At 46.3% G+C, this 141,985-nt stretch overlaps 5 protein-coding genes and 1 long non-coding RNA gene across 7 annotated transcripts in view; 1 reads left to right on the top strand and 5 right to left on the bottom strand.

Annotated features, from left to right (window-relative positions):
- The window catches only part of LOC308672325 (uncharacterized protein), a gene marked incomplete at its 3' end in the record, with an annotated part of 2,850 nt that extends 158 nt beyond the window's left edge, over positions 1-2,692 (bottom strand). The window contains exons 1-2 of the mRNA XM_081335143.1: positions 1,376-2,692; positions 528-1,008 (exon numbers count right to left, since the gene is read on the bottom strand). Coding sequence (XP_081191269.1) covers positions 528-1,008; positions 1,376-1,530 — 636 coding nt within the window. The 5' untranslated portion in view covers positions 1,531-2,692. The remainder of the gene's footprint in view (positions 1-527; positions 1,009-1,375) is intronic.
- Positions 2,693-9,291: 6,599 nt separating this feature from the next.
- LOC308672107 lies at positions 9,292-18,869 on the top strand. Its single transcript, XR_014027347.1, has 3 exons — positions 9,292-9,417; positions 10,396-10,571; positions 18,616-18,869. It is a non-coding gene; the product is annotated as an uncharacterized lncRNA (long non-coding RNA).
- LOC308672096 (zinc finger and BTB domain-containing protein 26-like) lies at positions 11,683-15,216 on the bottom strand. The gene is made up of 2 exons (XM_081334712.1): positions 15,085-15,216; positions 11,683-13,607 (listed from the first exon to the last, which is right to left on the bottom strand). The coding sequence occupies exon 2, from the start codon at positions 13,595-13,597 to the stop codon at positions 12,311-12,313; it is 1,287 nt and encodes a 428-aa protein (XP_081190838.1). The 5' UTR covers positions 13,598-13,607; positions 15,085-15,216; the 3' UTR covers positions 11,683-12,310.
- A 137-nt stretch (positions 18,870-19,006) lies between the features above and the next one.
- On the bottom strand, positions 19,007-41,828 carry LIPE (lipase E, hormone sensitive type). 2 transcript variants are annotated; one of them, XM_081334711.1, is made up of 10 exons: positions 41,751-41,828; positions 30,162-30,694; positions 26,790-26,880; positions 26,429-26,574; positions 25,488-25,673; positions 24,879-25,173; positions 23,244-23,471; positions 21,919-22,089; positions 20,903-21,273; positions 19,007-20,442 (listed from the first exon to the last, which is right to left on the bottom strand). In XM_081334711.1, exons 2-10 carry the CDS (start codon positions 30,672-30,674, stop codon positions 19,885-19,887), a joined length of 2,559 nt encoding a protein of 852 aa, XP_081190837.1. In that variant the 5' UTR covers positions 30,675-30,694; positions 41,751-41,828; the 3' UTR covers positions 19,007-19,884. The 2 variants fall into 2 exon arrangements, with proteins under 2 accessions (XP_081190837.1, XP_081190836.1); XM_081334710.1 differs by lacking the exon at positions 41,751-41,828 and adding an exon at positions 38,467-38,606.
- Positions 41,829-47,967: 6,139 nt separating this feature from the next.
- LOC308672102 (uncharacterized protein) lies at positions 47,968-52,962 on the bottom strand. The gene is made up of 4 exons (XM_081334721.1): positions 52,610-52,962; positions 51,007-51,084; positions 49,212-49,289; positions 47,968-48,216 (listed from the first exon to the last, which is right to left on the bottom strand). The coding sequence occupies exons 1-4, from the start codon at positions 52,674-52,676 to the stop codon at positions 48,101-48,103; spliced, it is 339 nt and encodes a 112-aa protein (XP_081190847.1). The 5' UTR covers positions 52,677-52,962; the 3' UTR covers positions 47,968-48,100.
- Positions 52,963-69,213: 16,251 nt separating this feature from the next.
- LOC308672103 (cell adhesion molecule CEACAM6-like) lies at positions 69,214-111,964 on the bottom strand. Its single transcript, XM_081334722.1, has 9 exons — positions 111,792-111,964; positions 107,779-108,159; positions 88,909-89,160; positions 81,572-81,844; positions 80,889-81,149; positions 76,239-76,362; positions 75,185-75,237; positions 73,299-73,327; positions 69,214-71,260 (listed from the first exon to the last, which is right to left on the bottom strand). Exons 1-9 carry the CDS (start codon positions 111,874-111,876, stop codon positions 71,138-71,140), a joined length of 1,581 nt encoding a protein of 526 aa, XP_081190848.1. The 5' UTR covers positions 111,877-111,964; the 3' UTR covers positions 69,214-71,137.
- Between the last annotated feature and the right edge of the window lie 30,021 nt (positions 111,965-141,985).

Genomic DNA, 141,985 nt, shown 5'->3' with positions numbered 1-141,985 from the left:
CGAACTTCGATTTCCCAGAATTGACATTGCAGCCGGGCTGGCTGGGGAATTCTGGGAGTTGAAGTCCACGCGTCGGGAAAGTTCCCAAGGTTTGAATAACACCGCTATAAATTACCCACTGCAATGTCTTCTATTTAACTTACGCTCCATAGCGCCTGCGCCTTTCCAGTTCCGACCCCCTCCGATTAAAAATAAATGAAAACAACAACAAACAGCCACCAGTCTCAGCTTCCTGGCTTCCTTTTGCATTTTAAAAGGTCCGCGGAGCTGGCTCCAGGACGAAAGGAGAAATCGTAGCTATTCCTCTCTCTTCCCCTCCCTCCCTCCCCACCCCAGGATTTAAAGATCAGCAGGAAAACTGCCACCGCCCGCAAAGTTGAAATAATTAAATCTTCTCTCCCAACTCTTGCCGGAGCGATTCCTCCCATCTGCTTCTCAACCTCGCCTTCTCGCCCAGTCCTCTCGGCTCAAAAAAACCCCAAAAAACCTCTCCGGATTTAATTGCGGCCCACGGAAGCCAACGGTACCTCGATGCGGAGCTGTTCTCGCAAACTTGTCCGGAGGGCTACCAAGGCCCCCGGGAGACACGGCAGACAGCAGCATTCACCGAGGCTCGAGGCCACTTGGCAGGCCAGCACGCAGGGAGCCAGGGACCCACAGATGCCTGGGGGGAGCAAAAGGGGAAGCCTTTGAATCAGAGAAGCCCCACTTGTGTCCCCCCCCCGTGCTATTTTGGGTAAAGTGGGGAAAAGTGATAAGTAGTTCTCAACGTGCAACCGTTCGTTTCGCGACCGTTCAGAGTTTACAACGGCACTGAAAAAAAAGTAACTTACCGGTTTGTTTTCACACAACCCTTGCAGCATCCTCACCGTCCCGTGATCAAAATAAGGGCTTAATGGCCAAATGATTGACTTAACTGCAGCGATTCCCTTAACGGCGGCAAGAAAGGTGGTGAAATGAGGCCCGATGCGCTGAACGGCGGCCTTGTTCAGCCACAGAAACTTTGGGCTCCATTGTGGTCATAAGTTGAGGACTTCCTCTAGTGGCATGTCCGCAGTGGGATGGCTGGCCTAGGGTGCTATTTGGTAGAATCTCCAATGATAAAGTTGATCTTACTCTTCCAGTGGGGCCAGGCCCCAAAGTGGGTGCCAGACCAAATGGAAGGCGGGGGGGGGGGCTTTGGTCTAATGCAGGGGTGTCAAACTCGCCACGTCACATGACATGTCCTGACGTAGTGTGACTTTTTCCCCCATTGCCGGAACTGGGGTAGGCGTGGTTTCAGGCGTGGCAGTTTGACACCCCTGGTCTAAGGGAAGAAAATTTCAGGGGGGTGGGGGTGTCTGGGGACCTTTCCCTCCCTGCTCAGGAGTTTTACTCACAAATCTGTTTGTCAGCACAGCAGTCCGTCAGGTCGGACTTCCAGTCCCGGTATGGGGCTGGACAGCATCCGGTGGCAGCCGACGGGTCGGAGGAGGATGGATGGGTGGAGCGAGGCTGGGAGGAGACCACGGGAAACGAGCGGAAGGCCATCGCACAGATGCTGAAGTGATCCTCAAGAGAATTGGAGGGTGGGTGTCTAAACGTCCGGCTCCTAAACTGCTTGTAGGTGCTAGTTGTCGTTGGGTGTCTTCCCAGATGGCGGTGCTTATCCCAACAACCTGGAGATGCCTGCAAGCAATCAAATCGAGGTGGAGGGCTGCGAGCACCTGGCCTTTAGAGGGACAGGGAACCTCCGGCTGTTCCTGCTGTTATTGCAGCTGGGATTAAAAAGCAGCTGGGAAAAGTAGGCACGGAGTGGGTGTGTCAACCACCAACTTGGGAACGCCCTCTGCTCAATTTAGTCCAGGGACATCAAGTGACTGATTTTGGGGGGGAAAGGGGCGGGATGCATCTCCAAAGGTCTGCCTTCCCTTCTGCAAAGCGTGTGGAGGTGGGCTGCAATTACTTAATGACTGTGGTGAAGTCCCGTGCTGGTATCGCTTTGTTGGTGACCGCAAACCTGCAACCAGAATTTCTTCTGCTTACATACGAAGTAGTTAAATAAATCGCAGCCAGTTTTAGCATCTCTTCGACCGTGGTTGTTAAGCAAACGGCTGCCATCGTTAAGCAAGTCACGTGGTCGTTAACCAAATCCGGCTTCCCCCGTGGCTTGTAGGAAGCTGGCTGGCAAAAAATCACCCAAGTGGGGATCGGGTGATCCCGGGACTCTGAAACGGTTGTGAATCCACACTGGCTTGCCAAGCACCTGAATTTTGATCACATGCTCATGGGGATGCTACGACAGTCGTAAGTGCGAGGACTGCTCATCAGTCCCTTTTTCATTGAGGTTGTAACTTCCATCACTTAAAAAGTGGTTATAAGTTGAGGGTTGCCTGTGCTCAGGTCACAGTGGTCCCTGTGTCTTCCTAGATGTGGGGTTGGAGGCTGGAGGTGTAATAGGTTTTATTTATTTGAGTTTTATTTATTCATATTGAATTTTGAGTTTACTGATTATGGTTTTATTTATATAGTCCCCTATCCTATAACCAACTCTGGCTGGCTCCCAATCCAAAGTAAAAACAACATAGAAACTGCAATAAAAGTATAAAACTAAGCACATTAAAAATATTGAAACAACAAAAAACTGGTGCCAAGTCGTACGTCCCTGGGTGTTCCAGAGCCAGAGTGGATTTGTCTGAAATAGAGCTTCCTGCTTGAGGGGGGGGGGGGTTGGACTAGAAGACCTCCAAGGTCCCTTCCAAGTCTGTTATTCTGATTTCCAACATGTCGTACTGTAGGAATCAGCTTGGCAAAAGATCCAAAGGAAGAAAACATTTGCAGTTTGAACTGTGGGGTTCTTGGCGCTCTCTGAGCTTCGTTGTTTCCTTGCAGACGTTTCATTACCCAGCTAGGTAACATCATCAGTGCTAGCATTTATTCTTAGCACTGATACTACTTGGGCAATGAAGCATCTGCAAGAAAATAACCAGGCTCAAGAGAGCACCAAGGACCTCACAGTTCAACCTTGAGCTACAAGGATTCTCTTCTATTGATGGTCATCCTTTAAAGCAGGGGTCCTCAACCTTGTCAACTTTTAAGACTTGAGCTCCCAGAATTCCTCCTTGCTCTGCTGGCTGAGGAATTCTGGGAGTTGAAGTCCACAAGTCTCAAAGTTGCCAAGGTTGAGGACCCCTGCTTTAAAGGAATCTACAAACAGTAGGATGGCCCATTAATACTTTCCTATTTTTTGCAAATATCTAGCCCTCCCCAAATCATCATGGGACACATGTTTTACAATTCTATTGATAACTTTGGAAACTGGAAGATGACGGTGAGGATTGTATGAAAAGGGATCAGCGTTGTGATGCCTCCTGGAAACCATGATTAGAAGGCGACCCCCTTGCAAATGATCTAATAAAGTTGAATCGGTACAAGAAAGGAAGTCTACCGGCATGCAAAGCTTGAAGTTCACCACAGAGATCTTTCTGATTGATGAGACAGCGTAACATGTTTCCTTAGTCAACACCTGTTAGTCACGACTGTTGTTTACCCCTGGGAGATCTAATTAATCTCCATATTTACATGTCTTTCAAAGCAATACTTTGACCAACCACAATTGAGTAAAGTTGGCTGGTACAATACTAGATAATGAATTATAACTAAATGGTTATCTCTTTTCAATGCTCTACAGGAGCGTTTCTCAGTCTTGGCAGCTTTATTTGGGTGGACTTCACACTCCCAGAATTCCACAGCCAGCTTTTAAGTTGAATTCCCTCCAACTTAAAAGCTGCCAAGACAGAGAAACAATAGGCACAACGCGAAAGCAACTGGTGGATTTCTGGACAGGTGTTTTGTACTCCTCGTATTATGACCACAATTGAGCCCAAAATTTCTGTGGCTAAGTGAGATCGTTGTTAAGTGAATTTTGCCCCTTCCTTGCCACAGTTGTTAAGTGAACCACTGCCATTGTTACGTTAGTCACACGGTTGTTAAGTGAATCTGACTTCCCTATCGACTTTGCGTATCAGAAGGTTGCAAAAGCGGATCAGATGGTCCCGGGACACTCCAGCCGTCATAAATATGAGTCAGTTGCTAACTGAATTTTAATCACGTGACTGGGGGTTGTCATGTGAAACGGTCGTGTGAAAAAACGGTCATAACTCAACTTTTTTCCGTGCCATTGCAACTTTGAACCGTCACTAAATGAACGGCTGTAAATCGAGAAGTACTTGTGAAGTACTTGCCGCACGTAGTAAAAACAAAATATCCCAAAGTGGGCAACCTTAATAGTCTTCTCCATCCTGCTTAGGCGGAATGCAGCCCAAGGACGCCAGTGTCTTCTTTTGCATGATGTGCCTATTAGAATTAGGATGCTGACAGCAGCAACATGCCACCAAATTAAAATGGAACAGCCCACACCTAGATTAATTCCCATTCCATTATTTTCAGCACACGAGAATGTGTACTGCAATTAAGCTGGCCCAAAGGAGGGTAGCTCAGAGGAAGCGGCTTGCTGGCTGAACCTGGAGGTCAATTTAGATCATGCTGTCCTCGGTTTGCCACGAGCGTTGAATCAGCGGAAGGAACTCCGTTCCCATCCTTTTCTCAGTGGCCACATGGTGACCTGGCTGCGGGCAGCGACTTCTCGGCCAGTTTAGAACATGGAACAGGATAACAGGGTTGGAAGGGACCTTGGGCATCTTCTAGTCCAATCTCTGCTTGAGCAGAAGACCTTATATCATTCGGGACCAAGATGATGGAGCATCCACGGCTTATGGAGGCAAGCTGTTCCACTCGTTAATCTCTCCTTCATTCTAGTCGAATCTCTAATGATCTTCCTCCCTTTACTTTTTTGTTGTGCCCTAAGGTGCTTTGGAGGGACGCGGTGGCTCAGTGGGTTAGGATGCTGAGCTTGTTGATCAGAAGGTCGGCAGTTTGGCGGGTCGAATCCCGAGTGCCGCGTAGCAGAGTGAGCGCCTGTTACTCGTCCCAGCTTCTGCCCACCTAGCAGTTCGAAAGCACGTAAAAATGCAAGCAGAAAAATAGGGACCACTACGGTGGGAAGGTAACAGCGTTCTGTGAGCCTTTGGCGTCTAGTCATGCCGGCCACATGACCACGGAGACGTCCTCGGACAAGCGCTGGCTCTTCGGCTTTGAAACGGAGATGAGCACCGGCCCCTAGAGTCGGGAACGACTAGCACGCGTGTGCGGGGGAACCTTTACCTTTTAAGGTGCTTTGGAGAATAGGTCAAGCCCCTCTTCTCTGTAAAAGCCCCTCAAGACATACAGCGTTTCCTCAGCTATTCATCGGGCAGTTTAAGTCTCCCAACCCCTTTATCATCTTTGTTGCTCTTCTCTGCACGCTTTTCAAAACCTTGTCACCTTTTTTGTATAACAGTGATCAGAATTGGATGCAGTAGTCCCAAGTATGGTCTTGCCAAGGCAGTAGATCGTGGTGCTAATTCTTCATGTGATCTTGATACTGTCCTGTTGATTCAGCCTAGGACTGCATTGACTTTTTTGGCAGCTGCAGCACCTGGCTGGCTCATACTTAAAATGGCGGTCCACTAGTAGGACGCTTAAGATCCCTTTCACCGGCGCTACTGAGCAGGTTCAGTAAACTACAAACCATGGTTTAGTGCAATGTGAACTAGGCGAAAATCCCCATTAAGGAGATAGGGATATAACTCCCACAGCTGTAAGATCAAGGTATAGCTCTGGAATTGTGGTCTTTAATGTGTCTCTGGAGAGTCTCAACCATCCAGGTCATGGTCGTCCCAAAGCTGCTTTGATTCAAGAGGCAACTTGAAAGATGTCCTTGAGGATGTTTCACTTCTCGTCCAAGAAGCTTCTTCAGTTCTGAGTGAATGGAATCTCTGAAGCCTCTCAGAAGTGAAGAAGCTTCTTGGATGAGAAGTGAAACATCTTCCAAGGAAGAACCAAGGAAGTCCCATTTCCCCCGTGAAAGCAAGCACCTTTGGGTCTTAAATGTGCTTTACGCTTTGGTAGCTGAACTGCAGAGATTCAAACCATTTGACACCCAAGGGATGTGTGCAGATAGAACAGAGCGTATGAAATGATTGCATGCGCTTGTGCGGCAGGAAACATCAGCCAGCTGTAGCTTTGCCCTCAGGCTGTGGCCTACACAACGTGCTTAACAGGTCAGTGAAATTACAGCAGCTGTTATTAGCACAACGTGTCAAGCTTCTTTGATATTACCTCTGGTTCTTTTGTGGCTTAGCAAATTTCAGAAACCGAATTTGTTTGATGACTTGTAAACATGCAGCTGAGGAAGACTGTGTTCTGCACACTCAAGATTTATGAGATAGGTCTCCTGCCCATGTGTGAAACTTACACACACAGACACACACTTATTAAAAAGCTGGCCAATTTACTCTTAGCTTAAAAAAAATGCAGTAATATTGTTGATAAAAGTGCTAGTCTAGTGCATATATACTGAGCTGTACAATGAATGGCAACAGGGAGGTATAAAGTAATGGTTTCAAAGTGGGGTCTATAAAATTTACTTTTTTTTAATCAGGAAAAGTATTAAGTCATAAATTGATCCTGGTTCTGTATTGATCTTCAGAATGTGGAATTGTTTACTGCTCAAATGGGCTCCAGTTCAGCCAGAATAGTAGTTCCTTAGTTGGGCTGAAAGAGAATTTCTGCTGCAGATCCATTGGATGGCGCAAAATCCTAAAAGGTTCACCCTGAGTTGGGGAGCACATAAATCAGGACCACTTTTAACGTGACCGTTGCAGCATTCCCATGATCAAAATTCAGATCTTTGGCAACTGACTCATATTTATGACGGATGCAGGGTCCCTGGGTCCCTGTTGTGACCTTGACAAGCAAAGTCAACGGAGAAGCCAGATCCATTTAACAACCAGGTTACTAACAACTGAAGTGATTCAAGTGTGGTTAAGAAAGGTCGTAAAATGGGGCAAAGGTCACTTAACCATTGTCTTGCTTAGCAACAGAGCTTTTGGGCTCAATTGTGGTCGTAAGCCGAGGACCACCTGTAACAGAGAAAAACTTGTTTTTAACAAAGTAAAGCAAAAACCGATCCAATATCCAACATCCTGCCTGGGTCCTTTTGGGTTGTTTCAAATCAAGCATTTTATTAGTCCGAAGCCAGCCTTTTGTGCAGGATACAAGTTCAAAGATGGACAAAGGAGAAAGCTACCTTTTAAAAAAACACCCCTTCGAATTTCTGACTTCTTCAAAAGGGAGGAAGGATGGTTCAAAGGCAGGACTTAAAAGCTTTTATTCTTTTACTAACTGCTACAAAAAGCTGGCTGGCCAGAAGCCAGACTTGAGCGATTAGCTAAAAAAGAAAGAAAAAATAAAATAAAACCCCAAGCAGCCACTTTGCAGCCAAATTTGCATTTCACTGACCCTGCAGAGGCCTCATCAACCTGAACATCGGTTTTCTACTCACTCTTCAGCTCAGGCAATTTTCTAAATAAATAAATAAAAGGGGGGGGGAAAGCATGTACAATTGTCTTAGCAATTGGCCTCTGAAGCACCTTCCAGGAATTTGGCCTGGTGCAAAGCGCTAGAATCCACAGATGTTCTAATAAAAGGAACTCACCAATTGGTTTAGTAGTTGATAAAAAGCACAATGTGGTTATGAAGTAAAGAGCTTTGTCTTTAATAGGACTTCCTCCAGCTTCAGCCACTCACCAAACCTCAGCAGCTGACAGGTAGGGCAGGATGAAGCACAATCACTTCCTTTTTGCCCCACAATCGGATGTGCCGTCTCCAAAGGTGTGCAGGGCACCCTATCTCGCGCATGCACATGAGACTTTTCTTTCTGAAATCTATTTTAAACTTATGAAGAACGGCTGCAGGAATCAGATATGGCTGGTCTAGAGAAAAGAAATAGGGGAGGGGGGGGGAGACACGATAGCAGTATTCCAATATTTGAGAGGCTGTCACAAAGATGAGTTAAACTTATTTTCCAACGCACCAGAGGGCAAGACGAGAAACAATGGATGGAAACTAATCCAGGAGAGAAGCAACCTGGAATTAAGGAGAAACTTCCTAACAGTGAGGACAATTAACCAGTGAAACAGCTTGCCACCAGAAATCATGGGCATCCCGTCACTGGAGGTTTTTAAGAAGAGGCTAGACAGCTACCTGTCTGAAATGATATAGGGTCTCCTTCTTGAGCAGTTACGGACTTGAGATATATTTCCTTCCTCATTGCTTTGGTAATAGAACTTGCTTATTTCCACAAAGTCACCCAATTCTAGCCGAGAGTTGTCACTTGTTTGAATCATTCCTTGCCAGTAATATTCCTTATACACACTTAGGCACAGCAGATGTGTGTGTGTGTGTGTGTGTTTCCATCCTATACGGCAAGCTGTGCCTTAAACCCAGCCCATTGTACACCAAATCAACTAAATATTAGAAATCCAGAACTTAGGAGAGACGTGTGTGAGCATAAAAGACCCGAAGCTCAAGAGAGTCTGTAACTCAACAAGGGGATTTGATCAGACCAAGAGTATGTGATGTACATTTTGCAGATAGCGGTAACGACCGTAATGAAACCTAGAATTTCTGTCATTTAAGTCAAGACACATGTAACTTGAGGTACCCACATGACCCACCTGATTTTACGGCCTTTTTGCAGCCATCGTTATGTGAATGCTTTTGCAATTAAGTGAGCGCCATCCTTGTTCAATGCCGCGGTTGTTAAGCGAGTCAATGCACTGCTGCTTGTTCTGATCTCAGGTGCCAGGGAAAATAAACTTGCTAAGCATCTCTCTCTGTGCCAACCTTGGGACTGCTGGAAAGAGCCAAGCAGCCTCTGGGAAAGGAGAGCCCCAAACACATGGGCATCACAGTAAACTTTGCCAGCCCTACAATTCTACGAATTCCAAGTATAATTGAGGATGATGCTCATTTTAAAAGGCCGCAGATGGAAACCAAAACCATATCTCTTCCGAGGTTAAACAAAAAAAAAAAAATGACATGCAGAAATAAATGGAGGCCAAGCTGCCCCAAAGTTAAGTGTCTCCCATTTGCTTGGTATGCTTTGCGTGATTAAACTCCACTTGTGGTGCCATCTACACAATTTATCGAGCCTGTTTGGACTAACAGCACACGGCAATCTGGAAGTTACTCACAAGGCAGAGCCACCAATTGCAGGCTTCTCCGTCCTGGAATACCAAACAGATTTGAACTCGTGGCTAGAAAAGATCCGTCGGCATCACAACTCATGAAGTCCGTGAGTCATTAAAGAGCTGAGGTTGCCCACCCCTGGTCTCAAGGTTAAGGCACCAAGCTAGAAAGCAGGAGACTGTGAGTTCAAGTCCCTTTGCCATGAAAGCCAGCTGGGTGATGTTGGATCAGCCCCACCAACCTCGCAGGGTTGTTGTGGTGAAAAGATGTTCACTGCCTTGAGTTATTTGTAAAAAAATAATAAAGGTGAGATACAAATAAATAAAGAAAAATATACCCTGAGCACAATGACATGGTTTTAACACTGCCTCTCCTGACCCGTGGTGATCCTTTCAACTCTAAGGGGAAAATTTATCCTTGGGAGACCTGAGAAAAATAACATTGTCCTCTGAATCAATACAATAGCAACAGCACTTAGACTTATATACCACTTGACAGTGCTATACAGCCCTCTCTAAGCGGTTTACAGAATCAGCTTATTTGCCCCCAACAATCTGGGTCCTCATTTTACTGACCTCGGAAGGATGGAAGGCTGAGTCAACCTTGAGCCGGTCAGAATCGAACTGCTGGCAATCGGCAGAGTTAGCCTGCAATGCTGCTTTCTAACCACTTCACCACCACAGAAGGGAAGGGAGGGCAATAGCAGATGCACTTAAGATTTATATACCACTTCACAGTGCTTTATGGCCTTCTCGCAGTGGTTTACAGAATCAGCATATTGCCCCCAACAATCTGGGTCCTCATTTTACTGACCTCAGAAGGATGGAAGTCTGAGCAAAACCTTGAGGCGGCCAGGATCAAACTGCGGGCAGTGGGCAGCCTGCAATACTGCATTCTAACCATTGCCATCCCCGGCTCCTACAAGGCAGGTCTTATTCCATGGGACAATTCAACTAGCAAAACCCCACAATCCTAACATTATTTCTGAGCTTTTGAAAGTTTGCTGAAGCAGATGTACTTCCTTGGTACAATATACTACTTTCTTGGCACCCCTAATACTGCTGCCCCAAACAGCTTCGCGAGCTGATCTTGTGTTCAGATTACAAAGTACTAATCCCACAAAAGTTCTGGTAGATTTAAATTTTTATCTCTATTTGATGTCACTGCGGCACACGAACTGCAAGTAGCAACCCAATCTCCAAACAGGTTTTAAAAACAAGAAAACCAACGAAGAGAGTAAATTAAAAAAAAATTAAAAATCTTTTTTGTTCTTGTAACCAATAGGTTTATGAAAACCTGGCGGTCTGTTGATGTCAGCACATTTCATAGCTCAGCTGAACAAGCTCCCCCCCCCCGGCAGAAAAGCAGCTTGAATACCCAAGAGCCACAGTGGGAAATAATGCTGAGTTTGCAGTCATATGAAAGTGGGGTGACCTAGCACTAAGCAGCTTTCTTGACAGGTGAGGAAATACTGATTTTTTACTAATTTTCAGGTGCTGTACTTGCAAGCCCAGCGGAGAGGGCGAGGTTGCCTCAGTTCTCATTTTAATTCTATAAAAGGAAGATTCTTGACTTAAAAAATAGCAAATCAAAAGTAGCTGAGGTTGCATTCAGCTTGTTCCCTGAAGAATTCACATTTTTGCCTCATTTCTGAGAATTGTAATACTGAATCTTAACAAGGTCCCACCACCAATTCAAAAACAGGGAAGGATTTACAAGTAATATCGCCTTGGGAAATACATTCCCTCAAAACAGAGATCTTGCACATCTGTAAGGTTAATCTACTTCTAGAAGTTTCTATGGAGATTCTCAAGTTATCCAGACCATGGTTGTCCCAAAGGTGCTTTTCCAAAAGGCAACTCGACTTTCTTGTTTTTTCCTTGAAGACATTTCGCTTCTCATCCAAGGAGCTTCTTCAGCTCTCACTGGTATAACTATAGATCCTTCAGGTGTATAAATTATAAACCCTATAAATATAAATGTGTACGTATAAATCCTTCCATTCCCTACCAATCGGAACTGAAGAAGCTTCCTGGATGAGAAGCAAACTGTCTTAAAACAGGGGCTTAAAATTCACCCTGGCGCTGGCTTCAGCAACTCCCAGATTCCCTGAACCCATGATAAAAAGATGCGAGACTTATTCCCCTAGATGCTGGGTTGTTTCCCAATTCAGCTGTTGACAAGAGTGAGACCGGCTGACGAGGGTAAGAACAATGGGGCACAAAAGTCATCTGGAAAGCAACAAAGGATGAGAATCCTGGGAAAGGAGGGCCGGTTCTAGAGCAAAGGTCCTCCTCGGAGCCTTAGACAGAAGGCCAGAAAGATGCAAAGAGTGAGCAGTTTATCTGGAGCTCCCTCTTCACTTGCCCTTTTTTCCTCCGAGAAATGTGTATTTCAATGGGTTTGGGATTAAAGACACACACACAAACACAACCCTATCTTTCCTTGGGTTGGGATTAAGCATGCAGTTGCCTATCCTGCCTTCTCTCTCCCATAAGCCCCTTTTCCAACAAGTAAGTAAGTAAGTAATCAGTACCACACTGGCTTATTTTGAGCTTTTGTAACCGTGGTGACAAGTTGCATCCTTTTATTAAGAGAGAGGAGCCGTTTCACAATCCCCAAACCCTCGTTTGCGCGATACGCCACGTGGAGGTGCTGACGTCAATTCACAAAACAGATCAGTTCCTTCTCCAATGTCGTATCTCTCTCTCTCTCTCTCCTCTCTCGTGTCTGCGTCATTCAGCTCTTCCGGAGTTAAGACTGACGTGAGACCTTGAAGTGCTTGAGGTAGGAAAATCAAGGAGGATGCTCTCTAGCCGTTAACCCAGCACAAAAAGTTCTCCTTCACAAAGCCAGCCGTTCTGAGCAGGAGGTATAGAAAAGGAGCACCATGGTTCTGCAGGGACGCAGAAGACGGGGGCGCGAAGGCACCCCAAAGTCCCTGGTAAGTTGCTTCATCTCACCTCAAAGTGGACCAGCTCTGGAAAACCAAATACGCCCTACAGTAGCCAAGGCGGCCACAGCACCTAGTAGTCAGGCAACTTCTACACAGAACACAATGCCATCCATTCTCCTGACGTGCTACTTATTCCAGGTCTTTGCCTCACTCCTCGACAAAGAAACAACTCGGTGGGCGGCCTTTCCCCAACCGTTACTACTCTCTACTGCAAATCTCCTCTGAAGGTCCCCAGGCTGTTTCTCATCGAGAAGATGTTGGGGCCGGAAGACCCCCCTTCGGCTCACGGAAGAACCGTCTGTTCAGGGTGTAGCTGCCCTCCTGCCCCCCCCGCACGTCGAAACCGATGGTGACCTCTTCGATCTCCTCGTGGCTATTCTGGACGGTGCTCTTCCCGTGCAGCTCCTTCAGGTGGCGCCGCAGGCCCGGCTTGTGCGTGAAGTGCATCTCGCAGTAGTTGCACTTGTGGGGCTTGATGCCGCTGTGGAGGTTGAGGTGGTCCTGCAGGGTGGCGTTCTGGGTAAAGCACTTGCGGCAAATGGCGCACTGGAAGGGCTTGAAGCCCGTGTGCACCCGGATGTGCCGGGTGAGGTTGCTCTTCTGCGAGAAGACCTTGCCGCAGCGAAGGCACAGGAAGAGCTTGTGCTCCTGCACGTGGCTGACGAAGTGGCCCAGCTGCTGGAACACCCGGCTGCAGCGGGGGCAGCGGTAGGGCCGCTCCAGGCCCGGAACCTTCCACGTGGCCACCCCGCTGCCCGTCCTCCATTCCCGGTAGTTGATAGCTGGGCGGTGGCGGTGCAAGGGGTAGTTCCTCCACGGAGAAGCGGGGGAGGAGGTTGTGGAGGGGAAGGGCAGCCCTTTGCTGCTCATCTCGTCGTCGTAGCAGCCCTGCAGGTAGCTGCGGGTGATCTCCACAGCGGAGTTGATGAGGGAGAGGGAAATGGCGGGAGAGGCGGGGCCGTGGGAGCTGCGAGGGGTGAACTCCACGGCCATCTTGTTCTCCTCGCAGTCTGCTTTGCCTGGATTTGAAGATGGCTGCTTTCCCCCCTCTTCGTCGTCCTCGTCCTCCTCCTCTTCCTCTCCGTCTTGCTGTTCACTGCTCTCCTCCTCCTGCTGCTTCTCCTCCAGCAGGGCGTCCGCCTTGGGGACCAAATAGTGGGAGACGGCCTGAGCGCAGCGCTCCACCACGTGGCCCATCTGCAAGAAGGACGCTGCGGTCAAATAGTTGACCAGCTCCTTGATAGGCACCTCCAGGCAGCCGGTGTAGCATGAGAGCAGAAGCTGGCGCCCGATCTCTGGGCTCTGGAAGAGGGAAACCGTCACCTCTTGCGAATCGTTGAGCAGGAACTGGTCACGCAGGAAAGGGGAGCAGGCCGCAAAGACCACGCGGTGGCCGGGAACCCGCAGCTCGTTCACCTGCACCGTCACGTCGCAGAAGCGGCGTTGCTCCCGCAGCTGGTCCATGCGATGCAGCACACCGTCGCCGTAACCGGGAAAGCGGAACTGTAGCCGCTCGCAGGCTGGGGCCATTATGATATGCCTGGAAGAGACAAGATGAAGAACGAACTGTGAGTGACAGGCAGAAGTGCCAGAGGAGGCAGGCCCATTTACAGGAGTATTTCAGCAAGCGTTGATTAAATGGAAGAGGGGGAAAAAAGAGTAGGCTAAATAAAAAATAATGATTTGATGGAGAGGCCCTGATCAACTGAGGGCCAGTCTGGCCTAGTGGTTAAGGCATCAGACAAGAAACTGGCTGGCAGTGAATTCTAGTCCAGCCAGCTGGGTGTCTTTGGACCAATCACCAGGAGACGGTGAATTCTAGTCCTGCTTTAGGAGTGAAAAAATGGGATGACCTTGGGTAAATCATTCTCTCTCAGCCCAGCCTGCCTCACAGGGTTGTTGTGCTGGGGTAAAATAGGAGGAAAAAGGAGTACAGGTAGTCCTTGACTTGCAATCACAAAGCCCCAAATTTCCACTGCTAAGTGGGACATAATTGAGTTTTGCCCCATTTTACAACCTTTCTTGCCACAGCTGTTAAGTGAATCACTGCAGTTGTTAATTTAATAACCCAGTTGTTAAGTGAATCTGGTTTCCCCACTGACTTTGATGGTATGACCGTCATAAATATGAGTCAGTTGCTAACTGAATTTTAATCACATGGCCACGGGGATCGTGCAAGATCATAAGCGTGAAAAACGGTCCCAAGTCACTTTTTCCAGTGCCGCTATGACCTTCAAATGGTCACTAAATAAGTCAAGGACAACACGTACTAGGTATGTTCGCTACCTTGGTTATGAAAAAACAATAAAGGTGGGATATAAAATAAATAAAAATGAAATGAAGGTGGCTGATTTAAACTTTGTGTATGGGCAACTTCCCCATAAACAATTCCACGAAAGCAAAGGTTTAAAGTAGTTTATTTTCCAGGTCCAGATAGACTGAGAAACTCCAGTTTTGCATAACTTGTCTTAATCATTTTAGCCAAACCTGGCTGATATGGGCCGAATTTGGTCTTTGTTCATTTCACAACTAAACTGAGAAAAATAAGGAATGTCAAAAGGTTAATAATTGTGAAGAGTTTGCCTAACTGGATAGGGAGGCTTGGATTACTTTACTCCGGGCCTTTTCTTTTTCAAAACTCCGCTTTGTTGACTAAAACCTCGCTGAAGCAGCAAATTATTTTGATTTCGTCCCCCACGTGTCCTCTTACTACTATTCCCGAAAGAGACCTACGCAGTCGGAGCCACGAGCGCGCGTCCCCTTGCGCTACGACCCCTGCTCCCGTACGCAACCTGCGGGGCTAGAGGTCGCCCGTTGCGCTATTGCCGCCGCGTCCTTTTGCATTCCAAAGCTATTGGTAGGGCGACCCCTAGAGGAGCCTTGGCGCGTCCCGGTACGCTATTTGCGTCCCTTCCCGTTCCTGAAACGCCTATTCAGAGACGCCACTTACGCTCGCCGCCTAAGGGGTGCTGGCTCTTTATCCCAAGGACGTAAGTCGCGTTTCTGGAGCCACTCACCTGACTGCCGCCTCGGGCACCTAATTGCCTCCTTCCAGGGGCCACCTTCGCGTTTGGAGCCCCCCAAGACGGCCGCTCCGCATCGGCTCCCTTAGGCCTGCTCGCAGCACCTCGGCTGCGCCGCCATCTTGGAATCCGCCTCTCAAAGGGTCCGGGACTTTTTCCTCCCAGGCGGGCAAAGGCGGGGATTGCTCCGCGCCGCCACCCGCCTCCGGGGCGCAGCACAAGGGGGACCTCCGAGAGCGGGTGGGGGGAGTGAAGGGTCATGCAAAGCGCTGGTATCACTCCGCGGGAAAGAGTCCCAAGACACAGTCCCTCTGACGCCCCATTGGAAGCATAGCTTCCCCCCCACCAGTCGTTCCTGTCTTTCTATTGCCACCCCTCCGAGTTGGTGCCTCCAGAGGGCTGGACTACAACTCCCATCTCCCCAACTAGCAGGGTGAGAGGGGAGTTGCAGTTCAGTGCATCTACTCAGCCCTTCTGACGTCCTGTAGGAAGCTGAGCTCTCCCCTCCAATTGTTCCTGTCTCTCTAGTGCAACATCCCCCAAGTTGGTTCCTCCAGAAGACTGGATTACAACTCCCATCTCCCCAACTAGCAGGGTGAGAGGGGAGTTGCAGTTCAGTGCATCTACTCAGCCCTTCTGACGTCCTGTAGGAAGCTGAGCTCTCCCCTCCAATTGTTCCTGTCTCTCTAGTGCAACATCCCCCAAGTTGGTTCCTCCAGAAGACTGGATTACAACTCCCATCTCCCCAACTAGCAGGGTGAGAGGGGAGTTGCAGTTCAGTGCATCTACTCAGCCCTTCTGACGTCCTGTAGGAAGCTGAGCTCTCCCCTCCAATTGTTCCTGTCTCTCTAGTGCAACATCCCCCAAGTTGGTTCCTCCAGAGGACTGGACTACAACTCCCATCTCCCCAACTAGCAGGGTGAGAGGGGAGTTGCAGTTCAGTGCATCTACTCAGCCCTTCTGACGTCCTGTAGGAAGCTGAACTCTCCCCTCCAATTGTTCCTGTCTCTCTAGTGCAACATCCCCCAAGTTGGTTCCTCCAGAAGACTGGATTACAACTCCCATCTCCCCAGCTAGCAGGATGGGAGTTGCAGTCCAAAACAACTGCATGGCACCAGCTTGAGGATAAACAAGGCCACAATGCACCCCCCAGTCCTCCCAATCTGTTGTTATGATTTCCCTGGATTGCACTTAACATTTCCCCCCCCCCCCGGACCTTAGAGATCTTCTAGTCCAACCCTCTGCTTAGGTAGCAGACCCTAGACCATTTCAGAAAGTGCTTGTTCAATCTCTTCGTAAAAACCTCCACTGATGGAGCACCCACAACTTCTGGAGGCAAACCGTTCCACTGATTAAATGTTCTGTCAGGAAAATTTTCCTTAGTTCTAGGTTGCTTCTCTCCTTGATTAGTTTCCATCCGTTGCTTCTTCTGATGTTCTGACCAGTGGTGGGATTCAGCCAGTTCGCAGCAGTTTGGCAGAACTGGTAGCTGAGTTTTTGTTGCGCAGGCCCAGAATTTATTTATTTATTTAATTAGTTTTCTATACCGCCCTATTCCCGAAGGACTCAGGGCGGTTTACAGGGCAATATTTAAAAGACAATATAAATTAAGATAAAAATAGAATTAAAAAGAATTAAATTAATAATAGCCCAACAATAAAACAATGTTAAAATTTAAAACTAAAACCCCCCTCAGTCTAGGCCGGATAGATCGAAAAGCCAGGTTTTCAGGTCCTGGCGAAACGAGCGCAGGTCGGGGGCAGTCCGGAGTTCCAGAAGCGGCATCCACACACACAACTGGTTGTGCACACATTTGAATCCCACCACTCCTTCCTTCCTGTGGTGGGATTCAGCCACTTCGGCCCACTTCGGCAGAACCGGTAGCTAATTTTTTGTTGCCCAGGCCCAGAATGGACTTCCAGAAGTGGCATCCACACAGAGAACCGGTTGTTCACGTATTTGGATCCCACCACTGGTTCTGACCCACCACCAGATTGGATCTCTTCCCCTAAGCTTTTCCCCCATCACAGTCCGGTGAGGCATGTTGAATTGAGAAATAACAACCGGCCTGAAATTACAAAATAGCTGAATGCTTCCTCCTTTACATATCCTTCCCCATTTTGCACAAAACCACAATTCTTGTGCGATTTCCTACCTTGCAGAAGCAGGAAAGTTATTGGGCTGGCCCTGTCCTCAGACAAGGCTACAAAAAGCTAGTAGATCAGATGTTCAGGGAAAAAAAAACAGAGCTTGCGTATCCTGCAGATGTTTGTGGAGGTTATAAAATTCAAGATAGCAGCCAGTATTGTGAAACCCCACCCCACAGAAGATAGTATTCATATTTTGATCCTTCCTTCCTCACTCCCCAGCCTAGATATCCTGAACTGAAATTGTTTGGGGGAAGAAAAATCCTAATAAATCCAAAATCAGCCACTAATAAGCTTCATGCCTGTATTTCTGTGGTTCTACAAAGCCTTTGAATGCAGTCCTTGGCTGCAGAGAGCTTCAAAAGGCAGAAAGAAACGGGGGTGTGATTGAAAATGGAAATAAAGGCATTTTTTTTCTTTTTTAACCAAACCCAGCATTCATATTCTCATTCACTGAAGTTTATCTTAATCCTGGGTTTGAATTAATGGTCAGTCTGGGAACTATATTCAGGGTTTACATCCTAACTGGCAAGAAACAATGCCTTGGGGATTCTCCGAAGTGCAGATTTTTTTTCTGAAATGTCCCAAAAGTGCTTTCTTTCAAAAGGCAACTGGACTTCCTTGTTTTTCCTTGAAGACACTTCGCTTCTCGTCCAAGAAGCTTCTTCAGTTCTGACTGAGTGGCGGAAGACAGAAGGATTTATATTTCTCACAGTCGTCTGGTTGTTAGTACTCTCTCTGAGAGTCGTTGAGGCCACTTGGAGGTTTATCTGTGCCCTCTGGGTCACCTGAATAGTGCAAATTGGAACTGCCAAAAGAATTGTGTTGTAGACAGGAAATAGATGATGCCCTACACTTCCCCCTCTGCTGAGAGAGGGCCGTTCAGTCTGAAAAGTCTTTTGACCCCTCTTTCAAACCAGTGATCCTCTCCATCCAGAATGTGGACTTGGCTGTTTTCAAAAGAGTGATCTTTGTCTTTCAAATGCAGATGGGCTGCTGAATCTTGTCCTGATGGGTTTGTTCCCCTATCTTGTGCCATGTAATGACTCAATGACTCTCAGAAAGAGTGCTAACGACCAGATGATTGCAAGGAATACAAATCCATTCTCCTCCATTCAGTCAGAACCGAAGAAGCTTCTTGGATGAGAAGTGAAATGTCTTCCAAGGGAAAAAAAAAAACCACCCCAAGAAAGTTGCCTTTTGAAGAAGCACCTTTGGGACGACCGTGACCTGGATGACTTGAGAACCTTCATTTTTGAAATAGATCATGTTTATGGTGTAGCCTACTTTCACACTTATTTATTTATTTTATTTATTTAATTCAATTTATATACCGCCCTTTTCCCGAAGGACTTATTCATATATTTATTTCATACAGTTAACCGCTCATCTTGCCCGGCAAATCCCTGCTTTGACCAGCCTCGATCTGGGAGAATGGGAAATGACATATATGAACAAGAAACAAACACTGGAAATAAAAAACATCCTAAGTTCCTGTCACGTGACTGCAGAGTGCGGCAAACAGCCATCAATGCGGGCCAGTTGCTAGCGGCCCAAAATGTGATCACATGAACCTGGAGAGGTGGATCAGAACTTCTTATAAGTTCATAAGTACCATTGTTTTGGGTCCATCGAAATTTTGGTCGTAAATCGAGAACTCCTTGCATAGCCCGCAGCTTCTCTTCCTTCAATCGTACCTGGAATTTACTTACACACACACACACACACACACACACCGGTCTCAGCTTCCAAGTACAGAGGATACGTCATTCAAAATCAAACCAGCTTTTATTCACAAAAAGAGTTGTCCTGCTTAGAAAGAAACTGTAGACTGCGCAGCTTTTCTGCGAGGATCCTGTGTAGTTCCCGAGACCTTCCCTCCCCCTCGGTTTGTAACAACCCCGCTCCCCAAAGGCAAACCAGGTGAGGCGGATAGAAGAGTTGTGAGGACGAAAAAACAACAACAGTGCAATGCAACGTGTTCGTCTAAGAAAACATGGCCGACACCAGAGTGGCGGTGAGGCAAGGCAACGACTGGGAATGCTTTTTTTTTGTGTGTGCAAATGAGCGGAAGACTCTTGTGTTTGGAGAATTGATTCAGCTGGCCTGGGTGGACCAAACCACCCCCCCCCCCAACCCTCTGTGCTTCTTCTGGTGGCTAGGAATGGATTCTTAGAATTTGATAAGAAAGTCACCCCCCCCAAAATACATCTCCCTAAAAATGTTTACCTCATACCGAGATCAAAAATGTGAGGAAAAAGTAGGCGAGTGCAAAGGTGAGTTGCAAACAGGCAGGCCGAGAAGGCCCGGATGATGCGTGCCCAACACCACAAAAGAGAGATCGGCTGCAGAATTGGATGCAGCTTTTTTTTTCTTTTTCCCCCTTTTTAAAAAAATCCAAACAGGTATAAAAGCATCATTCCAGGAGATGAAAAGAACGGAGACTTTTGGGACAAACGGTCGCAACCCCCCCCCCCCCCGAATGTTCGGTTAGCAACGGAGTCGGCAGCGAGAGCTGTTTCCCTGCGAGGTTGGGAGCAATTCATCCAAAGTGTGAAGGGAAAAATTAAAAAGCACCACTGCAAATCACACACCATCTTCAAGCCACAAGGTCGGGGGGGAATAGTTCGGGGGTGGGGGGGGAGGCTCAGGCCCCCACCCCTCTGCCCGAGGTGCTATTTGAAGAACCAGAATCCTGGCCGGGAGTGATAGCAGCGTTTAAGATGGGATCGGCTGTCGAAGGGCTGCTGATGTTCTTGGCTTTGCTTGGCTGGTCCAAGGAGTGTCCCCCAGTTTGGGGGTCTGGAGTTTTGCCGGTGGTCTGGACCCCCTCCATGGGTTGAGTGGTCCTGCTCTCTGCCGCTGGATTAGGCGAGGCTTTGTGCTGGGGAGGGACTCCGTTTTCCTGGAGGGGCAGGTGGTCGTCGGCATTATCGGCCACAACTCGAGACGTTCGCTCCAGTTTGCGATGTTTGTGGAGGGGGGCCGGGGGCTGTGGGGGGGCAGCCTCGGAAGGAACCAGGATGCTCCGGATGATCTCTGTGCAGACGGCCGAGGCCTGGCGGGTCTCGCGGCACAACTGGGACAGGCTGAGAAAGCCGTGGGGCAAATCTTGCACCACTCGCAGGGTGACTGGCTGGCCGAGAGCCCTCAACCTCTGGGCAAACATCACGGAGTCATCCAACATGGGATCCAGAGCACAGGCCTAAGGAGAAGAGATGGTTGGATCCTGTAAATCCTAGGATTCGGGAGATCCATGCGCTCCTCACCTACCCCCATTACAAGCTACTTTGGTCTAGTCAGTGCAAGGGTAGGCCACCTTGGCTCTTTTATGACTTGTGGACTTCAACTCCCAAAATTCCGTGGAAAGAGCTTTTTCCGTGGACTGAAGGGAGCGTGGTTTTGTGTGCTGCCTGCATCCCGCGGATGGGGCTTTGCTTGTTTGCATGGCCTGGTTGCTGTGGACCGGTGATGGTCCAAGGCCCGGGAGTTGGGGACCCCTGCCCTAGGCACTATCTCTTCCCTCTATCTCCCAAGGTCATTGCCACATGCCCACTGGAGAGCTACCTGGGTGATGCTATGTGCGAGCCCGCTCCCCAACTTCCACATCTACGCAACCCACCCACCCCCTTTCCAACCCACCACACAGGCAGGTGTGTGCTCACCACGATATGGATGGGAGGGAGTCCCTTCAGCATTTCATCCGGGGCCAAAAGGGGCGACATGAACGGGTTCTTGACGATGGGCGACAGCTCTAGAGGCAGCCTGGCAGCAGCCTGGCTGGTGCGTAGCGGCTGGAAGCCCTCGGGAAACATCAAGCCCTGGGGACTGCTGGAGGAGACGGCCTCTTGATCCTGGTCGGAGAGGAAGAAGGTGGGCTGATCTTCAGAATCCAAGGTGGTACAGCTTGCGTCTCGCTGGGCATCGGAGGACCCTAAGAAATTTTGACACGTCTGGCTCTTCTTCCGGGAATCTTTGTGGCTGGCAAATGGCTTCGATTTCAGGCTTGTCTCTGATGCGCTTTTCCTCAAGGCTTCTGCACAGAATAACAGAGGAACAGAGTTGGAAGGGACCTTGAGGCCTTCTAGCCCACCCCCACCACCCACCACCGTGCTAAAGCAGGAAACCCTACACCATTTCAGACAAATGGACATCCAATCTCTTCTCAAAAACCTCCAGTGTTGGAGCACCCACTGGTTAATTGTCCTCACTGTCAGGAAGTTTCTCCTTAGTTCTAGGTTGCTTCTGTCCTTGATTAGTTTCCATCCTTTGCTTCTTGTCCTGCCTTCAGGGGCTTTGGAGGATAGCTTGACTCCCTCTTCTTCGGGGCAGCCCCTGAGATATTGGAAGGCTGCTATCGTGTTCCCCCCTCGTCCTTCTCTTCATTAGACTAGACCAGGGGTCGGCAACCTCGGCTCTTTTATGACTCGTGGACTTCAACTCCCAGAATTCCTGAGCCAGCTATGCTGGCTCAGGAATTCTGGGAGTTGAAGTCCACGAGTCATAAAAGAGCCGAGGTTGCCGACCCCTGGACTAGACATTCCCAATTCCAGCAACCATTCTTTATATGTTTTAGCCTCCAGTAGGTGCCACGTCTGTGGCGAGAAGACGAGGAGGAGGAAGGCAGGAGCAGAGAAGCAGAGGAGCTGGCAGCATGGAGCCCGGGGGAGGCCCTTCTTACCATTTACGGCACCCGCCCTGTTGCGCTTGCCTGTCTTGTCCATCAAAGAGCTAACCAAGGCGGACGCACCCAGGCGCAAATCTCGGAAAAGGAGGGCCGTATTCCGGTACATCATGTTCATGGGGTCCAGCTTCTCCAAGGCCGAGTCATCTGGCTGCTCTGACTCCGTTCCTTCGGGTTGGGAGACAATAATGGGGGGGGGAGGAAGTATTTCGATTGGGAGTGCCCAACCCTGGCCCTTCAACTCCCAGAATTCCCCAGCCAGCAGCATGTAAATCATGGGACCGCGGGGGATGCTGCAACGGTCATAAAGGTGAAAAACGCTCGCAAGTCACGTTTTTCAGTGCCTTCGTAACTTCGAATGGTCACTAAATGAACAGTTGTAAGTCGAGGACTACCTGTACAGTACAGGTGCCGCCGCCACTCCCCCCCGCCTCCCCAATTCTGCATGGCTTATAATGACCAATAAGAAAAATTAAAATAAAGAAACCCCCCCCCCCCAAAAAAAGGAACCTCAAGTGGCTTAAAGGAGGGGAGGGGAATTCTGGGAGTTGAAGTCCACAGATCTTAAAGTGGCGAAGGTCGGACACCCCTAATCTAAAAGTAAGCATGTAAACAAAACAAAACAAAAAATCCCCCCCTCCCCCCCAATGCAACAGGAACTCAACTATCACCTGGGAAATAAGCCTTTATTATATCTTCTTGAATGTCGTCAAGACAGGAGCCATCGGGATCTCTGCTGGGAAGCTATGCCAGAGGGCAGAAAAGGCACACTTCCTGGTTCCCCAAAGATGGCCTTACGTGATCTATAGCAGGGGTCCTCAACCCCCCAGGTCTGTGGACCAGTACCGGGCCGGGTAATGCCAGGAACCCGTCCTCACAAACAAGCAAAGCCCCATCCGCGGGATGCAGGCAGCACACAAAACAAGGCACCCTCCGGTCCGTGGAAAACCGTTCTCCACAAAAACCAGTCCCTGGTGTCCAAAATGTTGGGGACCTCTGATCTTATAGGATCCAAAGTGCCCTCACTCTGCCCAACCTCACAAGTCGGGGAAGAACTTTTGAAGACTGAAGGACCGTAAGCAGGCCCTATGCCAAGGGGGTGGGGGGGCTTTACAGGTGACAACTAGCATCCCGAACTGCACTTGGAAGCCAACCTTGAAATATATCTCATCCTCCACCATGGGGCCAATCCTTCCTAAAACCCTCCAGTTCTGACACGGATGCCCGGCGGTCAGTCGCCAGCCCCAGCTTCCTCCCTTCTCGGCCCACCTCCCTAACCTCGCCCCCCGCCTTCCTCCCCTTTTTCCACCGAGCTTCCTCACCTGCGTAGGCACTGAGGCATTTGCACAAGACGCTGAGAGGCAGGAGCGGGTCCAGCAGGGTGAGAAGCCGCGAGGGCGAGGCGGCAATCTCCAAGAGGGTGACGGGGTAGGCTGCCATGATCCCGTCCGGCATCTTGATCCCAAAAGCGGCGGCACGCATGGAGACGGTAATGCAGAGGTTGCCACCGGCGCTGTCCCCTGCAAGGCAGACGGTTTGTGCTGTGGAGCCTGCCGAGGGACGGAAAAGAAGAGGGGATCAGAACTGGGATGGTGGTGATGGAGAGAGAGAAGCAGAAGGATGAAACCGCAGGCGCGATCAACAAAATCGAAACGGTGGCCTTGGATGTTATGATCCAAGCCTTGTTCACCGACTGCTGAAAATCAGCTATCATATTCCCAGCTGTTTCGAGGATAAGAAACGCACTTGAAACTGTCTGATGAATCTTAAGATTGGAACACACACACACACACACACACACTCACTACAAAATTAGAAAAAAAATAATTCTCGGGGTCTCCCTCGGAAAAAAAGGGCGACATTCAAAATCCCCCTACCCTGTTTGTCGCTGTCTCCCAAACTCACCCACTTTTTATTACTGACTTTTCCGCTTGTAGGTGGCCAAGCTATGAACAGATTCCCAATGGATTTAGATTTTGTGTGGAGAAATATAATGAAATATGAGACTCGTTTATACGAAATAGAGTAGGTCAAAGAAACATAGAACTGTCAAGTGCATTAGAAAGATATGGAGACTTGAATCATATTTGCATTAGACAAGTGGATAGAGCAGGGGCCCTCAAACTTGGCCACTTTAAGACTTGTGGACTTCAACTCCCAGAATTCCCCAGCCAGCCATGCATGGCTGGCTGGGGAATTTTGGGAGTTGAAGTCCACAAGTCTTAAAGTGGCCAAGTTTGAGGACCCCTGAGATAGAGCATTGAAACGATCTATTGTTGCAATGATACCATGTTTTCTTTGCATTTCCCCCCACTTATTTTTAAACCCCTTTGCTTTTCGACAATGTACCTCTATCCTAATTATTACTAAGGTTTATCGCACAGTCAGCCAGCTGTTCAGACTTGATTTGGCATTTTTGACCACCTATTAAGGCCTTCCCAAGGACCTGGGATAGGCAGATGTGGATGTCTGACGGAGTTTAGAGGTATCATTGTGGGACAGAAGCTGCTTCGAGTAAACCTTTTGTCCTTGGCCAACACTGGGTTACGTTCTTTTCCCTTTTCTGTTATTATTTCAAAAGCAGCAGTGAAGAAAATAAAACAGGACAGGGGGTTCTCGACTTAACAACCGGGCCTTTACTAACCATTCGAAGCCATAACGCCACTGAAAAAGGGACTTATCATCAGTCACTGCATCTCCGTGATAAAATGTCGGATGCTCGGCAACTGGCGTGTGCCTAGGACGGTTGCAGCGTCCCGGGGGGTGGAATGTCGTGTGATTTTCCCCCTTCTGTGACCAGATTCCACTTAGAAAAGTTGTCAAATGGGGCCAAATTGACTTAACTTAGCCAAGACTTAACTCTTGCTCAGCAAGAGAAATCTGGTGTGGGGGGGTCAACTGTGGCTATAAATCAAGGGCTACCTGTCCTGATTGGTCCTCTGGGCCCAATTCCTTACCCAAGAGGTGGCAGTTCTTAAGGGCCCAGCAGTAGGCGAAGAAGCATTCCTCCAACGCTCGGGGGAAGGGAGCCTCGGGGGAGAGCGCGTAGTCGATGGAAAGAATAGGGGCCCCCAGCTCCTGAGCCCACGATTTCAAGTAGGGCTCGTGAGACTTGGACGTCTGCGCTACGAAACCCCCTCCGTGAAAATGCACCAAAAGGTAAGGGGACCGAGGCAAGATCTTGGTCTTCCAAGGCAACTCCAGGGCCAGAGTTCCTTCCGGTCGCATCAATTTGAGCAATTCCTCGCTGTCCTAGAGAAGAAGAAGAAGAAGCAGATTGCAAGGTTAGATCAAGAGATTCCCAAAGGTCCCGGATTGGCCTCCAGTTGTTGCTTCCTCCCTTCGCCTCAGATGGTGAGCTCTCCACAGGGATCTGGTGGCATTGGCTCCGGGTGCGATTCAAGGTGCTGGTTATAACCTTTAAAGCCCTACAGGGCTTAGGCCCGGGGTACTTGCGAGACCACTTGCTGCCATTGTCAACCTCCCATCGCCTGGTTCGCTCCCACAGAGTCGGCCTCCTCAGGCCTGCTGGGCCAGCTGAGGGCGACCTTCGCACCTGTCCGTACCTGTCCTTCACGCAGCTCGTGGGAAATGAGCCTCATCTGGACGGCTCCTGGCCCAGTGTGGGCCACCGGAGGCGTGATGGTAACGGTCAGTTGGGGGTTAGAAACCAGAGGCAGGTCAAAGGAATGGGGCGGGACCAGCAAGGCTCGGGACAGCCGAACCTGAGAGGAAGCCATGCTGGCTAGCGACTGCAGAGAGATAAAAGCAGAGATTAAACAAACATTGGCCTGTCCTCAAATCTCCAGTATCTTTCCGTTAAGGATTCGAAGCACGTCACTCGTTGAGGAACACGGCACCAAGTTATGGGCTTTGGGTACCCTCCACTTTCCCTTCTCTGTCCATGAGGAGCCTTGTTTGACCTGACATTTGCAGGCTGTCCCCGACTTACAACAGTTTACTTGACCGTGCAAAGTTACCACGGCCCTGAAAAAAAGTGACTTACGGCCATTTTTTGCACCTAGGGCCGCTGCAGCATCCCCAGGGTCACGTGGTTCAAAGCCAAATGCTTGGCAACTGACTTGTATTTAGGACAGTTGCAGCATCCTGGGGTGAGGTGGGGTGGGGTCAGGTGATCCCCTTTTGCGACCTTCTGACAAGCAAAGTCAGTGGGTTAAGCCAGATCCACTTACCAACCGGCTTACTAACTTATCAGCTGCAGTGATTCACTTAACAACCGTGGCAAGAAAGGTCATAAAATGGGCCAAGGCTCACTTGACAACTGTCTCACTTAGCCACAGAAATTTTGGACTCAGTTGTGTTGGGGAGGACTACCTGCATAGTAAAAGTTACAGTAAAAGTTATTAACAATTTCTGTTTATCCTTATGAACCTTTTCCAGATCTGCTCTTTCTTCTGATTTATCTTTTTCTTTTTTTTTTCCTTCCATGAAAATATTGTCGGTGGGGATCCGGTGAGGGACGCCCTTTCCTAGCAGCAGGACTCACCGCCAGCAATTCTGTCTCGGTGAGGTTCCAAAACCTCTTCCAGAAATGGACATCCAAGTTCTGAGTGATGCGCTCAAACTCCAATCCTCGTAGTTCAGGGTCAATGGCAAACTTCCCACTCATGAAGAGAGAGCCAGCAGCCACACCTACAGGAAGGAAGGAAGGAAGGGAGGGAGGGAGGGAGGGAGGGAGGGAGGGAGGAAGGAAGGAAGGAAGGAAGGAAGGAGAGAACGAGAGAAAGAGATCAAAAAAGCTTCCTGCCTAATTATATCCAGAGAAATTCCCACATTAGGGGATCACAAGGGCAGCACAACCATCACGTAACTCTTACTGGATGGTGTACCTGAGTCCTGATACTCACCAATGCCGGAGATGTTACGTTTGTAATTCTCCCCGAAGGAGACCAAGCTGATGGCAATGGTCTGCAGAAAAGGCCGGATCGAAGGCGCAAACTGCAGGATCAAGAGAGGTTAACATGAGAGGTGGTGAGCAATCCCGTTTTTTCCCCCCGATACTTGAACCTAGCCTGCCAACAGCTCCAGGCTACAGAGCTGAACGTAGTTGTTACTGAAATTTATTACTGCTAAGTTTGTAAAGCCGCCCTGAGTCTTCGGAGAAGGGCGGGATATAAATGGAATTAAAATAAAAAAAATAAATTTATGTCAAAGAATGCCGACTGGTGGCCTCCAGGGGGAGGGCGTTCTCTGTGGGTGCACCGGATTTATGGAACCATCTTCCGGTCGAGCTCCGGATGGTGCCCGATCTCCGCTCCTTCCGGCGCGATCTTAAAACCCATCTCTTTAAACAAGCTGGCCTGGCCTGATGGGACGGGGTGGGATTTTTATAAATGAACTTCAATTTTAATCTGTATTAATTTATTATGGGCACTGTTTAATCACGTTTTAATAATTTTTAATTTTTGTATCTAGTTTTTATGTATTGCCCTGTTCACCGCCCTGAGTCCTTCGGGAGAAGGGCGGTATATAAATTAAATTAATAAATAATAAATAAATGTGTGTCAGGCAAAGTACGGCGTATGCCGTAAAATTGAAACTGTAAAATGGGAGATTAAAATATGTACAAATTAAAACAGATCTTGCCCAGGAACTAGCAACCTGGTGCTCTGCCACGCTGCCGTGAGGTCCTCAAGTCAAGTGCACACCGATCGGGACACAAAGGGTAGCGGCACCTATGTGTTATTGTCTGCATGTCACCACAACTGCAAAGCGCAGAAGCAACCGGATAGCTGCGTTTGTTCACAGGGTCCCTGGCTCTTGTTCCCGTTGCAATAAATAAATAAATAACGCACTGATTTATTACTGAAATAATAGCAATTCTGGGCTTACAACTTTTTCTTTAGTGACCATTCAAAGTTACCACGGCACTGGAAAAAGTGACTTATGACCGTTTAGCACATTTACGACCGTTGCAGCATCCCCGCGGTCACGGGATCAAAATTTGGACACTTGGCAACTGACTCGTATCTATGACGGTTGCCAACGACCCTGGGGTCACATGATCCCCTTTTTGCGACCAGCCAAGTCAATGGGGAAGCCAGATTCAATTAACAACCAGTTAGTGTTACTCTCTTAAAAACTGCAGTGATTCACTGAATAGGTGTGGCAAGAAAGCGTCGTAAAGTGGGGCAAAAGCCACGTAACAGAGGTCTCACGTGGCCACGGAAGTTTGGGGCTGAGTTCTGGTTGTAACATTGAGGACTAGCTGTATTCCAAATCTTATTCTCCTTGGTTTGCATGCTTGAAACGCGTCGTAGGAGCTAGCACAGGCATTCCTTGACTTATGGCCACAATCCATCCCAGGATTTCTGTCGCAAAGTGAAACATTTGCTAAGGGAGGTATGCCCCATTTTACAACCTTTCCTGCCACAGCTGTGAAGCAAATGACTATAGTTCTCAAGTTGGTAACACAGTCGCTAAGAGGATCGGGCCTCCCTGTTGACTTTGCTTGCCAGAAGCTTACAAAAGATGATCACATGACCCCGGGGTCAGGGCGACCGTCATAACTAGGAATCAGCAGCCAAGCATCTGGAATTTTGATCCCGTCAACCTGGGGATAGCTGCAGTGGTCATCAGCGTAAAAAGAAGGTCACAAGTCAATTTTTTCAGTGCTGTTGTAATTTCAAATGGTCATTAAGTGAACTGTTGTAAGTTGAGGACTATTTGTACACAGGAACTGATTTATCTTTGAAGACTTTTCTTCCCTCCCAGCTGGAATAAAACAACCAATAACAGACAGATTCCTTTTGGAGGGATACGGGCCAGTTCGTAGTACTTCGGCAGAACCGGTAGCTAATTTTTTTGTTGCCCAGGCCCAGAATGGACTTCTGGAAGTGGCATCCACACAGAGAACCGGTTGTTCCCATATCTGAATCCCACCACTCCTTCCTCCCTCCCTCCTTCCCTCCCTCCCTCCCTGTGGTGGGATTCAGCCACTTCACACCACTTTGGCAGAACCGGAAGCTAATTTTATTGTTGCCCAGGCCCAGAACGGACTTCCGGAACCCAGCATCCACACAGAGAACCGGTGGTTCACCTATTTGAATCCCACCACTGGATACGGTGCCGTTTAGCCGGACAAAGCAACCCCAAAGCCCCTTTTGACATTTTCTGCCAGCCAGGATGCCGGATCAGATCCCAGACAGGGCTGGTTCCAAATTCAGCTGGGAACACACACAAACGCACAAACAACACTCTGCAGCAAGGCTGAAGAGTGACAGGAAAGAGTTGGGGACATGAGCACTCTCTCTCTCTCTCTCTCTCTCTCTGTGTGTGTGTGTGTGTGTGTGTGTAAAACGCAGGACTGTGGCTTGCCATTCAGGGCCGGCTGGTCAAGGCTGCAACTTGTCCGGGAAAAGTGGGGAAAAAAAAATTAAACAGGAAGGTCAGAGCTGCATCTGGTTGACAGGGAGGCTACGTCTAAGGCTACGACAATGCAAGCGGCAACTCAGGCTGTGTGTGTGTGTGTGTGTGTGTGTGTGTGGTGACAAACATGGCTTGTCCTTGTTAAGGTGGTCAAGTAAAAAGCTGAGGTTGCAATTCTATTTTGTATTTTACTGCGCTGAAAGAAGTTGGAAGACAAAGTGTTTTTTTCCTTTCCTTCTTTGCCCTATGCTGGCTCAGGAATTCTGGGAGTTGAAGTCCACGAGTCATAAAAGAGCCGAGGTTGCCGACCCCTGCCCTACACTTTTCCTCCCCCCCCCTTTTTCCCTTTTCCCATTTCCCGAACTATTTTTATTTTCATTTGTATTTTAGTGGTTAAGGCACCAGGCTAGAAAGCAGGAGACAGTGAGTTCAATTTAGCTACGAAAGCCAGCTGGGTGACTTTGGGCCAATCACCAGGAAATGGTGACTTGTAGCTTTTGTCTTAGTAGGCAAGTAAAACCAGCTCTCTCGGCGCAGCCCACCTGACAGGGTTGTCGGTGTGGGGAAAACACACAGTGTTGGATATGTTCGGCACCTTGAACGTATTTGTAAAAATAATAAAGGCAGGATTGTTGGATATGTTCGCCACCTTATTTGTAAAAATAATAAAGGCAGGACTCAAAACATACCTACCTACCTACCTACCTACCATAATCCTAATAAAAACACTTCTTCTAAAGGAAAGAGAGGCAACATCCTTGCATCTTCCCCACCCCCCACCCCAAAAAAACCTCCCTCCCAAGGAGTTCACCTCCTCAATTCTGCAAGATGGCTGCCTCGGTGGTCCTCACCTGAAAGCCCATGCACCGCCCGTAAAAACACCCCTTCTGCATCGTGATGTATTCCTGGAGAAACTGTTCCGAGAGGCCCCGATCCTCGTGGTTGAAGAGGTACCCGGGACGGTTCTGGGTCAACAGGTGCTGGGCTAAGTAGACCAAGGCCCGGAGCTGAGTCAAGGCCACACAATACGCTTCCAGTTCGGCGCAATTGTGGTTGGTCCGGAAGAAGATGCTGCGGCGGTTGGTGGCCACGTAGCGGCTTTTGTGGATGATGTGAGCCACGCAGCAGCGCACCGTCTGGGCCAGGCTGCGGTAGCCGTTGGCCGGCGTGTGCTCGTCCAGGTCAAAGATGTGGTAGACGGCGGAGAAGTGATCCAGCATCGGCTCAAGGCACCGGGCATGTTCTCGGATGGTGGTGAAGGTGGCCAGGAAGCGCTGACCTGTCTCGGTGGGGACGTTCTGGAAGAAAGCCACATTATCCTCGGCCAGCGTGAGTAAGGTTTGGAAGAGCGGCCGGGCATCCATGGTGCTGGAATTGGGGGAGCCTGAGGTGGGAGGAAGAGAAAGAATGAAACCGTTCCAAGAAGAACGGAGAGAAGAGATTGAGGAGGCCCCTTTGGAAGCAGGAGGACGGTGTGGTCCCAACTCCTAACTTTTTTTACTTACATTCTCCTGTCTCTGTCTCAGCTAAGTACTCCATAAAGCCCACGTAGCTCCTGCAAGACTGCTGGCCCTATAAGGGGAGGGGGCATCGCTTAATACAGCAGCAGTCCTCAGCCCCCAACTCTTCTCCCCAATTGTCCAGCCCTTTGAGTGGACGGGAGGAGACCATACTAAACAGGACGAAGCAGGAGAGGGCATTTGGTCACAGAAACGAGGGGAAGCTTAGGCCAAGGGTGTGTGTGTGTGTGTGTGCGTGCATGCGTGCAACCTTGACAATTTTTAAGACTTGCGGACTTCAACTCCCGCAGCTGGCTGTGGAATTCGGGGAGCTGAAGTCCACAAGTCTTAAAAACTGTCAAGCTTGGACGCCTCTGGCTTAGCCCTCGACTTATAAATCACATTTCTCCACCTATTTTTACTTTCCTTCCCTCAACTCTCCACAAAAAAGTACAACTGCCAATCTTTTCCCTCCTGTGGGGGTGGGGGGTTGGGGAAGGCGCAAACCACAACACTCACAATTTTTTTTTTGCCAGATTGCCTTTTGCTCTTTCCCACCAGCCCAGTGTGAGAACCACCACCCCGCTTCTCTCCCCACGTCCTCCTCCCAGCCCCATTTCAGCTACTAAGGAACAGCAGTCCTTCTTATGGTGGGTCTAGTTCAGGGGTAGGCAACCTTGGCTCTTTTATGACTCGTGGATCTGGGAGTTGAAGTCCATGAGTCATAAAAGAGCCAAGGTTGCCTACCCCTGGTCTAGTTTCAGAGCCTGGAAGACCCTTCCTATGCATTGTCCCCCTCCTCACAAACCCCAAAGAAAATTTACGACACCTCTGCCAGGGAGGTCACCCCTCATTCCGCAAAGGAGACGGAGATAAATGTTATTTCGGGCTCCCCTTTTTGAGTTCGGGGAAGGGAGCGAGAGAGATCGGCGGGCATCTCTGCCCAGAGCCGAGACCCTTCCCCATTTTGCTAACAAATCTCCCCCTGCAAGGTCATCTCACCTGTTTTGGGGGGGGGGAAATCCTGTGCAAGGACAGGACACTCACCCGGTGTCAACTAACCCGGCATCCAGCCTTCTGATGAAGGGATCGAGTTGCCTTACAACCACTGGCTGACTTAAAATACCGCTGGGGAAACTGACTCCGCCTTTGGAGGACGAAGAGGAGGGAGGGGTCAGTCCAGAAGAGGAAGGAGGAGGAAAGCAGGAGGAGCCCCCCCTCACCCCCCCAGGTTTGCTGGGTGAAGGGGTGCAAGCTGAACAGAGATGCCTGAATTTAACCCACCGCGACGAGATCTGGAGACCGAGAAAAACAGGATGAAGGGATGGGCATCTCTCTCTCTCTTTTCTCTCTCTCTCTTTCTCTCTCTCTCTTTCTCTTTCTCTCTCTCTCTCTTCTCTCTCTCTCTCTTTCTCTCTCTCTCCTCTACATGAACTTACTATTTTTCCAGAGAAGAAGATCATCTCCTCCGGAGACAGGAATTTTGGGGCAGCAGATCAACTCTCCTCTGAAATGCCATTCCTGGAATACACGAGGCGCCACCAGCAGCTCTTTAAGGAGAAATCTGGGTGCCCGTTGTGGGGTGGGGAGGGGGGAAAGTAAGGGGAAGCGAAGCGTTTTTGGGATGCAGGAGGAGCAGGAATGATCAAACGAGGAGACGGTTCGGGAAAGAAAACCGCCAGGCTCCATACGGGGGGGGGGGGTCCTTGGCTTACGACCACGACCGATCCCAACATTTCTGTGGCTAAGGGAGGCATTTGTTAAGTGAGGTTTGCCCTGTTTGACAAGCATTCTTGCCATTATTTCTTAAGCGAATCACTGCAGTTAGTATAACAATGGTTGTTATGTGATTCTGGCTCCCCACCACCACCCATTGACTTTGCTCGTCAGAAAATAATAATAATAATAATAATAATAATAATAATAATAATAATAATAATAATAATAATAATAATAATAATAATAATAATAATAATAATAATAATAAAAAACAATAATAATAATTGGAAGGGACTTTGGAGGTCATCTAGTCCAACCCCCTGCTCAGGCAGGAAATCCTATACCATTTCAGACAAACGGCTGAAAAGTTTCTTCTTAAAAACCTCCAGTGTTGGAGCATTCACAGCTTCTAGAGGCAGGTGGTTCCACTGGTTAATTGTTCTCACTGTCAGGAAGTTTCTCCTTAGTTCTAGGTTGCTTCTCTCTTTGGTTAGTTTCCATCTGTTGCTTCTTGCCCTGCCTTCTGGTGCTTTGGAGAAGAGCTTGATCACAAAAGGTGATCCTACGATCCCGGGACACTGCAGCCGTCATAAATATGCCAAGCATCTCCGTTTTGATCCCATGACCCACGGGGATGCTGCGAAAATAGGTCCTAAGTCGCTTTTTCCCCCCCCCCCAGTGCCGTTGTAACTTAGAACGGTCGCTAAACGGACTGTTTTTAAGTCAAGGCCTACCTGTAGTGCAGAGAATTGAGAGCTGAAGTTCTGTGGCTTGGAAGAATACTCTCCTACAGATAACCCTCGACTTACACCCATTAGTAAATCCAGGACTACCTGCAAACCTCTCTCCTACAAGGCTTAATCATTATTCCCCTCAGCTGAGCACAAGTATCTGAGGGGCTGCCACAAGGCAGAGGGGGCCAGGTTGTTCCCCAAAGCACCAGAGGGAAGGACGAGAAACAATGGTTGGAAGCTGATCAAGGAGAGAAGCAACCTGGAATTAAGGAGAAACCTCCTGACAGTGAGGACAATCAACCAGTGGAACAGCTTGCCACCAGAAACTGTGGGCGCTCCATCCCTGGAGGTTTTTAAGAGGAGACTGGACAGTCACTTGTCTGAGATGGTATAGGTTCTCCTGCTCGAGCAGGGGGGGGGGGCTGGACTAGAAGACCTCCAAGGCCCCTTCCAGCTTCTATTCTACTATTCTAATTTGCAAAGGGAAAGCTGATAAGACACTTGCCCCACATCCCCTGCATGGAATTTCATTCTAACCCCATGAAGCTTAGTTCTAAGAAAAGAGGAATTGTGTTGTTTTCATCACGACACAAAACAAGGGCCCTTTCTCAATACCTGGCACGCTGCCTTGGCTCTTGACTTCCTTTCGTTCACGAGTCCAGATCAAATGAAGAGGAATCAGCTTTTTAAAAGGGGGGCCTATTCTGCCCCACGGATGGGGAGCTACAGCTGAGGGGCTGCTGGAGCCTGGCGGGGAAGCAATTTGAGCCTTTATACAAGGTCCGGATAGAGGTGCCACCCCGAATTATGTCCACAACTGACCCCAAAATTTCGGCGGCTAACACGGGTTAAAGTGAATTTTTGTCCCGTGTTACGACCTTCCTCGCCCCAGTGGTTCCATGAGCGACACAAGTTGCTAAGTGAATCTGGCTTCCCCATTGTCAGAAGGTCGCAAAAGGGAATCACGTGATCCCGAGGATGCTGCAACCGTCATAAATACGAACCAGCTGTCAAGCATCCGAATTTTGGCCCCCTTGATCGTGGGGATGCTGCAATGGTCGTTAAGTGTGAAAAACATTCGTAAGTCCCTTTCCCCCCCCCCCCGTGCTGTTGTAACTTTGAACGGATGACCTGCAACATCACGCTGCTTTTGACCAGAAGAAATAACTATCCCAGAATTGGGCAGGTTTGGAAAAGGAATCCCGAGAGATTCTTTTAATTCACTGGGCTTTCAATCAGGAAGCTCCAGGTCGATCTTCCCAACATAAAGAATACAGAATAACAGAGTTGGGAGGAATCTTAGAGGTCTTCTAGTCCAACCCCCCCCCCTTGACCAACCAGGATATCTGATATCGTTCCAGAAAAAAATGGCTTTTGAATCTCTTTTCTTAAAAAAACCTGATGGTGCACCCACAACTTCTGGTGGCAAGCTGTTTCACAGATTAATTCTTCTCGCTGTCAGGAAATCTCTCCTTAATTCTAGACTGGATCTCTCTTTAAGGATCCTGCAACCCATCCCTTCTTCTCTTGCCCTCAGGTGCTTTGGAGAACAGGCTGACTCTTCCTTCCAAGCCTCTCAAATATTGGAAAGATGTCCGGAGAAGGAGGAAGAAGAGGAGGGATTTACATTTCAAGCCTGGTCCGCTATCCGTCACGTACTTTAATATCCACTTCTATCCATTTAAATGACTCCTGATTTGTACAGGAAGCCTTCGGCTTATGACAATTGGGGTTATAAGCATGCTGGCTGGGGAATTCTGGGCGTTGAATGGCCAAGGTTGAGAAACACGGGTCTAAACCCACTTACAGTCCCAAACCCAAACTCACGAGTGTGTGTTTGCCTTAAACAGGCAGGACAGGCCACTACTTGGGATCTTCTGGGGACAAAGGGGAAAAAAAAAGATTAGGCTTTCTTATTCCCACCTTCCCAATTTGTCACGCAGGCCTATATATATATCAGCAGCTGGAAAGCTGAGCTGGTGTTCTTCTCCTTCCTTCTGTGTTGCATGTGTGGAAAAACTGCCGTTAAAATAAAAAAAGCCCCCAACACAGCCAGACTCCCAGGACTGGGGGCAATTGTGATGTCAGAGGTGTCGGCCAATCACCGCTGTGGACAGCCAGCTTCTGCCACCTCCCACCAGGTGAGATTCTCATCATTCCTGAACGAAGAAGCATCGGATCCTTCCTGCACTCCGCCAAGGGGCAGGTTACAACGCCATCTCGGAACAGGTGGAAATCTACCGATCTCCGATTGCTCCAAGCAAGGTACAGTTATGCCTTGTGTAATGCGACAGGTGTGCTTCAAATGAAGCACAACCTCTCATATTCACCTAAGGCTGGATGCCCTTTAAGAGGCAGACCAGCTACTGTCAAAAGAGAATCAAGGCTTCATCGACTTTTATGATTGCTATTAATTAGCAGACACGCCAGAGGATTGTTTGCCATAACTGTGCTGTGTGGGTGGACGAGTAGAGAACCTATCTATCAAGAAGGTGTGGCACATACCACAGTCAGCTTCCTCAGCTGTGAAGTCATGGGTACTGAATTCCAAGCCCCAGGAAGGAACGCATATAACTGGCACCACTTTGGTGTAGTGGTTACGGCACCAAACTAGAAACTGGGAGACGGTGAGTTCTAGTCCCACCTTAGGCATGAAACCCATCTGGGACAATCACCAAGAGACAGCGAGTTCTAGTCCCACCTTAGGCATGAACCCCTCTGGGACAATCACCAGGAGACAGTGAGTTCTAGTCCCACCTTAGGTATGAACCCATCTGACTCAATCACCAGGAGACGGTGAGTTCTAGTCCCACCTTAGGCATGAAAGCTATCTGAGTGTCTTTGGGCCAATCACCAGGAGATGGTGAGTTCTAGTCACACCGTAGGCATGCAACCCATCTGGGTCAATCAGGAGACGGTGAGTTCTAGTCCCACCTTAGGCATGAACCCATCTGATTCAATCACCAGGAGATGGTGAGTTCTAGTCCCACCTTAGGCATGAAAGCTATCTGAGTGTCTTTGGGCCAATCACCAGGAGATGGTGAGTTCTAGTCCCACCTTAGGCACGAAACCCATTTGGGTCAATCACCAGGAGACTGTTGGTCTAGTCTTATGTTAGTCAGAAAAGCCAGCTGGGTGACCTTGGGCCAATCACCAGGAGACAGCGAGTTCTAGTTCTGCCTTAGGCATGAAAACCAACTGGAGGAACTTTAAGCCAGTCCCCCCCCCCCCCCCCGCTCTCTCGGTCAAATCTACCTCACGGGATTGTTGCTGTGGAGAAAAGTGGAGGAGGAAGGCGTGTTGGATAGATTGCTGTCTCGAGTCATTTGTCAAAATAATAAAGGCAGGATATAAACACACTAATGAGGATCTCCTCTTCCTGGAAGAATGCAACATTACCATACCGAACTGGGCAACAATTCTGATTCCCGCCTTGCTCACTCCCACGGCATCAGCCAGGTAAGAATCAGGAGAGCAACATGAAATCCCAAGGGGAGATCCCAGCCTGCCTCGAGAAAGGAAGGGACCTTGGAGGTCTTCTAGTCCAACCCCCTGCTCAGGCAGGAAGCCCTGTATGATTTCAGACAAAGGGGTTGTCCAATCTCTTCTTAAAAACCTCCCATGCTGGAGGACCCGCAATGTCTGGAGGCAAGTCATCCCACTGGTTCATTGTTCTAAGGACCCCCGCTTCTGTTCTCAGAAAAGGACCAGTTGTCCCGAAGTGACACATCCAGGGGACGAATTCCACTGGTGCCTGGCAGTTCCTCCCGGAGAAGTGGAATTTAGCATGGGCTGAGTCACTCCTTTGGCAGCTGGAAGAAAACAACATCTCGGGGAATTGGGGAAAACTCTGTTTCTACAGCCGGTGGGGGTGGATTAGGGCAGGGGCCATAAACACCAAAGGGGGCTGCCAGCACATTTCCCGTGAAACCGAAAGGAAGGCAGGCGGTGGGGGGAGGGGGCAAGGAGCAGGCTGATAGGGAGGATGGTCCACAGCTTTGGGGGGGGGGAAGAGAAATAAATGGGTTGGGAAACCCTACAGAACACAGAGGTTAAAGGCAATTCTTCTCCCTCCTCAAAGCCCCTGGGACCCTTTGCCCTTTGCCCTCTGCTGCCAAAGAAGGGCTAGAGAAAGCAAAGCCGACAAGGACAAAACTGCGCAAACAACAGCAAAGAAGTTACTTTCGAAGTTACGAGAGCGGCACTAAAGTTTTTCAACTTAACGACTAATAAAGGGGAATATTTGTAGCTCAGGGTGGAACCGTGGGGTCCTTGAGCTTGGTGCTTTTCTTACAGACGTTTCATCGCCCAACTAGGTAACATCATCGGTGCCGCCGTTAGCTTGTGCCAGCACCGATGATGTTGCCTAATTTGGGTCATGAAACGTCTGCAAGAAAACCACCAAGCTCAGAGAGCACCAAGGACCCCACACTTAACGACTGTTGCGGCATGCCGGTGCTCATGGGATCAAAATTCATCGTCTTGGCAACTGATTCCTATTTATGATAGTTGCGATGTCCCTGTGTGTGTGTGTGTGTGTGTGTGTGTGTGTGTGACGTGATGACCTTTTGTGGTCTTCCGACAAGCAAAATCAGTAGAGAAGCCGGATGCATTAAACAGGCGGGTGGCACAGCTTCCCTTAACAAGCGGGGAAGGAAAGGGGACGAAACTCGCTTAGCAACTGTCTTGCTTTAGCAACGGAAACTATGGTTGGAAATCGAGGACTACCTGTATTCTGGGTCAGGGGTTCAAGCCGCTGTGTCGGCTCCACCCAGCCTTGGGCTTGGAGTGGATATTCTGCGCCTTTCCTTCAAAGCATCCCAATTCTCTGCCTCCCGTTCCCCCTCCCACCCCACTGGTTACACAAGGCAAAAGAACATCGGCTTCTCCTAAGGCTCAGCCTGTTCTTCATTAATCGCTGGCGTAAATTAGGAGGCCCCAGATGGCAAGGAGATGCCCCCCCGAGGCCATCTGTACCAGGCACACAGCCTACAAACCATCCTTTGTGACTGCCAGTTGAGCTCTCACCCTCCACGTCCCCAGAGCCAAGAGTTCCCTAGAAGGCAACAGGCAGCATGCCTGCTTCACTCTTTGAAAATGGAACACCTGGGTGCGCGCGCACACACACACACACACACACACACACACACACACACAAAATAGGGCAGGTAACTTAGTGGCACCTGCGAGTGAGCGCAGCTTACCCAACAAACACTTAAACCAGTCCATAGCCATATAGTGGAGAAACACAGCTGCGATGCAGCGGCAGGAAGCTTGCAAAAACCCAAGGGACGGACGGATGCGTGTCTCCGGGGAAAAAAAAAAGGAATTAAGGTTTGCAACAACACCGTTGCCAGCTGGTTTGCAAGTTACCAAACCAAATTGAAAACAAAAACACAAAGTGTCCTGCCCTCACAGTGATGACAACAGGAATGACAAACGAAAAACAAATGCTAAAGGAAGCTGGCACCAGTGTGAGTTTTCTCCACCCCATTTTTTTAGCACTGGTGCCAGTTTTCGTTCTGGGACAGAGTGCTTGAGCATGACTTACAGTGCTCGTATTCAAAAATGCTGGTTTAAATATAGAGCAGAGGTCTCCAAACGTGGCAACGTAAGACTTGTGGACTTCAACTCCCAGCCAGCCTTGCTGGGAGTTGAAGTCCTCAAGTCTTAAAAGTTGACAAGTTTGGAGACCCGCCCCCCCCATAGGTAGGGGAAGTCTCCAGGAAATTAAGATAGCACTGAAATTGAAGGCTGGGAGACAGAGAGGCAGCCTTCTGAATTTGGACGTTGAGAGAAAATATATCAGCTCATCCCTTATTATGTTGGCTGCAAGGACGGTGGAAAAGCGATTCATTAAATAGCCGTGGGAACATCTACTTGGACGGAGTAATAGAGTGTGTGGCAATCTTGATATATTTGCAGGTTCGTTATCCTAAGACAGCAGCAATTTCTCAAGGAACAACAAATGCTTCACGCTTACCCATCAAAAGAGGATATATTCCATAGAACAGAAAGATTGACTTCTTCTAGCTGTTTTCAGCCAAAAGCACATAAATTAAGAAGGAGTGTTGCTGTGTGGCAGGACAAGATTAAATGAAATGTGGTGGTTACTTGACTGACAAATACTTTTATTATGCTATTTGTGTGACATTTATTTCTTGCTTAAGAAGATTGTTCCTTGCTCGAAATCAGTTGACAATAGATAACTTGACTAATATATTTTGTTTATAAGCGGACTAAGCAAGCAACATGCAAGGAATTCAGCAAAAGTTGAGACTCTGAGGCAGTCTCATCCAACATTCATCTTTGCTCAAAATATTAAGACCAAGTAGGAAGGCATTCAAGAGCATAGACACCGCAACAATGCAATATTTATGGTGCAATCCTATGTAGAGAAGAATTCTATTAACTCTGGGCTTGATTCTAATTAAGCATGTTTACAAAGAAAAAAAATCAAAAGTACTCTGAAACGCAAGTTGTCATCCAAGTAGCACATAACTAACTACTTTGGGAATTAAACCCCATTTCAGAATTTTTAAAGTTTAAACCTTTGAAAGGTGTTTTTCAAAAGGTGACTGAACTTTCTTGATTTTTTTCTCCCCCTGGAAAATGTTCCGAGGGACTGAAGAAGCTGCTTGGATGAAAAACAAAATGTTTTCAAGGAGGAAAAACTTGAGAAATTCCAGCTTCCTTTTGGGAGGGGAAAAAAAACACACGTTTGGGAAAATCATGACCTGAATGATTGAAAGGCAATCCTAAACCTCAACTTTACATTGTAAAACACATACACCTGTCTCTGGACTTTCAAATGGATGCAGCTTATATCTCTTTTTCCAGGAAGACACAAGGCCAAACCCCTTCCCATGGAATTTCCTTTTATGTTTTTTGATTTATTTTTAACACTTGATGGTTTTATTGTCTTGTTTTCCCGTATTCCCAGATAGAACCTGTTTGTTGAGTCAACTGCAGCTATTGTAAAATAACACAGAAATCATAGGAAGCTGTGCTAAATATATCCAACAATTCTTAGCACATTAAAAAAAAAGCTGTCCTCTTTCCTAATATTTTATAGTCAGAGGCCACTTTCAAAAACCTTCAAACTACCAACGTCACTTGATGCAGCCTAAAAGAAAAAAGTCACTGATTTATACATAATCTAGTAAGCTCTATTTACAGTGGCCTTCAGGGATCTTTCCAGTTAAGTAATTTTGACAGCAATGATCCCACTGTCTTAGTTGGTGCAGCACCATGATTATAAATGTTGGTCCAGTTACACAGCTTCAGGAATAGAATAGAATAGAACAGCAGAGTTAGAAGGGACCTTGGAGGTCATCTAGTCCAACCCCCCCACTCAGGGCAGGAAACCCTATCCCATTTCAGACAAAGGGTTCTCCAATCTCTTCTTAAAAACTTCCAGTGTTGGAGCATTCACAACTTCTGGAGGCAAGTTGTTCCACTGATTAATTGTTCTAATTGGCAAGGACAATGGGATCTGTGATCCAAAACATCAAACAAGCCAGCTGATGTATTACAGGACAAATCTCTCGTTCATTTACATCAGTGTTTTCTCCACTTGGCCATTTTCAGATGTGCAGATTTCAGCTCCCAGAATTCCCCAGTCAAGCTTTTGAGAAAAACGGATTTACACTAACTGCCCCCGGATTTGCTAAGTCAAACTCCTACAAAGTTATGAACTGAGTCTAGTCCACTTGGGATGCACCATGTTGGGGAAATTGGACTTCCTCAATCAGCAGCCCCAGGTACCTTCTATCCCAGGGGTGGGCAACTTTATGACCTGTAGACTTCAATATCCAGAATTCCTGAGCCAGCATGGCTACCTTAGGGATTCTGGGAAATGAAGTCCATCAGTTCTACCCCTAGCATTCCTGTCCTAGCCTCTGCCCCTTTCTAGCAGATCTCCCCAGATGTCCCCAGGACACTTTGGATTACATCTCTCAGAATCCCTGCAGGCAGATTTTGCAAGCTGAGGCTTATGGGCGCAGTAGTCCAAAAATATCTGGAGAACACCCAGGAAGGTCAGTGCCCATCTTCATACCCCTTATGCCCACTGTGGGGTCTACCATGAATCTCTTCCCTCCAATTCCCCCTCCCCAAGCTTATTGTCCTAGAGAGGCTCATCTCCTTCCAGCTTCCATCTGCATCTTCCCAGGACCACAACTCCCAGAATCCCCCAGAAAAGTTCCTCGAAGGGCAAAGGAACCGTGCCAGGCTCATTTAAGCTAAGTCTGCACCGATTTCTTTCTCATACCTTTTGGGCAACCCCCCCGCCCTCCCGCCCTCCTAAAGCCACTTGGGTTTCCGCGCTTCCTTGGCGGTGGGGGGGCAGCTGTCAAGTTCCCCCCTCCCTCGTCAATGGAATCGTCTGATCCGCTGATCTAGGGCTCACGAGGCGGGCCGTCCCAATCGTCTTTGGGGGGGTGGTTTACATCTGCCTAACCGTCCCGCTCCCTCGCCTTCTACTCACCCAATGAGGCTGCCGTCCACCTCTGCCCACAGGTGGCCCCTTTACGCGCCGGTTTCCGCCTTAGTCCGAACGCTCGGAGGCGCCACATGACGGCCGCGCACCAATGGGCGGAGGGCGGAGCCGGCGAGGTGTCCCCCTTGGAACGTCACCCCGCCAGTTCCCTTGAAGACAGCGCCTGAGCCCGCCTCCTCCTCTCTTTTGGGCCGCCCTTCTTAAAGGGGCCGCGCGCCCTCCGGCTTCTGCGGAGACCAGGAAAGCGCCCCGCTGGGTATGAAGAGTTCGGGTAGAAGGGTGCTTTAAACCTGGCAAATTTAAAATGGGTGGACTGGGGAATTCTGGGAGTTGAAGTCCACCCAAAGAACCTGCTGGCTAGGGGATTCTGGGAGTTGGAGTCCACTCAATTTAAAGCACACCGGCTGGAGGATTCTGGGAGTTGAAGTCCATCCATCTTAAAGCAAGCTGTCTAGGGGATTCTGGGAGTCGAAGTCCATCCATCTTAAAAACAAGCTGGGTAGGGGATTCTGGGAGTTGAAGTCCATCCATCTTAAAAACAAGCTGGGTAGGGGATTCTGGGAGTTGAAGTCCATCCATCTTAAAAACAAGCTGTCTAGGGGATTCTGGGAGTTGAAATGAGTTGAAGTCCGTCCATCTTAAAGCAAGGTGGCTGGGGAATTTTGGGAGTTGAAGTCCATCCATCTTAACTCAGCCTTCCATCCTTCCGAGGTAGGTAAAATGAAGACCCAGATTTTTGGGGGCAATAAGCTGACTTTGTAATAATGCCGCTTGGGGTGTGTGTGTGAAAGCCTTAATAAGCAGGCATATACATAGAATGAAGGCTACTGCTAAGCTTGTAAGCCGCCCTGAGTCTTCGGAGAAGGGCGGGATATAAATGGAATTAAAATAAATAAAAAATAAAACAACCTTGCTGGGAAGTTCTGGGAGTAGAAGTTCATGCATATTAAAGCAAGCTGGCTGGAGACTTCTGGGAGTTGAAGTCCATCTTAAAGCAAGCTGGCTGGGGGATTCTGGGAGTTGAAGTCCACCCATCTTAAAGTTGCCAAGTTTGGAAAACTGGGATAAAAGATTGTAACATTGCATCCTCCCTCGGAAGTAAGCGTTTGGGGCTGCAAATAATCAGAACTAGCATATTTTCTGCCTAATCAAGTTTATTAAGAAACAGAAGCTTTTGTGAGCTCCAGCTCATGAAACCTTTTACTTTTTAATAAAGTCTAATAAAATAATTGAAATTAAATAAGCAGTTTAATATGCGTTAGTCAGAAAAGGTGCAACTACTAGACCACTGATTTTTATTTTATTTACTTATTTTTGCTGCTAAAGACTAACACAGTCTTTCTCTTTTCTTGGTTTCTCAGAACATGATAAACTTGTAGTTGAGCATCAAATGCTATACATAAAAAAACTAATAAATTTTCTGGTTTATCATGGCCATCGAGTTCCCATAGTCACAGCTTGCTTGGCAGTGAGAGGTGCTATTCTGTAATTAAAAAATGAGATCTTACCCCTTAGGCTTTAGCAGGAATGCAGGAAGGAACAAAGAAATTAGCCTATGTGTGGCTGTTGGGTCCACCTACACACAGGAAAAGAAAGGGACAATGAACATTAAACTGGTTTTAATGTTTTCAAAAGGACCCGTGTGCCACATCTAGGAAAAAAAGGCCTTTTGAAATGTCTTCCTTGGTTTTTCATGAAGTATCCAGAATCTTTTTTTTTTCCCCTTTGCTGGTCATATTTGTTCAATGAGCCTGCCTTTTCTGTCCCAGCTTTATAGTTCACTCCAGCCTTTGCTGTAAATCAGGATAAACGGTCAGCTTGACTGAAAGAGGCTTTGCCAATTGACAGACGAGGTTAAAGGAGGCAAAGGGGAGCGCAATGGAGTATCTTGCAGTTGGATGGAGACACCAGTGTTCTTATCGGACACCTTTTCCTAAAGAGAGAACTAGCTAACCTTGGATGATCATATAGGAGCTGTGACTAGGGGGGCCTTCGTTCAGGTTCACCTGGTGCGTCAGTTGCGGCCCTATCTAGACCGGGATGCCTTGCGCACAGTCACTCATGCACTCGTGACCTCCCGTTTGGACTACTGCAATGCTCTCTACATGGGGCTGCCCTTGAGGACTACTCGGAGGCTCCAGCTGGTGCAGAATGCAGCCGCGCGAGTGGTGGTGGAGGTTTCCCCGATACTCCCATGTAACACCTCTACTCCGTGAGCTGCATTGGCTTCCAGTTGTCCTCCGGGTAAGATTCAAGGTGCTGGTTATGACCTATAAAGCCCTAAATGGCATGGGTCCGGGTTACTTACGGGAACATCTGCTGCCGGCGTCAACTTCCCTCCGTCCAGTGCGCTCCCACAGAGAGGGCCTCCTCAGGGTGCCGTCGGTGAAAGAGTGTCGACTGGCGGCCCCCAAGGGGAGGGCGTTCTCTGTGGGCGCGCCAGACCTGTGGAACCGTTTACCGGTGGAGCTCCGGATGGCTCCCGACCTTCGCTCCTTCCGACGTGACCTAAAAACATATTTATTTGAACAAGCCGGCCTGGTCTGATGGGTTTAGGGGTATTTTAACGTTTTGTAATTTATTATAATGGGCTATTGTATTTAATATTTTTTTTTAATTTTTATATATTGTATTTTATTGTATTGCCCTGTACACCGCCCTGAGTCCTTCGGGAGAAGGGCGGTATAAAAATTAAATTTAAATAAATAAATAAATAAATAACTAGCGAGAGAATCAGCCTAAAACTAAAGAGAAATTTCCTGACAGAATAGTTAACCAGCGGAATGATTTGCCTCCAGAAGTTGTGGCTTCTCCAACACTGGAGGTTTTTAAGAAGAGACTGAACAGCCATTTGTCTGAAATGGTACAGGTCGTCCCCGACTTACAACGGTTCATTTAGTGACCATTCGAAGTTACAAGGGCACTGGAAAAAGTGACTTATGACTATTTTTCACAGTTATGACCGTAGCAGCATCCCCATTGCCTTGCGATTTACATTCGGAGGGTTCATATTTATGACGTTCGAGCGTCCCGGGGTCACGTGATCCCCTTTTGCGACTTACTGACAGGCAAAGTCAAGGGGGAAGCCAGATTCGCTTAACAGCTGTGTTACTAATTTAACAATTGCAGTGCTTCACTTAACAAAAGTCGTGGCGCAATGGTTCGAATGCAGTAAATTGTAGGCTGACTCTGCCCACTGCCAACAGTTCGATTCTGACCGGCTCAAGGTTGACTCAGCCTTCCATCCTTCCAAGGTCAGCAAAATGAGGACCCAGATTGTTGCGGGGCAATGTGCTGATTCTGTAAATTGCTTAGAGAGGGCTGTGTAACCCTGTGAAGCGGTATATAAATCTAAGTGCCCTTCCTTCCTTCCTTCCTTCCTTCCTTCCTTCCTTCCTTCCTTCCTTCCCTCCCTCCCTCCCTCCCTCCCTCCCTCCCTCCCTCCCTCCCTCCCTTTTCCCCTTTCTCATTCTCCTTCCTAGTGCCACAGTACTTAGAATGCAGTATTGCAGGCTGGCTCTGCCCACCGACAGCAGTTCAATCCTGACCAGCTCAAGGTTGACTCAGCCTTCCATCCTTCCGAGGTCGGTCCAATGAGGACCCAGATTGTGGGGGGCAAATATGTTGACTCTGTAAACCTCTTAGAGAGGGCTGTCAAGCACCGTGAAGCGGTATATAAGTCTAAGTGCTATTGCTACTGCTAACCAAACAAGCTCGATTCATGTGACAATTTTCCTCACCTCCACCTTAGCTGTGTGAATTCCTGGGTTTGTAATCAGTCTGATTAAGCCAATGTTGTTGGGCCTATTTAGTATATATCAGGAACTTATATATATATATATATATATATATATATATATATACACTGTAACCTGTTTCTAACTTCTTGTTCTAACTTGCAAGGCTATTCTAGCGGCAACGGTTCAATCGGGATCAACAGAGCTGCAGAGCCCGTGCGGAGATTTAGATTTATTGAGATTTAGATTTATTGAGATTTTTATACCGCCCTTCTCCCAAAGGGACTCAGGGCGGTTCACAGGGCATAAATATAAACAACAGTACAAACATTAAAAGATAATTAAATTAATGCCCAAGTTAAAACCAGAATAATAAAACAAACCTATAAAAAACCCAAGTACCCCCATCAGGCCAGACCCGCTAGTTCAAATAAATGGGTCTTCAACCCGCGACGGAAGGATCGGAGGTCTGATGCCATCCGGAGCTCAACCGGCAGTTGGTTCCATAACGCCGGAGCACCCACAGAGAAGGCCCTCCCCCTGGGGGCCACCAGTCGACATTCCCTGACAGGGGGCACCCTGAGGAGGCCCTCTCTGTGGGCGCGCACAGGGCGGAGGGGAGTCGACGCCGGCAGCAGGTGGTCCTCGAGGTATCGCGGACCCATGCCATGTAGGGACTTAAAGATCATAACCAAAACCTTGAACCTTACCCGGAAGACAACTGGTAACCAATGCAGCTCACGGAGCAAAGGTGTAACATGGGAGTACCGGGAAACTCCCAAGACAACTCTCGCGGCCGCATTCTGTACCAGTTGGAGCCTCCGAGTAGTCTTCAAGGGAAGTCCCATGTAGAGAGCGTTACAGTAGTCTAGGCGAGAGGTCACGAGCGCATGAGTGACCGTACACAAGGCCTCCCGGTCCAGATAGGGCCGCAACTGGCGCACCAGGCGAACCTGGGCAAAAGCCCCCCTAGTCACGGCCACTATGTGAGCCTCCAAAGTGAGTCGTGAATCTAGGAGGACTCCCAAGTTGCGAGCCCTATCCACAGGGGGTAAAAGCTCACCCCCCATAGAAAGAGGTGGAACATCCCAGGTGTCTCGGGAAGCCGGAATGTACAGCCACTCAGTCTTGTCAGGGTTGAGTTGAAGTCTGTTCCTCCCCATCCAGACCCGAACCGCCTCCAGGCAACGGGACATCACAGCGAGGGCATCACTGGGGTGGTTTGGGGTCGAAATAAAAAGTTGGGTATCATCAGCATATTGATGATACCCAACTCCAAAACCACGAATGATCTCACCCAGCGGTTTCATATAGATGTTGAACAGGAGAGGCGAGAGGACCGACCCCTGAGGAACTCCACAAGCGAGAGTCCTAGGGGTCGACCTCTGCCCCCCTGCCAACACCGACTGCGAGCGTCCCAGGAGATAGGAGGAGAACCACTGAAAAACCGTGCCTCCCACTCCCAATCCCCTGAGACGCTGCAGCAGGATACCATGGTCGATGGTATCGAAAGCCGCCGAGAGGTCTAATAGGACTAGGACAGAGGAATACCCCCTATCCCGAGCCCTCCAGAGATCATTCACCATTTCAAATGTTTTCCACCAGATATTTTGACGAAGAAAGCCCTTGGATGTGGCTGAGGTAGCTTATAACTTCCTTTTGCGAATAGGAGCCACAAATTCTGGCAGTTAATCCATTTTCTTGTACTAGACTCAGATGAACCTTCAGCACACATGTCTGAAATAATAATAATAATAATAATAATAATAATAATAATAATAATAATAATAATAATAATAATAATATAATAATAATAATAATAATAATAATAATAATAATAATAATTTTATTTTTATTTATTTTTATTTTAATTCCATTTATATCCCGCCCTTCTCCGAAGACTCAGGGCGGCTTACAAGCTTAGCAGTAGCAGCATAATAATGATGATGATGATGATGATGATGATGATGATGATGATGATGATGATGTTGGGAGGGATCCTGGAGGTCATCTAGTCCAACCCCCTGCTCAAGCAGGAGACCCTATGCCATTCTGGACAAACGGCTGTCCAACCTCTTCTTGAAAACCTCCAGTGATGGAGCATCTACAACTTCTGGAGGCAAATCGTTCCGCTGGTTAATTGTTCTCACTGTTAGGAAATCTCTCCTTAGTTCCAGGTTGCTTCTCTCTGTGGTTAGTTTCTACCCGTTTCTTCTTGTCCTGCCTTCAGGTGCTTTGGAGAACAGCTTGACCTCCTCTTCTTTGTGGCAATCCCTGAGATAGGTAGGCTAAAGACTTCAATCCCATTTGTAAATGATTTTCCCATTGAAACTCCCTTATTTTCTGCACCTCTCTGGGTTTTACAAGGGCTTGCAAAACATGCGGCGTGGGCAGCAATGCCCCACATATAGCAGCGTATTCTTATTTAACTTGTTTACACAATTGTTTACAGGCCGTTCACTTCCACAAAGGCCTCAAGCCTGGAGCTTTATTTTCAACCAAGCCAGCAGTTTCCTGGAGCAAACAATGATATTTAAAAGAAGAGAAAGGTACATAAGCAAAGAATCCATCTTGCATCACCGATAATCCCCTTGGGATAAGCTACAAGGGAATATGGATCCCCTTAAAAGCACAGTGTCTCAAAAATCTAGTGCATTTTTTCTTACGGAGCACAAATTGCTTGTTCTTGCGAGGAGGATGAGGATGGCTGGGGTGTTCTAAAAAGGAATAGGAAAAAAAAAGAATAATGAATCTTTTAATCAGTCAATTGAAGACCGAAAGGTATACTGGTAGTCCTCGACATACGACCACAGTTGAGCCTAACTTTTCTGTTGCTAAGTGAGACAGTTGTTAAGTGAGCTTTGCCCCATTTTATGACCTTTCTTGACACAGTTGTTAAGTGAATCGTTGCTGCTGTTAAGATAGCAACATGGTTGTTAAGAGAATCTGGCTCCCCCATTGGTCAGAAGGTCGTAAAAAGTGATCCCGTGACCTCAGGACACTGCAACTGTCATAAGTGCATGCCAGTTGCCGAGCCTCCGAATTTTGATCACGTGACCACGGGGATGCCCTAAGGCAGGGGTAGGCAACCTCGGCTCTTTCATGACTCGTGGACTTCAACTCCCAGAATTCCTGAGCCAGCATGGCTCAGCTTGAAACCTCAGCATGGCTGGCTCAGGAATTCTGGGAGTTGAAGTCCACAAGTCATAAAAGAGCCAAGGTTGCCTGCCTCTGCCCTAAGGGTTGCGAGTGTGAAAAACGGTAATAAGTCCATTTCCCCCCCCCCAATTATTGACTCATATTTATGACGGTTGCAGCGTCCCGGGGTCATGCGATCTCCTTTTGCGACCTTCTGTCCATGGGGAAGCCAACTTCACTGAACAGCCATGTTACCGACTTCATTTAGCTGTGTCGTAACATGGGGCAAGACTCACTTAACCAATGTTTCATTTAGCAACAGCCATTTTGGGATCAATTGCGGTCATAAGTCGAGGATTACCTGTAGTATCCTGCAAAGTAAAAAGTGATTTTAATGGGTGGACAAAATGAAAATCAATGGGGATGATAGAAAAAAATCCCAGTGGGTGATTCCTGATTTTTCCTCCTCATCCAACCCTAATAAGATGCTTAGGCTACACAACACCCACCCACACCCACGCACCCTTCTTCATTTTACCTTCCACATGAGTTACACCCGGGACTGTTTTCTTACCTGACAAACTAGTTAAGGTGAATCCATCACAGGGACAAGGATGCTTGTGTTTTTTGGGGCGTTGGAGTTCACTCAAATCTAAAAATAATTAGGAACCAGCATTAGAAGGACATGGGGCATCAGAGAAAGATGGAGAGGTTCTTCCTCCTCACCCACATGCCACCCTTGAAGAAAAACGACCCTCAAAAGAGTAACAAGGATAACAACAAAGCTTGTCTGCTTTTAAGTCAGACACCTGGAACAGAGAGAAAAGACCCAAAGAGACAACCCATAATCAATCAATCAATCAATCAATCAATCAATCAGAATACAGCTGGAAGGGACCTTGGAGGTCTTCTAGTCCAACCCCCTGCTCAAGCAGGAGACCCTATACCAGGAGTAGGCAACCTCGGCTCTTTTATGACTCATGGACTTCAACTCCCAGAATTCCTGAGTCACTCAGGAATTCTGGGAGTTGAAGTCCATGAGTCATAAAAGAGCCGAGGTTTCCTACCCCTGCCCTAGACCATTCCAGACAAGTGACTATCCAGTCTCTTTTTTAAAAACCTCCAGTGATGGAGCACCCACAACTTCTGGTGGCAAGCCGTTCCACTGGTTAATTGTACTGTCAGGAAATTTCTCCTTAGTTCCAGGTTGCTTCTCTCCTTGATCAGTTTCCATCTGTTGCTTCTTGCCCTGCCTTCTGGTACTTTCGGAAATAAGTTGACCCCCTCTTCTTTGTGGCAGCCCCTCAAATATTGGAACACTGCTATCACGTGACCCAAGTCCTTTAGAATAGAACAGAACACAGCTGGAAGGGACCTCGGAGGTCTTCTAGTCCAGCCCCCTGCTCAAGCAGGAGAACCTATGCCATTTCAGACAAGTCCAGCCTCTTAAAATCTCCAGTGATGGAGCACCCACGATTTCTGGTGGCAAGCTGTTCCACTGGTTAATTGTCCTCACTGTCAGGAAGTTTCTCCTTAATTCCAGGTTGCCTCTCTCCTTGATTACTTTCCAACCATTGTGTTGTGATTCAGGGTCAGCCTGTGGGTTCGGCAGTTGGGTCGGACGACTCAGAGGAGGAGGGGGGTGTTGAAGAGCTTGCTGAGGATAGTATTGAGGCCCCACAGAGCCCTCAGCCAGGCCCCTCCCACCTGGTCACGACCGAGACCCAGCTGTGTGAGCCTGACAGCGTGGATGAAGATGACCCACAGCTGGCCCTGTTCAAGGACGCCCGACGCAGGAGGCAGTCAATCAGGAGTAAACAGAGGAAGGCAATGGGGCACCTCGGAAGGAGGCAGAGAGAAGCCACGCCCTGAACGGTATAAAAGGGGAATGTGTGGGAGGGCTGGTTTGCTGAAGGCAACTGCTTGATTAGTTCCTGTTTCATAGCTCCTGTTTCATGGTTGGTGTCTTGTTTTGCTCTGTTTTATCTTAATAAATTTGGCAGGCTTAATTCCAGCCTCTTGCCGTTTGTAAAGGGGTTGTCCCTGCCTTTTCTGCAGGGCCGGTAGCAGGCTGGTACAGAACACATTGCTTCTTCTCTGGTGCTTTGGAAAATAAGTTGACTCCCTCCACCTTGTGGCAGGCTCTCAAATACTGGAATACTGCCATCGTGTTCCCCCCCCTCCTTCTTTTCTCTAAACTGGCCATACCCGATTCCTGCAACCGTTCTTCCCATGTTTTAGTCTCCAGGCCTTAGTTGCTCTTCTTTGCACTTGGCACCACATGATCCTGGAGGCCAGAAGACCCCAAAGTAAACGTGCAGGCAAATTTTCTTCCAGCTCCCCGATGGAGATCAAGAGACGGGACTCACCTGGACAAGGGCAGGGCCGATGCCCCGGCTTGCTTCGTTTTGACCTGCTCAGCAAACTCTCTTGGTCGTACCTTCCACCTAAGCCCCAAAGGAGAAAGTTGAGAGCAGATTTGAAGGGGCTAAGAGGGATGAAGGAATCCACCAGTGCGGTTCAAGAAGCTCTCGTGGACTTGGTGATCCTGGAGGAAGGATTACCAATGGTCTCCACTGCCTTCTACTGAGGTAGGGGTGGTGGGTGCCCTTCTTTGGGGGCGGTTTTCCCAGTTCGTCCCTCTTTCTTTCACGTCATCCCATGGGGAGCAGGTGAGAAACGGGGGGGGGGGGCTGAGAGAACCACGGAGGAGAGCAGCCCAAATCTTTTACCTCCAGCTACCAAATTAAAAACAGTTTCCATTCTAGGTGAGGTACATCGATCCATTCACCGTTCCAATCTAGCACTGATGATGTTAACTAGTTTGAGTAATGAAATAATAATAATAATAATAATAATAATAATAATAATAATAATAATAATAATAATAATAATAATAATAATAATAATAATAATTTTATTTGTATACCGCCCTTCTCCCGAAGGACTCAGGGCGGTGAACAGGGCAATACATGTTAAAAGACATGTTAAAAGAAATGTCTGCAAGAAACCAAGGGAACAACAAGGACCTCACTGTTCCAATCTCTCCCTTTCCTCCTTCCTTCCTTCCTTCCTTCCTTCCTTCCTTCCTTCCTTCCTTCCTTCCTTCCTTCCTTCCTTCCTTTTTCTTTCCCTCCCCTCCCTCCCTCCTTCCCTCCCTTCTCTCTCTCCCTTCCTTCCTTTCCTTCTTCTTTCCCTCCCTCCTCCCTTCTTTCTCTCCCTCCAGTCCCTCCCTCTTTCCTTCCTTCCTTCCTTCCTTCCTTCCTTCCTTCCTTCCTTCCTTCCTTCCTTCCTTCCTTCCTTTCCTTCTTCTTTCCCTCCCTCCTCCTTTCTCTCCCTCCAGTCCCTCCCTCTTTCCTTCCTTCCTTCCTTCTTTCCTTCCTTCCTTCCTTCCTTCCTTCCTTCCTTCCTTCCTTTCCTTCTTCTTTCCCTCACTCCTCCCTTCTTTCTCTCCCTCCCTCCCCTCCCTCCTTCCTTCCTCCCTCCCTCCTTCCTTCTTTCCCTTCCCTCCCTCCCTTCCTTTCCCTCCCTCCCTCTTTCCTTCCATCCTCCCTCCCTTCTTCCTTTGTTTCCTTCTTTCCCTCCCTCCCCCCTTTCTCTCCCTCCCTCCCTCCCTTCTTTCTCTCCTTCCTTCCTTCCACTTCACTACAGACAGTCTGGAGAGTCTACAGATCCTCAGTCAAAGATCAGCGAGAAGACTTGGGTGGTGTTCAAGCACAGGCTGAACCTGTTCCACTCCCAGCAGGATGGCTTTGTACAATATACTAAACTTAGGGAGTTGCTATTGTTTTTCCTGGCCATTTTATGGCTCAGGGTATTGTGTAAATCTAGAGAAAATGGGTTAATTTAATGACCAGGTTAATGGTGTTGAGGGAACATTGCTTGTCTGGTGCCAATCCGGGGATCTTCCTAACTTTCCTCTCCTTTCTTCCCGTGCATCAATTCCCAATAACTCTCTCTAACTCCTCTTACCTTTCTCTGAGCTGCAGACCAGGCCGATGAGGAGCGCTGACATCAGAAATAAGAAGAATCTCTCCATTTCGCCCGGCAACGTCCTTGGCTCTCTCCGTCAATGGCCACTGCTTCCGCTAATAACTTTTTGTGCTTAAATCAACCAACGTATTTATCTTTTTTTTTTCAACTTTTTTTTTCTCCTTCCGGCTAATACTTCTGGGAAATGTTTGGGGAAAAAATAAGAAATCATATCAGGGCAAACCCCAATCCATTGTGCAAACTTTTTTTCTTCCTGTAATTCTACCTTAATATTTACTGATTTACAAAGCTGCCAAATATTACTTTCTGGGGCGAGGAGAGAGAGAGAGAAAACAAAAGAATAATTGAATTGTTTTTTTGGAGAGCTGCTGTTGGCGAGGACCCAAACGCACAGGTAGAGAATAGGCAGTACCTGGCTGAATAGTAACACAGGTAGTCCTCGACTTACAACAGTCCATTTAATGACCGTTTGAAGTTACCATGGCAGAGTCTAAAGCTAGACTAGAAGATCTCCAGGGTCCCCTGTCAGATGCCAGTCTGATCCAACGGAAGACGCCGTACTAGTTCCAAGACAGTTGGACCTTCAACCTGATTTTGGAAGGGACTTCAATGCATGAATTAAAACGTGAAATGTTTATGGAGCTGTAAGCAGCAATAGAAACAATCCTGCCTCTTTCAACACCCGGTGACTTTATGGGCACGTCCATCTAGTTTACATAGCATCCATTTATTATCCTAAATCCCCAGGGCTTATTGGTAAAGTCTCACCCAGTACAAACCAAACCTTGCCCTTTTGAACATCTAAACCCAGCCAGATGCTATCTCCAGTTTAGACAAGTTGAGAGAAGCCAGATCGAAAATCCTTAAACCTTAAAGCCTGTGTGCAATATATCTCTATCTCTGTCTCTCTCTCTATATATATATATCTATATATATATCTCTATGTCTCTGTCTGTCTGTCTGTCTGTCTGTCTGTCTGTCTATCTATCTATCTATCTATCTATCTATCTATCTATATCTATCTATCTATCTATATCATCATCTATCTATATCCACCTACCTGCCTATCATCTATCATCTATCTATCTATCTATCTATCTATCTATCTATCTATCTATCTATCTATCTATCTATCTATCTATCTATCTATCTATCTATCTATCTATCTATCTATCTATCTATCTATCTATCTATCTATCTATTATATACCAGGCAGCAAGGCAAATTCAAAATGGAGTATGGTTTTTCTAAAGTTTACGGTAAAAAATATTGTAAATCTGTTGGCGCACGAAGAAGGGAAGCTCAGAAATTAAATACTTATATTCTTTGCATTGTTTTTCTTTTTTCTTTTCCTTCTCTCTTGTTATTATTTGCAAATAATACAATGGAGATTTTGACCCTAACCTCAAAGATAGATGCATCTTTTTGATATAAAAAGAACTCAATGTATTTTGTTGGGTATGGTTTATCTTTAATGAATGTTGGCACTGAACATTCATTGTATAACTTCAGTAATTCCTCTGATCTAATTACTGATTTTTTAAAAAAAGTTATGATCCACCAAAACAGTTTTTTTTGACTGCCCAGTATAGTCCTCTCCCTCTCTCCCTCCCTCCCTCCCTCCCTCCCTCCCTCCCTCCCTCCCTCCTTCCTTCCTTCCTTCCTTCCTTCCTTCCTTCCTTCCTTCCTTCCTTCCTTCCTCCCTCCCTCCCTCCCTCCCTCCCTCCCTCCCTCCCTCCCTCCTCGGGGTTTGAGGTGACCCTCAGTGGCTTTATAATTCATCTGTTTGCTTTTTCCCTACCTAATTTTTCAAAAGCCAACTGTACAAGACTTTTGTCCAGTATTGACATGAAGCTGACCAGTCTATAGGTATTCAGCTTTCCTTTTTTCTCCTTTTGTTGAAGACAGGAACAGCGGCCGCCCTTCTCTCACCCTTTGGCGCAATGTCCAGCTTCCGTGATTTTGCAAAAACAACAGGACAGAGGACCTTCTAAGACACTGGACCAGCAGAAGTTCTCAGATAAAGACGGTTGTTATGAAAAACCTTCCTTGCACCCCTCCTTTCGTTCCTTTCGGGATGATCTCTTCGGGAGGTCAGGTAGGTACCCTGAAGGCGAATCGGTGAGGCCGGTCTGTGTATTTTGCAGAGGGTGTTGGCTTTAAGAGTAGGAGCCGGTATTTTCACATAAGGGGAATTTACAAGTATTTCCTTGATTCTTCTCCCAAGCAGTGACCAGGAGAACCTTTTAAAGTAACCAAACCCGGTTTTGCAATGAATAAAAATCAGGGTTTCCTCTCTATCTCTGTCACTGCGACACTCTAAGAAAAAGTGCATCGTATTTTGAAATTTATTTTACATGCTGCATTTATTATAAACAACAGAAGGTAGTGAACATGTGTAATGCTGTTCCTCCTTTCCTCACAACAACATCCCTGTGAAGTAGGTTGGGCTGGGAGAAAGGAACTGGTGCCCAAAGTCACCCAGCTGGCTTTCATGCCTAAGGCGGGACTAGAACTCCCAGTCTCCCGGTGATCGGCCCAAAGTCATCAAGCCATCTTTCATGCCTAAGGTGAGACTAGAACTCCCAGTCTCCCGGTGATCGGCCCAAAGTCATCAAGCCATCTTTCATGCCTAAGGTGAGACTAGAACTCCCAGTCTCCCAGTGATCGGCCCAAAGTCACCCAGCTGGCTTTCATGCCTAAGGCGGGACTAGAACTCCCAGTCTCCCGGTGATCGGCCCAAAGTCATCAAGCCATCTTTCATGCCTAAGGTGAGACTAGAACTCACAGTCTCCCGGTGATCGGCCCAAAGTCACCCAGCTGGCTTTCATGCCTAAGGCCGGACTAGAACTCCCAGTCTCCCGGTGATCGGCCCAAAGTCATCAAGCCATCTTTCATGCCTAAGGTGAGACTAGAACTCACAGTCTCCCGGTGATCAGCCCAAAGTCACCCAGCTGGCTTTCATGCCTAAGGCCGGACTAGAACACCCAGTCACCTGGTGATAGGCCCAAAGTCATCAAGCCATCTTTCATGCCTAAGGTGGGACTAGAATTCACAGTCTCCTGGTAGTTGGCCCAAAGTCACCCAGCTCGCTTTTGGCAGTGGTAGGATACTCTTCGTTGGGGAATCTTCCAAACTGAATGGGGCCAAAGCAGAGGTGGCCATTTGAATAAAAAAGAACGCACTTCCCTCAAACGAAAACACCCTTGCCCACACTCAGACGCCAATGGAAGTGGAGCAGTAGAGACGCACTGCTTACAGTACATTCGGGGCAGGGGTGTTGCAAGGGTTGCTATCAGATGACCCTCTTGCACGGGAAGCTCTTAAAACCGGTTACATTTTTCTCTTTTTGACCCTAAATCAGCCTGCTTGGCGAAGGGGGTCTGAAGGCTTAAAATCCTGGCATTGCTTTTCTACCGTTTCCACTGGCCTAATCAGCGGGTTGCAGCTATGGCAACAACACACTGCAGCTACTTTTGCTTTTCCCAAATATTGTGGACAGCGCTCCTCGGCTTCAAAATCCAGAATATCCTTGGGGAAAAAACAAACCAAGCACTAAAACGAACAGAAAATCAGATAAACCTAATCAGGAGAGATCTTCTTTTCTTTTCTTTTTTAAAAAAAATACACTAGAAGTGGGCTCAGATACGCCACATATTTTTCACATTACAAAGCTATTGATAGCTGCTGCTGAGATTATGGTGATTCAGTACTGTCTCCGTTGGTGTGTGGTTTTGTGAGTCTTGTCTGTCTGTGCGTATGCGTGGAAGACTTTAAAAGAGAGCAAATAAACCCGCTCCCACATTCTGCTACGTTTGCCTGTGCCAGAAGCCCCCAGTTTTTCTCTCAATGTGACACAGCAAGGCCAACCCACCTCACAGGGTTGTTGCTGTGAGGAAAATGGGAGGAAGAAGCATTAAGTGGAATGCCTTGCTTTCAGAAGCTGTGGGCGCCCCATCGCTGGAGGCTTTTAAAAAGAGACTGGAGAACCACTGGTCTGAAATGGGATAGGGCAGGGGTAGGCAACCTTGGCTCTTTTATGACTCGTGGACTTCAACTCCCAGAATTCCTGAGCCGGCTGGCTCAGGAATTCTGGGAGTTGAAGTGCACGAGTCATAAAAGAGCCAAGGTTGCCTACCCCTGGTATAGGCTCTCCGGCTTGGGCAGGGGGTTGGACTAGAACAGGGGTTCCCAACTCCTGGCCCGTGGGCCACTATTGGGCTGTGGCCTATTTGCAACTGGGCCACACAAGCAGCTGGCCGGCATGCATGGATGTATATGCAGCTCAACTTGCGCGAATGACAGGCCGGTGCACGTGCGGACACGTACGTGACTCAACTTGTGCAAGTTGAGCTGCATGCATGCCCAGATGTGCATTGGCCTACCACTCACATGGCCCAGTTCCCTTTCTCTCCCCCCCCCTCCTTGCCGGACTGCCAAGCTGCAAAGGTTGGAGACTTCTGGACTAGGCAGGCTGAAAATTTACATATTATTATCCAGATGTTTTACAACTGTACTTCTAAAATGCCCAGAAACCTTGGTGGTGGTGGTGGTAGTTTGTAGGGATCAGATTCCAATATATCTGGCATCTAGTAAATCCTGATCTTCATAATCTGTCTCTCTGTGTGTATGCATATGTATATATCCCATGTGTAGAGTGAATACCTGCATAGTATATATTTTGTGCCACTTAGTATGGAATGGCTGCTCATTGCCTGGCTGTTATGAGTGTTAGAGGCCAAAGCAGCAAGTAGATCACTGCCATGGTGGAGCAGTGGGCTAATGCCTCCTTAAGTAACACCAGCTGCCTGCAATTAGTGCAGGTTCGCATCCCACCAGGCTCAAGGTTGACTCAGCCTTCCATCCTTCCGAGGTAGGTAAAATGAGGACCCAGATTGTTGGGGGCAATAAGCTGACTTTGTAAAAATGCCGCTTGGGTGTGTGTGTGAAAGCCCTAATAAGCAGGCATATACATAGAATGAAGGCTACTGCTAAGCTTGTAAGCCGCCCTGAGTCTTCGGAGAAGGGCGGGATATAAATGGAATTAAAAATAAAAATAAAAATAAACTGCTTTGAGTCTCTTATGATTTTTTTTTATCTCACACTGTCTGATTAGATTATGGATTCTGTATGGGTATTCATTACAGTTGTGGGGTTTAAGGCACAATATAAACCAAACCGAAGGCTCTTCCTCTCCGAGACCAATCCCAGTAGCTTTGAAAGACTCTAATCCGAATTAAGGGATTACAGGGCTGTAAAAAGGGAGTTTCAGAATGACTTACTTTGAACTGAAAAGGAAAATCAAACCCTAAGAAAGGTGGGTTTTTTTAGGCTGCAGGTCCAGGTATGGCCACTAGGAGGCAGGCCAACATCAAATACAAAAAATATGCCGATTTATTTCTATATTATTTAAAGGGACACCTAATCCCCAAGCATTTCTTTTCTGTCCATGAATAATGGAGCTGAAAACTCCACCAAGATCTTCTCACAAATCCTAGGGGCGTTCGTCCCCCAGCCTTGGCCAAGACAGTTTTGTTCAAAGACAGATATTTCTACCAAATCTACCAAATGGCTATGACAACTGCGGATAGCTTCCATTTACAAGAGTTCATTTAGTGGCCTTCAAAGTTAAAACAGCCTTGAAAAAAGTGACTTATGCTCATTTTTCACACAGCCATGGCAGCCTCCCTGTCAAAAGTCAGATGGTGGGCAGCTGGTTCGCGTTTACGACGGTCGCAGTGTCCCCGACGTGATGTGATCCCCTTTTGCGACCTTCTGAGAAGCAAAGTCAGTGTGGGTAAACCAGTTTCACTGAACAACCGTGCGGCCAACTTAACAACTAGCATGATTCCCTTAACGACTGTGGCAAGAAAGATCGTAAAACGGGGCAAAACTCACTTAACAAATGTCTCACTGAGCAACGTAAATTTTGGCCTCAGTTGTCGTCGTAAGTCGAGGACTACCCAGATTGTAAAAGCTAGAGAGAGTGAGACCAATTCTACATGTAATAACCACAGAGTTCTGTTTTGTTGGAAGAATGCAACCTGCACTCCAAATATTGTTCTCACACTTTTCCCCTAGACCCATGAGGTCTAGAAACTTGCTGGTTTGGACTGTCATTTTTTTTAAAGAAAAATCACCTTGCATTCCATACAAGTCAGGCTCTCCACAATCTGTGGACTGCCTGTTCTCCCATGGCATCCCTCCATAATTGCCCAGGGGAGTGGCACTTTCCTGGCTCTTATTCAGAGGCTCATAAAACATTCCCAGTTGCTAAAACAATTCCGTAAATGGAGAAAGCGCCCTATTGAGTTGGTTTCCAGCCACAGGATCGGCTTACCTCCTGTGGGTCTCCGGCTCGTTTGATGACAGGGAAGTTCACTTTGCAATTATGTTCTGCATCAGGTTAGTTGGAAACGCTAGCCTGGCTGAGTTCAGATACAAAATGGATTTAGAAAAAAAAAAAGGTTTGTCTGGCTGTGTGGGAATTTCCCTGGACCAGCTGTACAAAGTGGGGCTTGATCATAAATGCTGGAAGTTGGTGGGAATAGTCCTCCTCGTTTTGAAGCACTTTCCTGCAAATGACCTACCGGAAAGTTACAGAGGAGGAGGAGGAGGAGGAAGAGAAAGAGGAAGATGAGAAGTCTGGCAGTAACTAACACATTTATTTGAATAAACGTATACATTGATACCTAAGGGACGCGGTGGCTCAGTGGGTTAGGACGCTGAGCTTGTCGATCAGAAGATCGGCAGTTTGGCGGGTCGAATCCCGAGTGCCGCGTAACAGAGTGAGCGCCTGTCACTTGTCCCAGCTTCTGCCAACCTAGCAGTTCGAAAGCACGTAAAAATGCAAGTAGAAAAATAGGGACCACTACGGTGGGAAGGTAACAGCGTTCCGTGTGCCTTTGGCGTCTAGTCATGCCAGCCACATGACCACGGAGACGTCCTTGGACAAGCGCTGGCTCTTCGGCTTTGAAACGGAGATGAGCACCGGCCCCTAGAGTCGGAAATGACTAGCACGCATGTGCGGGGGAACCTTTACCTTTACCTTTATACATTGATAAATAGATTATTTATTTCAATAAAATTTGTTAGTTGGAAAAGGCACTACAAAACTCCCGATTTCCCTCCTCAGTTTGGCACCCCCAGATCAACTGGACTTCCGCTCTTGTTGCCCCAGACTTCCGCTTGTAAAAACACCACTTTTAAACTACTACAGGTAATCGTTAACTTACAACCGCAACTGCGGACAGAATTTCTGTGGCTAAACAAGGCGGGAGTTAAACGAGTCCGTTTTACAATCTTTTGTGCCACTGTTGTTAAGTGAAGCACTGCAGTTGCTAAGCGAATCATGTGGTTGTTAAGTGAACCCAGCTTCCTCCCATTGCTGGTCTGGGAGGTCATAAATCGCATCACATTCCCCCCCCCAGATGCTGCAACTGTTGTAAATACATGCCTACCTTTTCGATCACATGATTCTAGGGATGCTGCGATGGTCGTAAGACCGAGGAGCAATTCTAACTCACTTTCCCCCCCAGTTTTGGCTGCCAAAAAGCCAACACAGTGCTAGGCTACATTAACAGAGGGATAGAATCAAGATCATGTGAAGTGTTAATACCACTTTACAACGCCTTGGTAAGGCCACACTTGGAATACTGCATCCAATTTTGGTCACCATGATGTAAAAAAGATGTTGAGACTCTAGAAAGAGTACAGAGAAGAGCAACAAAGATGATTAGAGGTCTGGAGGCTAAAACATACGAGGAACGGTTGTTGGAATTGGGTATGTCTAGTTTAATGAAGAGAAGGACAAGGGGGGACTGGATAGCAGCGTTCCAGTATCTCAGGGTCTGCCCCAAAGAAGAGGGAGTCAAGCTATTCTCCAAAGCGCCTGAAGGCAGAACAAGAAGCAACGGATGGAAACTAATCAAGGAGAGAAGCAACCTAGAACTAAGGAGAAATTTCCTGACAGTGAGAACAATCAACAAGTGGAACAACCCACCTCCAGAGGTGGTGAATGCTCCAACACTGCAAGTTTTTAAGAAGAGACTAGACAGGCATTTGTCTGAAATGGTATAGGGTTTCCTGCCTGAGCATGGGGTTGGACTAGATGACCTCCAGGGTCCCTTCCAACTTCACTATTATGATATGATTACAATGGTCACTGAACGTATTGATGTCCCAACCCTTTTTACCCTTTCTCCTTCTAAGACTGTAGTCAGATGGTCGGCTGACTTTTGCTAACTTCTGCTGACGTCTGCTGACTTTTTATTGACCTGCTGAACATAACTTTCCACATATACCCGTGGACATTGGAACCCACATCCATCAACTACTTTCCGTTCCCTACTTCTTACTGCTCCAGTCCTTATGTTCTAAATATATTTGAAACAAGCAAGCTTAGCGAAATCATATTAAAAGAAAATACAGTTGCAAACTGCAAAATTAAGCGTAGCACAAACTTTGATTCAACACTTTGTCCCTGAGGCCTGATTCAGTTTACCTGGGCCTAAACCTTGCATCAAAGAACAATAGGCACTATTTTTGTTTTCCACAAGTCCAACCCCTTGCTCAGGCAGGAAACTTAGCAATTTAAATCTGGGCCTCTATTGTGGTCGTACGTTGAGGACTACCTGTACCACTTTGGCCAAAAGGCTGTCCAGTCTCTTCTGTTGTTGGAGCACCCACAACTTCTGGAGGCAAGTCGTTCCACTGGTTAATTATCCTCACAGTCAGGAAATTTCTCCTTAGTTCTAGGTTGCTTCTCTCCTTGATTAGTTTCCATCCGTAACCTTGAAGGTCAGGAGGACGTGCCAGAGTATTCTTCTGTAATATAACAATGAGATTTAAGTAATCTGAGTCAGGCCCAGAACTGTAATTTAAGGAGGTGTCTCAGATAAGACTTTCCCTAATTGCAAAAATGTGGCAGCCTCGGGATGCTTTAGATCCCATGATTTAAATATTTGGAGGTGAGAAGTCATTGGAGGATTCGGAGTTCCTGACCTTGTGTACCTTTCCTAATAGGCTTTTATGACCGGCAATAATTCATCAAGTATGTTCTAAATATAATCATGTTGGTGAGGTCAGTTCCTTGCTATGCATCGCAGGCAGAAATGGAAAGTTGGTGAGAAGGTGAGGAAAGGAAGGGAAGGGAGAGGAGAGGAAGAGAAAGAGATGAGAAAGAAAAGGAGAGGAGAGGAGGAGAAGGGGAGAGGAGAGGAGAGAAGAAGTGAAAAGAGAGGAGGATTTGCTGTTGCATTAGCCTTGGGAAGGAGCAAGCGAAAGAGAAAAAAATGAATTCGTGTGCTTGCTTTCTGAACACAACAAGGGTGCTTCCTGACAAGGTCAGGTTAATGCATAATCAGCTACCTTTGCAACCTGCCTCCCAGTCTGGAACGAGGCCACTGCTCTTGTGGCCAAAACAGTTCCCAGAAGGTTCAAAGGTTCTGAGGTTAACTGTCCATCTGGAAGCTCACGATTTAAAAGATGTACCACAAAAGGAAAAAGGGTCAGGGAAGGAGAAGGGAAAAGCCAGCTCCCAGGGGAGGGGAGGGAATTGCCCACCCAAGGGCCATGGTGTTGCTTAGAAAAACGGGATTGGATTGTCACCCTTGTACACTGTGTCTTCTCCCGTCAAGTTCCCCCTCCTGAGCAAACAGGGGTGGAGGTGTTTTGCTTTTACCACTGTTTTAACACACAACCAAGAACGCTTTCCCCAAAGCAATGCCCAAATTCATAGGCACTGTAAAGGGATGGCCTGCCTTAGACAAACATTGTAAATCGCTCTCCGTGCCCTAAAACCATCTCTTAAAAAGCCACGTCAGAGTTACTTCCCAGATTTACGATGGATAAAATGACGTGTGGTCAAGTTGGTTTTGACTCCTAGCAACCACATCAATAGGTTTTTCCGCCTGGAACATCTGCCCCTAACTTGGTTCTTGATGCCGTGCCCCCCACCCCACGTGGCTGATGTGACTTGTCTCCCCACCTTGCCTTCTGCCCTTCCCTTCCACCATTTCCAGACAAACCATCGCCCACGTATTTCGAGAAAGTCTCCTTGGGAAACTTCAAGGTGCCTGGGACAATCTCATGGCAGCCACACCAGAAGCAGGGGTGTCACGCCAAAACCGCACCCGCCCCATTGCCGGCAATGGGGAAAAGTTGCGATACGTCGTGGGTTTGACACCTGTGAGTTAGACCGCTTCCTTTGATATCAAATTACAGGTAGTCCTCAACTCATAGCAGTTCATTGTGACCGTTCGAAGTTAGAACATCACTGAAAAAAGTGATTTTCACGGTTACAACCTTTGCAGCAGCCATGTGCTCAAAATTTGGATGCTCGGCCACTGATTCATATTTATGACTGTCGCAGTGGAATGGAATGGAATGGAATGGAATGGAATAGAATAGAATAGAATAGAATAGAATAGAATAGAATAGAATAGAATAGAATAGAATAGAATAGAATAGAATAGAATAGAATAGAATAGAATAGAATAATGGAATGGAGGAATAGAACAGAATAGAATAGAATAGAACAGAACAGAACAGAACAGAATAGAATAGAATAGAATAGAATAGTTGGAAGGGACCTTGGAGGTCTTCTAGTCCAACCCCCTGCTCAAGCAGGAGAACCTATACCATTTCAGACAAGTGACTGTCTAGCCTCTTCTTAAAAACCTCCAGTGATGGGAGCGCCCACGATTTCTGGTGGCAAGCTGTTCCACTGGTTAATTGTCCTGTCAGGAAGTTTCTCCTTAATTCCAGGTTGTTTCTCTCCTTGATTGGTTTCCAACCATTGTTTCTTGTCCTGCCTTCTGGTGCTTTGGTGAATAGTTTGTTCTTTGTGGCAACCCTTCAAATACATAACAATTCACTTAACAACCATATTACTAACCCCAACCCATGCAGTGATTCACTGGCAAGAAAGGTTGTAAGAAACAACTCTCTCACTTAGCCCCCAGAAATGTTGGGCTCAACCCCCTGTCCAACCTCTATCCCCTGGTGACTCAATGGCGCCCTATGATGGTGGCTTTATGATGGTTTATCTTAATTTAAATACACGATTATATTTTAGGTTTATTTTACATTTATCAGCTGCCCAGTTGCAGTGGATTATGGAATTGTTGTTATTTAAAATGAGGCACCCCCCAAAAAAAAAGATTTAGGGGGCAACTTGTATGCAGAGCCAAACAATAACCCCCCCCTCCATTTTCTTCATAATCTTATTCTCCTTTGTTTGCATGCTTGAAATGTGTCACAGGGGTTCGTAGACAGGAACTGATGTATCTTCCATAATCCTTCCTCGTGTGTAGGCAGGTCCAGGATTAACCATTAAGTCACATAATAACTACTTAAGATACCAAGGGAAGGGGGGGACCTCAGATTTCCCCCAGCGATCCCATTTTTAACTCGTTCACGCCCCCACTTCTAGTTCTCAGCACTTACTGAGTTTTGATGTCTCCTGCCGTGTTTCTCAATCTCGATGACTTTAAGATTAGGACTTCAGCTCCCAGAATTCCCCAGCCAGCCATGTCTGTATACACTGAGAAGGTTTAATGCCCGTTCAAAATGTCAACTGCCTCAGAAAAGGTGACTTAGGACCAGTCCTCACGCTTAATGACCGTCAAAGCATCCTCACGGCCACAGGATCAAAATTGGGAGGCTGGTGAACTGATGTGCATTTGCAACTGTTGCAACATCCTGGTGTCTGTTTGTGTGTGTGTGTGTGTGTGTGTGTGTGTGTGTGTTTCACGCCATCCCCATTTGTGTCCTTCCCCAGCCGGCCAGCCAGGTCAATAAAAGCAGCAGGATTCACTTCACGATTTCACGATTCGTTTTAACAACTGCAGCGATTCGCATAATCACCCCAGCAAAAAAAAAAAAAAGGTCACCCAATTGGATGTGACTCGCTTAGCAACCGCTTAGCAATGGGAATTCTGGTTGTAAGTCAAGGACCACCTGTTCTCCGGAGCAGAGCAAGATGAAAATGAAAAAAAAAGAAAAAAAAATCAGCTCTGTCTTAGCGCTCATCCTGTTCTTTTCAAACGAGCCTCTCTTTTTGTGCCTCTTTTTTTTGGGGGGGGGGGAATTGGGGGTGGGTGGTCTCTTTAAAAACAGACACATTACCCACAAACACGCCCACCAAAGCTGACCCCAATGCCTGCCCACCCTCTCTTTAAATAGGCTCTTCCAACATGACAGATGATGAGGCCGGAGGTCAAATGGAGTTTTCTAAAATTACCTCCTTCTCCCTCTTTACATTCAACGCAGAGGCCGCCTTTGGAGCGAAACTATTTTAGAAATTCAAACTGTGTGCTGCCCCAAACTGGGCTGGGTGGGTGGGTGGGAAATACGCATATGCTTCCTTGTCCCAATTTATCAAGGGCAGCCTCAATTTTCTGATTCCCGTCTCTGCTGGGTTTGATTGCCTTGCCTTGCCAACGCTGAACGTTAATGGTTTCCTAATGAGAGTTTAGATTCCTTGGCACAGTGTGTGTGTGTATTTGTGTGTCTGTGTGGGGGGAAGTCCATCCAGAAATCAAATTTCCGAGTGGGAGGCATTGCCACCGTTATTTGCAAAAGCCGCTGTGCCACGATTAAACGCCGTCGCGCCGCTAGCAGCCCGCTGCTTGGCACATCGTGGTGGAAGAGAGGATTTTATTTATTTATTTTGAACTGTGGGGGATTTATGGCAGAAATTCTTTCTTTTCCCAGACACTTTGAGAACAAAAATATCCCTGTTTCTATCACTTTTCTGCCCCGGGATTTGAGTCACGCAAAGGCTTGTCGGCTGCGTTGGAACTACAACTACCATCGGCCCCAGCCAGCAACCTTTTCTCCAACCTAGGCCAGGCGTGGAAAAATCTTGGAAAAGTTTCCGTGGGAGAATTTCCTCATCTCCGTAATGAGAGGGATCGAACCTGACTCGATAGGCATGTGTTATGTGCTGTGTTATGCACCATGATTGGATGATAATTGCCTGTGTCTCGTTGTCAACACATAATGGAAGCATTTTAAGTTGCTGTCAGCTGTCCAGATTTTTAATCTTTTCTTTTTCTGTCTTCTCCTACGCCTCTAGTTGTCCCACCTGCACGTTCTACTCATGACACGAGTGGGGTCTAAAATCTGTCCTCCATCCTTAATACAGATAGTCCTCAACTTATGTCTTTGACGGAGTCTTGAAATTTCTGTTGCTAAGTGAGACAACTGCTTGGTGAATTTTGCCTCGTTTTAACGACCTTTCTTGCCATTGCTGTTATGCAAGTCGCTGCATTTGTTAAGTTAGTAGCACGGTTGTTATGTGAATGTGGCTTGTCCCATTGACTTTTGCATATCCGGAGGTTGTGAAAGATAACCGCGTGATCCTGGGATGCTGCAACTGTCATAAATAGGAGTCAAATGCCAAGCGTCTGAATTTTGATCACATGAGTAAGGGGATCCTACAAGGGCCGTGTGAAAAATGTGATAAATCACTTCTCCCAGTGTTATTGTTAACTTTGAACAGGCATGCTGGCTTTTGTGTTGGAGGCACCAAGGCGCTTTTGTGAATGAAAGCGTTAGCTGGTTGACATCATTGTTGCCCGGTTGGGGGATCCTTTCATTTTCCCTGCTAAGCTGCCCACTAAAGTGGTACCCATCTATGTAGTCGTGGTCGCCTGCTTTCAAACTGCTGGTTCGGCAGGAACTGGAATGAATGACAGGAGCTCATCCCACCTCACAGCAGCAACGTCTGGTGCGCCAGTTGCGGCCCTATCTGGACCGAGATGCCCTACGCACAGCCACCCATGCGCTCGTAACCTCCCGGCTAGACTACTGCAACGCTTTCTACATGGGGCTGCCCTTGAGGACCAGGCTTCAACTGGTGCAGAATGCAGCCGTGCGAGTTGTTATGGGAGTTTCCTGATACTCCCGTGTAACACCTCTTCTCCGTGAGCTGCATTGGCTTCCGGTTGCCCTCCGGGTGAGATTCAAGGTGCTGGTAATGACCTATAAAGCTCTAAATGGCTTGGGTCCGGATTATCTAAGGGAACACCTGCTGCCGGCATCAACTTCCCATCGTCCTGTGCGCTCCCACAGGGAGGGCCTTCTCAGGGTACCGCCGGTTAAGGAATGCCGGCGGGTTATTCCCAGGGGAAGGGTGTTCTCTGTGGGCGCGCCAGCCCTATAGAACCAACTTCCCACGGAACTCAGGACTGCCCCCGACCTTTGCTCATTTCGCCGGGACTTGAAACCCTGGTTCTTCGAGCTGTTTGGCCCAGACTGAGGGGTTTTAACTAATTTAATTTAATTGGGTTTTAGTTTAACTTCAAGGACTGTAATTTAATCAGTTTTAACTGATTTTAATTTGTATGTTATGTATTTTAATTTTCCCTGTAAACCACCCTGAGTCCTACGGGAATAAAAAGTAAAAAGGTAAAGGTTCCCCCGCACATGCGTGCTAGTCGTTTCCGACTCTAGGGGCCGGTGCTCATCTCCGTTTCAAAGCCGAAGAGCCAGCGCTTGTCCGAGGACATCTCCGTGGTCATGTGGCCGGCATGACTAGATGCCAAAGGCGCACGGAACGCTGTTACCTTCCCACCGGAGTGGTCCCTATTTTTCTACTTGCATTTTTACGTGCTTTCGAACTGCTAGGTTGGCAGAAGCTGGGACGAGTAACAGGCGCTCACTCTGCTACGCGGCACTCGGGATTCGACCCGCCAAACTGCCGACCTTCTGATCGACAAGCTCAGCGTCCTAACCCACTGAGCCACCGCGTCCCTCCTACGGGAATAGGGCGGTATATAAATTTAAATAATAAATAAATAATAAATAAACCAAACATGGCTTGCTGATCATCAACCCAGCGCCCAACCACGTGAGCGTTCCCCAACAGTCATTAAAAGAAGGGTGGTAAGTTGAGGTCTACCCGAATTAAGGTTAATTTTACAGCAAAAGGTTCGTGTCTTTTATATCAGTACTGAAGAGAGTCAGAAGTTACTCTTTTTCTATATTTACCTGCCTTTTTCTGCATCCCCAGCTGGCCTGTGGTCTGATCCAAAAATATTCTCATAAAAATATGGGCATGGTTGTAAAACGTAGCGAAGCAGCCCCATCTCCAGCATCAATTTAATTTAATTTTAATTAATTCAATCAAGCCCTGATTGAATGCAAGGATCTTCAGTCTATTCAGGTTTGTCTGAATAATGTGGTCTACTGGTTGAGGCACCAGGCTAGAGAGCAGGAGATGGTGAATTCTAGTCCCACCTTAGGCACGGAAGCCACTTGGGTGACTTTGGGCCCATCGCTAGGAGACAGTGAGTTCTAGTCCCACCTTAGCCATGAAGACCAACTGGGTGACTTTGAGCCAATCACCAGGAGATGGTGAGTTCTAGTCCCACCTTAGCCATGAAGGCCAACTGGGTGACCTTGGGCCAATCACCAGGAGATGGTGAGTTCTAGTCCCACCTTAGCCATGAAGGCCAACTGGGTGACTTTTGGCCCATCGCTAGGAGACAGTGAGTTCTAGTCCCACCTTAGCCATGAAGGCCAACTGGGTGACTTTGGGCCAATCACCAGGAAATGGTGAGTTCTAGTCCCACCTTAGCCATGAAGGCCAACTGGGTGACTTTGGGCCAATCACCAGGAGATGGTGAGTTCTAGTCCCACCTTAGGCACGGAAGCCAACTGGGTGACTTTGGGCCAGTCCCTCCCTCTCAGCCCAACCTACCTCACAGGGTTATTGTTGTGGGGAAAAATAGGAGGAAGGAGGTGTATTGGATATGTTCACCACATTTGTGAAAACAATAGAGATAGGAAAGAAATAAAGAAAATGTGCAAAGATCACAAACACTCTGTGTACCACACTGACTGCAGAGAAACTGCTTAATTATATATTGCAGGATAATTATGGAGCACTGTACTTAAGTGTTTAGGTATGTAAGGAGTCACTGTTATCTGAAAGAACAGTGGTCTTTTAAATAACCCTGTCAAAACTTGTGCCTGCTGAATGCTTAGGACCGTCTCCCATCACCCACCCACTCTGAAATATTTGTGAGCTACCAAGTTGAACACAAGCCAATATATACACATTAACATTTCTGGCCACTTGGTAACCTGAGATAACAATGTCAGCTCCACAGCAGTTTTTCTGCAAGCCTCTCCATGCATGCAATCCAAAGAGAGAAAGAGACCACAAAGGCTATGAATTTTGGGAATGGGATCCCCCCCACCCCCGCGAGCACTGATGAGGTTACCTAGTTGGGTAATGAAATGTCTGCAAGAAAACTACCAAGGACCCCACAGTAGTCGTCGTCGTCGTCCTCCTCCTCCTCCTCCTCCTCCTCTCTCCAAACCCCACTCTCCTCTAGCACTGATGATCTTCCATAATTGTCTAATGTCTGCAAGAAAACAACCAAGCTCGGAGAGCACCAAGCCCCCCCCCCCATTTCAACCCCAAGCTACAAATATTCTCCTTTATTGTCCCCACCCTCAAAATCTGGAAGGCAACAAACTGGATGTGAACAGTTGTTGGTCCCCGCAACAGACAGCAGTTCCGATTGGTTTTTTTTTTAAAAGGGCTGACGATAGACAGACTCGCCTCTTTTCTCCTGCTTTATTTTTTTATTTAAATTAAAAACAATATCCAGACACATCCATTGAAAATCGGCTTAAAAACCACTCTGAAACAACCTGCCAAGCCAAACACAACAATTAACATGAGGTCTCTTGATGGAGTTCCTTCGTCGTGGATTCTGCTGTTTCCAGGGAAAAAAAAACACCCCACAAACACAACACAGGATGACAGACGGTTTAATTTGGAGACCAGGACGGTAAAAGTGCAACGTCCTTACTCCAAAACACTGGGCCATTGTCCTCTTGCCCCAAAGCTTAGTGTGATCACAGGCTGTGAAGCCACACCCAGCAATTAGCTGTGAGGTTCAGGTTGTACGAGATCCTATCGCACCACGTAGGGATAAAATGACGTTTTTTGGGCCAAAGGAAAGAAACGGAGGTGGGGGGGGGGGAGAAGCTGAAGCCCTGAACGCTATCCTAACACCAAGCAGTGGATATTAAAAATAAAATGTTCTCCTCTGCTGCTGCAGACTTAAATGGAGACAAGGCCGATTGGCTAATTCTAACACTGTTAAGTTGAAGCCGGCAAGCTGGGGAATTATTGAGACAGTTGTGGGTTGTTGGGTTTTTTTGCAAAGTGAGGAAACACCCTTGGCCGAACACACACACACACACACTGTCCATGCTCGGATGCCTTCAAGGAGGCTGGGCTTCCTTCTTGCATTTTTCTGTTGCGGGGGGAGCTAATGTAGCATTTGGGCCCAATTCTTCTACGCTAGCAGCTCATTTAAAAGCTTCTTTTCCTTGTAGCTCCGTGCAATATCCCGACAGTCCTACAAGTGGGATGAAGTCCATCTGAAGATCTGGAACCGGCCCAACGAGATGGTCCTCAAAAGCTTTTTTTCCCCAGAAAGTACATCCAAAGCTCTGGAATTGTCAACAAGCCCAAAGACATTTTTCATCCGGTGCTCAAGAATTATGGAAAACCTGACTGGGATGAGGAGACCTCTGTTTCACTTTCCTTCCCTCCTGCCCAGTAAATGCCAGTTTGCTGGACAAAAACAACAACAACAAAAAAAACTTGGGAAAAGTTATTTTTCAAAAGGAACCTCACTGTTTAGCCTTGCTCACATCGCTATCTGGCTCCTGATCACTCTCCCTTTGTTTCTGTCTTCTAGTTAGTGGGGTTGATCTGGAGAAAACAAGAACAGGTTCCAGGAGGAGAATCACAATTCCCTTTGTGGCCACCACTTCCCACTACACAACCTCGAGGAACAGCGGCCCAAGTCTACCTATTGATTACAGTAAAAATGCAAAGGGATATTGCCAAGAATTTGGCTGGTGGGAAATCAGCTCCTCTGGCTTCTGAAAAACAGTGTGGGCCAACAGCACGTCACGTGCTTTTCTGAGAAACGAGACCTTTCTTTTTATTATTATTATTTTTCACGTGGCACGAAAAGCCCAGGAGGGTAAGGAGGCCACAGCTGGCTGGCAACACCAATCTCAAAATTGCAAAACAAAAGAAGAACCGTTTGGCACACTCAGGAATCACAGCGAGGACGAGAATGGGAGGGGAAGGCAGAGAATGAAAATGCAACCTCTCGTTTTTGCTTCCTGCCCAGTTTAGCGGATGGAACAGCCACCCCGTTTGCACGCACAGAAGTCTTAACATGATACAACGTACGCTGGGTCTCGCAGGAGGCTGCCAACCCTGTTGTTACATCCTGGAGAGAAACTCCACTGTGGTCGCGGTTTTGCATCCAACTTGAGAGGCTGAGCGGCATCTGGACAGTAATTGATCACGTTGGAAGGGATTTCTTGCCCCTCCTTTTTGGAGAAAATCAAATTTATCTTCCTTCCTTCCCCCACAAAAGCTCGCCACCGAAATCAGGGGGCTCCTGGGTTAAACAACACCCCCATGCCTCCCCCAAACAAACAAAGATCAATCCACGATCATTTTTTCTTGATTTCAGAATAAATGATACCGCTGTCCAAAGGCTGGGGGGATTTTGAGAGTGGCTGAGAAGTGTTTTTTGTGTTGAAAGCTAGTGTTGAATATTGTACGTCTTCTTCACCCTGTAAAAGAGGGGAAAGGGGGGAAGAGATGGAGGGATTAGAACACAGGACATAGAATGAAAGGGGCCAGGGACATTGCTCCCTCTCTCACTCCTTTGGGTGGCAATCTGTGCGGAATTAGCCCCTTCCCTGCATCGTCAGCTCTTCACCAAGGAAGAAACGGGGAAACAGGAACAGCTTCAATGACGCAAAAACATGCCTCTTTGGAGACAGATACCAAATAAGGCATGCAAACATTAGTTCAGCAAGCCTGTGAATTATTCAGAAAGCACGAGAAGTCCATTGCAAAATATGCAAAAGAAATAAATTTAATTTGCCAAGCTATTATGCACATACTCACGCTTTTTTTATTTTGATCCTTTTTGCATCTTGCCCCTGATTCCTCTAGAGCAGAGATCCCCAACCTTGGCCACTTGAAGACCTGTGGACTTCAACTCCCAGAATTCCCCAGCCAGGCTGGGGAATTCTGGGAGTTGAAGTCCACAGGTCTTCAAGTGGCCAAGGTTGGGGACCCCTGCTCTAGAGGGATGAGGATCGCTCTGCTTGGACTCTGCTAATTTAACTTTTAGGCATGCATGATCACTCCCAACAGTTGTGTCCAGTTAGCTCAGTGGGTTAGAACGCTGAGCTTGTCTATCAGAAGGTCGGCAGTTTGGCGGGTCGAATCCCGAGTGCCGCGTAACAGAGTGAGCGCCTGTTACTCGTCCCAGCTTCTGCCCACCTAGCAGTTCGAAAGCACGTAAAAACGCAAGTAGAAAAATAGGGACCACTACGGTGGGAAGGTAACAGCGTTCCGTGCGCCTTTGGCATCTAGTCATGCCGGCCACATGACCACAGAGACGTCCTCGGACAAACGCTGGCTCTTTGGCTTTGAAACGGAGATGAGCACCGGCCCCTAGAGTCGGAGACGACTAGCACGCATGTGCGGGGGAACCTTTACCTTTACCTTTAAAGGCACCGGAGCACAGCCACGAAGAGAAGGTGACAACTCTTCCTGCATTTGAAGAGGCCCAGAAAAATGACTCCAGAAATATCTGTATAGTTACCTAATCTGTTTTTTTTCCTTTTTCAACAGTTTTGGAAATTCTCTAATTATCGGCAAGGATTTTATTTCACAACTGAATCTGGTTTTCTGAGTACTCTTCTTGGATCTCAGTGGCCAATAACTGACTCTATTATAGAAATTATTAACTTACCCAAACTTACCCAAGAGGAAAAAAAAGGGGGGGATTCTGATTGTCTGAACTGGGACTATACTTTACGTACCTTGGGGATAGCTGCTCATCAAGTTCCCGAGTCTTTAGAGGTGTTGATGACTCGGGGAATAACTGATGTTAATGATTAAATAATAATAATGACCAAAGTATGATGCACCTTAGCAGCAACTTGGTCTACAGGATAACAGCAAGTTCTTATTTGGCTTTTATTTTTAGGTTTGTTTTTTTTTTAGTTTTCAAATAATCTGGAGACATGTACAGGTAGTCCTTGACTCAATGGCCATAACCGGGGCTAGGCTTTCAGTCTTAAGTAATTGCCGTCATAAGTTGAATCAGACCGGATTTTACGATAATTTTTATGATGGTCGTAAGTGAATCACCACAGCAGTTAAGCAAACCATGCGGTTGTTAAATGAATGCAGTTTCCCCAATGGTTATGATCATGTGAATACAGGGCACGGCCACGGCTTGTAAACGCAAGCTGGTTGCCAAGATCACTGCATTGTGATCACATGACCACAAGGGTGCTATAACGGTCGTTAAGGGTGAGTACAGGTTGTACTTCGAACCATCATTAGACAAACGGTCATAAGTCGGGGACTACCTCTATGCCGGCTTGCCCAGATCTGTAGGACAAACTGCCTATGAAAGAAAGGCAGAAGTAATGAAATAGTGGTCCGCTCTTAAGCAGGCCTTTCGTGTCTCCCAACATTGAAAAGCGGATCCTAAAATCGGGCCCCAAATTTCCATTTTTCTAACTTGACCTTTCTTTCCTCCTTGGAATCTGGACATGTTACAAGTTAAAAATGTTCCATCCTTACCGGTTTGGACTTGATTTCAGTGGCCTGGTCTGAAATGACAGAGACAGACAGGACAGAGAGAGAGAGAGACAAAATCAGGGAACTGGAACAATCAAAACTGCATCCGTGCCCCTAAGAATCACACACACAAACATGGAAAGCCTCTCCCCCCCCACCCCAACTTCCAGGTAACTTGCAAACAAATGTCTGAAAACACCTACGCTGGGAGGGAAGTCTCTCCTGATTTAAGAGACGTGGCGGGGCAGGGCGAAAATGCCAAGTTTCTTCTCCCCGTGCTAAGGTTATCTCCAACTAAATTCATTATTTTTCTAGATTTTTTTATCTCCAACCAAAGGCCAGGGAAGGAAGAACCAAGATGGTTCAAGTCTCTTCTGGAGGAGTTCTTGGTGCTCTCTAAGCTGGGTGGTTTCTGTGGGGACTTGGCTCATGAAACAAGAAGATCGTCCAGATCACAGAGCACCAAGCAGTCCACACTTCAACCCACGAGCTACAGAGAGATTCGCTTCGGTTGAATTGTCCCAAAGGTGCTTTTTTTCAAGAGGCCACTGGACTTCCTTGTTTTTCTTTGAAGACGTTTCGCTTCTCATCCAAGAAGCTTCTTCAGCTCTGACTGGGTGGTGGGGAGTTCTTCAAAGTCTTCAAAGAAAAAAGCAAGGAAGTCCAATTGCCTCTTGAAAAAGCTCCTGTGGGACAACCATGACCTGAATGACTGAGAAATCTCCATAGACCTTTAGCTAGGTTTACGCTGAATGTTACTTCCATACGAAACTCTTAAAAGAACTTTGGGAATGTCCAGATCAATGGAAGACCATTGTTGGTTTGGTAAAAGGGACTGGAGAGTTCTAGGATGGGACTTTCTCCCATCTCCCATTGTTCAACCCACCTCCCTTCCCTTCCTACCTGAGTCAAGCTCCAGAGCATCCAAGCCAATGCGGGGGGGTAGACAAAGTACCGGTAGGTCGACAGCTTCCCCCACATGCGTTCTTCATGCTTGTACCCATGTAGCAGAAGCTCAACAGACTGCTTCTCCAAATGAGCATCCTGCCCAATCTCACCACCTCTGGCAAGCTGTGGAGTTTCGCCCCCACCCCACCCATTAAAACTGTCATGTAGTATAACAGCAGAAATCCCAGATGATTCAGGCTTTGGTGTGTGTGTGTGTGTGTGTGTGTGTGTGTGTGTGTGTGTATGTGTGTGTGTGTGTGTGAGGGAAGAGGGAGAATCACAGAATGACAGGGGAGGAGAAAAGAGGTGAATCCCAACAAAAGCAGGAGCTTCTTCTCCCCCCCCCTGAAACCAAGATGCCAAGAAAGAAGGTCAGGGAAGATTTTCCAAGGGGGCTGTTAGAAACAGGAGCCATAGCAGCTAGAAAAGGTCCTCCCAAGATCATGCAGGAATTTCCCAGGATGCATTTGGTCTGTGGATGGAGACACCTGCTCTCCTACGCTCTGACTCTACAGCAATGTTTCTCAACTGCTGACATTTTAAGAGGCATGGACTCCCAGCTCCCAGAATTGCCCAGTCATGCAATAATTTCCCAGAATGCATTTCAGCTGTGGATGGAGAAAGATGCTCTGCTATTCTCTGGGAATCTACAGCATTGTTTTTCAACCTTAGCCATTTTTAAGATGTTGTGGACTTCAACTCCCAGAATTCCCCAGCCAGACTGGGTGGCTGGGGAATTCTGGGAGTTGAAGTCCACACATCTTAAAATGGCTAAGGTTGACAAACAACGCTCTAAAGAGTGCAGAAAATCTCTGCCTTTTCTCCAGCTTTAGAGAGACTCCTCTAAACCATGAGGCGATGTGTTAGTAGTGGGGGAGACTGTATCACAAATACAGGCATGCATCACACAGGTCCGGCCCAGCCCAAGGGCTGATACTTACTGTGGCCGGGTGCCGAGGGTATGTTTCCATTGGATGTGTGCTGTTCCGTTTTCCTAAATAAATAGCAGACACGTGTGACCCCAAATGAAGAAGGGATCCGTTTCCCAACACAGCCAGCAAATTATTTGGGGTCTTGCCCTTCTAACTCCCCCAGTCTTAGAAATTCAACCCTGGATCATGTGACCCTGGGACACTGCAACCGTCATAAGTATGTCAGTTGCCAAGTGTCTGGATTTGGATCTCGTGATCACAGGGATGCTGCAACGGTCGTAAGTGTGAAAAATGGTCGTAAGTCACTTTTCCCCAGTGCCGGTGTAACTTTGAACAGTCACTAAATGACCTTCCATCCTTTTCAATTTGACCTTCAAGCCTTTCCTCCCCAGTTAGGATCTTTCAAATATTAGAATTACCAATAATATAATCAAAATGATTGATAAACTACGATGCAAACTGCCCTCCCCCATCAAATCCAATGTCTTAACATCTTCTAATAGTTAAGACATCAGGTGTTTTTTTAAAAAAAAGCTCTACTCCAGTCTTTTCCAAAGATGAATTGGGACTATAACTCCCAGTATCCCCAGCCAGCACACCTGTTGGCTCATCCATGAGGATTATAGCTCACATACCTGGAAGGCCTCGGAAACTGAAAGATTGATGTGTCCAGCTGAGGTTGATTTGTTCTTCTGCCCATTGTGCACCAGTCTATTAGCATTATTAGATTCAGCAATGGGCACTGAATCTAATCCCAGATCTACCAAGATACTGGGTTGTGGATACCTGCTCTGCTCCTTAGTGGATCCCATTTTGAATCTAGTAAGCCTGGTTAGAGCTGGAGTGCCTGCCAGCCAATTGGCCCCTTAAGAGCTTCCAAAAGATTGTAACCAGGATAGATTCGTATCCAAGGTGAAGAGAGAGGAAAGAACACAACCGTTGGTGAGATCAGTGCCAACAGCCCCTTAAGAGTGCAAAGTCAAAGGAAACCAGGTACCCAGAGCAGAGAAAGTCAAGAAAATGATGCACCCAACTGGGAACGCCTATTTGGCTGGAGACTTACCAACAGGAAGCCTTGGTACCCAGGAAATACACAACGACCACACAAAGGATCACTCCGGCCACAGAACCGATCGTTGTCCCAGCGATGGCTGCAGGAGACATGCGGGGCTGTGTCGAACCCTCTGCTGTCAGAAGAAGACACGTGAAGGTTGGATAGCAAGCCCATAGCCACAGACCTCTTGATTTTGTTGAGTAAATCAATGGGGGAAGGGCAGGTAGATTTCAGTGGAAGTCCCACTCTATGCCTGGTATCTTCTGAATGTGAAACTTAAGATGGGAGTTTAACACATTAACAGAGTTGGAAGGGACCTTGGAGGTCCTCAAATCTAATCCCCTGCTCAAGCAGGAGACCCTAGACCAGGGGTAGGCAACCTCGGCTCTTTTATGACTCATGGACTTCAACTCCCAGAATTCCTGAGTCAGCTATGCTGACTCAGGAATTCTGGGAGTTGAAGTCCATGAGTCATAAAAGAGCCAAGGTTGCCTACCCCTGCCCTAGACCATGTCAGACAAATGGTTGCCCAATCTCTTCTTAAAAACCTCCAGTGATGGAGCACCTACAACTCCTAGATGCAAGTCGTTCCACTGGTTAGTTGTTCTCACTGTCAGGAAAATTTCAGTGGAGCTAACATCTTTTAAGAGCCATCTGAAGAATAGACATTTCTCTAGTACTCTACAGTACTAGAGCTGGCCATTTTTAGGGGTATGGACTTCAACTGCCAGAAGTCCTATCGGTGGCCATGCTGGCAATGGAATTTTGAGAAACCCACCTATTCAGAAATGATCAAGCTTGGGAAAGGATAATATCAAAAGGATAGGAAAACATAATACCAAGAGCTTTGGATGCTGACACAACCCTGTGCACTTAAAACAGCGTGTCACCTCCACTTTCCGTACCTGATTTAGCTTCTGAACACTGGCACACAAGTTGTGACGCTGCAGGAGATAATGTGAGAATGATAGCTTTTGCCATACTTGCTCAAAACAATCCCAACGAACATTTTGGTAAGGAGAAGGATTACCATGACTACCTTATGTAAAAGTTTACTGTCGTGCTAGATTCTCAAGTCCTTATCAGTTGGTAGTGCTAAAACAACACAACAAAGATTTCTGTGGTGCAAGTGAAAAAGCATTTAATATCTGCATACTGCTAAAACTCTCTTTCCTGTAACCTTGAACTGGGCAAAATGGCGCACCACAGGACAAAACATCTTGAACCAAGCTACCTTCAATAAGCTAGCTTACAGAATGCATCCAAAATCTGGAAGCCATGATTCCCAGGGTATTAAAACTTTATAAAATATTTTATCACGTAAAATAGTCACCAAACAATTTATGACAAAATGTAGAAGGAGTGGCAGAACCAAGGGGTGGAGTCAAGAGAGGAATCAGCCTAGAATCTCTACGCAGCCACAAATGGACAAATCCAACTTCTCTTGAATTCCTTTCCCCCCTTATCTAATGCCAAGATAAGGCTAACCCAGGGTTAGGCAACCTTGGCTCTTTTATGACTCGTGGACTTCAACTCCCAGAATTGAAGTCCACGAGTCATAAAAGAGCCAAGGTTGCCTACCCCTGGCTGTGTATAAGCTTCCTTAGCAAAACTTCAGTTTAACTGGGCCTTCAAATATGGATCTGGCCTTTCATGCCTGACACGTAATAGGTCATAAAACATTTCCTGGGCTGACGCCTGTCTGTGCAGTACAATTCAACAGGAGCTGTTTTCCAGGCAGATCCATCTCTGAACGTATCACAACTTTTCCAGTGAAAGATGCACATCAAAAGTTCTGTCGCGGTTGAAGATATTGAGGAACCTGATAAAGAAATGGCTCTGAAAGGATCAACAACAGGTTGTGGGCTGTCTAGTCCAGTGATGGCAAACCTTTTAGAGACCCGAGTGCCCAAACTGCAACCCAAAACCCACTTATGTATCATCGGGTGCCGGGTGGGTGTGGCCCGTTGGCTGGGCATGGCTTTGGTGGTAACGGCAGCCTGGGTGGGACTAAAAAGTTCAATCAATCGATTCCAACTTTGCGAGATCTTTTTTTTCCAGCGAGAAGTTGAAATTGATTGATTGAACCTCTCTTTTTTTGCACACGGCGGTGGAGGCCGAAAGCAAAAAGGTTTTATAAAACCCAGCTGAAGGCCTGGGACTGGGACGATGGCGCGCAGGCTCACAGAGAGGGCTCTGCGTGCCACCTGTGCCACCACGTGCCACAGATTCGCCACCACGGGTCTAGTCTCTTTTAACACGATCCCCACAACAACAGTCCTGCGAAGGAGGTTTGGCTAAGAGAGGAAAGGGCCCCAAAGCACCTACCAAGTGTTCGGGTTCAAGCTGGACTTGAAACTCGGTTCTTGTCTTAACCCCTGCTTAACCCCCGAAGTCCTGCCAACTCTGTTACTCGGGTTATTCACCAGGTAAAGCTTTGCTGAGCCTTTCAAGATCAGCCAAGGCTGGCTGGGTGCTGTCACTCCCCTTGTTTCTTTGTTTTTCCTTGAGGATGTTTCACTCTCCACCCAACAACTGAAGAAGCTTCTTGGGTGAGTAGCAAGATGTCTTCAAGGAAAAAGAAAGGAAGTCCAGTTGCCTCTTGAAGAAGCACCTTTGGGATAACCATGACCTGGATGACCGAGAATCTCCATAGACGTTCTCTTGTTAGGTAGCAGATTGCAAACCCTTGGAAAGAATTGTTGTGATTCAGGGTCAGGATGTGGGTTCGGCAGTTGGGTCGGACGACTCAGAGGAGGAGGAGGGGGGTGTTGAAGAGCTTGCTGATGATGGCCTTGAGGCTCCGCAGAGCCCTCAGCCAGGCCCCTCCCACCTGGTCACGACGGAGACCCAGCTGTGTGAGCCTGACAGCGTGGATGAAGATGACCCACAGCTGGCCCTGTTCAAGGACGCCCGACACAGGAGGCAGTCAATCAGGAGTAAACAGAGGAAGGCAATGGGGCACCTCGGAAGGAGGCAGAGAGAAACCACGCCCTGAACTGTATATAAGGGGAATGCGTGGGAGGGCTGGTTTGCTGAAGGCAACCGCTTGAATAGTTCCTGTTTCATAGCTCCTGTTTCATGGTTGGTGTCTTGTTTTGCTCTGTTTTATGTTCATAAACTTGGCAGGCTTCATTCCAGCCTCTTGCCGTTTGTAAAGGGGTTGTCCCTGCTTTTGCTGCAGGGCCGGTAGCAGGCTGGGGTTCCTGATAGCCCAATTCTCAAAGGCACAGCAAGATTGACCAACTCACCAAATACGTACGCAATATAGGAGGTATTCTACGCAAAAGGCCCACATGTCCCCAAAAGACACTTTTCCAGCAGCTCCTCAACTGACATTCTCCCTAACAAACACACCACAAACCACCTAGGCACATCCCACTCCAAAACATTAGTAATCCATGGCACAAAAACCATGGGTTTGGGGAGAAAGTTGCTCAAATATTTTATTCCGCAGCAGAGACAAAGGCTTTGACTGATACTCCCAACGCCCGCAGAGAATTAGGAGGTTAGGTTTTTCTATGTTGCAAGGTGTGCGGGATGACAACAGCAACCTTGTAGATCAAAAACTACCTGGCCACAGTTTTATTTACTTAGCTTTTCTTGTCTGTTCTTCTTTACTTTAACTAGCCTGCTGAGGTTGGCAAAGAGAAGTCAAAACTGCTAAGTTCTCTCACTCTTTTGTTCCATTGCTGAATCTGGAATTTCTGACAATTAATTTTTCCTATTGGGGCACTGAATATTTGTGCTCTGCTGATTCCCTAAATGCGGTTTCTTGTCCGCTGGGAAAGTCTGAAGGACAAAGCATGAATGCAATGCCGTGAAGAGAAGTGTCAGGAACAAAAATAATGCATCGATAAAACTGACTTTTACTGCATTGAAAATTGTTAGGTTGAGAAGGCCCCATCCAATTCTTCCAGATTTTTTTTTTTAGCACCAGAGACTATTTTTTTAGCACCAGAGACTATTCTGACTCTTACAATACATTGAAGCAATTAAAACATGCTGAACTTAAAGGAGGGAAAAGATTAAGGAACAAATAAAACAAAATATAAAATCCATGTCATACCAATATAAAATTAATTCCATCCTAAAACCTGTTCTTAAAGCTAGACCAGTGTTTCTCAACCTAAGCCACTTTAAGCTGTGCACACTTCAACTCCCAGAATTCTCCAGCCATCGCGGCTGGCTGGAGAATTCTGGGAGTTGAAGTCCACACAGCTTAAAGTGGCCCAGATTGAAAAATCTTAATGTAGACCATACAGAAACATATGGCTCCCATCTTCAGACTATAAATTTATTTATTTATTTTATTTAATTGGATTTGTATACCGCCCTTTCCTGAAGGACTCAGGGCGGTTAACAAAATACATTTTGTTAATGGATTTTCTTTGTTGAGCCCTGTACTCCACACCGAGGGATCTGTTCTTGCAGATGTTTGTCCTGTACTCAGTTCGTTATAGTGTAATCTGGAACGATACAGAATAAAAACCAGGATCCACGCCTCCCCTTGGCATCAGGCTTGTTATACTATCCTTTCCGGGATAGCCTCCGCCCCCATATCATCTGACCCAAGGGGAACTCGGAGGAGTCAAAAATTGGGAGGAACCAGAAAGGATCATGGACGGGTGGTCAATTCCAAGAAATTGGACTTCTCACCTGTCAATTTCACATAGACAGAGGTCGAAGTGGTATGGTTGGTGAAGGAGTTCCTAGCCTGGCAGGTGTAATTGCCTTCATCTTCCCACTCCTTCAAGTGAACAGTGAGAGTGTCTTCCGTCCCATTCTTGACCGTGTTATTGAAGAACCACTCAAACTTTGCCGGAGGCACAGATTCCGCAGAACAGAGAAGAACCAATTCGGAACCCAGGGGTTGCTCTATGGGTCCTGACTGGTTCAGCCGAGCAGACGTGGGCCCGTCTAGAAAGGAAAGGAGGTAGAATCAGGGCAAAGGAGGGGTGGGGAGGGGAGAGGAGGAGGCCCAGCTGGTAAGCAGGGGGAACGTAACCCCACCCCACAAATCAGCAAGATTATTAGGGGCCCCCCTAGGGTCAGGAAAAGGGCTTATCACGAGCCAAGGTTCAGTTTCAAGTATGAGCTTTGGTGGTGGGACTCCATCTCAGGACCCCAGAAGGTTGCCTCAAGTCTCTGCAGAGGTCCTTCCCTCCTTGCAAGGTCTTCTTCCGCTGTCTTCCAAGAGGATTGGGAGGAAGAGGGCTCCTGTCTTCTACAACTAAGGATCCCCCTATTTGTCATTTTGGAGATGGGTAAGAAAACTCTGGTGGCCAGATCTCCACCATAAAGCAGGAAGAAAGGCTCCGTCAAAGGAGGGATTTACTTACATGCCAGTGTAAGTATACTGGGGTTGCTTTCGGCGGTGGTGAAAAGATTCCGGGCCGTACAAGTATAGCTTCCTGCATCGGGTTGTTGGAATTTGCGCAGTGTGAGGGTTCGATTTGCACGGTCAAATTCTACGTTTCTTGGGAAAGGTTTACTGTCCTTGGACCAGGTGACGTTGACTGTGGAGCTACTGGAGGTGTTACAGTTCAGCGTGATAGCTTCATTCTCAGCCACAAGAGATTCCCAAGGCCACAGGATTGGTTTTGAGAGATTTTCTGCACACAAAACACAACAAGGGTCATCTAGGGGGTTACTTACACCTTCCGATACTTGGCTATCCAGCAAGGTCACCATCTAGGTATCGTCAGGGTTGGGACATTTTGAGAGCTCTCCTCAGGGGCCTGAAAAAGTTGGGTGGGTTACTTTAGTCCCCTCCCCTTCGAGCCACCATGGCCGACGGACCAAGTCAGGGAGATGGTTAGCACCAACAACTTTCTGCTAAGACGTTCCTGCAAGAATCTCAGATTGGGGTCCGCTTCTACAGAACGAGCGAGCTGTACGACAGGAAGACACGGGTCGGTTTGGGTTGAGGATGGTTCCTGCTGCCCACTTTGAAACTGACAATGAAGTGGAATCATTACGCGTGAGCTTTCAGAAAACGGGATTTTAATGGTTTTTCTTTCCTTCGCTTCAATCGAACAGGCTGGACATTCTCTTATAGTGGTAGAGGGATCCTGGTTCCTTTTCTTGATAAGGACGAGGAGAGCCAAGGATTGAAGGAGGACGCTGGACATTTTTTTTAAAAAAAAATATTTTAAGGTGAAACAGGTCACGGAGGAGTGGAGGGCAGAAAAGTGGGGGGGGCTTCCTTCTTATCAGGTCTGCTTCTGGACTTGCCATTCTTGGGGGGGGGGGGTCCCGCTGGCCCCCAGCCTTGCAAGAGGAGCTAAAACGGACAAAGAGAGTTGAAAGTTCTTGTTCTCTGAATCTGCTCCATTGGCAGGTAGCGGCCACGGGCATCCAGAGGATGGATGGCAGCAGGTAAAAAACACGTGTGTGTGTGTGTGTGTGTGTGTGTGTGTGTGTGTGTTAGGCAACCCCCTTTGGGATTTGGACAGCTACTGGAAAAGCTCTCACAAAATGGCTGCTGCTGGCAGTTACAAGACACCTCCCCACCCCGCCATCGATCCGAAAGGCTGCTTCCTACATTTAAAAAACCCCAGTTTACCTCTCGGCTTTTCAGGTAGTCCTCGACTTTCGACAACTGAGCCCAACATTTCAGTTGCTAAGTGAGACGTTGGTTCAGTGACTTTGGCCCCATTTTACAAGCTTTCTTGCCGCGGTGAAAGAAAGCGAGTTGCCGCTCTTGTTAAGAAGTTACAAAAAGGGGATCGCACGACCCCAGGATTCTGGGACAGTCATAAATACGAGTCATTTGCCCAGCGTCTGAATTTTGATGTTGTGACCGTGGGGATACCGTAACGGTCATAAGTGTGCAAAACGGTCATGAGCTGCTTTTCTTCAAGGCCGTTGTAACTTTGAACGGTCATTAAATGAACTGTTGGAAGCCGAGGACTATCTGTATTTCTTGGTAGCCTTCTTCAGAAAATATTGAGCTGCAACATAAAATGCATCACTGTTGCCCAATGAAGCTGGTCATGCACCAACTCAACCTCCCATCTACTGATTTGGCAGACCCCACCACTCCACTGGGCTTTACAGGCAGTCCTCGACTTACGTCCAACAGTTGGGACCAGAATTTCTGTTGCTAAGCGAGGCGGTTGTTAAATGAGCGAGCTCTCTGCTACCGGCCTTTTGCCCCTTTTTCAGCCTTAAGAGTTCAGACTGCACATTTTATTGAGAATTTTAAAAGTCTAGAAGAAAGCTTTTTTTAAAAAAAAAAAAGATTTTTTTTAAAAAAATCTAGTTTATTCTCTTTGCCCATGTCCTGCTATTTAACTTTTGCTGGATGTTTCACTTGTTTAGAAAAAAAGGATCCAGAGACTATTTTGCTACTGGGAGGAGACAATGGAAGACCTAAATAATAATTACGTGGCTCTTGTTTTCTTGAAGAGCTGAACAGATTCAAAACAATCACGAAAGAAGAATGAGGGAAAGAAAAGCAATACATAATAGGCCATAGGTACTATTACAAAGGGAGGGGGGAAAATCCTTTTTTTTTTACAGAATTTCCCTGCACGGAAAACACATTTATTTTTTATTTATTTTAATCCCATTTATATCCCGCCCTTCTCCGAAGACTCAGGGCGGCTTACAATTTAAGCACAAACCAATGTGCTTAGCAATAGCAATATACATTCTATGTATATGCCTGCTTATTAGGGCTTTCGCCCCCCCCAAGCGGCATTATTACAAAGTCAGCTTAATTGCCCCCAACAATCTGGGTCCTCATTTTACCTACCTCGGAAGGATGGAAGGCTGAGTCAACCTTGAGCCTGGTGGGACTCGAACCTGCACTAATTGCAGGCAGCTGGTGTTACTTAAGGAGGCATTAGCCCACTGCTCCACCAAGGCCATACAGGTATTCCCCCCCCCAAACAGCAGCTATACTTTTAGTGGCTCATTTTTTAAACTAACAATTTTAGTAAGCATTGGCATCAGACTGTTTTCCATAAGCTGGGCAGGAGCTGGTTCCTGTGATCAGTACAGTGTGTTGCCAACGTGGACGGCTGCCAACGTAAAAGGGCATAATATCAGCCGAAAATTTTAAAAAGGAGGGCAATTAAACACAGTGGCTTCCATCCAGACATGTCTGCATTAGCCAGGATGTTCCCAGGTGGCTGTAGAAACCATCATGCTGTGTCATATTTCAGTAATTAAATTTCACGAGTCCAATGAAGAAGGGGGGAGAACCCAAATAAAGAAAGCAAATAATAATAATAAATTGCAGCGTTGGCTACAATATTATTGAGGATGCATTGTTTTGCTGGTCTGTATGTCTTTTTATTTTTATTTTAGGACACTGGGATAATCTGGGCTGAGGCACAGATGAACAAGTAGAGATCAACCTCAAAGCAAATAAACCGTTTATAAACTCCAGGAAAGAGAAAGAGCACCCCAAACCCCGGGAGAAATCAACTTTTGCAGATCACTGCTCTCATTAGCTTCTTCCCTTTTGGTCTAATTTGCTGTTTAGCTTCTCTTGCCAAGAAGCCACCTCACAAAGTCCTAGAAGGGACAATAGATCACACGTAGATCGGTCTGGTAAAAACCTCTCAAAGGCTGGTGGAACCAGGATCTGGCGGTGGACTGCAGGGAAAAAAAAAAATGTTTCTTGCTCCGCTTAGATCAGTGATGGCGAACCTTTTAAGAGACCGAATGCATGCCCAAACTGCAACCCAAAACCCACTTATGTATCGTCGGGTGCCGGGTGGGCGTGGCCCATTGGGTGGGCGTGGCCCATTGGGGTGGGCGTGGCTGCGGTGGTAACGGCAGACTGGGTGGGACTAAAAAGTTCAATCAATTCCAACTTTGCGAGATCTTTTTTTTTCCCCCGTGAGAAGTTGAAATTGATTGATTGAACCTTTTTTTTTTTTTGCACATGGCGGTGGAGGCCTAAAGCGAAAGAGTTTTATAAAACCCACCTGAAGGCCTAGGACTGGGGCGACAGCATGCGTGCCCACAGAAAGGGGGTCTGCGTGCCACAGGTTCGCCACCACGGACTTAGATCCTGTGATCCATTACCTTGGCAACTAGCCACAAGGGCTGTTTCTTTCGGCTGCCGGAGGTGCTTGTACCAATTATTTTATTATCAGGACTCTGCAGAATATCAACTTTTAACTCTCTCCATTTGGGCAATCCGAATTCTCCACCCACCTCTGCTTCCCACCCAGGTTTTCTTCCTGAACCAAGTCTCTCCAATTCCTCTAAATTTTATACAGATAATCCTTGACTTACGACCACAATCCAGCCCAATTTTTCTCTTGCCGAGCGAGACAGTTGTTAAGTGAATTTTGCCCCTTTTTATGACCTTTGCTGCCAGTTGTTAAGTGGATCGCTGCAGTGCTTGGGTTAGTAATCTGGCTTCCCCATGGACTTTGCTTGTCAGAAGGTCACAAAAGGGGATCACGTGACCCTGGGACGCTGCGACCGTCATAAATGTGAGTCGGTCGCCAAGCGTCTGAATTTTGATCATGTGACCTGGGGATGCTGCAATGGTCATAAAGTGTGAAAAACAGGCATCAGTCATTTTTTCCAGTGCCATTTTAACTTTGAACAGTCACTAAATAAATTTGTTGTAAGTCGAGGATTACCTGTACAGTTCTTTCAGACGTGTGTAAGAATTACAGATCCACAACTCTTACACTTTTAAAGCTTTTGCAAGAGAAGAAGTCCAGACAGATTGGTGTAAACGGCCCAGTAGGCTTCCTAAATGATTGGAATCCCACACACACACACACAATCAACTCCAAAACCTTAGTTGCTTAGCCACTATTTTCTTTATCAATTTGATATTTTTAAATTGGACTACATTATTTATATCGTTTTCTGTCAGGTTCCCCTGAAGAAATTCACACCTGTACAGGTGGAAAATTTCAGCAGGAAACCTATGGCCTCGTGTAAAAAATTTTCAGGATCCAAACTTTGCAGGAGACAAAACAGAAAATGGAGCAACCAAATAGGCTGACCCAGTTGATGGCTAAGCTGTTGTTCCGCAAAGGAAATTGGTGGCCGAAATTGCTTCCTGATGCAAATATGAAAGGTGGGACTGACAGATTCTCTAACTTTTTCTGACAGCTCTTTTGCCTTCCGTCTCTGTTCCAAAGCAGCCTTGCATTTGAGTTCCAATATCTTCTCTTTTTTTTTTTATTTTGTTTTTTTTTTATTGAAAAGTTTTAAAATACAGTTTTCCCTTAAAAAACCCCCCTTCCCCCTCCCTGCTCCCCCCCTACCTCCCCCAACCTCCCTCCCTCCCCCCCTCCCTCCACCCTCCCCCTCCCCCCCCCCGACTTCCCAGAGCTAAATACAAGGTATATATATAAAAAGCAATCATAAACAATCATATACTAATAACTATAAGTTCTAAAATCCATCACTCTCTAGCTTATATAGGATAAGACACACCTTAACAATATTAAATATATATAAAAAACTAGAATAAAAAAACAAGAAAAAAAAACGAAAGAAGACTTATTCAAATGCTACGTAAAACTTCTTAACCCTATACTTGTTCTGGATAAACTCAATCCATTTTCTCCATTCCATAATATAGCGTTCTTGCGAATGATCTTTCAAATAAGCCGAAATCTTCGCCATATATATCATAACTCTATATCATTTCAGACAAACGGTTGTCCATTCTCTTCTTAAAAACCTCCAGTGATGGAGCACCCACAGCTTCTGGAGGGAAGTTGTTCTACTAATTGTTCCCACTGTCAGGAAATTTCTCCTTAGTTCCTGGTTGCTTCTCTCCTTGATTAGTTTCCATCCATTGTTTCTTGTCCTGCCTTCAGGTGTTTGGAGAATAGATTGACTATTAATGTGAAGTTAACTAACCTTATTACCCCTAGGACAATAATTTTGAAATGGATAAAAACAAATTCATATGCATGTCTTTTTGGAACAGCCCCCTACCTTTATTCATTCTTTTGAGTACTTTTGAGAACTAAGACTAATAGAAATCGTCTGACACAACCTTCAACCTTCAAAATTGTTCTATTTATTACAGATAAAGCTTCCTAAAGATAAAGTGATGAGCAGGTATCGGTCCTAATGACTGTCTTTCTAATATTACGGGAGTTTGCAATCAAAACAATGTTGGGAAATGCAGTGACAAAATTCGACATTTTCTCCATCAGAGAAATGAACTGTGGGGGGAAAAAGCAAGAAGACACCCCCACATGGCTGGTCTTTTAAACTCCAGTTCCCTCAATATTGTTTAAGGATGACCAAAAGGACGCACAAAAAAGAGAGAGAAATTACAACACTGTAGACGTTGACAATTCAGAATGAAGAAATGCAACAACATTGGAGAAGTTTGAAGCGACAGGAGACAAGTGAATTTCTAATGTCCATCGTACAAATCCCACAATTATCATCTTAAGAATGACAGTGAAAGGTGGTGAACGCCAAACCTTGGAAGGAAAGTAAACGGTTGCATCAAAACTCAAATCCAGTTACAGTACACAAGAAAGTATCTTAGGAAAAACAGTCACGAACAGAAACCATACAAGGAGTTGGCTAAAGCCATGAGATTTCGTGGCGGGGGCGGGGGGAAATGAAAAGAAACTCTCCAGGACTTTTGAAGATTCCGTTGCAAGGCAAACGATTTAAATCCAGCCCAGTCACGTGGGATCGTCTGGGGACAGAACCCCTGCCCACACACCCAAAAGAGTCGTAGATGGAGGAGAAGAAGCTGTCAAGGAAACAAGAATACCCAAACATGTACAATAAATAGAACGGAAGGCGAAAAAAGAGATGTTCAGGGATTGGGTGTCAACCGTCCCATTGGGCACATTCAACAAAAGAAACTCCCGGCTCTTTGGGTGTTGTGTAGTGGGTTCTTTGGCGCAGGAATGAAGATGAGGCAAGTGAGTTCAGGAAAACTCATGGTTTATTGCTTGCAGAATCTGAATTGAGGAAATGGCTGTAACTAGCCGCAATATATAGTCTAGCCCATAGGTGGCAGCCAATAGGCTTGAAGCAACCATTGCCGCCTAGGGATAGCCAATAGCAGCACTGGAGACTTGTAGTCTGGGTTGCTGGAGAGCCGTTAGCTGCTCCAGCAACCCACGTGGTATTACTAATGAGCCCAATACATAACATCAGGTTAACCAAGAATGTAGCTTTAAGATAAGATAAGATAATCTTTATTGTCATTTTTTACTGTGGGCACAATGGCGCACATCAAAAATGAAGCGAAGTCAGTTCGGGGATTTTTCCCCGTGAAAACCTACATAAGGTAACTCCCTTTTCCCTTCGTGTCACCCAGAGTTCAGCGTTCACCCATTGAGTTTAGTTCTTTTGCTTTGGGAAAAGCTGTCTGATTTGCTCAAAACATTCTCCATCCCTTGGCCTTGTTAGATAACGTCTCCCCAGCAACTGACGGCTCACTTGCATTCCACAGCCTCCTCCACCTTTAGGAAGCCACCACCTTTCTCCCAGCAATGTTTGGCAAAGCTGTGAGCAAAAGCAGGTACAGGCTACTACCGGTATGGAGTCGAGTCAGATTTGACACTGGCTTTGTATGGTTCCATACAAGTCCCACGGAGATAGGACATGAGACAGGTGTATAAATTACTAGCCTCAGAAAGATCACCCCGCTTAACAGAACTCATTTATGGAGACCAGAAGTCCATACAACCATGAATATACTCACCCAGGACACAGACAGGCTGGGTTTTAGACTGGGAGAGTCTGGTTTCGTTGTTGGAGGCCTCACATGTGTAGGTCCCATTGTTGGCAGAAGACAAACGAAAGAGCCAATAGATCCCCCCTGAATGTGTAGCATTCTTGAAGGACCATGTATAGTTGGCAGGTGGGTTGGAGTCAGCTTGACAGGACAGGGTGAGATTGGAGCCTTCTGCATAAAACTGCCCTTTGGGGCTGATGACTGGGGCATCAGGCCCATCTGGAGCAAATATAGGAGAGTTACAGGTTGAGGAAGGCCAGGGAACTTGGCAAGGAGGGTATTCAGAAGCCACATTTGGTCAAAAAGCTATGAGCTGGAATGACGCATGCCGGTGTCATCGGTGTGGGGCCACAGTGTTGTTCTTGGCATTCATGTGATAATAAAGCAGGGGTCACCAACCACGGCAACTTTAGGACTTGTGGACTTCAACTCCCAGAATTCCTCAGCCAGCATAGCTGGGAGTTGAAGTCCACAAGTCCTAAAGTTACCAAGGTTGGTGATCCCTGCTATATAGGGAGGAGCTGCCCTCCAAAATTGAGTTTGTTCTTCATATCCAGGAGGTATTTAGTTTGGCAGCCTAAAGACAAGTAGTCCTCAACTTACGAAGACCACTGGGAGCGGAATTTCCATTTGTGGTTGTTAAGCGAGTCACATCCGATTTTGCCACCTTTTTCGCCATAGTTGTCAAGCAAATCAACCGCAGTCGTTAAGTGCATCGTGCAGTCGCTAAGCGAAACCAGCTTCCCCATTGACTTTGTTTTTCGGAAGCCGGCTTGAATGGTCGCAAATGGCAAACACGTGATCCCAGGATGCCACGGCTATATTGTTCATACATGCCAGTGGCTAAGCATCTGAATTTCGACCACGTAACTGTGGGGATGTTGCGATGGTTCTAACTGTGAGGACCAATCACTTTTCCCCCCAGTGCTTTTTCAACTTCGCATGGTCGCTAAACAAATCGGCGTAAGTCGAGGACTACCTGCAATCTTCCAGCAGCCTTAGAGGAGGTGCCATTATCCATTTATCTCAGTTTCACGCCTGGTAAGAGTTCAGGAGCCCAAATTCTTTTTTACCAAGAAAAGGAAAGAAGGTAGAAGAAATCTAATGTGACTTTTTATAATTCGTCTTTGGGGCCGACTAATTTACATAGTTTAACCTTCTCAGGGTGCCCAGGGACCCTCGCTTGGGGTACCCTGGCCAGAGAGAGAAGCAAAACAGTGAAGCTAACATGGAAAGCTAAGCCAGCTAGCTAGCTAGCTAGAAGGGTGTGTATGAGGGGGTCCAATCCCTATTTTACATCAGCCTGATGTTACTTTCCTCAAGTTACAGATGGCCTTGTAAGCCAACACCTCCCTCTCCAAAGCCTTAAACTGCCTTTCAAGAATAATAAGCCCAGGTGGGCCATTGACGAAACTGGAAAATGAAACTGCCCTTTAAATATGCAGAAGAAGCAATTACTTCTTCTGGTTCTTTGGGTGCGGTCTGTAAGCAGCCGTTGACTGGCGTGAAACAAGAAGAAATGAGGGGTTTCCCCCCCCCACTAAAATAATATTTCGGGAAGGTAGCTACTTTATTTCATGTAGCAAGGAGTACTAGTATTGAGGAAGTTACAAAAGGAGTACAGACTGCCTCGCAATGTTGTAAAAATGGGGCTTGCTTACAGCAAGGACTCACATTTCATCAATTGACATTTCTACTTAAAGAAACAAAAAAAAATCCCCCTTTGAACAGAGACGGTGTCTGTGCGGTGGAGGAATAATTGATGGAACACGTTATTCTCTATGGCTGTAGGAGAGGACCAGGCAGAATCTGAAGGTGGGGTCAAATGCATCATTACTTTGGAATCATTACGCTCCCACAAGTTATTTGTTTTGAATGTTAGTAGATCAGATTCCTGTGCATAAGTAGCATGTAATGAACTTGAAGGGCTTTGAACTCAACTCCTGTTCCTGGTTACATGTCCTGACAATTGTCATCTCTGCACAGAGGCTCACCAGCAATTATTATTTCCACTCTGTACTAAATATCCTGCTCATTCTGGTTTGTTTTACCACCAAGTGTTATTATCGGATCAATCCGATTTTGTTTCCTTGACCACAGCCAAGTACTTGTTTTACAGCCTGCGCAATGCACCTGAGCACACCTCTGTTGTTAAGTGAGACATTTGTTAAGTGAATTTTGCCCCACTTTACGACCTTTCTTGCCTCAGATGTTAAACGAAGCTCTGCAGTTGATAAGTTGGTAACCCGGTTGTTAAGTGAATCTGGCTTCCCCATGGATTTTGCTTGTCAGAAGCTCACAAAGGGGGATCAGAGGACCTTAGGACACAGAAACGGTCGTAAACATGGACCAGTGGCCAAGAGTCTGAATTTTGATCCCGTGATCACAGGGATGCTGCAAAGGGTGGGGGGAAAACTCCCCACTTTTTTCAGTGCCATTGTTAAGTTTGAACGGTCACTGAGCAAACAGTTGTAAGTTTGCCCAGGTTCGCCTGGTGCGCCAGTTGCGGCCCTATTTGGACCGAGATGCCCTACATACAGTCACTCATGTGCTCGTGACCTCTCGAATAGACTACTGCAATGCTCTCTACATGGGGCTGCCCTTGAGGACCACCCGGAGGCTTCAACTGGTGCAGAATGCGGCCGCGCGAGTTGTGATGGGGGTCTCCCAATACTCCCATGTAACACCTCTGCTCCGCGAGCTGCATTGGCTTCCAGTTGCCCTCTGGGTGAGATTCAAGGTGCTGGTGATGACCTATAAAGCCCTAAATGACATGGGTCCGGATTATTTACGGGAGCACCTTCTGCCGGCGTCAACTTCCCATCGTCCTGTGCGCTCCCACAGAGAGGGCCTCCTCAGGGTGCCGTCGGCCAGGGAGTGCCGGCTGGCAGCCCCCAGGGGAGAGCATTCTCTGTGGGCGCACCCGCCCTCTGGAATCAGCTTCCTATTGAGCTCCGGATGGCTCCCAACCTTCGCTCTTTTTGCCGCGACCTGAAAACCTGGTTATTTGAGCTTGCCGGCCTGGACTGAGGGATTGGGATTTTAAACTTTAGAATTTGTCTTGTTGGGGCTAACTTAACTTAACTTAATTTATTTTTTAACTTTGTATACCATGTTTTAACTGCCCTGTACACCGCCCCGAGTCCTTTGGGAGAGGGGTGGTATATAAATCCAATAAAATAAATAAAATAAATAAATAAGTTGAGGACTCTCTGTAGTGGTGGGTGTGTAGCAAGAGGGAGAATATTGACTGAAGCAAGTGAAGGGACTCAAAGCACTCAGAATGGATCTGCTCAATGTCACTCATACATTCCCCCTTTTAGAAGTCAGACTCTTATACAAGCTTGCTCGGAAGCTCGTTCCCCTAATCCCTGAATCTCTACAAACCAGACTTACAGAAGACATTCAGAGTGTAGTTGGCGGAGTTGTTAGAAAAACTGTTAATCCCACGGCAAGTGTAGAGGCCTGCATCCTGGCGACTTGTTCGACTGAAGCTAAGGTTCTGGCTGTTGCTGCTTAAAGCAATGTGGCCTCCAGCCTCCAGCTTCTGGTTCCCCTTAAGCCAATCATAGGAAACATTAAAGCCTGAGGCTGTACAATTGAGATAGGTTGTGCTATTCTCGACAATCTTGCCGGGGTCACTGATGGAGATATGATTGATGGCCTCTGTCATAAAGAGAGAGAGGGGGAAAAGGGGGGGAGTCATTGTTATTTGAGTCAAACGTCTGATGTAACCGGGCCTCTTCTCCATGGTTAGTTGACTCGGGACTTCAACATCTAATCTTGAATTTCCATCTAGAAGGGGTTCTCCAGTCAGATCTGTGGCTGTCTGCATTTAGGATACGTTGGTCAGCCAGGTGTGAGTTAGCTGTGAGATACGAAGCAATGTTTACAGGACAAAAAAGATGGGAGAACTTAGATATATGTCAATTGTCTTCTCCTGGACTGCAAGATTTTATCAAAATGCCTCAAATGTTCCATTCAGGACGATGGCTAAAATAGGAAGGTGGGAAAAATTGAGGCCCAAAATTAGGTTAAACTGAAAATTTAGCAATTTAAAAAAAAAGGAAGCACAAGGTTTATGTTTTCAGGAACAATATTATCTGTCGCTTCACTGTAAAACAACAAAGGTTTTCTGAACCGCTTCTGTGAAGTTCAACAACCACCAAGAAGGAAACGGGCAGAGATAAACCTCAAATGAGGCAACTTTGAGGCAGATAAATACATGGAAGAGAAGAATATCAAACACTTACAGAATCAGAGTGAATATCGGTGGATGGCCTTGAATTCCTAGCCAGAAACTGGCCAGTTGGAAACATTCAGTGCTAAAGATGTAAACAATACTGGGATAAAGAGAGGGTACACAAAAAAAGAAGAAAGACTAACAAAAATTGCACAACTGTTTTAACTATTTGGGTTCTCACACTGCGAGGGAAGAAAACACAAGGCAAAGAACTCAGTTTGACTATCAGAACTGGCTCAAAATATGCCCGTTTCTGAACTGCAGTGACCATAAAGGAGAAGCTTTGACGCTGACAAGTTGAAGGGGCATCACGCAAGGATCTCATTTCTACTGGAATGACTTTCAGTCCTTAGAGGAATCAGATGGAATCTAGTCTACCAAAGATCAAAGATATTGAAGAAGAAAAGGAATCAAAAGAGGAATAATGTGTTGTGGTAGTCATGGTAAGGTCCCAGAATGGAGTACCATGATAGGAAAACTCAAACAAAAATGCAGGAATGTTCAAAATCAAATCCATGCAGAGCTCTGAAAAGGAGGTTTCAAGGTGACAGGAAGCGAAGACAGAATCACACCAAAAAAAGACACCCAGAGAAATTACCCACAGCAAGTCCTTCAAAACATCTGAGTAAGCTTGGCCATCCAAGCTACTCACCCTGAACGCTGATCTCCAGGACGGTGTAGTCCGAAAGTCCACTTTCAACATTGGTCACTTTACAAGTATAGTTCCCAGCGCTCTTCAGAGTAAGACGCTGGACCAGGTGTGAATTGTTCTGATGGTCCAGAAGCTGCCCATTAAGATACCAATAAAATTTTGCAGGTGGATTAGAGACGGCAGAGCAGGAGAGGCTGAGAGTGGAATGCTCATGGTAAACCTGTTGTAGGGGGCTCATTACGGGGCGTTCAGGCCCGTCTGGAGCAAACACAGGAAAGTCGTATGTTGGAAAAGCTACTTAGAAAACTACCAGTGCTATGTCTCAAAACAGGATGGGACAACTCACTGAAGCCAACCCACCGTGGGACAAGCTCGCTGCAGGACAATTCAACAAATACAAAAGGTAAATTAATTTTTGACGGACCCGTGGCCAATAATAATAAAGAAAATCAATCCATCAATAAAGGAGCTACAATAATTTAGACGAAAACGTGGTCACCAATATTAAAAGTACCTGATGAAACGATTAATACGGCACTGAATTGTCTCGCAGTGAGTGGACCAGTTGTCCTAGACCCGTCTGAAAATACAATCCTACATTTTTGGTGTAACCACACACTGGCTGTATAGGGAGAAATCCCTGGGAGTGGAAGACCAGGGAATGTCTGAATAAAACCTAAGAACAACAATAACCTCTTAAAATGTTACTTGGCTCAGTTTTCTGGGCTGTCTTTTATTTCTTGCTCATTTTGCAAGCTCCAAGCTTTAATTCAAGCTAATTCCAATGAAGAACCTGGTTGTTTTTGAGCTTTTCTTTAGCATCCATCTGAGGAGCAAAGAGCTGGGCCGGGCTGAAGGAAAATGAATAGCCCAAAATCACCCGGTTGGTTTTCATGGCTAAGGTGGCACTTGAACTCACGATCTCCCACTTTCTAGCATGGTGCCTTAACCACTAGACCAGAGGTCCCCAACCTTTCGGGCACCAGGGACCAGTTCCACGGAGAAAGGTTTTTCCACGGATGGGAGAGTGCGTGATTTCGTGTGCTGCCTGCATCCCGCGGATTGGGCTTTGCTTGTTTGTGCGGACCGGTGGCTGGCATGCTGCAGCCCGGTACCGGTCCACGGACCCGGGGTTGGGGACCCCTGCACGAGACCAAATTGGCTCTTTATGCCTCTTGGCCATTAGTAATCAATTACAGGACTGGATCCTGAATTCAAATCACCAACATTTCCTGCCTTCAGGTTGAGCACGAATTCCGTTCGACTCCCTGGGCTGAAAGAATAATTGCCACGTAGGACAGGTCAGGGAAAAAAAATAATAAACTAAGTAGAAGGGCCAAAGTCTCTTCCTTCCTTGGATGCAGATTAACCAGAAATCAGCCATTCCAAGAAAAGACAGAGAGAGACTAGAACCAATCACAATGGCTAAGAGGGTCAGTTAAAAGGGGCCAAGTGGTGGTTAGCCGTTGGGTGGATGGGAAGGGACATCTCACCGCCTCCAGCCTAAACTTACAGAAGATTTCAAGCCGGTGAGGCTCACTGCTGTTGGCAGAGAAGCTATTTTGCCCAGAACAGGTATAGCTGGCTGTGTCACTCCGAGCAGTTGAAAGGAGTGTGAGGGTCTGGCCGTGGTTCTCCAAGAGGACCTTCCCTCCTCCTTCAATCGGCTGGCCTGCTTTCAACCAGGAGTAGGAAACATTGAAACCCAAAGAGGAACACCGAAGTGTGACAGGATGGTTTTCTACCCCATGAGAAGGCCCGGTGATGGTGACTTTAAGGACGGCACCTGTGAGGATAGAAAAGGGGCAGGAGAGGCTCCGGGTTGCTGAGGAGTCAAATCATCCACCGCCCACCACCAATTTTATGCAGATGGCAAAGTCCAAGGAAAGAAGCAAACTCTTTTTACAAACAGACAGATAACAACAGTCACAAAGACAATCAATTTCGGGAAATCACAGAGAAACACGCTGTAGGCCTAACAGCATTTTAACAGCTGCAGGAGAAGCCCAGAGACAGAGAGATACAGGAAGTCCTCGACTTACAACAGTTTGTTTAGTGACTCTTTGAGGTTACAACGGCCCTGAAAAAAGCGAGTTAGGACTGTTTTTCACACTTACGACCGTTGCAGGATCAAAATTCAGATGTTTGGCAACTGACTCCTATTTATGACCGCTGCAGTGTCCCCGGGTCATGTTTAGAGACTGATTCGCTTAACAACCGTGGTAGTAACTTAATAATGGCAAGGATTCACTTAACAACGGTGGCAAGAAAGGCCGTAAAATGGGTGAAAACTCACTTCACAAATTGTTTTACTTAGCAACAGAAACTTTGGGCTCAACTGTGGTCGTAAGTCGAGGACTCCCTGTAGGAGGACTTAAAAATAGGGGCAAAGTAGCCAACAAACCAAGCCGTCAGTGTGGAATCTACTTTGAAAAGCTCATCATTTATATGGGGGCAACATGAGATGGAGGCTGATCCTATGGAGTGGAATGGAGATCACATAGGAAGACAGCAGATCCCAGCAAGCACAGAGAGCGTGTAAAGAATTCACACCTTCTCACGAAGGAGATACCGAAACCCCTTTGCCAAATGCCTTTTTTTTTCATTTCTCACTTTGTTCATTTTTTTTTATGGACCCAGTGAAACACACAACAGGTCAATAAAACGCACTTTAAAAGGCAGAGAAACCAAAAGTGAAACCATTAAAGCCTGAAAAAAAAAACGACTGACCAGTTCTGGTAAGTTATAGCTAAGGATGGGAACCTGGCAACTTTTCCAGCCCTTGCCCCAGGTGAGAATCGGTACTGATGCAAGACGTAGGCATTTTATGAGTTGCCCTTAAAAGAATACAACTTTGCCTTTGCTACTTATAAAGGTAAAGGTAAAGGTGTGCTAGTCGTTTCCGACTCTAGGGGCCGGTGCTCATCTCCGTTTCAAAGCCAAAGAGCCAGCGCTTGTCCAAGGACGTCTCCGTGGTCATGTGGCCGGCATGACTAGACGCCAAAGGCGCACGGAGCGCTGTTACCTTCCCACCGTAGCGGTCCCTATTTTTCTACTTGCCTTTTTATGTGCTTTCGAACTGCTAGGCTGGCAGAAGCTGGGATGAGTAACAGGCGCTCACTCTGTTACGTGGCACTCGGGATTTGACCCGCCAAACTGCCGACCATCTGATCAACAAGCTCAGTGTCCTAACCCACTAAGCCACCGCGTCCCTTTGCTACTTATAGCCCTGTGCAATTCTTCTACTTCTTTTCCTCCAGGATTATAGTTAAGAAGGTCTACAGCAGAGGTCCCCAACATTTTGGGCACCGGGGACCGGTTCCGTGGAGAGAGGTTTTTCCGCGGACCGGAGGGTGCGTGGCTTTGTGTGCTGCCTGCCTCCCACAGATTAGAATAGAACAGAGCTGGAAGGGACCTTGGAGGTCTTCTAGTCCACCCCTCCCCCCAGTTTAACAGGAGACCCTATAACATTTCAGACAAGTGGCTGTCCAGTCTCTTCTTAAAAACCTCCAGTGATCAAGCACCCATAACGTCTGAAGGCAAGCTGTTCCTTGTCTGTGTGGACCAGTTGCTGGTGTGCTATGGCCCGGTAGTGGTCCACAGACCGGGAGTTGGGGACCCCTGGTCTACAGTCAAGATGGTGGTCTCAATCAGTTGATCAAAGCCCTTCCTGGGTTTTTGATGCCCATTGTTGATGCAGCTTTCACTGGGTGGTTGCGACCACAATCTTCTAACACCCCCTGACTAGAGCCTGCTGACTAGTCCAGGGGTAGGCCAACCTTGGCTCTTTTATGACTCGTGGACTTCAACTCCCAGAATTCCTGAGCCAGCCACGCTGAGGGGAAAAGGAGAGGTTTCCAAGCTGAGCCAGGCTGGCTCAGGAATTCTGGGAGTTGAAGTCCACGAGTCATAAAAGAGCCAAGGCTCCCTACCCCTAGATTAGTCTGTGCATTAGTTTGTTTTGTACACCTTATTAAATTCTTCCATTTCAGGAGAAGCCAAAGTTGTCTTTTTAACAGTTTCGGCTTAAGACGCTCCTCTCTCTTTTGAACAGGCACCCTGTACAGATAGTCCTTGAGTTACAACCACAATGGAGCTCAAAATGCACAGAATACAATGATTGCAATCGAGGATTTTCTAATCCGCTTTCTTCTTGTTTTGACCTGCTGGCACCCTTTTCAGTCACGGCTGCTCTTCTTCTGCTTGCATACTGAGGGAATTGCAAAGTCTTATTAGGTGATGAAATAAAATAGCCCCGGGACGATTCCTATCCTCCGGGGATCTAGAAGATTACGAACAGAGCAGCGGCGGGATTTGTGCCACAACATATCGCAGAAGAGCACAGGAAGCTGTTAGCACTCAGCTAACTTTCAGCTCAGAAAAAGCTAAGTACAGAATAATGGAATAAGAGAGTTGGAAGGGGCCAAACCCCACTGCTCGAGCAGGGGACTTTATCCCATTTGAGACAAGTATCTGTCCAGTCTCGTCTTAAAAGCTTCCAGTGATGGAGCACCCACAACTTCTGGAGGCAAGTTATTCTATGGATTAATCATTCTCACTGTCAGGAAATTTCTTCTTAGTTCCAGGTTGCTTCTCTCCTTGATGAGTTTCCATCCGTCACTTCTTGTCCTGCCTTCAGGAGCTTTGGAGAACAGCTTGACTCCCTCTTATCTGTGGCAGCCTCTCAGATACTGGAACACTGCTATCATGTCATCCTTAATCCTCTTCTTCTGAACTTTTACAAAATACAGAATAGAGTTGGAAGGGACCTCTCTGTAGGTCTTCTAGTCCAACCCCCTGCTCAGGCACGAACTCCTATACTATTTCAGGCAAATGTTTGTCCAATCTCTTATTAAAAAGCTCCAGTGTTGGAGCATTCACCACTTCTGAAGGCAGGTTGTTCCACTGATTAATTGCTCTCACTGTCAGGAAGTTTCTCCTTAGTTCTAGGTTGCTTCTCTCCTTGATTAGTTTCCATCCGTTGCTTCTTGTCCTGCTTTCAGGTGCTTTGGAGAATAGCTTGACTCCCTCTTCTTTGGGGCAGCCCCTGAGATACTGGAATGCTGCTATCAAGTCACCCCTAGTCCTTCTCTTCATTAAACTAGACATACCCAATTCCAGCAACTGTTCTGTGTATATTTTAGCCTCCAGTCCGCTAATCATCTTAGTTGCTCTTCTCTGCACTCTTTCCAGAGTCTCAACCTCTTTTTTACATCGTGGTGACCAAAACCAGAGGCAGTATTGGACTTTGTTCTAGTCCTTGACTTACAGCAACAATTGAGCCCCAAATTTCCATTGCTATGCGAGGCAGTCATTAAAGTGTGCTATGCCTCATTTCAGGACCTTTTGCCACAGTTGTTAAGCTAATCACTACAGCTGTTAAATGAAACATGCAGTTGCCAAGCAAATCGGGCTTCCCCCGCTGATTCTGCCTGTGGGAAGCCAGCTTGGGAAGGTTACAAATTGTGATCACATGAGCCCAGGACAGGGCAACCATCATAAATACATACCAGTTGCCAAGTGGTGAATTTTGATCACATGATCACGGGGATGTTGCAACGGTCGTTTGAAAAATGATTATAAATGACTTTCTATATTGCTATTGTAACTTCGATCACTAAACTGAATAGCAGAGTTTGGAAAAGGACCTTGGAGGTCTTCTAGTGCAGCCCTCTGCTCAGGCCGGAAACTCTATACCAGGGGTGGGGAACCTTGGGTCTTTTATGACTTGTGGACTTCAACTCCCAGAATTCCTGAGCCAGCGTGGTTCAGCTTGGAAACCTCTCCCTTTTCCCTCAGCATGGCTGGCTCAGGAATTCTGGGAGTTGAAGTCTACAAGTCATAAAAGACCCAAGGTTCCCCACCCCTGCCATGGCTCAGGAATTCTGGGAGTTGAAGTCCACAAGTCATAAAAGACCCAAGGTTCCCCACCCCTGCCTTATCCCATTTCAGGCAAATCAACAACCACTTTGCTTAGCAACAGAAACAAATAATTGTAGGTCGAGGATTATGATGGAAAGCAACAGAGCTGACTGGAAGTTGAAACACATTTTGGAAGTCAGCAATGGCAAATTGTTTTCTGTACGGTTGCCAAGAAAACAACACGGATGTATATCCATGAAATCCCCAGGAATTTAGTAAGAGACCTCATCTTTTTATAGTGCAAGGAAAAGCATCAGGCAATTCTTGGCACATGTTAAATTTTGCTTTCCCAATCTTGTTATATCCAACCAGGATGTTTTATATTTCTTCCTTCCATTATGAACATAATGTACAGACGGTCCTCGACTTAACAACCATATGTTTAGCCACCATTCAAAGTTACAGTGATGCAGGAAAAAAAGAGAGGCTTGCAGCTGGTCCTTACAGTTAGGGCTGTTGCAGAATCCCCAGTGTCACATGATCAAAATTTGGGCAATTGATCACCGAGATGCATTTACAAGAGTCGCAACGTTCCCCCCCCCCCCGGTCACATGATCACAAATTGTGACTTTCCCAGCTGAGTCAACCAAAGTCAGTGGGGGAAGCTGGCTTCATTGAACTGCAGCGATCTGCTTAATAATGGTGGTGAAAAGGTTGTAAAATGAGGCATCGCTCACTTAGCAACTACCTTGCTTAGTACGACTTACTTAACAACCACTTTGCTTAGCACTGGAAATTCTAACCCCAGTTGCGGCCATAAACCGAGGACTACCTGTACGGTGATCTGATTTTTGTACGGTGTGCCAATGAAGTAAACCAATTCATTCTTTTGATAGAAATATGCTATAATCACTACCAGAAATCCCTGGTCTATTTTGCCAAGCTCCGTTTCGTGATTAAAAATTATAATTCCACCACCAGATAACTGCACTTTTATGGTGACAATAAACGCCTTGGTCTCTGATTAATTTTGCCCTCGTTGACGCATCCTGCTGGCGATGAAAACTCAGGCCAAAAATTAAAAAGTGGCTTTTAAGTTTTCAGAGGGTTTGTAGGTTCCACCTCAAAGGCTTTTTAAAGTGGTTGGCGAACAGGCGACAGAGGAAATGTTATTGTTTAGTTAAAGAAAGGGGAATAAATTGCTTTTGGAGGCCCATTTCTGAATGAATAATAGATGAGCGTCTGTTGATTGCTTCATTTTCAAGCACAGCCTGGGATAAATCTCAATTTTCTTCCTTGCCAACGTCAACCAAAGGCAATGTTGTCGCTCTTTCTGGATCTTAAAAGGCTGCCCAATTTAATCTTTCCTACTGGATGTTCGTCTGCATATGGGGCACTGTTCCTGATGCCAACAGTCTTATCTAGGCCTGGTGCCAACCAATTAAAAAAAAAAGCTGTTGGGTTAATGAAAAACAAGGGAAGAGAGAAGGAGAGCAAAAAAAAATGTGCAGGACTTTGCAAAGGGAAGAAAGAATGTAGTGTGAATCTCCATGGGCTTTTGTAAGAGAAGTCCTTTTGCACTTCCAACCTTTGTGTGAAAACTTATTGAGTTACGGTATTCCAATTCCCAAATCCGCTAACTCTACTCTTGTCTTTCTGACTAATTGTTTCTGCAGAATCTGTCTCAAAAACAGAAGGAAAAAGAGAGTAAGGCAGGCTTGAAATAGCAAAGAAATTAGCCACATGAACAGGAAACAAGATGTTTCTCTGCCCCTCCTTTGCCATGTGCTGGTTAACAGACTCAAATCCAGAAACCTGGAATAATGGGAACTCTTTTTTTGCAACCCTTAAGTGTCTTCTCTCAAACAATAGAATACAATTGCTAGCCTTGAAAATCAGCTTAAATATTGCAAATGTATTTTCTCAAGGACCTGAAGATACTTCTGGAACAATATTGATTTTATATTATTTCAGTAATGCTTCCACAGGCACTTAACTTTCTCTTTCTTTCTTTCTTTCTTTCTTTCTTTCTTTCTTTCTTTCTTTCTTTCTTTCTTTCTTTCTTTCTTTCTTTCAGAGGGCAAACATACTTAACATTCCTTCCTCCTATTTTCATTGTAACAACAACTCCGTGGGGGTGAGTGGGGCTAGGGTTGGTGACTGTCCCAAATCACCCAGGTGGGACTAGAACTCACTGTCTCCTGGTGACTGGCCCCAAATCACCCAGCTGGCTTTCACGCTTAAGGAGGGACTGGAATCCCCAATCTCCTGGTAATTAGACTAAAGTCATCCAGCCAGCTTTCACATCTGAAAGATTGTTCCAAAGTCACCCAGCCAGCGGAACTACAACTCACAGTCTCCTGGTTTCTGGGCCAGCAGCTTCACCACTAGACCAAACTAGCTCTTTCATTACTGTAGACCAGACATAGTTTGATGCAAGGCTGCCCTTCAGAACTACCACACAAAATTTCATAAAAGCAATGCCGGCTGAGGATTATGGGACTTGAACTCAACACGCCCCAAGAGGATGACAGATCGGCAAAGGCCGCTGTCCAGTAAGAAGCTGCCTATTGCTATTAAAAGAGTCGCTTTGGACAGTGAGATGGGCAGCACACAACTTTTAATAAATAAATGAATGTATTAAATGAAATCAATAAATGAAAAAGTACAATGAAATTGTGGGTCTCGGTCATCACACCTTGGGGGTGGTGGGAAGAAAAAGTCAATTCTGCCAACATTCTTCCGTGGCTCAAAAGAGACAGACCGTTCCAGTGAGGGAAATTAAATCTGTGCAAGGACATCAGTTGTTTAACCAAACAGCTCCTGTGTTTACGCTGCAGTTGGCAGCCCATACAACAATGAAGATTCCTCTTAGGAAGGACAGAAGCAAAAATGCAGACAAATAGAGCCTTGGTGGAGCAGTGGGCTAATGCCTCCTTAAGTAACACCAGCTGCCTGCAATTATTGCAGGTTCGCATCCCACCAGGCTCAAGGTTGACTCAGCCTTCCATCCTTCCGAGGTAGGTAAAATGAGGACCCAGATTGTTGGGGGCAATTAAGCTGACTTTGTAATAATGCCGCTTGGGGGTGTGTGTGAAAGCCCTAATAAGCAGGCATATACATAGAATGAAGGCTACTGCTAAGCTTGTAAGCCGCCCTGAGTCTTCGGAGAAGGGCGGGATATAAATGGAATTAAAAAATTAAAAAAAATATGAGGGGACTCCATCAGTGGGGGCCATGGAAATAAATGGCTCGGCATGTTGGAAGTTTAAAAAGAGCATATGCCGAAGAGGTGGTTGACTTATCCAAAGCACCAGGCAATAAAAGTTACGTATTTTTGCATCGTTCCCTAACTTTTCCTTGAGATCTCAAAGGAGAAAACTCATGGGTTTCCTCCTCGTCTTTCAGAACTGGGTTAAGACTGATTGTCCCAAAGCCATCCAAGGACTAGAACCGTGCGGACTTCAGCTCCTAGAATGCTTAGCAATGGCCATGCTGGCTGGAGAATTCTGGGAGTTGAAGTCCCAGCATGCTGGCTGGAGCATTCTGGATGTTGAAGTCTCAATATGCTGACCAGGGGATTCTGGGAGCTGAAGTCCCAGCATGCTGATTGTGGGATTCTGAGAGTCAAACTCCCAGCATGCTGACCAGGGGATTCTGGGAGCTGAAATCCAAGCACGCCGGCTGGGAAATTCCGAAGTCATGATTGGAAAATGCTGGACTGGACAGCCATTTGTTAATTTTGCTTTCTGTATTGATCAGGAAGCCAGAGGCGACCTCCCAAAGGGCCTTTTCCAAAGACTAGTGGTTTAAGGATCATATTGTGGATTTTTTTTAAAAAAAACCCGGAACAACAAAGATAGCATTTAACACAGAGCTGATGAGTGACCAACGGTTCACCAGTACAATTTAATGGGTCCAATCAAACTACCTCCACAGAATCTGCTCAGTAGCAATCTTGAGGGGTGGGGGAGGCTTCTTTCACACATGCCTATAAGGACAGCAACATAAATAACACCTTGCATGATGAAAATCGACTGGAGAAAAATTTGATATCCAACTGAAATCACCTCCAACTCAACACTTTTCCGTGGACGCCCACATGTGTATAATTGTGGAAAATCAAGTATTTAGTAACCAAGCAAGAAGTCAAGTTACCCAACCCTACCACGGTTTAATACTATGCTGCTGGTAGATCATTGCACATTATTTTTCAGTGGACCTGCAATGCTAGAGGCTCTGCCAGATCTAGGAAATATAACAGAACGACAGAGTTAGAAGGGACCTTGGAGGTCTTCTAGTCCAACCCCCTGCTCAGGCAGGAAACCATATCCCATTTCATACAAACGCTTGTCCAATCTCTTCTTAAAAACATCCAATGTTGGAGCACCCACAACTTCTGGAGGCAAGTTGTTCCACTGATTAATTGCTCACACTGTCAGGAATTTTCTCCTTAATTCTAGGTTGCTTCTCTCCTTGATTAGTTTCCATCCATGGTTTCTTGTCCTGCCTTCAGGTGCTTTGGAGAAGAGCTTGACCTCCTCTTCCTTGTGGCAGCCCATTGGCTATTGGAAGACGGCTATCATGTCACCCCCTGGCCCTTCTTTTCACTAGACTAGACATACCCAATTCCTGAAACCGTTCTTCATACGTTTTAACCTCCAGTCCCTGGATCATCTTTGTTGCTCTTCTCTGCACTCTTTCTAGAGTCTCAACATCTCAACATATAACTCCATTTGGGCATGATCAATTCGACCACAACTTTGCATTTGGGCAAAAGTAGGAGATGTATCACCAGCCAGGATTTGTATCACCAAGAGATATCCAGAAGCAAGTTGCATCTGTGCATACAAAATTGAAATGGTGTCCACTCCACTAATTTCATGTTTTGAAGTGGCTCGGGAGAACTTCCCACAGAGATAGCAACAATAGCACTTAAGGCGCATATACCACTTCACGGGGCTTTGCAGCCCTCTCTAAGGTTTACAGACTCAGCACGTTGCCCCCCCAAAAAAATCTGGGTCCTCATTTTAGCCACCTTGGAAGGATGGGAGGCCAAATCAACCTTGAGCCGGTGAGCGTTGAACTGCTGGCTGTCGGCAGAATTAGCCTGCAATGCTGCACTCTAAACATTGCTCCACCAGGGCTCTTTAGCTAAAGAATTTTTCCCTTTCAGACTCAGGTCAATTCAGCTGCATTTGTTTCCCTCCAGTTTGACAGTACAGGTAGTCCTTGACTTACAACAGTTCATATAGTAGCCGTTCAAAGTTACGGCATTGAAAAAAAGGGACTTATGGCCGTTTTTCACAATTACAACCACCGCGGCATCCTCATGGTCATGTGATCAGAATTCAGACACTTGGCAACTGATTCACATTTATGACGGCTGCAGTGTCCCTGGGTCATGTGACCCTCTTGTGCCACCTTCCGACAAGCCACGTCGATGGGGAAGCCAGATTCCCCCAACAACCATCACTGCAGTGATTCACTTAACAAGCGCGGCAAGATAGGTCGTGAAAGGGAGCAAGATTCACTTAATGAATGTCTTGCTTAGCAACAGGAATTTGGGGCTTTACTGCGTAAGTTGAGGATTACCTGTACAAACCATTTCTATAGCAACAAGCCTAGAAAATCCCGAACATTCACCATAGTATCTTCTCCACAAATTCCTCAAGAGAATTTTGCAATTTTCGTTAAGAAAACTGGTGTGGCTTATTCTGAGCGTTGCTTCCCAGTGTGCCTTTCCCCTTTGCACACTTTCTACACAGCTATTTTCACACATTCTCCTTTTGGCCCAGCAATTTTCTCCAGCCTAATGAAAATATAAGGATAAAAGGCGTCAACCCGTGTATATGTTGTGCCCAGATTGCTTCTACCGTCCAAAGAACCGCACGTAGGCAAGCAGAACTGAATTTTCGCTCGGGTATCGTTCGAGTACATTTCATTTTTCTCCCAATTAAGGGTCACTCTCCTCTCATTGTTCAGATGGATTTAAAATAGTCGAATCAGCCAAACAGATTTTTAAAAAAAATACACCAGAGGCCTCCATCTCTCTGCTACCCAATTCTCTATCACAGACTTAAGCCCATCACAGAGGCAATCTTGGGCAAATCTAATCAGAGCCGACAACGTATTTAACATTCCTGAAAGTCACTTCATTTTTTTCAGAGCAGCCAGCAGTTACAACCAGATCCCGTAACTGAATCTCCGCTTCTCTGTATACAGATCGATTGTAGTTAGGGAATGCCCTGAGCCAGTGTTTCACCACCTTAGCAACTTGAAGTCCTCTGGATTTCGACTCCCAGAATTCCCCAGCCAGCATTGGGAATTGCGAGACTTGAAGTCCGTCCATCTTCAAGTTGCTAAGGTTGAGCAACACTGCCCTAAGCCATGTTTAGGTTTTTTTTATCACATTTGGCTGCTGAAGCCACGACAGCCAAGTTGACTTTCTCAGCAAAATAATGTTAGAATATGTAATCATGCGGTTGGAAGGGACCTTGAAGGTCTTCTAGTAGTTCCTGCTTGACTACTTGACAAATGGGTACCCTGTCTCTTTCGGTGATGGGAGCACCCACAATTTCTGGAGACAAGCCCTTCCACTGATTAATTGTTCACACTGTCAGGAAATTTCTCCTTAGTTCTAGGTTGCTTCTCTTTAACTAGCATCCACCCATTATTTCTTGTCCTGCCCTTAGGTGCCAGAATAAGTCAACCCCGTCTTTCTTGTAACAGTCCCTCGAGAACTGGAAGACTGTTATCACATCACCCCTAGTAATAAGAGAATAACAGAATAATAATAATAATAATAGAACAGCAGAGTTGGAAGGGACTTTGGAGGTCTTCTAGTCCAACCCCCTGCTCTGGCAGGACACACAATGCGATTTCATTCCTTCTGTTTAGTTTAGTTTGGTGCAGTATGTTGTGGGACGTCAGTGACAGTTGGCAGCTTAGCACAGCATACAAACCCAGCCAACCGTGTCTGTTAACAAACGGTGGTGCAAACAAACCACATATAATAGCTTGGGTGGTTTGACCTGTTATGCTAAATTAAAAATCGAGCAGGTCCTTATATGGCTTGGGGAGATGTAAGGACCCATTGTAAAAACATCTTGAAAAAGACACTTCTCTACCAGGAATGAGATCTTGGAATCAAGCTAATGTCTTAGAGCAGGGGTGTCAAACTCAATTTCATTGAGGGCCGCATCAGCATTGCAGTTGCCCTCAGGGGGCCGGGTGGGTGTGGCCAGGGTGGGTGTGGCCTACTGGGTGGGCGTGGCTAGAGTGCGTACAGCCTACTGGGTGGGCGTGGCCAGCTCTACATCGTTTGCATCAAGGGTGCCTATGGGGGCCTGGGCAGGAGTGGGACAAATCTGGGGGTCTCTGGCAGAAGGAGGGTCTCTGGGCCAGGGCCAAGGCAGTGGGGACCGTTCCCTCACTGTTTCCAGGATGGCTTCGCGGGCCGGATGAAACCACTTTGTGGGCCGGATCCGGCCCCCGGGCCTTGTGTTTAACATGTCTGTCTTAGAGAATGCAGAGAAGAGCAACAAAGATGATTAGGGGGACTGGAGGATAAAACATATGAAGAGCAATTGCAGGAATTGGGTATGGCTAGTTTAATAAAAAGGACTGGGGTTGACATGATAGCGGTGCTCCAATATTTGAGGGGCTGCCCCCCAAAAGAGGTCCACCTGTTCTCCAAAGCGTCTGAAGGCAGGACAAGAAGCAACGGATGGAAACCAATCCAGGAGAGAAGCAACCTAGAGCTAAGGAGAAACTTCCTGACAGTGAGAACAATTAACCAGTGGAACAACCTGCCTCCAGAAACTGTGAATGCTCCAACACTGGAGGTTGTAAAGAAGAGATTGGACAATCATTTGTCTGAAATGGTAAAGGGTTTCCTCCTGGAGCAGGGGGTTGGACTAGAAGACCTCCAAGGTCCCTTCCAGCTCTGTTTATTCTGAATAAGAAATGAGAGCGTTCGAGCAATTCGGAAGAAGATGCAACAGAATTCAGAATGACAGCTAAGGTTCAAAGCAGAAAGAGAAACAGCTTCAACCCGCACAGAGAACATAAATCATACCTAAGACCTCTATCTTTACTTGGCCGCTTCCGTGCACTGAAGGTCCGTTCATGACCACCAGGTAGGTTCTGCTGTCGTTCAAATTTAAGTTTTTGATGAGTAGGGAGCACCCGAAGCCTACGGTTTCACGCCCGGTGTAGGAATTTCCAGTTGTGTTTCCATTTATCGGTGGTAGGTAGAGAGTGACAATCAGGTTTTCTTTCATTTCGCTCCCTCGGTACCAGTTGCACATAGCGAAGTTGGCCGCGTCGTGCTTGAGGGTCAGGTTGATATTCCGCCCTTCGAATGTCTGTGGTGGGTTCTTGGAAATGGAGATCTCGTGGTTGGTTGTCGGACTTAGTTGGCCTCGAGTCAACAGGAAGGAAGAACTGAAGATGGAAGCTAGAATGTGGAAGGAAGGGTGGGGGGGGGGGAAAGGAGAAAAACCTCATTTCAAGCAAAATACCTACTCTGGCCACCCCACAGTAATATATCCTCAGAAGAATGCCGATGGAGATTCCCAGTCATCCAAGTCCTGGTTGTCCCAAAGCTGCTTTTTCAAGAGGCAACTGGACTTCCTTTGTTTTTTTCCTCGAAGACGTTTCGCTTCTCATCCAAGAAGCTTCTTCAGTTCTGAAGAAGAACTCTCCTTCAGAAGCTTCTTGGGTGAGAAGCGAAAACGTCTTCGAGGAAAAAAACAAAGGAAGTCCAGTTGCCTCTTGAAAAAGCACCTTTGGGGTCACAAATGCTAAATGCATACTCCAATCATCATAAATACATGCCAGTTGCCAAGCACCCCAATTTTGTTCACAAAACCATGAGGATTCTATGACTCCAACACTGGAGGTTTTTAAGAAGAGACTGGACAGCCATTTGCCTGAAATGGTATAGGGTTTTCTGCCTGAGCAGGGGGTTGGACTAGATGACCTCCAAGGTCCCTTCCAACTTTATATATTATTATTATTATTATTATTATTATTATTATTATTATTATTATTATTATTATTATTATTATTATTATTATTATTATTATGAACAGTGCTTTTTTTATAAAAGAAAAAGGTGCCGGAACTCCGTTCTGGGCGTTCTATGACAAAAAGATCTATCTATCTATCTATCTATCTATCTATCTATCTATCTATCTATCTATCTATCTATCTATCTATCTATCTATCTATCTACCTACCTACCTATCTATCTATCCAGTGCTTTTTTGTAAAAGAAAAAGGTGCCGGAACTCACACGTCATACAACCCGCCTTGCCTACCCTACAAGGTTCCATGCAAAAAAGGTGCCGGAACTCCGTTCTGAGCGTTCTATGAGAAAAAAAGCCCTGATTATAAAGCAGGTAAGTCACTTCTCCACCATTCGGTCAGAACTGAAGAAGCTTCTCTGGTGAGAATCGAACCGTCTTCAGGGAAAACCAAAAAAGGAAGTCCAGTTGGCTCTGGAAAAAGCACCCTTGGGATTCCCCAGGGGAATCTTAGCTGATCGACACATGCCTGCTCCTCAAAATAATCTTATAAATTTATTCCTGTTTAAAATTGGTGACCCTAATGATGGCGAGGAACACCACGACGATGTGAAGAACGACATTCGTCTCCCTAAGTTGGTTAGCAAAGTATAAAATATAAATATAAGAAAAATTTAAAAGGGGATAGTGGAGTTTATTTATTTCTCACGGTGTAGCAAAATGCAACATAGTGCATAAGACTCATGGAAACAACCTATCCAGTGTGTATCAAATAGTTGAGCTAAAGGATCTAAAATCCACTGTTTTTTTTTAACCCTCTTCTTTTAATAATAATTTTATTTATATACCGCCCTTCTCCCGAAGGACTCAGGGCGGAATAATAATAATAATTTTATTTAGATTCCTTTCCTACTGGTCCTCTCAAAATATGGCGGGCCTTAATTCCCACAGCTCATCACATTCCTCGGGGCTAAAATTCCTGAAAATTGAAGCCCAGGCATAATTTGAAGAGCATGAGACTATAGACTGGCCATTTTGTATTCCACTTGTGACAATTATTGTCAAGAAAGTCTAATCAAACGTATCACTTCCATACAAAGCTTTCCTAGAGGATTGCTCAGTACATTTACTGGTCTCAATTTAACCCAGGATTAAAACTTTACAGAGAAGGTACTATATTGAATGGTCAAGATTTTCTAGGTTTGTTGCTATAGGAATGGTTAGAATTCTCGACTTGCGACAACTGAGCCCGACATTTCTGTTAAGCGAGACAGGCGTTAAGTGAGTTTTGCTCCATTTTACGACCTTTCTGGCCGCAGTTGTTAAGTGAATCACTACAATTGTTAAGTTAGTGACATGGCTGTTAAGTGAATCTGGCTTCCCCATTGAGTTTTCTGGTCAGAAGGTCACAAAAGGGGAATCACAGGATCACCCTGGAAACACAACGACCGTCGTAAATATGAGTCGGTTGCCAAGCATCTGAATTTTTGATCATGTGACCCTGGGGATGCCGCAACGGTCGTAAGTATGAAAAATGGTCATAAGTCACCTTTTTCAGTGCCCTGTTGTAATTTTGGTCACTGAATGAACTGTTGTAAGGTGAGGACTGCCTGTATATATTATTATATCAAAGTAAAAAACTGAGGTTTCATTTTAGGACCTTTTTCTACTGCACAAAAATGACTCGGAAGTCAATGCCTTTTTATTCCTTCCCTTCCCTCTCCCCTGCCCATTTCTCTCTTCCACCTTTACTCCATTATTTTAACTGTTTTATTTTCATTTTTTCTTCGTATTTCTGTATTTTATATTTTGATCAGCTAATAAAAATTTTGAAATTAAAAAAAAACAATCTTCAGGATTTTCTTTGATGGAAGAACCAACTATGAGGTTGGTTTTCTGCTACACAACAACAGATGTGGAGGTCTACGTAATAGAAAAACTACGCTTTGTTATTTCCTAATACTTTTTTAGCACCACCGCCACCCACCCCACCCCGCCGGAAAATTTGCTAAAAGCGGTGCTAAGGTTCATTCTTTGAATGGGCCGGCTGGCTTCAGATAGACAAGGCTAAGCTTGTCCAGCAAAGGGTGGCACAGAGTTCAAATTCTATCCCGCTCTTTCTGGTGGATTTTAAGCCCTGCTACATTGGTAGTCTTCAGCATTTTGTGGGCACTTAACCAACATCTTAGCATGTTGGCTGAACCAGGTATTGAATGTAAGCCATCTTTTGGGGTTATATATTGAGACACCGGCAGATGAGAATTTAGCAACTGTGTTTTATTAAGCTGAGTTTAGGAGTTTAGGTCTGCTGCTGTGCCGCAAGGCCCTCTGTAATGGCACCCACCCCCCCAGCTTCTCTCCAAGATCTGTGGGGCTCAGAAAAGGATTCAAAGCTTGGTTGTTCCCCCTGGCCAGTTACGGGATGGGCACAGAGGGGCCCCCCCCACGAGTTAAGTTTGGCTTTTGAATTGAATTTCTACTCTGCTGAGCCTCTTTTGTTGTTCTTGCCCAGCCTTGAAAAATGGACTGAAGAAAGAAACCCACACGCTCCCGGTGCAGACAGCAAGAGAAGAACTAAGAAGCAACAAGCTGCATATTCCACATCTGCAAGGGGGAAGGGAAGAATTTCCAGGAAAACAATCGTCCCTGAAAAAACAGGAGGATTCAGTTCCCGAGCAGATCTCGGTCAGATGGAACGAAGGACCTTCCTCTTCCTCCTCCTCCTCCTCCTCCTCCTCCCTTTTGACGCCAGCAGCTTTGCAGATGTTTGGTGGGACCCCAAACTCTCACGACTGCTAGCCAGCTCAACCAATGATCATTTAGGGAATCTCGGTTAAGGCTGCGGAAAGTTGGTCAGATTCCAGCTGGGGCCACCTAACCGGGAAACAAACCACAGCCATCTGCGGCAGCAAACGAGGATTTTCGGGAATCCCCGAGCCGCCGCGCGCCCCCACCCCACCGCGCCCCCCCCCCGGGACCTTTCCGGGAAAAACAGCGGGGGTTCCAACTTCAAAGGGTCGAGCCGACGGGACCACCCACCCACCCCTCGCCCCTTTTTTACCTGCCAGGAGCGCCGCCAGCCAGGAGCGCGTCCATCCGGGAGGGTCCCGAGGGCGGAGGCGCCCAGGTTTTGCCTGCCACTCCATGCTGGACCGGCCGGGCTCCGTCGCCCCGCGCTGCTCGCCTGCCACTCCAGCCGCCAGCAGCAGCGCCTAGTGGTTTCTGCGCCCCCAACCGCCGGGCCAGAGAGGCACAGGGGCGATTCGTCGCCGAGCCCCACCCAGCTCGGTTGCCCCGCCTTCGAGGGGCGGCCACTGCCAGCCCGGTCCGGTGAAGGGGAAGCAGAGAAAAGAAGGGCGGGTGGGTGGCTGGGTGGGCAGGAGAGCAGTATTGCGGTATTTGAGGGGCTGCCACAAAGAAGAGGAGGGGGGGTCAACTTATTTTTCCAACGCGCCAGGAGGCAGGACAAGAAGCAACGGATGGAAACTGATCCAGGAGAGAAGCAAGCTGGAATTAAGGAGAAACTTCCTAACGGTGAGGACAAGGAACCGGTGGAACGACTTGCCTCCAGAAATCGTGGGCGCTCCATCACTGGAGGCCTTTAAGAAGAGACTGGACAATCACCTGTCTGAAACGGGATAGGTTGTCCCGCTCGAGCAGGGGGCTGGACTAGAAGACCTCCAAGGTCCCTTCCAGCTCTACTCTATTCTGAGCCTGATTCTGAGACGCGGACCGCAGCTCCGGGCTCTCTGCCCTACCAGGCACCTAGCCAAGGTCGGAGCCCGCCGGGCTGGGGAGGCGGGGAGGGGGGGGAGGGGGCCGCCCTTGCAAGCGGACGTCGGACTCAGTTTCCCCTCCGGGACGCCGCTCACTGCCCAGCTGGGCTCGGCCGAATGATTGAATTATCCCGGAGCTTGCCGGGCTGGGCCGGTCACTGGGTTTGCGCGCCCTTTGGGCGCAGATCGGGTGGGTTGGGCTGGATCGGGAGATGCGGGCCGCGAGGGAAGGCGAGACAAGCCTCTCCCCACCACCGCCTCGCTTTGTGCTAAGCCCGATTTGGGGAAGGAGCCGGGGAGATCGGGGATCCCTCCCCTCGAGGGCTTTGCGCCAGGCGTGGGACGAGCCCCCCCCTCCTGGTCTGAATGTGAGCTGTGGATGGCGGGGTGGCCAGGTCGCCAATTTGGTCGCTCCCCTCCCAAGACTTTTAAGGGGAGCCCGCGCCCGCCCCTCCAGCAATTTCCCCCCCTCTCGCTATCCATCCACCGCCCCAGTCTACCCGCAAACCTTCATTCGTGGTTTCCTTAAGCCGGGCTGTTAAAACTTGACGCTAAACGGGGGGTGGGGGGGTGGGGGCGAGTTTGGGCGAGCTGGGTTAGGATCACGCAGCCCCGCTTCTGAATAGGAATGGGAATAGGATCGTTGGAAGAGACCTTGGAGGTCTTCTAGTCCAGCGTTTCCCAACCTTAGGAACTTGAAGATGCGTGGACTTCAACTCCCAGAATTCCCCAGCCAGCATAGCTGGCTGGGGAATTCTGGGAGTTGAAGTCCACGCATCTTCAAGTTCCTAAGGTTGGGAAACGCTGTTCTAGTCCAACCCCCTACCATTTCAGACAAATTCGAGGAAGGGATGGGGGGGTGTTTCCGGGAACGAGGCAGTGACGAGCAGCGGAGACCCCGCCGGACTTTCCACTTTCCAGCCGCCGGAGAAGGAATCACGCGGCCCCTGCGGGTGCCCATCCCTGCCCGCCGCGGTAGACGGGGAGGACCCCCCCCCCGGCTAGGACCCGGAGCTGGAGAAACCTCGGAAGAGCCGCTCTGCCCTCCCCAGAGTTGGCCCGCATCTTTTGGCCCTTCCACGCGGCGGGGAACCTCCGCGTTTCGCCGCCCGACGTGCGCGGAAAGTCGCGTAAGTTGCAGGTGGCCGCTCGGTTCATTCTCTGCGCGCGAGAAGCTTCGGGGCCTCTCCAGAGGAGAGACGGGGGGGGGGTAGAGAGAGACAGGAACACCCCCCCCCCGCAAAGTAAGGTCAAAAAAGTCAGCGCCCGACAGTGCGAACAAAACTCTAGCTGCGACTTAGCTAAAAAAAAAAACACACAACACCTTCAGGGCCTCCATTTTGACTTCTTTGACCACAGCTGCAGACGGAATTGATAAAAGTGGAGAAAATATTACTTTGGAGTTCGTCAACGTGTCAAGGCTGCTAATGTCGGATGTTTTTGCATTGACAACAGATGGAAATGTAGCCATTTTCTTCCTTTCCTGGAAGTGTGTGTGTGTGTGTGTGGGGGGGGGAAATGTGAATGAAAGTCCAGCTGGACATAACAACACTAAAACGTAGCTTGAGAATCAAGGTTATTGAGCCCAGAGCTGATAAAGAATTGGCAGCTGGGGAGCAAGCCCGGGCTTCAAGCTAATTGGAGGAAGGTGATTTATGACTGCAAATTGGAGGAAGGTGATTTATGACTGCAGTTGTGCTTTGATACTAGGTGCCCAGGGGAGGGGAATTCAATTTTTGGCTTTGATTATGTAAGTGCCGGTATTATGCTACTGGAATAAAAGATCCTTCATCTGTTGGAACCATGACACAAAGGCAGCGAGTTCAAACAGGGTCCTAACCCATGGTTTGGCCAAGCAAAGCGACAGTGGGACAACTTGCTAAAATTCTGGACTTGGAAGAACCAAGATTATAAGTATTAGCAGTTAAAGGGACGCGATGGCTCAGTGGGTTAGGACGCTGAGCCTGTCGATCAGAAGGTCGGCAGTTTGGCGGGTCGAATCCCGAGTGCCGTGTAACAGAGTGAGCGCCTGTTACTCGTCCCAGCTTCTGCCAACCTAGCAGTTCGAAAGCACGTAAAAATGCAAGTAGAAAAATATGGACCACTATGGTGGGAAGGTAACAGCGTTCCGTGCGCCTTTGGCGTCTAGTCATGCCGGCCACATGACCACCCAGACGTCCTCGGACAAGCGCTGGCTCTTCGGCTTTGAAACGGAGATGAGCACCGTCCCCTAGAGTCGGAAACGACTAGCACGCGTGTGCGGGGGAACCTTTACCTTTACCTTTTAGATAAAGGGATGGGGAATTGGTGCCCTGAGATTGGGGAAGTTGTGGGTTTATATAGGAATGATTCATGGTCCTACAATTGCCCCCCCCCATATTTGACTGTATTTTAAGTGCTCCAAGCTGGATTGCATTTAGAGCAATTTGCAACTTCCTGTGACCACATGACCTTATTTTTCAATGATTTACTTTGGGCTTTTGGCAAAACTGGACTCATAGGAAATCATTGGTTTGCTCAACCATCAGGCTGTTCATTTAACAACCGTAGATTCGCTTAACAAGTGCTGCAAAACGAGCTGTAAAATCAGCTTGCCGTGTGTGTGTGTGTGTGTGTGTGTGTGTGTGTGTGTGTGTGTGTGTGTCCCAAATTACTACCCTCCCAAGTTAAGAACAGGAACGGGCAGGCTCCATTAAAGTCGTAACTTGAGGACTCCCCACCTTGCAAATGAAAAGCTATCAGTAAAGCTAATCTGATTGTGGTTCCTTGTTGCAAACGAGACTGGGGGCTCAAGGCCCTTGAGGGTCCTCCTGCATGTGCAGAAATATAAAATACATCTTAAAACTACATCCCAGCAAAAAAAAAAAATCTGCAGTGGGGAAAAAAAATATTTTCACTCTCAATTGCTCACCCACTGTTTCCTCCCAGCCTGTTGCGTTGTCCAGGCCTAACTTGACTGGGTGGCTTCCTTTCCAAGCAAGTGACCTTCTATTGGTTGAAACTTGTCTCTCTGTGTGTGTATGTGAGAGAGAGAGTGAGTGTCTGTATTTGTTGGGGGGGGGGCATTTAGCACCAGTAACCTCAAGCCCACATACACTTTATGAATGATCCAAGCAGGAAAATCATGACACTGGGGAGCTGTATTAGTCCCTGATCAATCAATCAGAATAGAGCTGGAAGGGACCTTGAAGGTCTTCTAGTCCAACCCCCTGCTCAAACAGGAGACCCTGTACCATTCCAGACAAGTGGCTGTCCAGTCTCTTCTTAAAAACTTCCAGTGGTGGAGGACCCTCAACTTCTGGAGGCAAGCCGTTCCGCTGGTTTTCACTGTTAGTTCTAGGTTGCCTCTCTCCTTGATTAGTTTCCAACTGTTGCTTCTTGTCCTGCCTTTAGCTGCTTTGGAGGATAGCTTGACTCCCTCTTCTTTGGGGCAGCCCCTCAAATACTGGAATACTGCTATCCTGTCACCTCTATGTCCTTCTTTTCTCTCGGCTAGCCATAACCCAGTTCCTGCAACTGTTCTTCGTATGTTTTAGCCTCCAGGCCTTGAATCATTCCAGTTACTCTTCTCTGCACTTTTTTCAGAGCCCCAACATCTTTTTTTGCAATGTGCTGACCAAAACTGGATGCAGTATCCCAGGTGTGCGGCCTTACTAAGGTTCTATAAAGCGGTACTAACACTTCGTGTCATTTTGGTTCTATGCCAAAGTCACCTCTAGGAGATAAGAGGTGGCTTTGATCAGAGAGGGGAGGTGGAATATAGAGAATGAGACAAATAAATAAAAGTCATCCTAATAAATAGATCTGCACAACCAGCTGCTGTCTCTGAAGAGGATGATGGTGGTTGAAGGGTTCCCAGTAGCAAACCGATGGCTGGAGGGGTGACACTGGCTAAGGACGTGATGCCACACAGCCCTGCCTCCTGCTTATGCTATTCAAGACAATCAACACACAAGTGTTGTTGAAGGAGTTTATTTCTTTCCCTGTTTTATCCTGAATCCGACTCCAGATAATTTTGCACGATGGCCCCGTTTGTTGCCATCCAGACACCAGATGTGGAAGACGAATTGGATGGTGTAGGGCAATGCCCTACAACTCCATCTCCTGGGAAGCAGTTGAAAAAGTTTATGTCCAGGATGTAAGAAGTCCTGCAGAAGGTTTTCATGCAGTGCAGAAAACCACCCTTTTGCATCTTCAAAAGTTAAATCAGGTTAAATTTTTCTTTTCAGCAATCTTGCTAGAATTGCTGTTGCCACACAAGGTGACTTCTGCGTCTCCTGAGGTACAATTGCCTTTCTGGAGACTACTATCCCACCAAGCTTGAGGAAGGATTATGGGGCCCTCTGCTGATGGCTCAGAATATTACTTACCGCTCCTCACTGACAAACATCTTACTTTGCTCTACGAGTAAATTCAGCTTTTCCAAATTGTTTGCTTGTTGGGACATTGAGGCTTTCACCGACTGGGTCAAATGCATTTTTAAAAAATTTCGCAAGAGACAAGAAATGCTAAATCGAGTCCTATACCTAGCAGTTAATGTGTCAACGCTGCTAACATCGGATGTTCTTGCTTTGACAACATCTGGAGATGCAGCCATTTTTCTTCTCATGTTTTACTCTTAGAATTAGAATTAGATGATACTGGGGAGGGGGGAGGAGGAGGAATGTGTATGGGAGTTAGTTAGACACAACAATAGTGCAGTAGGGTGTGAATCAAGGATTTTTTTGAAGTAAGAGATGATAAGAAATGGCAGGTTGGAGAACTGGAGGGAAAGCCTGCGTTTCACATTCATTGGAGAATGTGATTTGTGACTGTTAATTAGAGGAGGGAATGGCGCTAGATACTATGTGATGGGGGGGGGAATTCATATTTTGGCTTCACCTGTGTACATGCCGATGCTATGCTACTCGAATAAAGATTCTTTAAGGAAAACAATGCCTCAAAGTTCTTTGAAGAGTTTCATCTGTCGGAAGCATGACATTATGATTCTGTCCACCAAGCAGAATGAACGGAGTCATGTGTAGAAGGCTAATATACGCCAAAACTGGAAATAAAACTTGAAAAGAAAGCTGATGGAACACATTTCACTGTGGCTGATGGGGCTGACAGTCGAGGCAACCTGGATGAGGCCCCCAGGTGTGTCGAGAAGCAGAGACGGCCAACCTGGTTTGTGTTTGATTACTCTCATTTTTTCTAAATTGCACCTGCCCTAGTCCTTCTGGATTGTATTTCGTTATTTTAGTCTTTGCTTTTTGCATTTCTTCTCAGTGTAAACTGCGTCAAGAATGGGAAGCAGTTAACCAATCCACGAAGTAAAAAATAAACACCAGCTGCAGGTTGAAGGATGTTGAAGCAGAATCCTTGAACTTGCATCCATTTGTTTAGTGACTGTTGAAAGTTGCATGGGAAAAAAATGACTTATAACTAGTCCTCACATTTACATTCCCCCCCCACAGTCATGTGATCCAAATTTAGGTGCTTGACCAAGGGCCTGCATTTTTGATGGTTACAGCATCCTGCGTTCACATGATCACCTTTTGCAAGCAAATGGCAAGCGAAGTCAGTGTGGGAAGCTGCATTTGCTTAACGACTGTACGATTCCATTAATAACCGCAGTGATTCACTTAAGAACTGCCTTGTTTAGCTATAGAAATTCTGATCCCAATGGTGATTGTAACTTGAGGACTACCTCAACTACTTTCTAACTTGCCAAACTGGTAGGTGATTCAACTCCATTTGGGCCACTGGGAAAAAAAATCTTTCGAGGTGACCTTCTATCTGCAGGTAATCCTAGAATCGGAAATCTCTCAATTTTTGGAGCTGCAGCTCTAGGAGGCTTTTCCTTAAGGTGCAAGAAAAGAGCAGCTCATGAAAAATCTCGGCATTTTTACTGTGCCTGGCTTATCCTTCTATCATTTCCATCTAGCATCTTTGGCAGTTGAAATCTAGGCTATCTAAACTAAGGACATCAGATTGGGGGAAAAAGCATCCATATCAGAAATAGGCAGATTTGGGCTTTAGCAAATCCACAGGATGCTCCTGGATTTAAATCTGACTTAGAATTACATTGAGACGGGAAACTATTCTTCGACTACAGTTTAACACATGGATTTACACCACCTTCAAAATTTGGCATTCCCCATGCACAAACTCTAGTCCTCAACTTACAACCATTCCTTTAGTGACCAGAGTTGAAATGGCACTGAAAAAGTGACTTGTGGCCCTTTTTCCACACTTATGACCATTGCAGCATGTCCATGGTCACATGATCAAAGTTTGGATGCTTGACAACTGCTTCATATTTATGACGGTCGCAGCATCCTGGAGTCACGTGATCCCCTTTTGCGACCTTCTAACGAGCAAAGTCCGTGGGGGAAGCCAGCTTCACTTAACAACCGCAGTGACTCCCTTAATAACAGGCAGGAAAGGTAATAAAATGGGGCAAAAACTCACTTAACAAACGTCTCACTTCGCAACCAAAGTTTTGGGTCCCATTGTCGCTGTAAGTTGAGGATTTATCTGTATTTCAGTTTTATAGCTTATTTAAATCAAAATAAATAATTTTTGTTTTTAGTTTCAGAAATGATACAGTCCATTCTGCTAATTAAAAATTTCTAATGATGTTCTGAGCAATTTTGATTTCCCTAACGTTAAAAAAGGTAGCCCTTGATTTATAGCCATTTGTTTAGTGATCATTTGATGTCACAACGGCATTGGAAAAAAATAGGAGTGGTCCTCGCACTTACAACTGTTGCAGCATCCCCAGGGTTGTGTGATCAAAATTCACATGCTTGGCCATCGGCATCTATTTATGATAATTAGACTCTCCCAGGGTCATGTGGTCACCGTTTGTGACATTCCCAGCTGGCTTCCAACAAGCAAAATCAATAGGGGAAGCCATATTCACTGAACAGCATTGTGATTCATTTAACAAGTGCAGCGATTCGCTTAACAACAGATTTGTTGTTGTAAATAGGTTGTAAAATCAGGCGTGACTCACTTTAACAACTGCCTTGCAATGGAAATTTTGGCTCCCGTTGTGATAAGTCAGGGACTGTACTGTATGTTGTTTTTATTTTATTGGTCTATCCTTTTGTTCCTAGACGTCTTTAAAAAGTCTAAGAAAAATGTAATATTACACCCCAAATCTACAAGATGTTTCTGATTCTGTGTGAAGATTGCTCACAGGATATTCCTCAGCTAATTTGAAGTCTTTGTGTGTGATTGCCCCACCCCCAACACCAAGAGATCCATTGAACAGCACAACGATGACGACAGTGGAAACAAATACAGCGCAATGGCAACAGCTCAATGGGAAAGATTTATTGAATCCAAATTTCCATACTTCTCAGTGATTTTTGATTAACCACACAATTTTTTTTTCCAGAGGGGAAAAAGAGAAGTGATATGCAGTCATAGGAAGTCCTACGACACACAGTGGAGCCCCAACATTATTTCTGAAATCTGATGCTTCGTGTCTATAAAGCATTGAAGTGGTGGAACCTCTGTCATATGTTTTTTTATATTTCTTATATCTTAAGTGTAACGGAAAAGAAATAGGATCTAATAGATGTAGAACTAGACAGGTTTAGCTCCAGCGAATTTGAAGGTCTGTGTTTGTGACTGCCCCCCAGCATCAAGAAATCCACGGGAACACCAGTAACAATGGAAACAAATAGAGCACAATGCCAACATCTCAATGGGAAAGGTTCATTGAATACAAATTTCCCTACTTCTCAGTGCATTTTGATTAACTGCACACATTTTCTTTCCAGAGGGGAAAATGAGAAATCATATGCAATTATTGAAATTAATACATTTTCATAAGAACCTAAACAAAGCAAGGACATTTTTCGGTAATGTATGAACAACCAATGATTCAAAGCCTTTTTAAAAGGTAGTTAGAAGATCCCCGAATCCTATGCCTTGAGAATAAAATTGCCATCTTAACACATAATGATCAAGATCTGGTTTCACTTCTGGTGTTTAATCCTGGCATGGATAAGGTCCCCAGGGAGTCGGCTTTAAAGAGGGGGGGGGGTCCAGATTTCAAAAAAAATCAAAAGGATTTCGAAGCAGAGGAAGCCTCAAATACGCTGCTCTTCTTGCGTTCTTCTGCCTTGATATTTTCCATCAGAAATCGGAGAAGGGAAGCTGAAAGGGGAAATATCTATTAGGTACAATTTTTATTTGACATTTTGGTTTGAAAACTCTGTGCTGAAAGTAACTACAGGTGGGGGTTTACGCATCCTGAGTGAGGAGTAGTTACAACTGAGCAAGAAATAATGCAGCATTTTGCTGTCTTTTTTTCCTTACGTGAGAAAGACATTACAACGTATGATTCTATGACTTTATGAAACTAGTTACATTTTGCTTCTGGATTCAATTCAAGATGCTGGTTTGGCCTTCAAAACCCTTTTTGGCAATGAAAGCTTTTTAATATGGCTGCTTTTGACACTTTTACTGATTTATTTATTTATTTATTTGCTGTATGCAAATAATTGATAGAAGGACAGATGGATAAATAGGTACTGTAGATAGCTGATAGACAGATAGATAGATATAGAGAGATAGATAATTAGAGATGATAGATATAGAGATAGAGAGATAGATAGGATAGGTATAGAGGGAGATGGATACATGGATAGATAGATAGATAGATAGATAGATAGATAGATAGATAGATAGATAGATATAGATTGTTAGATGATGGATGGATGGAGAGATGGAGAGATAGATAAGAGAGGTAGATAATAGATGGATGGACGATAGACATATAGATAGGAAAATAAAAACTTGGGGAAACTAGAGCAAATGAATCATTCCTGAATATTTTCTCTAGAATTAATACTTACACCACCCTCTTTCCGTTCTTCATTTCTGTTTTAGGCTTTTAAATTTTCCTAAAAAAGAGAAAAAGAGACACCCCCCCAAGGATATTATCAGGAATGCAATCATCTCCCTTCCTTGCGAACTATCACAATATCAGCAAGGGACCATGTGCTTCCACCCTTGAGGAGGGGGGAACATTTTCAGTCCCAAGGCAGAGACTCCTCGATCTCTTTGGCCAGCTGCTGGCTGGGGAATTCTGGGAGTTGAAGTCCACAAGTCTTAAAAGTTGCCAAGTTTGGAGGCTGCTGTATTTGGTGAAGGATCAGGAGTTACCTGTTCTGACTACTCACTTTTCATGTCAATCTCCAAGGTTGTATTTCTCCTCATGAAAGAGACCTCATTAATCACACTACAAGTATAATTTCCAGAATTCTCTGGGCTGATTTTCCGAAAGAGGATCATGTCATCCAATTTCTCTCCATTGTAAAACCAAGTATAATTGGCTGGAGGAAACATAACAGCTTTGCAAGTCAGTTTGACCTGTTCTTGTTGGACATCAATAGTCTCGTTGATAATTGGAGGGTCGGGTCCATCTGGAAGAAACATGTATATTTAGGATTATTTTTAGGCAGGAGAACATTTTTGCAAAAGAACATCCTTGCAACCTTCTGAATTACCATTTCATTTCATTTAATGTATCAGTTGAGAGGACTACCTCAGTTAGCAGCTGGAACAGTGTTTCTCAGAGTTTAAGACTTCAGCTCCTAGAATTTCCCAGCCAGCCATCTTGGCAAACTTAAGACATGTGGGGAATTCTGGGAGCTGACGTCCACACATTTTAGACTTGCCAAGCTTGATAAACACTGAACTGGACTGACCAAATTAGAAGATCTGTGGACTTCAGCTCCCAGAATTTCCCAGCCAGCCATCTTGGCAAGTTTAAGACACGTGAGGAATTCTGGGAGTTGAAGTCCACACATTTTAGACTTGCCAAGCTTGATAAACACAATTGGACTGACCAAGTCCAGCTAAAGAAAAAACAAACAGAATTAACCCAGTTTCTGGGTCCTGCACTAAAAACTGACTCCTACACTAATGAAATGGCTTGAGTTTATACCAAATGGTGAACCACTGAGTAAGAAGGCTAAGGACTCATGAGTTAGGGTCTCCTAACTCTTAACAGAAATGCAAAATATACAGTAAAAAAAAAAGACCAAGTTGAGTGTACTGAGCACCGGTTCCACGCTATGACTGGAGATAGGAAGATCAGACTTACAGATAATGCCTAAGTGATAGGGTTTGCTTTCGTTGGAAGAGATGCTGTTGGAACCATGGCAGATATAGTCCCCAGCATCGCTTCGGTGTCCTGGGTTCAACTCAAGCGTCTGGTTGTTGTTTGTCAAAGAGATGTGGCCACCTGCGTGCACTGCCTGGCCTCCGTTGGTCCAAGAATATGAAACATTGTCACCTCTTGATGTGCAGTTCAAGGAGATTGGCCTGCCCTCAATGGGCGCTAGGGGACCAGTGATAGTGACCTTGCTTACACGACCTGCAGGATGGGAAAAAAGCAGAGAGGAAGGCCTGGTGTGACACATGAAAAGCAAATTGCAGGAGAGGCCTGGAATCCTCCATCCAATTTGGGTCACCACATTACAAAAAAGAGGTTGAGGCTTTGGAAAAAGGGCAGAAAAAAACAACTCGGATGATTTAGCCTGGAGACTAAAGCATCTGAAGAACAGTTGCAGGATTTGGGAATGGCTAGTGTAAAGAAGGACTAGGGGTGACATGATAACAATAACAATAACAATACAGCCTTGGTGGAGCAGTGGGCTAATGCCTCCTTAAGTAACACCAGCTGCCTGCAATTAGTGCAGGTTCACATCCCACCAGGCTCAAGGTTGACTCAGCCTTCCATCCTTCCGAGGTAGGTAAAATGAGGACCCAGATTGTTGGGGGCAATTAAGCTGACTTTGTAATAATGCCGCTTGGGGTGTGTGTGAAAACCCTAATAAGCAGGCATATACATAGAATGAAGGCTACTGCTAAGCTTGTAAGCCGCCCTGAGTCTTCAGAGAAGGGCGGGATATAAATGGGAATTTTTAAAAAAAATTGCAGTAATTGAGGGGCTGCTACAAAGAAGAAGGGGGGTTCAACTTATTTTCTGAAGTACCGGAGGACAGGACAAGAAGCAACGGATGGAAACGAATCAAGGAGTGAAGCAACCTGGAATTAAGGAGGGAGGACAATTAACTAACAGAACAGCTTGCCTTTAGGGGACTGGAGGCTAAAACATATAAAGAACGGTCGCTGGAATTGGGTATTTCTAGTTTAATGAAGAAAAGGATGAGGGGGGACACAATAGCAATCTTCCAATATCTAAGGAGCTGCCACAAGGAAAAGGGGGTCAACCTGTTCTCCAAAGCACATGAAAGCAGGACAAGAAGCAACGGATGGAAACGCATCAAGGAGAGAAGCAACCTAGAACTAAGGGGGAATTTCCTGACAGTGAGAACAATTAACCAGCGGAACAACCTGCCTCCAGAAGTTCTGAATTCTCCAACACTGGAGTTTTTTTTTTAAATAAAAGAATAGACAGACAACTTGTCTGAAATGGTGTAGGGTTTCCTGCTTGAGCAGGGACTTGGACTAGAAGACCTCCAAGGTCCCATCTCTATTCTGATTGATTGATAGTTAATCGGAATATCAGTGACAGGGAGCTGCAATGGTATTGAAAAAAGGGACTTACGACCAGTCATTGCATTTACTTGGGTGCTCGGCAACTGGCGTGTACTTACTACACTTTGCACATCTCTGGTGGTCAATGGAGGAAGTTGAGGTCACTTAACGACTACATGATCCATTAAGAACCACAGTGATTCCCTTAACAACCGTAGCAAAAAAGGTCGTAAAATCATGTCCAGGTCCTTAATAACCGTCTTGTTTAGCAACGGAAAGTCTGGTCCCGATTGTGGTTGTACAGTACATAGAGGACCAGCTCTATTGGCCGTGGGTGACCCCTTTTAAGCCTGCCCTTGATTACTCACTTTCTTCCAAGTAAATCTCCAGGCTGCTGCTGTTTCTTTTCTCGTAAAGGACATCATTTTCAGCTTGGCAGATGTAGCTCCCTGTTTTGTCCGCTGCGAAATCTCCAAGGAATAATTTTGGGCCCGTATCTAGTTGCTTTCCATTATGGAACCAAACATATAGTGGATGGGGAAATGAATCGGCACTGCAGGTGAGGACCACATTGGTGTGTTTGTTATAATATCGTTGGGTTGGCTGGATTTCAGGGGTATCTGGACCATCTTCAAAAAATAAACAGATAATGTAAGTCACTTTGGATATGGACTGCATAGCTTCCCTCTGCTATTTCAGTCTGAAAGAGTCTTTCATGGATTATGTCAGTGGTAAAAAGGTAAAGGTAAAGGTTCCCCCGCACACGCGTGCTAGTCGTTTCCGACTCTAGGGGCTGGTGCTCATCTCCGTTTCAAAGCCGAAGAGCCAGCACTTGTCCGAGGACGTCTCCATGGTCATGTGGCCGGCATGACTAGACGCCAAAGGCGCACGGAATGAACGCTGTTACCTTCCCACCGTAGTGGTCCCTATTTTTCTACTTGCATTTATACGTGCTTTGGAACTGCTAGGTTGGCAGAAGCTGGGATGAGTAACAGGTGCTCACTCTGCTACGTGGCACTCGGGATTCGACCCGCCAAACTGCCGACCATCTGATCGACAAGCTCAGCGTCCTAACCCAATGAGCCACCGCGTCCCTATGTCAGTGGTATTCAACCAAATTAGAAGATGTGTGGAGTTCAGTTCCCAGTATTCCCCAACCAGCTTTGTTGACTAGGGAATTCTGGGAGTTGATGTCCACCCACCCAGTTGCCCCAACTGAGAAATACTGGCTTAAAATAGAACACCAGGGTGATTATTTGAAGTAATTATAAAAGGAAACCCAAACCCAATGGGAGTGAGATGATGTGTCCCATAAAATCTGCTACACTGGGCTCGGATGACCCTTCCCATTCTTGGTTCCCGCCACCAGGCCAGCCACTCATTTGCTCCCACTATGATTTTGGGGTTATCTTTATATCCATGCATGCATGTTTGGGCGAGTAGGATGGTCTGTGGTGCCCATAGAAACAAATGAAATTAAAGAAAATATGAGGACTGTTGCTTCCAAAAATACAGAACAGCAGCGAGCAATGGGGCCAAAATCAGCCTGCAGGCTTTCAAGCCTAAGGTAAGGCAGCACTAGAACTCACTGTCTCTGGTGATTGGCTGAAAGTCACCCAGCCGACTTTCACGTCTAGAACTCACTGTCTCCTGGTGATTGACCCAGCTCTTCTGCCTAAGGTGGGACTAGAACTCACAATTTCCCAGTCTTTAACCTAACGCCTTAACGATACACCAAACTGGCTCGCGAATTTAGTTATAACTCAAATGCAGAGAATGGACTCCTTTGGGAATTGTAGCTAAGTCCTCATTGGGCCAGCCCTGTTCGGGCTAGGGTAGTGGTGGCAAACCTCTGGCAAGCCTGCCAGACGGGGCACTCGGAGCCATCTCTGTGGGCACATGCACCTGGCTCTTTGCCTAGGTTTTGGCAGGAAGAAGCCATTTCCCAAGCCCCTTCCTAGCCAAAACAAGCCACCGGAGCGAGCGCGCTGTTTTCAGCTTTGAATGATATCAAATCTGACACCACAGATGACCTGAGTGCTGCGTGTGTTGCTCTCAAACTTACAAAGTCTAAGCCAAGGTTAGACAAATTATCAGCATTATTATTGCCTACCCCTGAGTTAGGAGAACATCTCAGAGGTGGTGAATTGGAGAGCTAAGACCAAGCCAGACATCGCAAAAGCCAAATACTTACAGAGAACATTGAGTTTGAGAATGTCGCTGATTCTGGTGCTGGTGTTGTTGGTAATTTGACACTGATACCCCCCAGCATCGCTCTTGGATACATTTGGAAAAGAAAGATTTTGATTATGGTCTGAGAGATGGGACTCTTCAGTGTAAAGGTTTCCATCTTTAAACCACGTAATCGTTAGGTCTTTCGGTGCACTGCAGGTGAGCCAAACTGTACTCAATTCCACAATGGTGTTGCTTGGTTGTGCAGTCACGTTCGGCTTGGGCAGAAAATCTACAGAGAGGAGAACAAGCATTATTACAAGCAATCTTTTCATTTATAGTATGCATGTTTTTACTTGTACACCACCTTTATTATTTTTACAAACGATTCAAGGGGGCAAACATATCCAACGCACCTTCCTGCTCCTGTATTCCCCACAACATCAAAGTTGTGAAGTGGGTCAGGCTGAAAGAGAGTGATTGGCTCAAAGGCAGGACTAGAACTCACCGTCTCCCGGTGATTGGCCCAAAGTCACCTGGACAGCTTTCATGCCTAAGGCAGGACTAGAACTCACTGTCTCCTGGTGATTGGCCCAAAGTCACCTGCACAGCTTTTGTACCTAAGGCAGGACTAGAACTCACTGTCTCCTGGTGATTGGCCCAAAGTCACCTGGACAGCTTTCGTGCCTAAGGCAGGACTAGAACTCACGGTCTCCTGGTGATTGGCCCAAAGTCACCTGGACAGCTTTTGTGCCTAAGGCAGGACTAGAACTCACTGTCTCCTGGTGATTGGCCCAAAGTCACCTGGACAGCTTTCGTGCCTACGGCAGGACTAGAACTCACTGTCTCCTGGAAACTCCAGAAGCTATTACAAAATGGTGGGGTCCTTGGTGTTCTCTGAGCTTGGTGATTTTCTTGGAGATGTTTCCTGACCCAACTAGGTAAGCGCTAGAAGGGAGTGGGGTTTATAAACAGAGAGCAAATCCCAGTCCTATTTAGTGACATTTTGGGTAATAAAATGTCTGCATGAAAACAACCAAGCTCAGAGAACACCAAGGACCGCACAAGTCAATCCTGAGCTATTTTTTTCTGTCAGTGTTACTAAACCAGGGGTAGGCAACCTTGGCTCTTTTATGAGTCTCGTGGACTTCAACTCCCAGAATTCCTGAGCCAGCTTGGCTGTAATAATTTAATAATAATTTAACCTAAGAGAGAATAATTAAACCTAAGAGAGAAGGGAAAGGTTTATCATTTATTAATTTACTGTATAATCACCGAATCATCAAAAGTGAAAAAAATTGTACAGCCACAAATCACATTTAAGGAGATGGTGATCAATTGTGGAGGTTGTTCGTTTTCTACCAGTGTTTCTCTTGGGATATGTATGCCAGAGCAGATGCCCTTCACCTGAGTAATTGAGTCCAGCCCTCTCAACGTGTTATTTGCATGGGATCTTGGATATCAGCAATTAAAAAAAAGAAGATATGAAACCTTACCTACAACAGCTATGTTTGCATAACCTACATAAAAAAGACCAGGGCCTCCTTCTATCAACAGGTAGTTTACAGAATCTTGGAACGTTAAATCACGGATGATAAGGGAACAATTTGGGAAAATGTCCTCTCGGCCCGTGTACTTTGGCCCCTGGGTGGACCCGTTGATGGGAGGGCGAAATCTTATTCCAATTTCCTGCATTGTGTCTGGAGAAAAGCCCCTGGACCAGCTGCAGTAGACAATCTCATCTAGGGGTTGTGGGGGATCCAACCTAACGTCGAGCTTCTCCATTGGATGTGGAGGATCTGATGTAATATTGACTGTCTCTTCGGCTCCAGCCAGAGGGAAGAGGGCAGCTGCGGTAGAGAAGGAAAGAGGAAGACAGAGAGAACAATGGTTCTTAGCAAAATAGGCTTTAAGCAAAAAGCCCACTGAATTACAGGTAATCCTCAATTTACAACAGTTCATTTCGTGCGTCCGAAGTTACAAAAAGCAGTGAAAAAAGTGAGTCCCCGCCCCACCCCAGGCAACCGTTGCAGCATCCCTGGGATCACGCGATCAAAATTCAGACCTTTCACAACTGCTTCATATTTATGACGGTTGCAGTGTCCCGGGGTCACGTGATCCCCTTTGGCGACCCTCGTGATATGCAAATTCAATGGGGAAAACCGATTCCCTTAACAACCGTGTCACTAACTTAACAACTGCAATGATTCACGTAACAACAGTGGTAAGAAAGATTGTAAAAATGGGGCAAAAACTCTCAAATGTCTCGCTTAGCAACAACAAATTTGGGCTCAGTTGTGGTCGTAAGTTGAGGACTATCTGTAATTCAATTCTTCGTAGAAACAACTGTTGGCAATGTGTTGATTTGCAATGTAACTAAGAGTCAAACCACAGCGATGCTCAGGAAAAATTAGCAACGCTCTATCAATCCGATTAATAAAAAAAAAACAGCTGAGAAAAAGCTGAGGGCACATAAAGTGCAGAAATATCAGGTCCCTGCATCATGTTAAATTATAATTTCAGTGTAAATCATTGAATATAGCACAGCTGACCGGGTTCGCCTAACATGCTGTACTAAAATCGAACAAGCTATATTATAATAAAATGTAATGTGCGAACTGCGTCATAGTATCTGGTGTAGCTTTTTTTAGACTAATGTCTTAGCTCCATACATTTTTTGCCTAGATCTGAATCATCTGAAATTTCCCAAATAGTCTGCAAGGGCTGGTCCACATTCATATCTAGCACACTTCTTAATCTTGGCTGAGTGGCAGCTGCCTAGGCAATTGTGTGGGTAACGATCTCAGAAGAACTTTTAGTGCTATAACATTAAAAGGACGGTCTCTTTTATACAAAATTGATGGGACCTTTGAGTGTGTTAAAATGTTGGAGTTCAAATGCTCCAAATTCTTTCTTTCTTTTTTTAATGCTGTATATGTATGAGCTTCCAGCAAGCCATTTCAGATTTATTTAGCTATTTTGGGTTTGATTGTGATTCTATTGAGCTACATTCATTAACTGAAATGCAAGCCATATACTTTACTGGCCCCCAAATGCTGTTTTGCAAAATAAGACCAGCATTAATGTCAAAACGATAGAGCACAGCTAAACAGACAAACAAACAAACAATCCAGTAGAAGCTTCCGGAATTCCAATTCAAATTATTATTAATAATTAGGTTGAATACAGCAGCCTACTCTAATTTTATTTATTTATTTATAACATTGAAACAACCGCTCATCTTTCAACCGACTCTGAGCAGCTCCATGTCAAAGCTATAAAACCCAACCAATTACAAGCTTAAAAACAACCGGATCCCGGTGCCAACTCGGTTCTCTGGGCAGCTTACAAAAAATAAAACTATATTAAACCAATTAAGAACATAAATTAAACAAGACAGCTTGGACTAAGCAGCCATTAAAACTAGAGGTGAAAAAAAACACCCCAGGAAGATGCATCGTGAAGACCCAACTCTCCACCCAAACTCACATCCAACCCTTGCAGATTCTGCTTATTTGAGGTTTTCACCCATACCTGCCCAAAGCACCATCCACCAGGAACTTCTCCATCCAAGAATACTGCATGCCCCATTCATCAAGTAAAGTGACCTTGTCTGCATTGTATAAGCAGAACGTCTTCAGGCTTCTTGGTTCCAGAATCAAAATCTGGAACCATTGGGGACCCTGACCAAGCCTGATCCAACAGGAGCATGGCAGATCAGATCTGGCCACCTCCTTAATGTTTCCACCAGGGTGTGGTCATCTCCTTGACTCTCGACCTCCTCATTGCTAACACAAGAGGTGTGGCCAGATTCACAAACGGTAATGGGAAAGGATGAAAACTCCACAATGCAGTATATTTAGAACTGTAGTAAAGTTTTTATTTGCTAAAAGAACATGAGTCACACGGTTTACTAGTTACAAAGTGCTGTGACAAAGTCCCATGTCATTTTTCTTTTATGAGGTTTTGTGATAGTCTGGCCTCAACTGAATGTTTTCGAAGCATCTCACCCAGTCTTCTAATTGTTGAAGAATTGTTCCAGTTTGCTGATCTTTTTTAGATCAGCTTTATTCGCAAAGTTGTGACCGTTGCGGTGTTTCCATAACCAACCTGATTTCTGACATTCCCTGCTGGCTTACCACAAGTCCTTGGGGAAGCCAGCAGGAAGTCAGAAGTGGCTCCCACACCTGCTTTTTCCCCCACCTGTTTTCTTTCTGTTTCTCAGTTCAGGTAAGGAGATGTTGATTTATCTTTGAAGTGCATTTACCACTACTACTATTTTTCTATTCATGATATATACTTTTCTTACATCACCACAGGATCGTCCAGCATTGGAGTAAAAAAAATATGGTCAGCCTAAAATGTAATGTCCGAAAGGGGCTTTTTCCAAAAAGGCACCTGGACTGTCTTGCATTTTTTTCCTTGAAGACATTTTGCTTCTCATCCAAGAAGCTTCTTCAGTTCTAGCACTGATGATGTTACCTAGTTGGGGCATGAAATGTCTGCAAGACAACCATCAAGCTCAGAGAGCACCAAGGACCCCACAGTCCTCCTCCTCCTCTCCACAATCCCCACTCCCTTCTAGCACTGATGATGTTACCTAGTTGGGTCATGAAATGTCTGCAAGAAAACAACCAAGCTCAGAGAGCACCAAGGACCACTCACTTCAGCTCTGAACTAGAAATATTCTCCTTGATTACTTCTTCAGTTCGGAATTGAAGAAGCTTCTTGGATGAGAAGTGAAATGTTTTCAAAGACAAACTGCCAAGAAAGTCCAGCTGCCTTTTAGAAAAAGCACCGAGACAACCATGACCTGGTGAGGATGATGTTTTGGAGTTCTTTATTACAGGCGTTAGCTGGGTGGATGATGGCTCTTCTGGACCATCTAGGGATGAAGAAGCAATCCTGAAATGTTTGAACCGAACAATTTAGGCTGAATCCTTCCACCCCTTCACACGCAAGAGCAAGCAGGCTCTTGATTGTCCCAAAGGCGCTTTTTCAAGAGGCATCTGGACTTCCTTGGTTTTTCCTTGAAGATGTTTCACTTCTCATCCAAGAAGCTTCTTCAGTTCTGACTCAACGACTCTCAGAAAGAGTGCTAACAACCAGATGACTGCAAGGAATATCAATCCTTCCATTCTCCACCATTCAGTCAGAACTGATGGAGCTTCTTGGATGAGAAGCAAAAGGTCTTCGAGGAAAAAGAAAGAAAGTCCAGATGCCTCTTGAAAAAGCGCCTTTGGGACAACCGTGACCTGGGTGATGGAGAATCTCCATAGACACCCTTAAAAGGTAACGTTCATTCTGGCCCCATCAGACCGTGCTACCTTTCTCTCAAAGGGCAAGCAAACATGCCTCACGGTTGTCTAGTTAGAAATAAAGCTGACTGATTGTGTCTCATGTTGTTGACCGACAGCTGAGATGGCCAGGATGAGGTCCCTGGGTGTGTTACGAAGCACTGAATGCCAACTTGTAGGTACTTTTCTGACAAATCTCTTGGAAGGGAGACATTGACTTTGGCCTATTTCCCTGTTGGGGAGCGGCCAGTCTGGCAGGGAGGAGGGATCAAACACATATCTAGTCTAGAATCGCTGTGCAATCACAAAAGGGCTAGGACCGCTCTCCCCCTCCCTAAATTCCTTGGAGCCTTATCTAATTGTTACCAAGAGTTGGCTGGGAGAGTATAGGCAGAACGTGATACAGGAAGTCCTCGACTTAAAACAGTTCATTTAGTAACCATTTGAAGTTACTACGGCACTGAACAAAGCGACGTATGACCATTTTACACACTTATGACCGCTGCAGCATCCCCATGGTCACATGATCAAAATTTGGTTCATGTTTATAATAGTTGTAGTTTTCCCGGAGGTCACATGATCCCCTTTTGTGACCTTCCAACAGCAAAGTCAATGGGGAAGCTGGATTCATTTCACAACCGTGTTACTTCCTTAACAGGTGCAGCAATTTACTTAATGTGTCAAGATCAGTAGTAAAATGGGGCAAACAACTCACTTAAAAACTGTTTCACTTAGCAACAGAAATTCTGGGCTCAGCAGTTGTCTCAGTCTAATTGTGTAAAATAATGATGATGATGATGTTGATGATGATAATGATGATGATGATGTTGGAAGGGACCTTGGAGATCTTCTAGTCCAACCCCTGCTCAGGCAGGAAACCCCTATACCATTTCAGACAAATGGCTGTTCAGTCTCTTCTTAAAAACCTCCAGTGTTGGAGCATCAACAACTTCTAGAGGCAGGTTGTTCCACTGGTTAATTGTTCTAACTTTCAGGAAGTTTCTCCTTAGTTCTAGGTTGCTTGTCTCCTTGGTTAGTTTCCATCCGTTGCTTCAGGCACTTTGGAGAATAGCTTGACTCCCTCTTCTTTGTGGCAACCCCTGAGATATTGGAACACTGCTATCATGTCACCCATAGTCCTTCTCTCCATTAAACTAGACATACCCAATTCCAGCAACCGTTCTTCGTATGTTTTAGCCTCCATCCCCTGATCATCTTTGTTGCTCTTCTCTGCACTCTTTCTAGGCTCTCAACCTCTTTTTTACATCATGGTGACCAAAACTGGATGCAGTATTCCAAGTTGGCTTTACCAAGGCCTTGTAAAGTGGTATTAACACTTCACGTGATCTTGATTTTGTCCCTCTGTTAATGCAGCCTAGCACTGTGTTGGCTTTTTTGGCAGCTGCAGCACACGGCTGGCTCATACCTAAGTGATTGTCCACTAGGACTCCGAGATCCCTCTCACAGTTGCTACTATTGAGCAAGGTACCCCCTATACTGTACCTGTACATTTGGTTTTTCTTGCCTAAATCTAGTAGTTAGCCTGAACTCTGCAGGTGTAGTTCTGGTTAGCCTGTATTATGTTGGGTTACTTTATTTTTTGTACTTTCTATTTCTTCTCAATGGAAACAGAGTCAAGGTTCGCAAGCATGGAAGGCAGTCAACAAATCCATGAAGCAGATCATCAACAACCCAGTGTGGCTGGCCCTACTGATGCAAAGACCTATTACAGATTGAACGATGTTGAGGTAGGGCTATTATGACCTTGACAACGTGTTGGGGGATTCAACATTTCTGGGCTACCACAAAATTCTTTCTAGGTGACCCGCCGTCCTACAAGTACTACTAAAATTGTCTCCCAGGTTTTGGAGATGAGGCCGTAACGGACTTTTTGTCAGACCTAAGACAGAGCCAGCTTATGAGAATTTCAAGCAGTAATTTATTTATTTTTTTCTAGAGACCGTGGAGTTAAAATCCAAGGTATTTAAGGAGACCAGGCTAGGAAAGGCTTCCACAGCAGAGGAAAGTGAGTTTGCGCCTTAACTAATGTTTTTGATCTTGTTAAGGTTTTTTTTTAAGACACAATCCAGCTAATAACGAAGGTGTACAAGGCTGAGTCCAACACCACAGAATCAAGTGGTCAAACATATTGTACTTTGACGCTGACAACAACAAAGCAACACAATTGCCAAAGAGAACGATTTATTGAGTGCAAATTTCCATACTTCTCCATGCATTTGAATAACTGCATACATTCTTTCATTACAGAAATGCAAACTGTATCTGGATATTGATATGATCCATTGTTGTAATCTTAATGGAGAGCCAGGGGTGGTTTCAACGTAGATTTCAAAAATTCAAAATTTACAGTGATGTAAAAACAGGTGAAGTGTCAACTTGCCTCAGAAATCAGAGAATAGAAACCTAAAAGAGGAAACACTGCATCGTTAAAGCACAGTTTGTGTTCCAGATTTTCATGTGCATTGAACATGCTACACAGATAAAACCAGGTGAAGCTTCCGTGTTGTGGCTGCCGTCTTGGTTGTTTTCACCTACTCTGTGGAGACCCCAGATTCCCGCCCCGATGTCTTGCAAACATCAAAACAGGTGGGAAAACTAGGGCAAATGAATCGTTCCTGAATATTTTCTGAAAAAATCATACTTACAGTGGCCTCAACGGCGGTTTAAGCTTCTTAATCTTCCTAAAGAGAGAAAAAGAGATCCCAAGGTAATGTCAGGTGTGTCTCCATCCTCAATCCCCAAGTAGGAATTCCTCAATTTTTTTTTGCCATGGAATTGCCTAGGCCTCGGCTCTTTTATGACTCATGGACTTCAACTCCCAGAATTCCTGAGTCAGCATAGCTGACTCAGGAATTCTGGGAGTTGAAGTCCATGAGTCATAAAAGAGCCGAGGTTGCCTACCCCTGGCCTAGGGTTTTCTTTCCTTCTACTCACCTATCATGTCAATCTCCAGAGTGGTCTCCCGTTGCAGCCCAGATATAGGATTTCTTGCTAGACAAGTATAATTCCCAGAATGCTCTGGGATGATATCCAGAATGATCACCGTGGGGTTGTCCACAACTGGCAATCCATTGTAACGCCACAGAACGTGTGCGGGAGGAGAGGAAACAGCTACGCAGCTTAGAGCGATTTGGCTTAGGTTAAGGTCAACCGTCTCATTGATAAAAGGAGGGTCAGGTCCATCTGCAAGAAGCAGGCATATTTTTAACCAGAGAACAATATCTTTCAAAATCACGGCCTTGCAGTTTTCTGAAATGTGACAAGGAAGAATGTTCCCATTTCTTTTTGTCTAATCTAATGGGTCTGGGGAAGGGACTGCCCTGGGATGTCAACTAGATCAGTGTTTGTTTTTCAAATTTGTCCATTTTCAGATGGGTGGACTTCAACTCCCAGAATCCCCATGCTGGCTGGGGAATTGTGGGAGTTGGAAGTCCGCCCCTCTGAAAATTGCCACCTTTGAAAAATAAACACTGGCCTAAACTGCTCGGAATGCCTAGGTTGGAAAAAATCAAAATTAACCCGGGTTTGGAGTTCTGCACCGACCTGAGAAATGGGCTGGGTTCATAATATGTGCTAATTTACCGAACCCCTCCCAAACAAACCAAGTTTAAAATGAACTCAGCTTCCCGTATAATTTGAATGTAGCCACTAGGTTAGCAAATGATCTGTTTCCTTCAGAGACATTCAGAGCAGCAAAACCTGAACCCTTGCAATCCCTACACTGAGAATTGAACGTGTTCAGAAGATGAAGGTTGAATGAGCTCAGGCTAGAGAGAGGTTGTAAAAAAGTACACAACCAAGGTAGCTGTTGCATTTGTCTTACAACCAGAAAGTTTGTGAGGTACGCAAGCCTCTCTTTCTAGCCTGAAACCTGCACTAGGTCGTCTAAGAATCACAGAATAAAAGAATAACAGAGTTGGAAGGGGCCTTGGAGGTCTTCTAGTCCAGCCCCCTGCTCAAGCAGGAAGCCCTCTACCATGTCAGACAAACGGCTGTCTGATCTCTTTTTTAAAAGCCTCCAGTGATAGAGCACCCACAATTTCTGGAGGCAAGTCGTTCCACTGATTAATTGATCTAAATGGGAGGAAATTTCTCCTTAATGCCAGGTTGCTTCTCTCCTTGATTAGATTCCATCCATGGCTTCCTGTCCAGCCTTCAGCAGCTTTGGAGAATAGATTGACTCCCCTCTTCTTTGTGGCAACCCCTGAGATATTGGAAGGCTGCTATCCTGCCACCCCTCGTCCTTCTCTTCATTAAACTAGAAATACTCGATTCCAGCAACTGTTCTTTATGTGCTTCCCCAAAGGCAAGCTGCTCCATTCGTTAACTGTCCTCACTGTCAGGAAGTTACTCCTCAATTCCAGGTTGCTTCTCTCCTTGCTTAGTTTCCATCCATTGCTCTTAGTCCTGCCTTCAGGTGCCTTGGAGAACAGGTGGACCCCCTCTTCTTTGTGGCAACTGCTGAGATATTGGAATGCTGCTAATGTCATCCCCTAGCCCTTCTTTTTATTAAACTAGACATACCCAACTCTTGCAACCGTTCTTCGTATTTTTTTAGCCTCTATATGAGAGATTGCCCTCTCTTAACGCAAAGGTGAAGTGAGGCATGCTGGCTGCATGGCATGACTGACAATAAGAAGATCAGACTTACATACGATATCTAAGAGATGGGGATCGCTGCGATTCGAAGAGTAGCTGTTGGAAGCGAGGCACGTATATTGCGTGGCATCGCTTCGATTGCATGGATCAAACACAAGGGTCTGGTTGTTGTTTCTCAAATAGACGCGTTTATCTACAGGCACGGGTTGGTGTCCCTTGTACCAAGAATACAAAATGTCGTCCCCTTCGGCTGTGCAGTTCAAGGAGATAAGTTGGTCCTCTATGCCTTGTGGTGAACCAGTGACGATGATGTCGTGTACGCAACCTGCAAGGAGGGGGAAAGAGCTGATGAGGCTGAAGGTCTTACCAGAAGGCTGGAGTGACCCACCAAAAGCAAAGTCCAGGGGTGGGTAAGACTAAGGGAGAGGCAGTTTGGTCTAGTATGGTTGAGGCACTAGGCCAGAAAGTTGGAGAAAGTAAGTTGTAGTTCTTCCTTTGGGCATGAAAGAGAGCTGGGGGACTTTGGACCAACCACTAGGACAGGGGTAGGCAAACCTGGCTCTTTTATGACTTGTGGACTTCAACTCCCAGAATTCCTGAGCCAGCATGGGGGAACTATGGCCCCCTCATGACTTGTGGACTTCAACTCCCAGAATTCCTGAGCCAGCATGGGGGAACTATGGCCCTTGCATGACTTGTGGACTTCAACTCCCAGAATTCCTGAGCCAGCATGGGGAAAACTTTGGCCCCTTCATGACTGGTGGACTTTAACTCCCAGAATTCCTGAACCAGCATAGATGAGTTCTGGTCCCATCTTAAGTATGAAAGTCACTGAAACGCCTATGTTATGGCCAATTGATTTGCTTGTTTGTATTCTGCCTTTCCCCTTCATGGATTACTGCCTTGTCGTGGCGAAGGGGCTTGCGTAATTCAATGAAGCTATGAGCTATGCCGTGCAGGGCCACCCAAGACGGACAGGTCATAGCAGAGAGTTCTGACAAAACGTGATCCACTGGAGGAGGAAATGGCAACCCACTCCAGTATCTTTGCCATGAAAACCCTATGGACAGTACCAAAAGGCAAAACGATATGACGCTGGAAGATGAGCCCCTCAGGTCGGAAGGCGTCCAATATGCTACTGGGGAAGAGCAGAGGGCTAGTACTAGTAGCGCCAGAAAGAATGAAGCGACTGGGCCAAAGCCGAAAGGACGCTCAGCTGTGGATATGTCTGGTGGTGAAAGGAAAGTCCGATGCTGTAAAGATTTTTTCTCCATAGGAACCTGGAATGTAAGATCCATGAATCAAGGAAAGCTGGACGTGGTCAAACAAGAGATGACAAGACTAAACATTGACATCTTAGGTATCAGCGAACTAAAATGGACAGGAATGGGTGAATTTAATTCAGATGACCATCAGGTATACTACTGTGGGCAAGAATCCTTCAGAAGAAATGGAGTAGCCTTCATAGTCAATAAAAGAGTAGGAAAAGCAATACTGGGATACAATCCTCAAAATGACAGAATGATCTCAGTTCGAATCCAAGGCAAACCATTCAATATCACAGTAGTCCAAGTCTATGCCCCAACCACCAGTGCTGAAGAGGATGAAATTGACCAGTTCTATGAAGCACTACAGCACCTTATAGAACTAACACCAAAAAATGATGTTCTTATCATCATGGGGGATTGGAATGCTAAAGTAGGAAGCCAAAAGATAACTGGAATAACAGGCAAGTTTGGCCTTGGAGTGCAAAATGAAGCAGGGCACAGGCTGATAGAATTCTGTCAAGAGAATACGATGGTCATAGCAAACACTCTTTTCCAACAACCCAAGAGACGGCTCTACACATGGACATCACCAGATGGTCAACACAGAAATCAGATTGACTATATGCTCTGCAGCCAAAGATGGAGAAGCTCTATACAGTCAGTAAAAACAAGACCAGGAGCTGACTGTGGCTCAGACCATGAGCTTCTCCTTGCAAAGTTTAGGCTTAAACTGAAGAAAGTAGGGAAAAGCACTAGGCCACTCAGGTATGAATTAAATCATATCCCTGTTGAATATACAGTAGAGGTGACAAATAGATTTAAGGAATTAGATCTGATAGACAGAGTGCCTGAAGAACTATGGACAGAGGTTCGCGACATTGTACAAGAGGTAGCAACCAAAACCATCCCAAAGAAAAAGAAATGCAAGAAAGCAAAATGGCTGTCTGAGGAAGCTTTGCAAATAGCTGAGGAAAGGAGGGAAGCGAAAGGCAAGGGAGAAAAAGAAAGATACACCCAATTGAATGCAGAATTCCAGAGAATAGCTAGAAGAGATAAGAATGCCTTCTTAAATGAACAGTGCAAAGAAATAGAAGAAAACAATAGAATAGGGAGGACCAGAGATCTTTTCAAGAAAATTGGAGAAATGAAGGGAACGTTTAATGCAAAAATGGGCATGATAAAGGACCAAAATGGCAGGGACCTAACAGAGGCAGAAGAGATTAAGAAGAGGTGGCAAAATTACACAGAAGAACTATACAAGAATGAGCTTAACGTCCCTGATAATTACAATGAGGTGGTCACTGACCTCGAGCCAGACATCCTAGAATGTGAAGTGAAGTGGGCCTTAGAAAAGCTGAGCAACAACAAAGCTAGTGGAAGTGACAGTATTCCAGCTGAGCTATTCAAAATCTTAAAAGACAATGCAGTAAAAGTGCTACACTCAATTTGCCAGCAAATTTGGAAAACTCAACAATGGCCACAGGATTGGAAAAGATCAGTTTACATTCCAATTCCAAAGAAAGGCAGTGCCAAAGAATGTTCAAACTATCGCACCATTGCACTCATTTCTCATGCTAGTAAAGTCATGCTTAAAATCCTACAAGCTAGACTTCAGCAGTATGTGGATCGAGAACTACCAGAAGTGCAGGCAGGATTTAGAAGAGGCAGAGGAACTAGAGATCAAATTGCCAACATACGCTGGATCATGGAGAAAGCTAGGGAGTTCCAGAAAAACATCTACTTCTGCTTCATTGACTATGCTAAAGCCTTTGATTGTGTGGATCATAACAAACTGTGGCAAGTTCTTAAAGAGATGGGAGTACCAGACCATCTTATTTGTCTCTTGAGAAACCTATATGCGGGCCAAGAAGCAACAGTGAGAACTGGACACGGAACCACTGATTGGTTCAAAATTGGGAAAGGAGTCCGGCAAGGCTGTATACTGTCGCCCTGCCTATTTAACTTATATGCAGAGCACATCATGAGAAAGGCAGGGCTAGATGAATCAAAAGCTGGAATTAAGATTGCCGGAAGAAATATCAACAACCTAAGATACGCAGATGATACCACTCTAATGGCAGAAAGTGAAGAAGAACTAAAGAGCCTCTTGTTGCAGGTGAAGAAGGAGAGTGCAAAACTTGGGTTGAAACTTAACATTAAGAAAACCAAGATCATGGCATCTGGCCCTCTCAATTCCTGGCAAATAGATGGGGAAGAAATGGAGGTAGTGACAGATTTTATTTTCCTGGGCTCCAAGATCACTGCAGATGGGGACTGTAGCCAAGAAATTAAAAGACGCTTGCTCCTGGGGAGGAAAGCCATGGCAAATCTAGACAGCACACTAAAAAGCAGAGACATCACCCTGTCAACAAAAGTGCGTATAGTCAAGGCTATGGTCTTCCCAGTTGCAATGTATGGCAGTGAAAGTTGGACCATAAGAAAGGCTGAGCGCCAAAGAATTGAGGCCTTTGAACTGTGGTGCTGGAGAAGACTCCTGCGAGTCCCTTGGACCGCAAGGCGATCAAACCGGTCAGTCCTAGAGGAGATCAATCCTGACTGCTCTTTAGAAGGCCAGATCCTGAAGCTAAAACTCAAGTACTTTGGCCACCTAATGAGAAGGAAGGACTCACTGGAGAAGAGCCTAATGCTGGGAAAGATCGAGGGCAATAGAAGAAGGGGACGACAGAGAATGAGGTGGCTGGATGGAGTCACTGAAGCAGTAGGCGTGAGCTTAAATGGACTCCAGAAGATGGTAGAGGACAGGAAGGCCTGGAGGAATGTTGTCCATAGGGTCGCGATGGGTCGGACACGACTTCGCAGCTAACAACAACAACAACAAAATTCTGCCTTTATTACTTTTACAAATCACTTAAGGGGGTGCACATATTCAACGCACCTTCCTTCTCCTATTTTCCCCGCAACAACAACCCTGTGAGGTGGATTGGGCTGAGAGACAGGGACAGGTCCAAGGTCACCCAGCTGGAAGAAGGAGGGAGCCACGTACCAAACTTCGCTTGGACTGAACCAGGTTAGTCATACTGGGGTGGGCAATGAGAGATAATTAAGAGAGGGAAAAGGAGAACTTAGGGGTTTTCCCCCACTTCTGGCTTTGCAATACTGCAATACTGGTAGTCCTCGACTTGCAACCATTCATTTAGTGACTGCTCAAAATTACAACGGCACTGGAAAAAGTGACTGATGACCTTTTTTCACACTTATGACCGTTGCAGCATCCCCACAGTCATATGATCAAATTTCAGACGCTCGGCAACTGACTCATATTTATGACGGTTGCAGCGTCCCGGGGTCATGTGATCCCCCTTTTTGCAACCTTCCGACAAGCAATGGGGGAAGACAGATTCCCTTAACAACCAGGTTACTAATTTAACTATTGCAGTGTTTCACTTAAGAACTGTAGCAAGGAAGGTCCTAAAATGGGGCAAAACTGAACAACTGTCTCCCTTAGCAACGATGGACCAGAACAGACCAGAACAGAATAGAATAGGAATAGGCATAAGAATAGAATAGAGAATACAACAGACTAGACTAGACTAGACTAGACTAGACTAGACTAGACCAGACTAGACTAGACTAGACTAGACTAGACTAGACTAGACTAGACTAGAATAGAATAGAATAGAATAGAATGTAGAGTAGAGTAGAGTATTTTTATTTTTATTTATTTATTTATTTTAATTCCATTTATATCCCGCCCTTCTCCGAAGACTCAGGGCGGCTTACAAGCTTAGCAGTAGCCTTCATTCTTATTAGGGCTTATTAGGGCATTATTACAAAGTCAGCTTAATTGCCCCCAACAATCTGGGTCCTCATTTTACCTACCTCGGAAGGATGGAAGGCTGAGTCAACCTTGAGCCTGGTGGGATGCGAACCTGCACTAATTGCAGGCAGCTGAATAGAGTAGAATGTAGACTAGAGTAGACTAGACTAGAATAGAATAGAATAGAGTAGAATAGAATGTAGAGTAGATTAGAGTAGAGTAGAGTAGAATGTAGACTACACTAGACTAGACTAGACTAGACTAGACTAGACTAGACTAGACTAGACTAGACTAGACTAGACTAGACTAGACTAGAATAGAATAGAATAGAATAGAATAGAATAGAATAGAATAGAATAGAATAGAATAGAATAGAATAGAATAGAATAGGAATAGGAGCTGGAAGGGACCTTGGAGGTCTTCTAGTCCAGCCCACTGCTCGAGCAGGAGAACCTCTACCAAACAATCCTCGGCTCCCTTTGTTGAGAAAGATATAGTTTCTTAGAGATCAACTGTAGAGGTGGTCCTCGACTTATGACCACAACTGAGCCCAATTGTGGTCCTACGTTGAGGACAACCTGTGCAGTTGGTCTCTAATAAGATCTTCCTGAACAAATGGAGATTGTTTCTATTTCGAGGTTAAAGTGGTGGCAGGTCCCAGAGACGGTGCTGGTGAAAGGGCTCTCAGCCACCGACCCACAATGACAACAGACCGCAAGTGTTGAATCCACCGCGGTTACCTACTTTTCTCCAAGCGAATGTGCTGATCGTGGCTCCTCTTAGTCGTTTCAAGAACCTCATTCAGGGCTTCGCAGGTGTAGACCCCAGCTTGGCTC

This window comes from Vipera berus, assembly GCF_964194415.1.
Source record: "Vipera berus genome assembly, chromosome: 9".
Taxonomy (NCBI): Eukaryota; Metazoa; Chordata; class Lepidosauria; order Squamata; family Viperidae; genus Vipera; species Vipera berus.
This window is presented reverse-complemented; position numbering and strand designations above follow the sequence as displayed.

Coding starts and splice junctions, on each gene's coding strand:
- LOC308672096 (XM_081334712.1), bottom strand. CDS start 13,597: ATGGCCCCAGCCTGCGAGCGGCTACAGTTCCGCTTTCCCGGTTACGGC.
- LIPE (XM_081334710.1), bottom strand. CDS start 38,497: ATGGCTATGGACTGGTTTAAGTGTTTGTTGG. Junction 26,575..26,789: donor ACGTAACATCTCCGGCATTG/GTGAGTATCAGG, acceptor TCCTTCCTGTAG/GTGTGGCTGCTGGCTCTCTC. Junction 23,472..24,878: donor TAAGAACTGCCACCTCTTGG/GTAAGGAATTGG, acceptor GTCCCTCGGCAG/GCTCCACAGCACAAACCGTC.
- LOC308672102 (XM_081334721.1), bottom strand. CDS start 52,676: ATGGAGAGATTCTTCTTATTTCTGATGTCAGCGCTCCTCATCGGCCTG. Junction 49,290..51,006: donor TCGGCCCTGCCCTTGTCCAG/GTGAGTCCCGTC, acceptor AATTATTTTTAG/ATTTGAGTGAACTCCAACGC. Junction 48,217..49,211: donor CACCTTAACTAGTTTGTCAG/GTAAGAAAACAG, acceptor ATTCCTTTTTAG/AACACCCCAGCCATCCTCAT.
- LOC308672103 (XM_081334722.1), bottom strand. CDS start 111,876: ATGGAGTGGCAGGCAAAACCTGGGCGCCTCCGCCCTCGGGACCCTCCC. Junction 76,363..80,888: donor TGTCTATGTGAAATTGACAG/GTGAGAAGTCCA, acceptor TTCTTCTGACAG/CAGAGGGTTCGACACAGCCC. Junction 75,238..76,238: donor GGTACCAAGGCTTCCTGTTG/GTAAGTCTCCAG, acceptor CTATTTATTTAG/GAAAACGGAACAGCACACAT.